This window comes from Pinus tabuliformis, chromosome 7 (assembly GCF_031772625.1).
Source record: "Pinus tabuliformis cultivar Carrire ecotype Pingquan chromosome 7, CPIR1, whole genome shotgun sequence".
NCBI lineage: Eukaryota > Viridiplantae > Streptophyta > Pinopsida > Pinales > Pinaceae > Pinus > Pinus tabuliformis.
In genome coordinates this window covers 1,454,215,073-1,454,359,251 of record NC_142293.1, presented here as the reverse complement: position 1 = coordinate 1,454,359,251, position 144,179 = coordinate 1,454,215,073, and the positions used below count along the sequence as shown (strand labels likewise).

At 37.1% G+C, this 144,179-nt stretch overlaps 2 protein-coding genes and 1 pseudogene across 2 annotated transcripts; all 3 read left to right on the top strand.

Annotated features, from left to right (window-relative positions):
- Positions 1-72,325: 72,325 nt before the first annotated feature.
- Positions 72,326-126,642, top strand: LOC149253202 (protein trichome birefringence-like 11; annotated as a pseudogene).
- Positions 126,643-129,457: 2,815 nt separating this feature from the next.
- LOC149253201 (pentatricopeptide repeat-containing protein At3g57430, chloroplastic-like) lies at positions 129,458-133,023 on the top strand. Its single transcript, XM_089454401.1, has 8 exons — positions 129,458-129,670; positions 129,829-129,835; positions 129,917-129,979; positions 130,089-130,313; positions 131,999-132,061; positions 132,233-132,435; positions 132,548-132,685; positions 132,853-133,023. Exons 1-8 carry the CDS (start codon positions 129,458-129,460, stop codon positions 133,021-133,023), a joined length of 1,083 nt encoding a protein of 360 aa, XP_089310527.1.
- A 15-nt stretch (positions 133,024-133,038) lies between these two features.
- LOC149253200 (pentatricopeptide repeat-containing protein At3g57430, chloroplastic-like) lies at positions 133,039-136,799 on the top strand. Its single transcript, XM_089454400.1, has 7 exons — positions 133,039-133,204; positions 133,267-133,395; positions 135,003-135,065; positions 135,195-135,368; positions 135,595-135,702; positions 135,891-136,208; positions 136,465-136,799. The coding sequence occupies exons 1-7, from the start codon at positions 133,039-133,041 to the stop codon at positions 136,797-136,799; spliced, it is 1,293 nt and encodes a 430-aa protein (XP_089310526.1).
- The last annotated feature ends 7,380 nt before the right edge of the window (positions 136,800-144,179 follow it).

The window sequence follows — 144,179 nt, the reverse complement described above, 5'->3', positions numbered from 1 at the left end:
CGGGTTTAGCTTAAAAAGGGGATCCGCGGGATGATTTTGGGGTTTTTTGTAATCCCGCTTCCACGTTGCGTCATTTGTGGTATCGGAGCAGAAGGAAGAGTTGTCTGCAGCGAAAATGCTGCCAAGGAGAGGCATTGGTCGAGGAAGAACTGAACCAAATGCAATTCTACTGGAAGAGGTACGAAGTCTGCATACGAGAATGCAGACAATTGAGACTGCCCAGGGAAGAGCACCTCATGAAGGAGATGAAAGTTCTTTAGAAGAATCTCCTGCATAGGAGAGAGTAGACGAAAACGATGAAACTGCCAAAGTCCTTAAGATGTTGGCGAAAGAAGGAGGAAAACCTAAGGTGGAAATCCCTATGTATGAAGGGAGTCTGAATGTAGGAGAACTAACGAATTGGATCAGATCCTTAGACCATTACTTTGACTATGAGGAGATTGATGAGGGGAAGAGAGTGAAGTTTGTAGTTACCAAATTGATGGGTCACACAGCCATCTGGTGGGACGTGTTACAGACATCAAGAATGAGGAAAGGGAAGTCCAAGATCAAGCTATGGGACAAAATGGTAAGTAAAATGAAATCGAAGTTTTTGCCTAAAGACTATCATTTGAATCTTTTTAAGCAATTGCAAAATTTTAGGCAAAAAGGAATGTTTGTTAAAGAATATACAGAAGAGTTTTATAGATTGAATATTAGAGCAAGGCATGTAGAGGATGATGTGGAAAAGGTAGCTAGATATATCAATGGCTTAAGGTATGACATACAAGATGAAATTAGCTTGTTGAGTCTGAAAACTGTTGAGGATACCTATCAAGCAAGTTTGAAGGCAGAAGAGAAGATATTGAGGAGATAGAGTCAAAAGAATAGAGGAAAAAGCCCAGCAAGAGGTAGAGGAACTACCAGACCAAGGGGACAACAGCATTAGCATGAAGCAGGAAGCTCAAGTAGCAGACCACCATAGAGGGTAGAATCTAACAGAGGAAGATTTGTGCCCAGAGGAAGAAGGCGAGGAAGAGATATTCGGTGTTATACATGTGGAGAATGGGGACATATGTCATGGGATTGTCCTCATAATAAGCCAACAAGTCAGAGGAATGTGAATGTGGCTGAGGCAAAGCCAGAACCACCTCGACTTGTGGAAAAGGAAGAACCCCCTGAGGTAGGTGAATCTCTGTTATTGAGAAGGAGTTTACTTAGGGCAGAACCAGAGATTGGAGAACTAGCATAGAGGAAGAATTTGTTTAAAACTACCTGTAAATCAAAAGGTAAGTGTTGCAAAGTAATAATTCATAGTGGAAGCACTGACAATCTTGTTTCTACAGAGATGGTGGACAAGCTCGGATTAGCAAATAACATGCACCCTACTCCTTACAAGGTATCATGGTTATAGAAGGGACATCAGATTATTGTGACTGAACAATGCAAGGTGGAGATACAAATTGGCATGTATAAAGATGTGATATTATGTGATGTAATGCCCATGGATGTATGCCATGAATTGCTAGGAAGACCATGGCAATTTGATTGAAAAGCTATTCATGATGGAAGGAGAAACACTTATACCCTGGAGAAAGATGGAACTAAACATACATTGTTTCCATTAAAGGACGATGCTGAGAAAGGAACACCAAGAAGTAGTATTATGCTGATAAGTGGAAAAGAGCTGCTGCAGGAAGTAGTGAAGAATGAGGACTTGCATTTTGCTATTGTGGGAAGACCAAAGGTAATTTTGACTTCCACAAACTTGGATGATTTGCCTGAATAAGTTAAAATGTTGTTAGATGATTTTGCTGATATTATTGTGGATGAGTTGCCAAATGCATTGCCACCGATCAGGAGTATTAGTCATCATATTGACCTAATACTAGGAGCATGTTTGCCAAATAAAGCAGCATACAGATTAACTCCTCAAGAGAACGCAGAAGTTGGAAGACAAGTGTAGGAGCTGATGGATAAGGGGCTAATCATAGAAAGTCTTAGTCCATGTGTTGTACCAACAGTACTCAGTCCAAAGAAAGGAGGAGAATGGCGTATGTGCACAGATTCCAGAACCATCAACAAGATCACTATCAGGTACAAATTTCCTTTGCCACACATGGATGATTTAATGGACTATTTGAGTGGATCAAAATACTTTACTAAAATAGATTTGAAGAGTGGGTATCATCAAATAAGAATTCGAGAAGGTGATGAGTGGAAGACTGCATTTAAAACAAATAGTGGATTGTATGAGTGGTTAGTGATGCCTTTGGACTCACTAATGCACCAAGCACATTCATGAGATTAATGAATGAAGTCTTGAAGGAGTATGCAGGCAAGTTTGTTATTGTTTATCTTGATGATATTCTAGTTTTTAGTAAAAGTAAAGAAGAACATTTAGAGCATCTTAAGTTGGTTCTAAGAACTCTATAGAAAGAGAAACTACTAATAAACCTGAAGAAATGTAGTTTCATGAAGGAAGAACTGGTTTACTTGGGATTTGTAGTTTCTAAAGAAGGCTTGAAGATAGATCCAAAGAATGTCCAAGCAATTTGGAACTGGCCTACTCCCAGAAATATATTTGAGGTAAGAAGCTTCCATGGTCTTGCAAGTTTTTACAGAAAGTTTATCAAAGGCTTTATTCAGATTTATGCACCTATTCTTGAATTAATCAAGGAGATCAATCAACCATTCAAGTGGACAAAATCAACAAACAGAAAATTTAATTGGCTGAAGAAGAATATCACAAAGGAACCAATTTTGACTTTACCTAATTTTGAGAAAGTATTTCAAGTAGAAACGGATGCTAGTGGAGTTGCAGTTGGAGCAATTCTGAGTCAGGAGCAAAGACCGATAGCTTACTTAAGTGAGAAATTGAATGATGCAAAGAAGAAATATTCTTCTTATGATAAAGAGTTTTATGTTATTGTGCATGCCTTAAAGAAATGGAGACATTATTTGCTGCCAAAATAATTCATATTATATTCATACAATCATGCCTTACAGTTCACCAATAACCAACCGAAGTTGAATCAGAAACATGCAAAGTGGGTAGAATTTCTACAAAGCTTTACTTTTGTAATAAAGCACAAGAGTGGTAAGTCAAATTAAGTAGCAGATGCATTGAGCAGGGTAAGTTTTATTGTACAAGAATTCAAAGTGGGTGTTGTAGGATTTGATGAAATGATTGAAATGTACAAGGATGATGCAGATTTCAAAGATATCTATACAACAGTTCAGAATCCAATGAGTCATAACATAAGTCAGTGGTTGGACTATCTCATTCAAGGAGGCCTATTGTTTAAAATCAACAAGTTGTGTATTCCCAAATGTTCCATGAGGGAAAACATAATAAAGGAGAAACATAGTGGAGGATTATCTGGTCACTTTGGACAAGATAAAACCTTTGCTCAGGTGAATGCTTTTTATTATTGGCCAAAAATGCAGACTGATGTTAAGAAGTTTGTTGAGAAATGCAGGATATGTCAGCATGCAAAAGGAAGGAGTCAAAATACAGGATTGTATCAGCCATTTCCAATACCAGACCGACCGTGGGATGCAGTTAGCATGGATTTTGTTCTGGGATTACCAAAAACCCATAGAGGGAATGATTCTATTTTTGTTGTAGTAGATAGATTTTCCAAAATGGCACATTTTATTGCTTGTAATAATACTAGTGATGCAACACATATAGCTAACTTATTCTTTTGAGAAATTGTAAAATTACATGGATTGCCTATAAGTATTGTGTCTGATAGAGATACAAAGTTTGTAGAAGAAACTGGGAAATAACCTCAGTTTTAGTTCAGCATACCATCCTCAAACAGATGGACAGACTGAAGTAGTAAATAGGAGCTTGGGGAATTGAGAAGTTTAGTGTATCAAAATCCTAAGCAGTGGGATTTAGCACTAGTTCAAGCTGAGTTTGCTTATAATGATACTCCAAACCGAAGCACTGGAATGAGTCCATTTCAGATTGTTTTTGGAATGAATCCAAGAGGTGTGTATGAGCTAAGGGATTTGAGTAAACAGGAGACCAGAAGTGCAAAAGTTGAAGAGTTTGCAGAACAGATGTAGAGACTACACGAAGAAGTCAAAGGCAAATTACAGGAAATCAGCAACAAATACAAATAGACGGTAGATCTGAAAAGAAGAGAGAAAGAATTCCAAGTGGGAGTTTTAGTAATGGTGTATTTGAGAAAAGAAAGATTTCCTGTTAAACTTACAATAAACTGAAAATGAAAAAGATAAGACCATGTAAAATTGTAAGAAAATTTTCAGCCAATGCATATGAAATTGAGTTGCTAGAAGGGATTGGAATATCACCCATCTTTAATGTTGCATATTTGTATCCATACAAAGAGGCATAGACAGAGCTACAAGAGGAAACTACAGGAGATGAAGTTCAAACAGTGAACTGGGAAGAATAGACGCCAAAGACAACTAAGAAGGAAGTAGAAGCTATTTTAGAGAAAAGAGTATCCAAAAGAACCAGAGGACAGACTTATTTCCAATATCTAGTCAAATGGAAGGGACAACCAATGGAGGATGCTAGCTGGTTGACAACAGCAGAATTACAGAAGTATGGAGTAAGTCCTGAAAGTTTGAAGGACGATTCTTTTCTTCCCGGGAGTCTGATGCAGGAGCATCCAGACTTAGCCAGCAATGTGAAAGATTGTTCACATGTTGTGGCTAAACAAGTGAATTTCATTGACCTGATGGGTCAAAAATCAGTTTTACTGAGAGGGTTTGATCTCTCAAGAAATGAGTTGTATTTCATTATTGTAATAAGTTAGAAATTGTCTTATTTTAGGCTTAAAGATGAGTTGTTAGCATAGGTGTGAGATAGAGCTAGGAATTAGAAGATTTGTTGTTAGAATTATCAAAAATAGGGATTGATTTGTTAGATACAATTAGAGTGGTATCCGAATTATAAAAAGGAGGAAAAATGTAATGAAAAAGGAGAGAGGGTTGAGGAGTGGATTTAGTAGAGTTAAAGCAAGATAGTGTGTGGATTGTAATTGAGATAGAGGTCTTTATTTGTATAATCAGGCCCAAGGCTCAGACTCTGTAACTCTGTTATTATGAATGAATTGATGTTGTGCACATAATTATATATATGCAGCCCGTGGAGATCCTTGAATGATAGTTTTCTTTGTATTTGGTTGATATTGATGTTTGCCCTGCTTTCTATGCTTTACAATAGATAAACACTTAGTTAAAAGAGTAATCAGTGAGTTAAATGTATCGTTTTGGTTCCGCAAGCGGAAAACCCAAAATACACTAGAAATCGTCGCAAAACACCTTTGGATTTAGAATCCAGACTTCAAATTTTATAGACGGAGGTTTTGAAGGTTATCGGGTCTGTAGAAACCAATTGCATCGCTTAAGTGGAGAGGAACGACTTGTTAAATTTCCGAACTCCAACTTGTGATACAACTGGATCTGAAAAGTTATAGAACAAAGTTGATAGTCTATCAGGTCCGTGAAGGGTGATCGCATCGGCGTATTGAAGCATAAGGAGTCTAGCCTATTGAACTTTGCGATTGCGATTGTGCGATTTAATCGCAATTGTTGGATCACGATCTATCGCAGTCGTCGAATCGCTAAGTGGTTTTTGCTACAGTGGATGGTTATCGTGTGCGTTGAAAACTGTAAGCGGTTTTAAGTGGTCCGGCCCCGATTCCATTAAGGAGGTGCCACGTAGCAAGGCAGAATAGAACGAAACCATATATTGGGCAGTTAAACCTCGATATATTGACCCATTTGAAATATTTGACAACCGTCAGATCTCGCGGTTCCAGATCGACGGCCATCAGTGCTCGGTGCATTTACTTTCGTGTACGGTAAGCGCGCTGATACAAAAAGGTAAAAATCAATGTTTTTGTGGGGTTTTTCAATGTATTTTAGCTTAAAAGACAAACAGTCGGGTTTAGCTTAAAAATGGGATTCGCGGGGTGATTTTGGGGTTTTTTGTAATCTCGCTTCCGCGTTGCGTCAAATTTCATGCAATTTCAATTACTATTTAAATTTAGTGAATGAAATTTTCATTTTTGTAGTTAGAATCATATTCATCTCCTTGCAATCATGATATGCTTTCATAAGAAATTCTATTTGTAGTTAGTTGAAGGAGTGGTCTCTCAATACCTTGATCTGATCTAATGGTTGAGTGTGACATGAGTAAAACCTAACCTGCTATGTATATAGCACTCTCACCTCTATGTTTGTATGAACCCTGAGTTGATAATTTAAATTGAGAAGTCTTGAGAGTTGCAACATCCTTGGTGCAATACCAGGGCTCATCATTTTTTGGCGTCGTTGTCAAGGAGGTGTTCAAGTAGGTGTTGTTTCTACTTAGGAGTTACTTATTTTTTGATTTGCATCAGTCTTATTAATTTGAAAGATTCAAAAAAAGAGAAAAAATAATTTAAACAGAAAAAACAAAGTTAGTTCTTCCATGCCTTGTAGGAGTACGGATAGTCAAGGGAAATTCTGACCAAAAAACCCCACCCCTTCATAGTCAACCTTCATTCTTCTTTGATGACTATAAACTTCCCTCTCTAACTATAGGGGAGTTAGAAGACCCTCTAGGAATGTAACCTGAAATTTTTGAGGAACCCATAAGGGAAGAAGAACCTATCTCACCTACCCAAACCATGGATAAAAACAGACAAAAAGAGCTTTTCCCTATCAGAGAAACCAATGGTGAGGCCAAAATGAATACTATAAGCCATGCTTCCCTTCCACATCTCCATGGCCTAACCTTTGAGGATCCTGACACCTTCATGTTTGAATTTACTGTTTTCTGTAGGACGTGTGACTATGCCTCGGATGAACAAAAGCTGAATTTATTTCCATCTACCCTCAAAGATGCAACTTTACGTTGGTTTATGAGTTTACCTATAGGCAACATCCTTACCTAGGCCCAAATGCAACAAGAATTAAATGACAAGTATAGGGATTACTGCATGTAAAAGGTTGGTCCAACCTAAACAACGCACCCCACAAGAGCTTGAACTTCTGGGAGAATTGAATAACTTGGGTGTCAAAATACCCCTTCTCTAGGCCACCAAATATGTCCCCACTTACAACAAGATTATCAAGGAAGATTGTTTCAAAAGACTTGGAAGAAGAAGAAGAGATGCCCCCACTATCAATGTTGTTGGACAACTATCTGACCTAATGCTTAGGAGGGTAATCTCCCCAAATTACTTGGATCATGGTAACCCAATAGTGGATGTGCACATCGATGGAATGATGGTCCCAAGTAACTTGATTGACCTTGGGTTTGCAATCCATGTGAAGACCAGGGAAACCATGCTCTAGCTCAACCTCCAAGGGTCCTTAAGGAACAACACTACAGTACTGCAACTTGCAGATAGATCCACAATAGCTCTTGAGGGAGTTATTGAGGATGTAATGGTCTCCATTGACTCTTGGGAGTACCACACTGATTTCCTTGTCCTCCGTCCCAAAACCAAGTTTAATGGCTATCCTCTCATCCTAGGAAGACCTTGGTTGGCCAGTGCTAATGCCTACATTAGTTGCAAGGTTGGGAACATGACCATCAAGAATGGGCATCTATCAAAAGAACTTGTGCTATATCCTCCTGATCAACCTTATGTAGAGCTTGACTTGCACTTGGGGTTAGAGGATGAGGAAGAGGATGCATTTTATCAGACATCCTTATACCGAGTCTATACTCTAGATATTGTTATAGGGAGGGGTCAACTTGATGAAGATGATATTATCAACCATATCCTACAAAATCAGACCCCCCACTACCATGTTAGTTGATGAACTGATGAAATAATTCGAGAGTAATCCTTCAATTGATTTATGCTCCACCGACTCCAGCCTAGAGCATTCTAAGGTTGTGGAAATTGGCCCATCAGTAACTCTAAAGGTCAACCCATCTCTCTCAGTCGAGCAAGAAGAACAATTATGCAGTGTGTTGAGGTAACACCTAGATGCTTTTTCTTGGGACTATAAGGAGATGAAGGGTGTGCATCCCTCAATCTGTACTCATCATATCTACATTAAATATGGATGCAATCTTGTGCTCCAACCCCAAAGAATGATAAACCCAACTCTTAAGGACATTGTGAAAGAGGAATTACAAAAGCTACTGGATGCAGGGTTCATATACCCCATTTCAGATAGTGAGTGGGTGTCCCCTCTCGTTTTAGTCCCCAATAAAAATTGGAAGTGGAGGATTTTTGTTGACTACCGAGAACTTAACAAGGCTACAAAGAAGGACTATTCCCTTTTCCCTTCATTAAACAAGTCCCGGATGACCTTGCAGGGAAATAATTATTCTCCTTCTTGGATGCATTTAGTGGGAACAACCAAATATAGATCAGCCCTGAAGAGCAAGATAAGACCACACTCACATGTCCTTGGGGTACCTTTACCTATATGATCCTTGCATTCGGTCTATTCAATGCCCCTGCTACCTTCTAGAGGGTAGTTTTGAGTATTTTTGTTGACCTTGTTCATGACATTGTTGAGATATACATGGATGACTTCGCTCCTTATGGATGTGACTTCCAGGAAGCTCTTCTAATCTATGCAAAATCTTAAATAAATGCATTGAAATGAATTTTAATTGAGTCCTGAGAAATGTGAATTTCTTATGAATCTAGGGACTGTCCTTGGACATTCCATACCCAAGGAAAGGATACAGGTTGACCAAAACAAAATTTTCATCATTAAAAGGGTCCTTATCCCTAAAAAATAAAGAGATATCCTAAGGTTCCTTTATTGGGTTGTGTTATTCTTTCCATAACTAGCCTACATAGTGAATCGGGAGGTTAGAGGGGGCTGGGTAGCCCCCCTCTATGGGGTTCAGGGTAGTGCCCCGGTAAAAAAAAAAAAAATGGACCCTATATTAGGTTGGGCGGACCTACCTATGGTTTTGTGCATGATTTTCACACATGGTTTTGGACGCGATGGTTTTTCGATCCATGGCTTTGGACGCGATGGTTTTCGGTCCATGGTATTGGATGATTTAACATGTATAAATATGTATTGTAACATTGAAAGGAAAATAATGAAACATCAAGCTAGTAGTACCAGTTTTTGGATCCAGGGGAAAATCTCTGTGTATATGTGCTTTATGTGTTATGCTCTCGCATTGTTTATTTTCTATGTTTTAGAATTCGTATGCAGGTAATTTCTGTACGGGGTTAAAAACTACATCTTTAGATTAGCTGGGTATTATAGAAGGTTCATTAAATACTTTAGTAAATTGGCTTCACCTTTTTTGGACAAACAACCATCAAGAAGCTTTTGAAGTGCTAAAAGAAAAGTTCACCATTGCACCCATCCTTAGAGGCCCCAACTAAGCATTCACTTTCCATATACACACATATGCATCAGATAAAGTTGTAGGGTTTGCCTTAGTAAAAGTGGAAGACAAATTGCCTTATGTTATCTATTTCATCAGTAAGAACCTTTCTAAAGCTAAGTTAAATTATAAAGTCACTCAAAAGGAATTCTTGGTTGCGGTACATTCTTTGAACAAGTTTAAGCATTACATCACTCGTTATCAAACTTTTGTTCACACTGATGATACAACCATTAAGTATTTAATGAATAAACTTGATGTCAATGCTAGGATAATTAGATGGTTGTTGTTATTGTAGCAATTTTATTTGACCCTTCTTGACAAACCAGGAAAAGAGAATGTGGTTGCAGATTTATCGTCAAGACTAACCTTATCTGCGAAAAATGAAGAAATGGTAGATGATCAGCTCCGAGATGAACATCTCTTTTCCATCTCAGTGCTCTCTCCTTGGTTTTCTAATATGTTCAACTACTTGGTTTTTGGTAGGTTCCCTCCTAATATGTCCTCTGAGGAGAAGAAACATTGTTAGGAAAAGTGACCCATTCACTTGGATTGGGCGAAATCTTTTCAAGTTGGGGTCAGATTAGTTCTTGAGGAGATGTGTGAGGGAAGAGAAGGTCATTGGCATCCTCTCAACATGACATGATGGACCTTGTGGAGGCCATTTTGCTGCTAAGAGAACAACCTTCTAGATTCTACAAGCAGGTTAATATTGGCCCACTATACATCAAGATGCATGAAGATGCACCACCAAGTGTGATCAGTGCCAAAGGAGGGGTAAGCCTACACCTAAGAAAGAAATTCCCTTACAACCTCAAATGGCTCTAGAGCCATTTGAGAAATGATGCATGGACTTCATTGGGTCCATTGATCCCCCATCGAGACAAAATAAGTATATCATTGTGTGTAATGATAACCTGACTAAATGGGCTGAAACAAAGGTAGTCGAGGCAACAAACGAGTAGAAGGTGGTTTAGTTTCTAAGGGAGAACATCTTCTACAAGTTTGGTTTTCCTAGAGAGTTGGTCAATGATCAAGGAACACAATTCACATCAAATTTGATCGAAATTTTCACAAAGCAACACCACATCAAGCACAGGACATCCACTGCCTATCACCCTCAGGAAAATGGGCAAGTGGAGGTCACAAACAGGACATTAGAGAACATTCTGACCAAGGTTGTTAGCAACAATAGAAAGGATTAGGCAGACAGACTTGTAGAAGCCACTTGGACCTACAACACCACCTGGAAGGCCACCACTATATTTACTCCATTCGAACTAGTCTATGGGAAGAAGGCTCTATTGTCCATTGGATTTGAATAAAATACCTTAAGGGTGGAAAATCAGATATACTTGGACTTTACCGCAGCACAAAAAGAGAGGTTGATCCAACTCAATGGCTTATAGATGAATTCAAGTTGCAAGCTCTCCTAACCACTGAGGTAATTCAACTAAAGGGGAAGATTTTGCATGACAAACACATTAGGGTAAGACTTTTCAAGAAGGCGATTAGGCACTGCTATATGATTCCAGATTCAAGGATTTCAAGGGAAAATTAATGACAAAATGGTTGGGTCCTTATATAGTGGAAATATGTCTTTAGAATGGGTATGTTCAAATTAGAACAATTGATGAGGAAGATATTCCCTTACTTGTCAATGGTTACAAGTTGAAATTGTATAAAATACCTATGTCTAAAAAAGAGTTTTTTTAGTTCAATTAGCAAGGAGTTTAATTTGATTGGGAGACTCATAGCCCTCAGTCCACCAAGCTTCTGAAAAAGAAAAATAAAAAAATAAAGGGTCTAGATAAAAACCTCCATGAAGCCTCTGAGACCAACTCTTGGGTTGAAAACCTCTGTGAGGCAACCCAGGAGCAAAATAAAAACAAAAGAGAAAAAAATAGCAAATAAAAGATTCCCAAGAAAAAACCTCCTCTAATGTGCTTGGGGTAGGCATGTAGGTTGAAAACCTAACCGAGGCAGTTTGCATGTCTCAAAAACAAAACAAAAAAAGAAGAAAAAGAAAAGAAAAAAGCAAATAAGACATAAGGATGAGTCCTTACATCAATTAAGCTAACAATTATTGTTGGAGAACTCTAAATAGTCAAAGGCATAGTGGTTATTGAACATAGTACACTGCTCATTTCTCCATTTTTCTCATCCATCCATTGCATTCTCGTCCTCATTCATCCACCTCCCTACTCTCTCCATAATCTAGTCAGTAATTGAACCATGTTTTGCCTCATTTTTGAAATGCTACAAGAGGGAGATCCACTTGGAAGAAGGGGCCCAAAGGTCGTTTTTTCCTTTGGAAATGTTGGGAGAGGTCCACCAAAATTCCTTCATCACTCATATATTCCATTTAGCCAAATTCATCCTCAAAATTCCACTTTTGTCATACATAGAAGAAGATTAAAAAAAAAAAAAAAAAACTCTGCCTTTACTATTTTCATCACCTTCAACACCCTCTGATGATTTTAATCATGTCCTTATAACCCTTATGATTTTTCCTAATCCATGAAAGCAATATGAGGTCTTGAGGAGGAACTAAGTGACTGCTACAGGAGGTAGATGAGTCTTGTAGCAGATTGCATTGTTCCAACAAGATCTTGAACCAATTTTTTTTACAGCTCCAAAGTAGAAGATCCAGCCACCCCAAGGCATCATGAGGCCATTCCTGCAACTTATAAAGGTCACACCATCCATGAATAGTAGATGTAAGGTCATCTATCCACTCCAAAACCAATAGATCAAACAGTAGAAGGAGGCCTGCATGGAAGAAATATTTCATCAGTGGACTACTTCATCATGTTGTGAAGACCTCTGCATAAGTAAACAAGGAAAGTTAGCACCTCTAGGCTTAGGTATGACATCACTCACCTCTTCCCTATGCACATAATGGTAAAAAATGTGTTTAATGACTCAGAATGGAGTGTTTATGGGTTGTAGGTTGCCAGTAAACTTGGCCACCTTCAATTAGTAAACTATAGTTCACTTAGCCACCCATGCAACATGGAAAATTCAAGTTAAGTTGGGTGATGATTACGAGGAGTGGGGACACTGGTTAGAAAAGGAAATGTGTGCAAGAGACAAGTCACCAAAGTTCTCTGAGTCATTACCACAAAAGGGAATAAAAGTACAAGGCTCGATTCCACTTGTACAATTGCTCATTTCTAGAAAACAACTGGAGAGACCCACCAAGGTACTGAAGGACGAGCTAGATGCTACCAGAGTCTTCCTAGGGTGGCACTAAACTGCTACAGGTTGAGTTTACAGGTGCCACAGAAGGATTTGAATTTCCACAAGAGCACATAAAAGAAACTACAAGGATGAACTAAGGGGAGAAAGGGAGCCAAAACCACCATAAGTTTTCCTCAAACCCTCACGCACATGAGATTCATATTGGAAAAGGTAAGTGGCCTCCTTCCTTTCTAATTTACATACACCTGCATGAAGAACTATGCCTAAATCAGGTACCCTGTAGCAACCATTGTGCAATAATTTTATTTTGAAAAATTATCATATAAGGCAAGATAGAGAAAGATATTTTTTTTCATAGTAAAAAATATCATCCTTCTCCTCCTCTTGTCAAAAAGAAAACTGGCCACTATTTTTTCACCTGGGACTGCTCCAAGGAAAATATTGATAATACACCCAAGATAACCTAGAGAAAGAGCGGTAGGAGCAATGGGAGGAGGTTTCAGCAAAAGAGAACCCATAGACAAAAAATGAATCTATTAGCATCCCCCTGTTATGGAATTTTTTTTTACACATCAATGGATGGGATTCTTTGAGAAATTAAAGGGGTATGATGATGAGGTAACCCATGAATTTGATATGGCCCTCATTTCTCAGGGAGAAAATAATGCCACTACTATTGTCAGAGGACTTACAATCCATTTGAGCTCAGAGTTTATAAGTAGAGGAACCACCATAGACTTAGGAGTTGAATGGAGTAAGGATGATAAGGCAATAGGTGTTACAACCAAGAAAAAATTCTTCTTCCACATAGAGAAGCCCGTGGAAGACAAAAATGGAATAGGACGAGAGAGCCTCCCTTACCCTTGGGATTAAGTGGCCTATCACATCCTCAAGTACATATTCTGTGAGGGGAGGTTGAGCATTGTGTATTCCTATCAATTTAGGCTACTCTATGAGCTAAGGTTCCAGACAGAACAAAGTCATAAGTAAGATATTGGGCAAGTAATTATGACAAAACTAAGTTGTTTTCTGAGAGCAAACTAAGTTTTCCATCTTCTATTATTTTTTTCAAATACTATAAGCCAAGTTAAATCTATGATCAATATCAACTCCAAAATATTTATATGAAAGAAAAATACAATACACAATAAATATAATATACACTAACTAAATAATAGTTTCAGAAATAACCTTATATTAAATTTTCCTAAAACAATATAACTTTAAAAAAAAATAAGGCAAACCAATTTATATAGGACAATTCTAATTAGGTGACAAGACAATTTTAATTAGGTTTGAAAAGAAAAAAAATCGAAATAAAATATTTGAAAAATTAGGTGAAAAAAAAATCAAATAATTTAATTCAAAATTTATAAAATGATAGCTAGTAAATCAAAGATATGAAAAAAAAAAACTAATAAATCAATATTAGATTATTTAAATCAAAGTAAATATTATCTAATTTATTTTATGATTGTAATTAATTTTTAATTATTAAAATTAGTTTTTAAGTAATGTAATGATTGTTGATTTTCTTTCATATTAATATTTTATTTTTTCAAAAAAAAAAACACTTTCTATTGATAATAAGAAAGTACATTGACAAAGAGGAAATCTCATTGATGGCTTTGTGAAAGCTAAAGCAACAACCAAGAACTGTACCTAATACATTTGATCTCTAATATGTAATAGGATACATTATAGAGAGATGAAAATTGTAGAGAGTTGTCTCGTTACAATGATCATAACATATAGGTATTTTGCACAAAAAGGGAACAGAGTGCAAGATGTACAATAAAATGCCAAAAGTTAGATCAAAATATACCCAGACCTATGATAAGTTTCAAAGGAAAAAGAAATGGAATTTTATCTTATGAGTGTTCAAGTTGCATCCTTCCTTGGAGAGGCGATCCACTTCACCATTTTCACTCTGATAAATGAGTGTGATGGAGACAGAGTGGAACTCCATGAGCAGGGTTTTGATTATGCATTTCCAGGTGTTGAGGTTAGGAGAGTCTAGGGAGCCTCAATCGTTTGCCTAGTTGATGATAGATTTGGAGTTTCCAAAAATTGTAAAAACTCTAATGTCAAGCCAAGAAGCTCAGTGTAAAACCCCCAAATAGCTAGTAATTCAACAAAGGTATTAGTTCCAATTCCATAGTGCCAGTGAAACCTATAGAAACTCCCAGGTCCTAAATGGATGGCCATGCCACAACCACAAAGGTCAAAAGAGGAGGCCCCGTCAAAGAAGCTGACTGGGTGAGAGGACCAGTTGTTTTGAAGAGGAGAGGGACGTCTAGAGACTGATGACTTCAATGGAGAGTACTCAAGATAGAAAGAGAAGATTCTACAACTGGTTTTCGAGATGTCGAGCTTCACATGCTTAAAGATGAGAGAATTTCTGGAGCGCAAAATCCCTCATATGATAAATAAGGCTAGTTTTTTGTGTCGACGGTGATCCAAATTCCATCTGCCAAAGACAAGAGACAATGTCAAAGGATTCCCAATCTACAGAGGATTTTGTCAACTGTAGTGCATGTGTCCAGATAAAAGAGCTAAATGGGCAATGGAGGAAGAGGTGGTTGATGTCCTCTCCAGCTGATAAGCAAAGGCATCATCTTCTCAAGCCTTGGTATCCTCTCTTGCAGAGTATTTCCCAGTTTAGAATCCGGTTATGTGCCACCAACCAGGAGAAACACTTGATTTTGAGAGGAAAATTCCATTTCCAACACAGAGCCAATGAAGAGAGGAGTGATATATTCCTTGAAGGTTGGAAGATTATCCGATATGGTTCATTTACGATTACCTTTCTCTGTTGTGAGCCAAGGAACTAGATAAATTTTTTTTCTTTTGTGGATAGGACAATCGCAGATAGTTTAAGATCTGAAATGTATGTTGTGTTATGAAACCAGCTCAAGAAAAGATAGATCAACGCCTTAGAATTCAGCCTCTTCGAGGGGGCAACCTCCTTTACATTACATAAATGAACAATTCTTGGATGATACAAATGACAAAACCTCCTTTCTATATATAGGAGTCTAAGGAGTCACAATATAATCCAACCGACCTAACAATTATAATATAAAGCCACAAAAATAACAATAGAGGGATTCTATGGGGCACAGAACTAACAATATGGGGGTAATAGGGGCACAACAATATAAATAAGGGGTATAACTACAATAGTAATGGGGTAATCACTAGTATTATAGGGACCCAACATGCCCCTCTCCTTCAAAAAAGTGTTGTCCTCAACGCTTGAGTAGTTATGGATACTTCTGCATAAAATTCTCATCCTCCCATGTGGAATCTTCAGCGGATAAGTTCTTCCACTTGATAAGATACTCTGAAATTGATCGATTTCGTAGCTGTCGAGTTCTTGTTTCTGTGACTGCTTCCGGTTCCAATATAATTTTTCCTTCCTCGTCAAGTTCTGGGAATATTGTTTGAATTGGGAGCTTGTCGCCTATAACCTTCTTTAAACATGAAACATGGAAAACTGGGTGCAATCGAGAAGCTGCAGGAAGCCCCAATTTGTATGCCATAGTACCAATCTTTTGCAACACCTTGTACGGACCATAATACTTTGGTGATAGTTTTTTATCCTTCTTAGCTTGCTTTAGGGACATTTTCTTATATGGTTGTAGCCGTAGGAATACCCAATCACCTACATCAAAACTTCTTTCACTGCGATGTTGATCTGCCTGTTGTTTCATTCTATTTTGTGCCAACACGAGGTTATCCTTTAAGAGTTGGAGGACTTGTTGTTGATGTTCGATGTGATGTTCCACTGCCTGAACCTTAGAATTTTCTCTTAAATATGATGTGATGGATGGTGGTTGATACCCATAAAGTGCCATAAATGGGGTCATTTTTTTTGTTGTATGGAAGGAAGTGTTATACCACCATTCAGCCAGAGGCAACCATTTGACCCATTGTGTCTATTTATCAGATACAAAGCAACGAAGATATGCTTCCAAACATTTGTTTACTATCTCAGTTTTCCCATCAGATTGAGGATGATAAGATGAGCTATGAGCTAACTGAGTACCAACACAAGAAAATAATTTTGTCCAAAAATTTCCAGTGAAAATGGGATCTTTGTCACTTACAATAATCTTTGGGTTTCCATGTAGCTTTTGAACTGTTTCCATAAATGCAGTAGAAATTGTACTGGCTTTAAATGGGTGTGATAATGCACAAAAGTGTGCATACTTGGTAAGTCTGTCAACTACCACCATGATGACACTCTTTCCCTCAGACTTGGGTAAACCTATGATAAAATCCATTGAAACCTCCTCCCAACGTTGGCTTGGAATGGATAAAGGTTGTAATAGACCCGGTGTCTTAATTGTTTCAACTTTATTTTGTTGGCAAACCAAACATTCTGCCACAAACTTTTGAATATCTGATTTAAGGCCATCCCAAAAAAATTCCTTCTTAACCCTGTGGTAAGTTTTTAAAAATCCTGAGTGCCCTCTTAAGGGAGAAGTGTGCAATTCCATAAGAATCTTTTGTTTTAGCTGGGAATTCTTACAGAGGTATAAGCGATATTTGTACCATAACGAATCATTTTGCCGGCTAAATGTATTAGAAGTACTGGAATCTTGTTGTAGCTTTCGAATAAGTGCCCACACTTCTTCGTCATTCTTCCATTCCTCGCTTGCTTCGTTTATCCAATCTGGTTGGATAATAGAAATGGCACACAACAATGCTTCCACATCCTCATCCTTTCTTGAGAGTGCATCTGCCACCACATTTTTCTTCCCTTTTTTGTAGATGATTTCAAAGTCATAACCCAACATCTTTGTGACCCACTTTTGTTTCTCTTCAGAGGATAATCTTTGTTCTAAAAAGTATTTAAGGCTATCATGATCCGTTTTTACCTTGAAGTGTATTCCCATTAGGTAGGGTCGCCATTTCTTAAGTGCATGGAGTATTGCCAACATTCCCTTCTCATAAATAGCTTTGCTTAAAAACTTTCCCTTGATTGGACGACTTTCAAAAGCAATGGGTCTTTCATCTTGCATTAGAACAGCACCAATTCCATTTCCTGAAGCATCACATTCCACAATAAAGGTTTTTGTGAAGTCCGGTGTAGCTAAGACCGGTGCTTGGCACATTGCCTCTTTAAGATGTTCAAAGGCCTTTGTTGCTTCCGGAGTCCATGAAAATGAATCTTTCTTCAATAATGTTGTTAGAGGTGCTGCTATTCTCCCATAATTTAACAAACTTGCGATAATACCATGTCAACCCAAGAAATCCTCGCAGATGCTTTTTTGGGAGTCTCAAATACCTTGGAATGATTGTCCAGGACTTTTTGGAGATCTGGAGCAATAGATGATTCCAATGTGGAAACATCTAGCGAACATAATTGTGCAATTACACCTCTTTGCTCCTTTTTTAGAAGCTTAGTCATGCCATTAGAGCTTATTATCTTTCCTGGTTTCCCTGCAATACCCCTTAATTCAACTTCCTTTCCTTCCACAAAAAATTTCATGAAAAGTTCTTGAAAATTAAAAACTATTGTACCCAAGGATTGTAGCCATTGGACTCCTAGTACAACATTGGCACCTCCCATTGGAATGGAAAGCATTGGGCTAGTCAATACATATTTTCCCATGGATAGCTTGATATTATGGCACTTTCCAAAGCAATTTATTGTTCCTCCATTTGCAATCATCACTTGACACTCTGGTGCTGGATATAGGAAGCAATTCAATTCTTTTGCTACCCTACAATGAATAAAATTGTGTGTGCTTCCTGAATCAATCAACACTATTACCTTTTTCTTCTTGATTTGTCCTTCTATCTTGATGGTTTGAGAAGTGGTAATTTCCACCAATGCATTACAAGATATGGTCGGATTTATTTGTTCTTCATCTAGGCTTTGTTCCTGGAATATATCCTCTTCTTTTGACCTTTCTTGCTCCTTTTCTTCTTCCTCTTCACAATCTATGTAGAATAATTTCTTCTCAGCACACTTATGACCTTTTGTGTATTTCCTATCACAATTGTAACAAAGCCCTTTTGCTCTTTTTTCTTCCAATTGTTGTGGTGTCAACCTTGTAGGTTGTGGACGACTAGGGGCAACAACACTTCCGTCTTTATAGTTGTGAGTGGTATGCTTCCTAGTTTCCATAATTTTGCTTTCAATTTTTCTTGCTAACCTGAATGCCTTCTCTAATGAATCAGGTTCCCAAAGGCGAACATCATGTTGGATATTATCCTTTAAAGACCCTATGAACACATCAATCCTATGCTCCTCTGGAATATCTTTTACCCTTATGTTCAATTTTTGGAACTCCTCAATGTGCTCCATTATTGAACCCTTTTGTTTGAGACTTATCAATTGGCTAAAAAAAGTGTTGCTTTTTGTGTCCTCATAATGTGCTATCAATTTTTCCGTAAAAATTGCCCAAGTGATAAATTGTTTACGAGAACAAAGCCATTGATACCATACAAACTGATTTGGTTCCAAATATACAGTTGCCATACGTACCTTTTGTGCATTTTGCACATTATTAAGATCGAAGAATTGCTCCATCTGTAATATCCATGTGGCGGGATCCTTGCCATCAAACTTCCTCATATCGATTTTTGGAATATGGTGATTCTTCGATCCAACATTAGCATCTATGGAATCATGATTAACATTTCTTTTGTTCTCATCATGAGTTTCCTTTACTACCTTTTCACCATTAGTAAGTATTTCTTGTAGAAAATTTGTCAAATCTATCTTCAAATCTGCCATGCCTGTCTTCAAATTTGTGTTCAAATCTATCTTCAAATTGTCCATCTTAGCTTCCACGCCATTTATCTTAGCATCTGCTAAATTTTGTGAGTGTGACATTTGTTGCACTTGTTCTTGTAATTTTGATATATCATGTAACATTTCTTCCTCTTCTTCATGAGTCATGCTAGAGCTTTCAGGTTCCTTACTAGGTGTTTGAATTTTCTTTCCTCGGGGCATCAGTTACCGATAATAATGCTCTACTATGCCCTTTGAATTCCTTCAAAATAAATTTTCAAACCAAGCTTAAGCAAAAATTTTAAAAAAAATCTACACACCTTTTTTCACTTTGTAGAAGCTCGATATTGCCTCTGATGTATCTCTGTACTTTCCAATCATCTAGTTCCGAATTTGTGACCTGTAGTAGCTCTCTGTGTCCTCTTTCCAATGCCACCAGCCTAATCCAAATTGGATTCTCCAAGAAAGAGTTATGCACAATCTCCCAAGATGACCTGATTATAAACCTTTCCAGAAGAGCGAAGTTGTATGAAGTTCCACGTGTACAATTTTCAATATTTGGTTCTGAAAATGATATACAAGAAACTACAGTCCATTCTCTTTCTGTACCTTCTTATGAAATTTCAATCTGATTCCCAGAGAGAAAGTTATGACAATTTTCCCCAGGTCACCTGTTTTGAATGTAATTCAGGAGTTTGCAAAAGGACCAACTTTCTCAGATCATATCTCCGAAAATATTACGCGAAACGTTTTGAAATTCGGACCCAAGGTTCAGCACGATTTCTTATCAAATGGGTTTTTTTTTGCGACTTCTGAAACGTCACAGAAAAAAAGTTATAGCGAAAATGCCACGATGACCTGTTTGGAGCAGCGAAACCCTAGAATCCAAAGCTCTGATACCAAATGTTATGAAACCAGCTCAAGAAAAGATAGAAAAGATAGATCAACGCCTTAGAATTCAGCTTCTTTGAGGGGGAAACCTCCTTTACATTACATAAATGAACAATTCTTGGATGATACAAATGACAAAACCTCCTTTCTATATATAGGAGTCTAAGGAGTCACAATATAATCCAGCCGACCTAACAATAATAATATAAAGCCACAAAAATAACAATAGAGGGATTCTATGGGGCACAGAACTAACAATATGGGGGTAATAGGGGCACAACAATATAAATAAGGGGTATAACTACAATAGTAATGGGGTAATCACTAGTATTATAGGGACCCAACATGCTGACCATTCCTGAATTAGAGGGACTGAAATTTCTAGCTCTGCGGTGTCTTTCCAATGTGTAGTTGTAGGAGAGGAGAGATATTCATTTTCTTTGTCATTCATCACAAAAAGGCCTTGATTTTGCAAAAAAATAATAAGGAGGTGATAATAGATGTGGACTTGTTACACTTGAGAGGGGGTCCAAGCCAATATTTGAAGTGGATCCCATACCAACACCCCATTTCAGGTTCCCAAAAAACCAGTGCTTAGTGAGGAGAAAGTTGCGCCAAGAAATCGAAAAGTTGGGAGGGTCTGAAGCACCAACACGAAGCCATTCGATAAGATCTCTGTTCTAGAGGTATTTTGACTTGATAATTTGGTTCCATAAACCATCATTGCGCACTATTCTCCAAAGTTTTTTAAGAAGCAAAGCCAAGTTGAAAGAGGTTATGTCTATGAGTCCCCGACTGCCTTTTTTGACCGTAAGGTTGAGGATCTCTATATTGGGAAGATGAAATTTTCATTTTGGTTGTGTGCCAACCCATATGAAACCTGAGATACTGGCATTGAGATTACAAACAACTGTTGTGGGAAGTCTGAATATGTGCATCCAGTAGATGGGAATGTTGTGTAGTATAGACTTGATAAGAATGAGACGCCCTCCCAAAGAGATCCAATGGTGAGACCACTGTTTTAGTCGCTTACCAATTTTGTTAAGAAGCCAATCCCAATCCTTGCTTTTGTAGCCATTTGGTTTTTGGAAGAAGCCCAAGTAAGTGAAACCATCATCCAAGTGAGTGACTTTTACAGGTTTCAAAGTAAAAACTTTTCACCATTCCATTTTTGAAATCCATGGTGCCATGGCCGTTTGTACTAGGGAATTTTGGGATTCAGGTAAGGAAACCTCGAGTGTTTTCTCATAGAACAATTAGCTATTCTATCAGCCTTTTATGTATTAGATATTTATTATCGTTGTATAGTTAGTGGAGGCCAAAATATTGGAAATTGCACAATACAGAGATGTGAATGGGAGGGGTAGAATTGAAAAGGAAAAAACACAACAGTATGTGTTTATCTACCCATGTTTACACTTCTTTCTACGGATTGAAAAAAAAAACGTGTTTATCTACCATTTTTACACTTTTTTCTAGATATTAAGAAAAAAAACCACTAAATGGCATTTAGAATGAATGGTTGTTTTACGTTTTCATGTAAATATTTTGTGAGAAGACAACGAATGGACATTTTAAATCTTTGTCATTGCTAACTTGGGAGTTTCAAAAACAGTGGTTGACTGAATCTTTTGTCGAACCACCATGGTCTTGTGAAAACTATGAGGGAACCATTATTTCTGCAAACTATGTAATATTAGTCTATATAAGTCACCCATTGTGTGAGTAGTTGCCTTGCCTCACAAGGAAAAATAGGCATATTGGGGTCCCAGTTATTATGTTCCATTCAAAAATCTAAGGACTCGCTTTCATATGAAAGTGTATTTCCGCTCTTTAAAAACTGTAGAAATAGTCATACGGCCATTGTAACTCAAACATGTGTTTAGCCACCATTTGAATATAAAATTTCTATATTTGGAAGTCCTAGTGAATGCTACCAGATCCTGCGGTTCTAGAGTATTCTATTCTCTGCAGAAATTGTACTTTGGCCATCGTAGAACCTTCTCAACAGTGTATATTTATAAGCAGCTCACAGGATTCATTGTTAATTACTCACAAAAGCATAAAGAATTGGCCAAATCTAGGGAAATTGGTATAGTGGATTTCCAAAAAAAAGGGTGAACAACAAAGCATTGGATAAAAAAAACAACTACCAAATTGAAGGTGCATTCTATATTTTGGTTATATATCAAACCCAAATTGGAAGTGCCTTTTTTTTTTCGTTTTTAGTAGTAAATCAATAAATCATCCAAATAAGATGGAATTTATCTTCTCAACATCCAAGGAGTTAAAATAGAGATCCAAATATGAAAGAATTGGTAGCTTCCTAGATCTGTAGAATTAAGCCTTGAAAATTTGTTGTTTGAGTGATAAAGATTGGAAAATTGATTAGGTCAATGGAACAAGCTTCTAGAGGATTGTTTTGCTCCAAGATTCAATATTTTCAATTCATTTAGTGAACCAAGCTACGAGGTAGAGAACCCATGAATTGATTTTAGCCTTCAGTCCATTAGAGCAACTTGAGGCAATAAACCGATCTGGGAAGGTAAGCAGCTAGAAAAAAGGTTTATAAGGTGTGAGATTCACACAATAATCCAATATATCCCTCATACAATGTATTCAACCTTTGTAGTTAATGGAGTACATTACATACAAATTATTCTAAGGAAATATTTTTTGTTTATTTTTTTGACAAAATATAGTTGCATTTCAAAAGAATCTCTTAGATAAAAATAATGTTAAAAAAGAAAAAGGAAAATAGGACAATAACAAGATAACAAGACATTTTTCAATCGTAACTTGAGACCATGAATTCTGAGCCAATCTTCACGGGAGACCATGATTTCTAAGCTAGCTTACTGGATTGGTTCTAGGACAATACCAAAACAGGTTTGTAGGGTGTTTCTGTGCGTCTTATTGGGTCGGCAACTTGGTTGGTCGTCATCGGACCTGAGATGAGTAGGGCTTCTAAAAATAGCGGTCGACTGAATCCTTACAAATGGCCTTTAATGTGTTTTTTCTTCTACCTTCCAATTTGTGTGGGAACACTCATTATTACTCAAGTTTTCTTTTTGCTTTCATTTATGTTTATTTAGAAAGGAGTAATTCAAAAAGAAAAAAAATACAAAAATATTTGTTGTATGTTAATAATGTAGTGTTTTTACTTAGCATCTATATAGGTATTTGTGAGTGAGAAGGTGGGTAGGGAATGCGTAAGGGATATAAAATATATAATATTATGTGATGTGGTTTTTTCTTCCACCTCCCAATTTGTGTTGAAATACCTATTATTATTCAAAATTTTACTCAGAGCTTTCTTTTTCTTTTCCATTTTCACTACTAAAAACCCACCTTATTCACTGGTCCATGCATGGATTTGCTTCAAAGTTATGACATAATAATGGCAACATTTGAGTGTAGATAAGGGGCATTGTGTGATTAGTTGTCTTGCATTAGAAGGAAAAGGGGAATTGTGGGCTTAGTTACCATGTTCTATATGAAAACCTAAGCAACCAGATATAGTTTAAGTTTTAGCTTGATCAAGTAAAGGCAAGGTTAGTTTCTCATTTTAACAATGCTTCGCTAAAGGTTCTTTATAAAATTAAAGTTAGAATTTTCATAAATATGAGTGAGTGGATAACGGTCAAACACCTAGAAATATCACTCAACTTTGGACATGGTAGGACTGTCGCAATAGCTTATAATTATAAGTAGTCCACAGGATCCATTATAATTGAAGATTGTATAGTTAAATTACTCGCGAAAGCATAAAGCATCGGCCAAATCTAAGGAATTTGGCACAATGGATCTGTAAAAACCGAGTGAACAACAAACATGGCTACTACCTTTTCAAACTCCAAAGATGATGGTGAACTCTATATGTTAATTATATATCATACGGAAATTGAAGTGCCTCCATTTTTAAATGAGCTAAATTAGATGGAATTTGTCTTGTCCACATCCAAGCAGTTGAAATAGAGATCCAAATATGTAAGAATTGGTAGCTTCCTCAAATTTTGTTATTTGAGTGGTAGAGATTTGTAAATTGTTTCCATAATATATGGCAATGAACAATATATTGGAGGATTGTTTTGCTACAATATTCAATTTTTTCAATTCATTTAGTGAACTGAGCTATCAGGCAGAGGGCCCATGAATTGATTTTAACCTTCCGTCCATTAGAGAAATTTGAGTAAACAACTCGATCTCCAAAGTAAAACTGTTAGAAAAATTGTTTATAAGGAGTTCAATCCATCCCTTACAATTTTCACCAATCCATAGTTTTGTAGGGAATATATCCCTCGCACAATGTATTATTCAACCTTTGTGGAAAATGAATCACATTGCATTTGAATTAACCGAAGGAAGTATCCCTTTTGCTAACAAAATAAGTTGCATTTAGAAAAAATATCTTAGATAAAAATAATGGAAAAAGGGACAATAACAATATTTTTTTTCAATCTTAACGTGAGCTAGCTTATTGGATTGGTCTTAGGCCAAGGCTAGGACCAGTAAGGTTTTTCTGTTTCGAGTCAACCATTTTCAAACATGGTATTGTGTTTTATTAGGTTGTCTGTAACTTTGGTTGGCCATTGTTGGTCCTCTAAGGAGGACTATAAATTATGTTTGTCCTTGTATACAAAGAAAAATGAGGTTATAGATTTTATGGTTATAATAAAGAATTTTGATGCTTTTGAAATTTACATTTTTAATGGTATTATAATGTTTATTTATAAGGAATAATATAGGAAAATATATGTTGTATGGTAAAAATGTTGAGTGTTTTTAGTGGTTAGTATTTAAATAGGTATTTGTGGGTGGTGGGTAGCCAATGAATAAGCCATATAAAACATGTAATATAATTTGACAATTTTTTGAACCGAAACTTTATTGATTGTCTTTCTTTTTTATTCTTTTCTCTCTTACTTCTTTATTATTGAAAACCCACCATTCTCATTGGTCCACTGCATTGATTTGTTCCAAAGCTATGGCACAATAATAACAACAATTGTGTGTGAACAAGGGGTCTATTGTTGTTAACAAACAACAAATAACCAACCACATCATTGAGATTCTCCCCTCTTCATTGACAACCCTAGCATTGAGGTAATCATTCTGTTCAAAATATTTTGAGTTCTTATTACTATCTTGATTGAAATTGTTTTTAAATGAAGGATGCTTCAACCTATTGTTGTTTAAATAAAATAGGCAAATACAGATGGTATTGTGTGGCTCTTTTTAAAAAAATTTACTCTTTTCTCCAATAGATGTTAACTAATATGGTTAGTTGGATAGGTTAAAAATAAGTTGTTGGCATTATGACACAGGTTTGGCGCTATGACACAGGTGTTGTCCTTGATTGCAACTCACTCAAATGACAGATCACAGTTCAGGATCACAAAATGAAATAAAAAGAGGTATACGCAGGTTCCCCTTGACCAAACCGCGTATACACGCGGGTTCGCATACCAAAAGGCACGTATGCGTATACACTCACTTTCATGCAAGGAAAAGCACGTACATGTTGGAAAACTTGGCTTTGGTCCTTGGTATTTTGACCCATGGTATTGGTCCAAGGTATCTTGTCTGAACTGTTGACCCCAAGTATTTGGTCCAAGGTATTGATTCTAATTGGTTTTGAAACATGGCATTGAGTAAGGCCTGAGACTATAAAAGGAGGAGGAGATCATTAGGCAAAGACACTCAAGTATTAAATATCTAATGAAGAGCAAGATCTAGAATATTGTTCATTAGGTTATGGTGCATAGCTGGATCTGAATCAAGGAGGAACCTGAGTGCTTGAAGAAGGATAAGTTCTATTGATGGGTCAAGATCTTAAGGCTTGAAGAAAAGTACCCTTGTGTGGTTTTGGTCTTTTATAATCGGTGCATGTCGCAATCTGTAAATCTGATGATCTGTGTATAACTGATGTCTGAATAGTTGTAAAGGTTAAATCATCTTTTACATATCTGTACACAGGTTTAGTATAACAAAGGTGCATATACACGCTGGTTCGGCATTTCAAAACTGCGTATACGCAGGTCTGTTTTCATGTAACATCGTATGAACGTAGGTTTGACACATTGAAGTAGTGTGCATCTCATAAAATATGTTTTAGCTACTTTTGTTTGATGTTGCAGTGTTCTGGGTTCTGGATTGGGTTCTGGTTACTGTTACTGTATTCTGGTTACAACATTCAGAAAAGTGATTGTTTGATTCAGTTTTTGTTGGTACAAAGGAGATTGGTTGATGCAGATATATTTGATGTTTGATTGATGTTATTGATGGATCTAGTCTAAAAAATTATGAAACGTGGTCCATGGAAGAAAAGAGAAGGTTGTAGCCTTCTGTAGGTCAACACCTACGTACTAGTAAACACATCATCTAGTACAAGAGCTAAGGGGGTTGTAGCTCCCTTACAGGAAAAATCTGGAGAACGAGAGAAGGTTGTAGCCTTTTGTAGGTAGAAGCCTGTGTACTAGTATAAGGCTGCACTAGTACAAAATTTGTAAAAAGAAGTCTCTTATTAAAGAAAGATAGAGACGTTTGCAGTAGGTGGTTTTCACCCACATTGGGTTTCCACCTTATATCTTGTGTTCATGTGTGTGATTGTATGTTGTGTTTACTGCATCTGATTACTGGATATATGGTTCTGATACACAAATTAAATATCAACTAACTAAATTATAAGTTTGCAAGGTATACACTGGTTGCTCTAAACACAGTTGCGTATACACGCAAGTTTCATTAACAGATATAGCGTATATAAATCTGTTTATGGAAATGAAACCTTGTTAAATTACTAATACTGATTCACCCCCCCTCTCAGTATTATTTCCAACAATTGGAATCAGAGCAGGTCCTTCAAAAGAAGCTTGATCGCTTGAAGGAAGATCTATCATCATGGGCAGCTACGAAAGAGAGTGATCCATTAGACCACCAATCTTTGATGGGAGAAACTTCATCTATTGGAAGGTAAGAACGACATCCTATCTTCAATATCTTGGAACAGATGTTTGGGAAATCGTGGAAGGAGCATATACATTTCCATCAGCAATTCCTAGAGATACGGCAGGTAAAAAGCAGTATGAAACAAATGCCTAGGTTGTCAATACACTATTGGGGAGTCTATGACAATCATAATTTGTCAACGTTATGCAGCTCAGAAACGCCAAAGAAATATGGGACAAGATCGTTATAAGCTATGAAGGAGACAATCAAGTAAAACGTGCAAAACTACAATCTCTCATAATTCAATATGAAACTCTCAAAATGCACAATGATGAAAGTATAGCTCATTACTTCCTACATATAGATGAGATTGTTAATTGCATGAAAGACTTGGGTGAAGAGATAAAAGAAGTTACTTTAGTTGAAAAGGTTTTAAGATCCTTGTCTTATAAGTTTGAATCAAAAGTTTCTGCCATATAAGAAAAGCAGGATCTTCAAAGTATGACTATGACACAGTTGCACGGAATCCTAACTATTGTTGAAATGAGAAAAGGAGGTCCATCAGATATGAGAGAAGCCGCATTCAAGGCTTCAGGAAGAGAAGAGCTCAATGAATTGGGACATATTTCAAAAGGAGAGGAAGAAGCAAACTTTGTCAAAAACCTTCAATGAGGTTCTGGAAGACTCAGAGGTAAACTACCTTTCAAATGCTTTGCTTGTGGAAGAGTCAGTCATTATGCAGCCAAATGTCCTCATAAAGATAAGCTTGATAAAGGTAAGGAATCGGAAAAATGGAATAGAAAACAGAATGTAAGTAAGAAGAGCTACTATACGCATGAAGATAGCGATGGTTTATCAAATAGTGATGAAGATGAATATGGTAACGATTATAGACTTTTGATGGCTTTTGAAGATGATGATTTCTTGGATGCTTTAGATGAAGATGGTCTCTATGAAGAAATTTCTAAACTTAAAATCCGTCTAGAAGAAAATAGTATGATTATAGATACTCTAACATTCCAACTTGTTGAAAGGGAAAAACATAATGAAAAGTTAGAATGTGAAATTGTGGGTCTAAGGAAAGATATTGAGAAAACAAAAGCTCTCAATCTTAGATTTGTGAAAGGATCAGAAACTTTAGAAGAAATTATCAAAGTGCAACGTTCTCCTCTGAAAAAGACAGGTCTTGGATATACTGAAGAAGCATCTCAAGCACAGAAGCCATCGACCTCCAAAATCTATCTTGATGCAGCAAGGAGAAGTGAACAAGTTGATAACCGTCAGCAAAGGCATAAAGCAGATCACCAGGTAAATCGGGTTCAATCTACTTCAAGGATGAACATAAGCTATAACGAACCACAGGTAAATCAGTCTCAATTTGCTTCAAGAATGAATGTCAATGGAAACTACAATCATGAGGTCAGTAGATTCGATAATCGCAGGAATTTCTTTAATGGCCAATGTTTTTCATGTCATAACTTTGGACACAAAGCTACTCAATGTGTTGCGTACAAGACCATCATGACTAGAGAAGCACGAAATCAAAGGAATGTGACTGGGATCATGAAAAGGACCTACAATAACTTTTCTGCTCTTGAAAATGAAATAGAATGCTCTATCTGTAACAACTTCGGTCATGAATATTCTAAATGCATGAGTAAATTTCGAAAAACTTCTTAGAAGGAGCAAGCTTCATTGGGTCCCAAAACATGGAGAAAGAAATAATTGCAAACAGAAAGATGTGGTATAGCCTTGTATGCAGAAGGAAAAGAAAATCAGTGGTACATCAATAGTGGATGCTCGAAACACATGACAGGTGATAAAGAAAAACTTCAGGCATATAATGCCTTAGAAAAGGAAAAGAAGGTCTCATTTGGTAATGACACTCCTGCAGTCATAAAAGGTAAAGGGTCCATTATCTTAAAAGAAAAAGTTAAAGCTAGGAATGTTATGTATGTAGATGGTGTAAAGCATAGTCTATTGAGTGTCAGTCAAATGTGTGATCAAGGAAATGAAGTAGTATTTTGATCAAATGGATGTGTTGTTTGTGAGCTTGATATAAGAGAAACAGTGATGAAAGGTGTAAGAATTCCAAACAACTTGTACATACTCAAGGGAGGACAACAACAGTGTTATCTAAGAAAAAATGATGAACACTGGCTATGGCACAGAAGACTGGGGCATCTAGGCTTCCCTCAAATAAGAAAAGCATGCAGATACCAGGCGGTTCGTGATCTTTTGGATATTTGCATTTCAGAAAATACAATATGCAAATCATGTCAATTTGGTAAGCAAACCAGAACACGTTTCCCTGGAAAGGAAGGATCAGCTAGTAAGACTCTTGAACTTGTTCATACTGACTTATGTGGACCATCAACGAAAAAGTCACCTCGTGGAGAAGAATATTTTATATTGTTCATTGACAATTTTTCAAGAATGTGTTGGATAGGACTTCTAAAGCATAAAGATGAAGCATTTGAAAAGTTCAAAGCCTTCAAAGCTTTAGTTGAAAATGAATCAGATCGCAAAATCAAATGTCTCAGATCTAATCGAGGAGGGGAATTTACCTCGGATGAATTCTTCGAATTCTATGAAGAACATGGAATAAGAAGGGAATTCTCTATCGCAAGAACTCCTCAGCAAAATGGAGTGGTAGAAAGGATGAACATAACTGTTCAACAAATGGCTCGTGCTATGCTATATGAGTCTAGAACTCCTGCAACCTTCTGGGATGAAGTTTCATTTGTTGTCGTCACTATTCTCAACAAAACAAACGTCCGAGTAAACAGCACTCAAACTCCACATGAACTTTGGTATGGTAAGACTCCTACTGTAAAATACTTCAAAGTTTTTGGAAGCAAATGTTACATCAAAATGACTAATGAAAAACTTAGCAAGTTTGAACCTAGAGCAAATGAAGGCATTCTCCTTGGTTACTCTTCCCAAAGTAAAGGATACAAGTGTTATAATAAAATACTTGGGAAAATTGTTGAAAGTATTGATGTTGTGGTTGATGAAGCAAGCAAAAATCCAAAGCAGGTAAAAACCAAATATTATGAAGAAGATGAGGACTATCCTTCCACATCAAATCAGACTAATTCTGAAGAAGAAACCAATGAGGCACCAGAAGAACATATAAGGGTAGAAGAAAAGACTCCATCCAGGTATGTCCAGAAGAATCATCCAGAGACTCAAATTTTGGGGCAAAAAGAGGCAGGTGTGCAAACAAGAAGAACTATTGCAGAAGCTTCAAGCTATCTAGCATTGCTTTCCTCCGTCAAACCGCAAAATGTAAATGAAGCATGCAAAGATGAATGTTGGGTCAAGGCCATGCTGAAGAACTTGAGCAGATTGAAAAGAATAATACTTAGGAATTGGTTCCTAGACCTAATGATAAGAATATCATAGGAACCAAATGGATATTCAAAAACACGCTAAATGAAAATGGAGAAGTTATTAGAAACAAGGCCAGACTTGTTTGTAAAGGGTATACTCAACAAGAAGATATAGACTTTGAAGAAACTTTTGCACCTGTTGCTAGACTTGAAGCCATAAGAATGTTCCTTGATCTTTCTAGCTTTCAGAAGTTCAAAGTATATCAAATGGATGTGAAATCTGCCTTTCTTAATGGAGACCTAGAAGAAGAAGTATATATTTAGCAACCAGACGGATTCATCCTTGGAAATGATCCAAAACTCGTATGTAGACTCAGAAAGGCTCTCTATGGTCTATAACAAGCTCCAAGGGCCTGGTATTATCGTCTTGACAAATACCTTCATCAATAAGGTTTTTCAAAAGTATCAGCTGATAGCAATCTATATATAAAAATTGACAATGATAAATTGCTAATACTTGTTGTGTATGTTGATGATATCATTTTTGGTAGCAATGAAGAAGCCATGAGTCAAAACTTTGCTTTGGTAATGCAGAAAGAATTAGAAATGTCCTTGCAAGGTGAGCTCACATATTTTCTTGGTTTACAAGTTTAACAAAATAAAGATGGTATTTTTCTATCACAAACCAAGTACCTTAAGCAGATATTGAAGAAATATGGCATGGAAGATTCTAAACCAGTATGTACCCCTATGGTAACAGGATGCAGCCTCAGCGCAAATGATGAATCAACAGCAGTACATCAACCAACCTACAGATCCATGATTGGTAATCTGCTCTATCTAATAGGTACCCGACCAGACATCATGCATGCAGTGGGAATAGTTGGAAGATTCGAAGAAAATCCAAAGGAAGCACACCTTGAGGTAGTCAGAAGGATTTTCAAATATCTTCAAGGAACACAAAACTTTGGTTTATGGTATCCTAGAGATATATATCTTACACTTCATGCATATACACATGCAGATTGGGCAGGAAGCGTGCATGACAGAAAAAGCACTAGTGGTGGTGCATTCTATATGGGTTCCATATTAGTGTTTTGGTTCAGCAAGAAACAAAGTTCAATTGCATTATCTATAGCCGAAGTAGAATATGTGGTTGTTGCATCTTGTTGCACACAACTCCTTTGGATGATGCAAACATTGCAAGACAGTCAGATCACATGTACTCCACCCATCTCCATTCTATGTGATAATACAAGTGCGATCAGTATTTCAAAGAATCCAGTCATGCATTCCAAGACTAAGCACATACCTATCAAATATCATTTTCTCCGGGAACAAGTGCCTGAACAAAAGGTCAAATTGGAGTATGTTCCCTCCAAGGAACAGGTTGTTGATATATTCACCAAACCACTACCCAGAGAGACATTTGAATACCTCAGACAGAAGCTGGGAGTAGTTGATGCATCATCTTGCTATTGACACTTATCTGTTTCAGAGAAAAATGGTTGTACGCGAGTTTCATGAAGCGTATCCGTGTACATATGCTGGTTGCTGTGGATACAGTCGCGTATATGTTGGTTTGAAGAATATCAGTGGGCCAGACTCAGGATGAAAAGAGTCTGATATGGGTCTGACAGTGATCATCTGGCACAAGTTCAGGGTGAGCATATACTTCTAATAATTCATTATTTGCATTATCTTAGAAGATCTTGGTACAATTTCACAGTTGTTTTTTATTCAGGTGTAGAGGGAGATCATGGTTGCTGGTCTAGATGGTGATTGACAGATGTTGTTGATGATAGTTGTTGATGACTATCATAGTCTTGTTTTAGATATTTTGTCTCTATGTCATGTATATCTTTTATTATTAAGGTCATGTAACGACCTATTTTGTTTCCCCACTATGCCTGGGATGGATGATGTAATGTTCTTGTTTTATCATGTATAAACTTTTGGTGTATCCCCACTTGGTTGGGTAGATGAGTCAATCTTGGTATATTCCCACTTGGTTGGGAGATGGATGTATGTATGAGTCTTTGGTGATAGGAAGGTCATTTATGATGTATAGAGTCATGTTCTTCTTGTAGAACATCTTTTTGCAGACCTTGCTTACAGTCAGGGGGAGCATGATCAACACACTTCAGCATATCAGAGAATTCAGCATGTACTCAGGGGGAGCATAACCCTTTGCCCTTGATGACAAAGGGGGAGAGTGACTTGGGGTTGCCATCAAGTCCAAAGGGGGAGATTGTTGGCATTATGACACAGGTTTGGCGCTATGACACAGGTGTTGTCCTTGATGGCAACTCACTCAGATGACAGATCACAGTTCAGGATCACAGAATGAAAGAAAAAGAGGTATACACAGGTTCCCCTTGACCAAACCACGTATACACGCGGGTTCACAGAACAAAAGGCATGTATGCGTATACACGCACTTTCATGCAAGGAAAAGCGCGTACATGTTGGAAAACTTGGTTTTGGTCCTTGGTATTTTGACCCATGGTATTGGTCCAAGGTATCTTGTCTGAAGTGTTGACCCCAGGTATTTGGTCCAAGGTATTGATTCTAAGTGGTTTTGAACCATGGTATTGAGTAAGGCCTAAGACTATAAAAGGAGGACGAGATCATTAGGCAAAGGCACTCAAGTATTGAATATCTAATGAAGATCAAGATCTAGAATACTGGTCATTAGGCTATGCTGCATAGCTGGATCTGAATCAAGGAGGAACCTGAGCGCTTGAAGAAAGATAAGTTCTATTGATGGGTCAAGATCTTAAGGCTTGAAGAGAAGTATCTTTGTGTGGTTTTGATCTTTTATAATTGGCGCATGTCATAATATGTAAATCTAATGATCTGTGTATTACTGATGTCTGAATAGTTGTAAAGGTTAAATCATCTTTTACAGATCTGTACGCAGGTTCAGTATAGCAAAGGTGGGTATACACACTGGTTCAGCATTTCAAAACTACGTATACGCAGGTCTATTTTCATGTAACAGCATATGAACGCAGGTTCGACACATTGAAGTAGCGTACATCTCATAAAATATGTTTTAGCTACTTCTGTTTGTTGTTGCAGTGTTCTGGGTTCTGGATTAGGTTCTAGTTACTGTTACTGTATTCTGGTTACAACATTCAAAAAGTGATTGTTTGATTCAGTTTTGGTTGGTACAAAGGAGATTGGTTGATGTAGATATATTTGATGTTTGATTGATGTTATTGATGGATCCAGTTTGAAAATTTATGAAACGTGGTCCATGGAAGAAAAGAGAAGGTTGTAGCCTTCTGTAGGTCAACACCTACGTACTAGTAAACGCATCATCTAGTACAAGAGCTAAGGGGGTTGTAGCTCCCTTACAGGAAAAATCTGGAGAACGAGAGAAGGTTGTAGCCTTTTGTAGGTAGAAGCCTGCATACTGGTATAAGGTTGCACCAGTACAAAATTTGTAAAAAGAAGTTTCTTATTAAAGAAAGATAGAGACGTTTGCAGCAGTTGGTTTTCACCCACATTGGGTTTCCACCTTATATCTTGTGTTCATGTGTGTGATTGCCTATTATGTTTACTGCATTTGATTACTGGATATATGGTTCTGATACACAGATTAAAGATCAACTAACTAAATTATAAGTTTGCAAGGTATACGTTGGTTGCTCTAAACACAGTTGCGTATACACGCAAGTTTCATTAAAAGAAGTAAAGTATATAAATCTGTTTATGGAAATGAAATATTGTTAAATTTCTAATACTGATTCAGCCCCCCTCTCAGTATTATTTCCAACATAAGGTCCCCCCATTGGGAATTTCTCACTCAATCAAAAGTCATGAGAGATCAATCCATCTTAAGACTACTTGACTAGATTTAATTGTTGTTCCCTCAAATTTTTGCACTTGACGAAAAATCTTATTGGTTGTGCCTTCTATGACCTTTGTCATTTCACTAGAAGGCTTCTTTAACCTCAAAAAATTAGTTGATGGGCTTGATCTCGTTCCTCCCATTCATTGTATAAAGCAGTTGAATGTTAATTGGATGGTTGATAAGCAAATATACTATGTTGGTTGAGTTGGGGGTCAATGTCATTCATCCACTCAATTATGTGGATGGTTTCATTTATAAGTTGTTGAAGTGATGGCACGAAAATCACCCAAGCATAGAAAGAACGATCAATTCCATTGTTTTATCCCCCTGTCAAATCTTAGCTTGAGTGACATTATTGATAGAAAATTGCCTCTAACTTATCATATAGAGAAGAAATTTAACCTTTCTACTCACGAAGAAGATATTATTTTTTATTTTTCCTTTTGAGCTTTATTCAGTAGCTTGGGTGATATCATCCCACATTAGCTATCATTTCTAAATGGATGTTAACCAAACTTGCCATTGGAAATAAAGAGCGACCATCTTGGCATGCTCAAACCTTCATCATAGATGGTGCTACTGCTGAAATTGAAGAATTAAGATGATGTGTTTATCCTTTTTATAAGAGAGAAAAAATTTTGTTAATGTATCTCCTCTCTAAAAATTATGTTATTCCAGGTCTTCAATCAAGTGTATAATATTATTATCTATGTGGCATGTCTCGCGTGCATGGTTGGAGAATGTTAGAAATAAAGTCCAAGTAAGGGAAAACCCAATCCGCATTTTTTGTGCTTTAAGAGAAATTATGTGCATGTGTCAAGATGATGAATTTGTAAGAAAGACAGTTGAAAAGTTCTTTTAAGAATTCAGTGAACATAAAGAGTTTTTGGAATATTTTAAAACCACTTGGTTATTCAACAACAAAATATGCAAGTTTCTTGTAAGTGGTTTTAATGACTCTATTTTTCATGTCATATGTATGGTTGTTAATCCATAACTAATAAATTTCTTTCTACATATATGTGAGCAAAAGCGTACATAAATTTTCCACACTCCAATCAAGATACAAACAATGCAATTGAATCTTACCATTGGTATATCAAGGAAAGGTACCTAAGTAAAAAGAACAATGCATGCCATAGACGGGTTGATTGGTTAATTTATGTGTTGTTAACAAAGGTTGTATTATATTACAATCATATGCAACATTTAAAAGAAGTTGGTTTTGTATGACCCAGAAAAATTGAGGAACAATTGAATTCATTCAAGTGTAGAGCTAACCAAATCTCAAATGAAGATTGTGTGCCTGATGAAAAGAGTAATGATGATTATTACGTTCATAGACAAAATAAGGATAGCCATGATATTTGGTATAGTGTAATTTTTGTCGCAATTTCAATTTGGAAATGCACTTGGGAGTGCTAAGAGTGACTTGTAGACCCATTTTCAGGACCAACGATGATGCCATTTTTCTATTATGTCATCTATATGGGCATGAAATTTCATTATCTATGTTGGGAATGAAGATCCATTTTGTAGAAAAGAAAAATTTATAGTTGAACCAATTTTAAATACAAATACATGAATTTGGACTTGTGTGTATGACAATGTTTTAATTGACTTTTAAATTCATGATGTGGATTTGATGTTATATTCTATTAATGTCACGTTATTTTTTATAAATGTAGTGAGAATGGATTTATTTATTTTTATTTACTAATTATCAAATCTGCAAATTAAGTTACTTATATATTTATATCTTATTGGATGTTGCATGCATGGACTTACATATCATTACCATGGAACTTTGTGTAGTTATAATGATATATATATATATATATATATATATATATATATATATATATATGAATTTTGAATTTATCAAAAACATGACTAAAGTTTTAAAGTACAATATACATGTCTTATAATAAAATTTGCAAAAATAGATAAATATTTGAGCCTTTACCATTTCAATACTAACATTTAAGGATGGAACTTTATTTGGCAAGTTGCTCCAATATTATTTAAGATATATATATATATATATATATATTTCTTTTTCTTTTATATATATTTTAAAATTCCTTTATTTATCTATGGTGGGAAGAAGAGAATAAGAGCACAAAAAGTATGTATGGTAAGAATACAAAAATTAAATATGTATGCATAGTGAGAGTGCAACAAAGAAAATGTACACAAGTAAAAACACAAAACATGCACGGTAAGTGTGGTAGCTTTAGAATTTATTTGATTTTTTTCTTTCGAACTTTAGCATAAATATAATGTTAAGTGTTGTAATTGTGATAAGAAACAAAAGGGGTTGCTCTAGAAAGTTTTGTCACTCATAACACAAACTATCTTAACATAAAATCAAATTGAATTGGTCGAAATTTTATTATAAGTAATTTTTTTGTTTATTATTGTTAATTTTTTTGTATATTTCAAATTTATGGACATACTTCTTTTGCCTTAATTGTTAATGCAATAATTAACAATTAACACAACCATATCATGCAATATCAAACAAGTTATCCTTAGGTATGAAGAACATCCTCTTTATCAAACATGTCATCTTTAAATATCTAACAAATCATCCTTATTAAATTGCCATGTCATTTTTAAATATCTAACCAATCATCCTTATTAAATTACCGTAATAAAAAGATAATCGTAAGATTATATATCTTGATCTTTTATCGACCTTCATAAGCCATAAGTTATTGGGCAAGTAATTATGACAAAACCAAGTCATAAGAAAGATATTGGGCAAGTAATTATGACAAAGCTAAGTTGTTTTCTGACAGCAAACTAAGTTTTCCATCTTCTATTATTTTTTTCCCAATACTATAAGTCAAGTTAAATCTATGATCAATATCAACTCCAAAATATTTATGTGAAAGAAAAATACAATCATGTACACAATAAAGATCATATACACTAACTAAATAATAGTTTCAGAAATAACCTTATATTAAATCTTCCTAAAACAATATAACTTTAAAAAAATTAAGGCAAACCAATTTATATAGGACAATTCTAATTAGGTGACAAGACAATTTTAATTAGTTTTGAAAAAAAAAACATTAAATAATTCAAAATAAAATATATGAAAATTAGGTGAAAAAAAAAAACAAATAATTTAATTCAAAATTTATAAAAGGATAGCTAGTAAATCAAAGATAAAAAAAAAAAAAAAAAAAAAAAAAAAAAAAAAAAAAAAACTAATAAATCAATATTAGATTATTTAAATCAAAGTAAATATTATCTAATTTAGTTTATTATTGTAATTAATTTTCAATTATTAAAATTAGATTTCTTTCATATTAATATTTTATTTATTCAAAAAAAAAACGCTCTCCATTGATAATAAGAGAAAGTACATTGACAGAGAGGAAATCTCACTGATGCCTTTGTGAAAGCTAAAGAAACAACTAAGAACTGTATCTAATACATTTGATCTCTAAGATGTAATAAGATACATTATTGAGAGATGAAAACTATAGAGAGTTGTCTGGTTACAATGATCATAACATAAAGGTATTTTTCACAAAAAGGGAACAGAGTGCAAGATGTACAATAAAATGCCAAAAGTTAGATCAAAATATACCCAGACCTATGATAAGTTTCAGAGGAAAAAAATGGACTTTTATCTTATGAGTGTTCGAGTTGCATCCTTCCTTGGAGAGGCGATCCACTTCACCATTTTCACTTCGATAAATGAGTGTGATGGAGACAGAGTGGAACTCCATGAGCAGGGTTTTGATTATGAATTTCCAGGTGTTGAGGTTAGGAGAGTCTAGGGAGCCTCAATTGTTTGCCTAGTTGATGATAGATTTGGATATCATTTTTGGGATTCAACTGCGTTAAGTAAGTCATTCAAAATGATATCTAATATAATGCACTGCGAAAATCCCCCATACTTAGATAGATTTGGAGTTTCCAAAAATTGTAAAAACTCTAATGTCAAGCCAAGAAGTTCAATGTAAGAGCCCCAAAGAGCTAGTAATTCAACACAGGTATTAGTTCCAATTCCATAATGCCAGTGAGACCTATAGAAACTCCCAGGTCCTAAATGGATGGCCATGCCACAACCACAAAGGTCAAAAGAGGAGGTCCCATCAAAGAAGCCAATTGGGTAAGAGGACCAGATGTTTTGAGGAGGAGAGGGACGTTTAGAGACCAGTGACTTCAATGGGGAGTACTCAAGATAGAAAGAAAAGATTCTACAACTGGTTTTCGATATGTCGGGCTTCACACGCTTAAATATGAGAGAGTTTATGGAGCGCAAAATCCCTCATATGATAAAGAAGGCTAGTGTTTTGTGTCGAGGGTGATCCAGATTCCATCTGCCAAAGACAAGAGACAATGTCAAAGGAGTCCCAATCTACAGAGGATTTTGTCAGTTGTAGTGAATGTGTCCAGATAGAAGAGCCAAATAGTCAGTGGAGGAAGAGGTGGTTGATGTCCTCTCCAGCTGATAAGGAAAGGCATCATCTTCTCAGGCATTGGTATCCTCTCTTGCAGAGTATTTCCTAGGTTAGAATCCAGTTGTGTGCCACCAACCAAGAGAAACACTTGATCTTGAGAGGAAAATTCCATTTCCAACACAGAGCCAATGAAGAGAGGAGTGATGTATTCCTTGAAGGTTGGGAGATTATCTGATATGCTTCATTTACAATTACCTTTCTCTGTTGTGAACCAAGGAACTAGATAAACTTGTCTGCTTTTGTGGATAGGACAATCCCAGATAGTTTAAGATCTGAAATGTATGATGACCATTCCCGAATCAGAGGGACTGAAATTTCTAGCTCTGTGGTGTCCTTCCAATGTGTAGTTGTAGGAGAGGAGAGATATTCATTTTCTTTGTCATTCATCACAAAAAGGCCTTGATTTTGCAAAAAAATAATGAGGAGGTGATAATAGATGTGGACTTGTTACGTTTGAGAGGAGGTCCATGCCAATATTTGAAGTGGATCCCATACCAACATCCCATTTTAGGTTCCCGAAAAACTAGTGTTTAGTGAGGAGGAGGTTGCGCCACGAAATCGAAAAGTTGGGAGGGTCTGAAGCACCAATACGAAGCCATTCGATAAGATCTATGTTATAGAGGTATTTTGACTTGATAATTTTGTTCCACAGACCATCATTGCATACTATTCTCCAAATGTTTTTAAGAAGCAAAGCCAAGTTGAAAAAGGTTATGTCTATGAGTCCCTGACTGCCTTTTTTTACTGTAAGGTTGAGGATATCTATATTGGCAAGATGAAATTTTCGTTTTGGTTGTGTGGCAACCCATATGAAACTTGAGATACTAGAATTGAGATTACAAGCAACTCCTTTGGGAAGTCTGAATATGTGCATCCAGTAGATGGGAATGTTGTGTAGTATAGACTTGATAAGAATGAGACACCCTCCCAAAGAGATCCAATGGTGAGACCACTGTTTTAGGTCGCTTACCAATTTTGTTAAGAATCCAATCTCAATCCTTGCTTTTATAGCCATTCGGATTTAGGAAGAATCCCAAGTAAGTGAAACCATCATCCAAGCGAGTGACTTTTACAGGTTTCAAAGTAAGAACTTTTCATTATTCCATTTCTGAAATCCATGGCGCCATGGTGGTTTTTACCAGGGACTTTTGGGATTTAGGTAAGGAAACCCTGAGTGTTTTCTCATAGAACAATTAGCTATTCTATCGGCCTTTTTTGTATTAGATATTTATTATCGTTGTATAGTTAGTGGAGGCCAAAATATTGGAAATTGCACAGTACAGAGTTGTGAATAGAATGGGTAGAATTGAAAAGAAAAAAAACACAACGGTATGTGTTTATCTACCCATGTTTACAATTATTTCTATGGATTAAAAAAAAAACGTGTTTATCTACCATGTTTACACTTTTTTCTAGAGATTAAGAAAAAAGCCACTAAATGGCAGGTAGAATGAATGGTCGTTTTACATTTTCATGTAAATATTTTGTGAGAAGACAATGAATGGTCATTTTAAATCTTTATCGTTGCCAACTTGGGAGTTTCAAAAATAGTGGTTGACCGAATCTTTTGCCGAACCACCATGGTCTTGTGAAAACCTATGAAGGAACCATTATTTCTGCAAACTATGTAATATTAGTGCATATAAGTCACCCATTGTGTGAGTAGTTTCCTTGCCTCACAAGGAAAAATGGGCATATTGGGGTCCTAGTTATTATGTTCCATTCAAAATTCTAAGCACTCACTTTCATATGAAATTATATTTCCACTCTTTAAAAACTGTAGAAATAGTCATAAGGCCATTCACTACAAGAAAAAAAGGTCATTGGTGAGGGTCATGCCTGTGACGGACCTTTAAGGTCCGTCAACAATGTCGCATATGGTGACGGTCTTTAAAAAAGCATTGTTGTAAGTGTATATAGTGATGGTCCTTTAAGGTTTGTCACCAAAGCCGTTTTCAATGACACTTTTGGTGAGGGTCATTAAAGGCTCGTCACTAATTCTCTCTTTGGTGACACTTTTGGTGAGGGTCGTTAAAGGACCATCACTAATTCTCTCTTTGGTGATACTTCTAGTGACGATATTTTATTGACCGTCACCAATGATCTTTTTGGTTACATTTGGTGACAGTTAATAAATGTTCATTATCATTGATCATTCCAATGAGTTTTTTGATGACGCTTCATGCTTGTGACGGACCTTTAAGGTCCATCACCAATGTCGGATATGGTGACGTTCTTTAAAAAAACATTGTTGTAAGTGTATATAGTGATGGTCCTTTAAGGTTTGCCACCAAAGCCATTTTCAATGATACTTTTGGTGAGGGTCGTTAATGGTCTGTCACTAATTCTCTCTTTGGTGACACTTTTGGTGAGGGTCGTTAAAGGCCCATCACTAATTCTCTCTTTGGTGACACTTTTAGTGACGATCTTTTATTGACCCTCACCAATTCTCTTTTTGGTTACTTTTGGTCATGGTCAAAAAATGTTCGTCATCATTGATCTTTCCAATGAGTTTTTGATGATGCTATGTACCTGTTACTATATTTTTTGTCAAAATATAACGATTTAAGACCATTGTTGTGAAGTCTTTATATTTATGTGTCCAAGGTCATAGTGGTTATAATAGTCAGTCAATTTGTTGAGAAGTAATTAGTGTGTATCATTTCCCTCAAGTCATAAGAATATAGTCTTCCTATGAGTCAACACATGATTCATCTCTATTAGGTTTATTATCTAGCAAATTTCCTTTAAATAAAGTTCCACTAGTGTGTGTAGGAACTATATTATTTAATAGATAATCAAGTTTTGTCAATTCTATTAATGAGAGAGACCTAGAACTCCTCAACACTCATGACACACCTTAACATGCTTTGGAACAATACACTAACATTCCTTGGCACCTCACATGTCTTGGAACATCTTTGTACCTGGAACATCTTTGTACCTAGAATATCTTGCCATGAGTAGTACGCCCAAGCACATGTTGGCATGCCATAGCATAGCATAGCACTCCCTTATCATGTGTTGGCATTCCCTGTAGTCCCTAACATGCCCTGGAATTCCTTGGAATAACATTTCATTGACAAAGATTAGCACTTGGCACACATTCGCACTTGGCATGTATTGGAACATATTATTAGTGTGCCTAGCATGCCCCTTTTGAAAAAGATAAAGTCTCAACTTATTAACCCTCTTATGTGTCCATTTCCCTGCATTTTATCTTGGTTATTCCTTTTTTGCCTTGAAACACCTTCACGCATATTGGCATACTCTGGCACCCTGCACATCCTAGCATGTCTTAGCACCTGACATGCCTTGGCACTATTTGCCACATGTTAGCACACCCTGAAACTACCTAGCACACTCTAGCACTTCTGTAAATTCCCTAATACTCCCTAGCATTCCTTACCCATGCTTAGCGTACCTTGTCACTCCCTTCTTGGTATGACAACTAGCACTGATTGACACTCCCCGACACACCCTCATATTCATTCACTTCCATGCATTTTGACCTACTGCTCCCTTGTGTTGTCCTAGTACTCCCTAACACTCGTCAACATGCATTGGCACTCTCTATCACACCTTAGCACTCATAAGTGAAGAATGAAACTTGTAACCAATTTTACCAGACTCGGAATAGACAATAAATCGATGAGGCAAAAGATCTAAGAGTTTTAACCGGATTGGGGAAAATCGGGAAAAAATCAGTGAATTCAATAAATAAAAATATACACATATATTGAAAAAAAAAAAAACAAACAAACAAAAACAAAAACCAAAAAACAAAAACAAAAACAAAAACAAACAAACAAACAAACAAGAAAACAAACAAACAAACAAAAAAACAAACAAACAAGCAAGCAAAAAAAACAAACAAACAAAAAACAAAACAAAAAAAACAAACAAAAAAAACAAACAAACAAAACAAACAAACAAAAATAACAAAAAACATTTTTCATTGATATTCAGTAAAGCCATGTCCAAACAATTCATAATATCAATAGATGTCCAAAATATCAAGAATGAATAAGCATCTCATATATTTTATTAGTCCAAACATGATCCAAAGTACTGAGTCATGACTCCTAACTAGTGACTACATAGAACTAGAAGCAACTACTTCTAAAAGTTTACAAACAACTGCATACTAATTAGAAAAAAAATCAGTAACTAAGAGTCTAAGACTCTTAAGAGTGAGAACGAGAAGTGATTCCTCCCACTCCTTCGCTTGCTTGACTCTCAAGGTTCTTCAAGCCATGTAGGCTTAAAAGAGGAGCCTCCTCTAATTGGACCCAATCTGCTACATTTGTAGTTTGCAAATCTATGTCTTTAAGGTCTATTGGTGAATGATCCAAACCTATCATTATTGTGAGACATTGAAATGTGAATTTAAGTTTGACTTTGAGCTTTAAAGTTTAAACTTTAAATTTCAAATCAGATTATGAAACCTTCAAATTCAAGCTCTCACCTAGTATTGTCTTGTTGCGAAATCGTAGATTGTAATGGAAAAATACAAGGTCATTTAAGCGCTTTTGTGTCAATCAGTTGCGCTTCTTAGAATTTATTTTCTCAAACATGCTCCAGCTGCACTCACAATCTGAAGCACTACATGCTTGGTTAAAGATTCGAATGGTGAATCTCTTCAAATCTGGCGTATCACTACAAAATCTTTTCCACCAAAGACCTAGCAAGTGGCAAGGGTTCGTGAGTAGACGTACTAAATACTAAATAGTAAAAATTTAAAAAGACAACAAAATTTAATAAAACATTTAACATACAAAATAAAATTGAAACAAATTTAATTAATTGATGAAGCCTTCAAGCCTCAAAGGGTACCTAGAAACATCTTAGACCTTTCTCGTATAACACTGGTATAGGCAAATAATTTAGCTGGTGCTCTATAATCCTATAGTTGGGAAAAGACACGAATTTGAAATTCTGGATCAGGGAAGAACCTTTCCATGTATGTCATAAGTCCTCTGTGAACCTCTGCATCCTCATTGAATTTGATCTTATCATAAAAATATTGTGGGTTTAACAAGTTCCTAGCATAATGTAAGGGGGAATGCAATTTCCTATCCCAATGTGCATCAATAATGTCCCAAAGAGGCATATACTTTGCCTCCTCATTCCCATATCTTCTTTTGATGGCCTCCTTTGCAAGATCCATTGCCTCATAAATGTAACCCATAGCGGGTTTTTCACCATCAACCATCCTGAAAGTCCAAGCTTTCAAATTTAAATAAATATGAAACATTGAAAATAAAAAGAAGCTTGAAATGAAATTTAAAACATGAAAAAGTTAAAAGACTGGAAGTACCTGAGAACTTAACAAGGGACTCCATCACAGCAATAATCTCTTCGGCATCTTTCCAGAAATAGTCATTAAACACAAGTGCAACAACTTCAATGCCTTCAAATGGTCTTGGAATGTTTAGATGTCGTCCACCCAGGTCCAATGAAGCTTACCAATGTCCTCAAGCATTAAATCTATGCAATGGGCAACACAATAGGTCCAAAAAATAGTGGAGTGCCTAACCTCAAAAAGTCTACCAGCAGTCATATAATTAGTTGCATTGTCGGTGACAATTTGTACAACATGTTCTTCTCCCACTTCTTGAACGACTTCCTCCATCATTTCACAAATAAGTTGTGCAGTCATAACCTTGTCTGAGGCATCCATCGATTTGAGAAACATTGTACCTAATAGACAAGATACAAGGAGATTTATTAAAGTTCTATTCATCCGATTTGTCCATCCATCACTCATGATGGTGCACCCTGTTTCTACCCATGATTAACGAAACTCAAATAGCACAAGCATGACATATTCAACACTTTCTAATAGCAAATTTGTCCTAATGCTCTCTGATGAAGTGGATTTGAACCTTGGACCTGCAACAGCAACTGCATCAATCATAGCTTGCCAATAGTGACTTATGGCACAATGGAAAGGTATGTCAGAATAGTACCAAAAGTTAGCAATGGCCTTCCTTGCCTGATTATGCATATTTTTTTTTCCAACCAATGGTATCCAAGGTAGGTTGGGAACTGGGTTTTGTGCGGGGAGAAAAAAAGGTGTTTATGTTTCCACCTCCAATGTTGAATGCAGGAGGATTCATTTGGCCTTGAGTTTGACTTGGACTTGGAGGCATGTGTGGGAAACTTGGGAACTACATTGAGGATTCAACAAAGGGAGATGATAATGGGGTAGTGGAAGAAAATTTGTCAACTCCAGGAGTTCCTATTCCTTTTTTTGCTTTTCTTTCTTTGCATTATGCTGACTCAACATATCAATGGCCAAGGTTGCTTGGTGTTTGACATTTTCGTCAATGTTTTTGCAGAGACCTATATCATGGCCGGGTATTTGTGCAAGGTGGTACTTGAATATATAAATAGCTCCACTACATTTCACTTTGCAAAATTTATAAAGAAGCTTGGGGTCTCCAAGAATCTTGTCACAATAACCCCAAGTAAAGTCCTTCTCCCTCAGCATTGTTGTTGTTTTGGACTTGTGTTTAAATTGCGGCTTATGTTTAGATTTGGAGTTATGCCTTCTATTTAATTTGGATCCTGTAAAAGACAATAAAATATTAAAATTAAAAATGCCATATATAACTTCGCAAAAAAGAGGGTTGGTTTTAAAAGATATGAGGTTTTGTTCAAGATCAAAGAGGAGTTTGTCTAGCAACACAAGCACATTTCGACCTAATATATCATTATGACCTTGAAACACAATTAGGTATGTATGAGGAAATTCTACCTAAAGGAAATATTATCAACATATATTACATTGTAATCTTGAATTTTCAACTTCGTTTAGCATAAGACAACTGAACCAATACATTAATAATATATTCTGGAAGAAAAAAATACCAAAGTTGTGAATGCATGGTTAAAGCCATTGGAGTCGGCAAGACATCGACCAAGGAAGGAATGCCTGATGACTTGGCCGGTGGTTTGTATGAAACCATTTCTTGGTGCATTTTTTAAATCTATTTAAGCCCCATTTATAGGGTTGAAAATTCATAACCAAAGGAATACGTCGAACATTCGATTGCAGAACAGTGAAACTTGAAACTTTCCATTGAAAACGACATTGAAAATTCAATATAGTAATATACCTATTATTTAAGCCAAGTGCCAACATACCTCAATTGTTGAATAGTGAAGTGGCTAAGCCTAAAGGTAACATATGTTGAAGGTGATGTGCAACTGCTCGAGGGTCAATATGGAGTATGGATAGAGCACACATTGGCGACTGCCTGATATGGAGTCTGGACTTAGGCTCACGTTGGCGGTTCCCCGATATGGAGTCTAGACTATGTAATAGTGAGTAGTGATTGATTATTGAAGGTCTCGACTTATGAGATGCGGTCCTGAGAAATGAGAAATAAATTTTGGAACAACCGACGTTTAGTTTTTAGCAATGTGGCATACCTAAACTTGAAAAACTTGTGCTTGTCGAGTCAAGGCCGAAAATCGAATAAATTGGAATCAATGATAGGAATCTAATTTAATCGGCAAGTCGCAAGTCAAACTTGCATTGACCATGAGTTAAACTTGGTCAACATGAGTTTGACTCGCAAATATTTGGATCAGATCGTTTGGAGAGAAAGCAGATTCCGACTCGTGATTAATCGCAATTGATCGGCGAGTCTTGTTTCACTACTTGTAACAGAAATATGAACTGAAAATAGGAGATATTACATTTGAAACTAATTGTGAATTTTCTAAACTAAAATTGGCCCATCGACATCGTTTCTATTTGTAGTTGGGAGCATCAATGGAAGAGATTCATTTTAAATTAGGTTCATCGAGAAAAAAAATTATGGAAGGTGTTTGTTTTATGTCGAGGAAGACATAGTAATATTTTTTATTAAATTTGAATAACAATAGTATCTACTATGTATCTCCCATATCTCATTATTTTTATCTCATTTAACTCATATAGAAAGTGGGGTAATAGTGGACATGTAGCATCAAGCTCCACTCCTTTTAATCCAAAGTTTTGCATGCAAACCTTTGTGTCACTTGCACCACAAAGCCTTTGTTCTAAAGTGTGGAGTTAACACCTACCTCTGCATGACAAAAGCTACACATACATTTTGACTTGGTTTTTTCACCTTTTTTCCATTCCTTGTGTGGAATCTGGGACAACAAGCTCCACATACTTTTTTTCCATACCTCTATGTGAGTTTAACTTTGCACATTTTCTTTGCTTCAACCAATGTCAAAAGCATTTGTGAGCTTCTTTCAAGGCATGAATACATGCTTCAATCATGGAAATTAGCAAAGTTTCTAAAGCAAAAAATAACCATGGAGTTAACCTTTTCCATTTCAAATATGTTAGGATACTATTGAGAGTTTTTTAGATATAATTATTAACTGGCCTTCTAGTTTACCCTTTTTCTTAATATAAACTACATCTCTTATTACATTTCTAATCAATAGATTTACATCAAATACTGGATCAAAGGGCCAAGGACTTTTCTTAAATGATTCCTTGTCTAGTAGAAGAATAAATGGTCAACATGTCAGCTTGGCTCCAATTTCTTGGGAATTAATAATTGTTCTGAAAAATGACTACTCTTGTTTGAATCTAGAACTATGTTTAAGCTTTGAAAATGGATTTTCCTCCAAATTGATCTTGGAAAGGTCCTTATTAAAGGCTTCTCTATATCTCCTCCACTAGAATGAATAGCTTGTATGTTGAAAAGTATAGCAGAGCTCCCTTCTAAAAAGCCTAGTCATACCATTGTCCCCAAGGGCTCCTCCTTTTCCCCAAATTGGACCCAAAACAACATTGAGTACTTAATTATGATCCAACCTGAGAAATTTCGATTGACACTACAACTCAAGAGCTATTCAATTTAAAGTGCACCAATATCATTCATCATTCTTTCATTGAATAAGTATATTGTTTTTGAATTTGTCATTTGTGCATGTAGTATATGGTATTGACCATTGTTTCACGCGAAATGGTTTTTATTCTTGGACTATGACAATGCTAGTAATATTTAGGCCTTTTGTAGTATTTGTACCCCATGATCATTTTTGCAAGATGTATGTCCTGTCTGGAAAGAAATAAGCATTTAGTTGTTACCTCCTAAACTAAAGCACTGTTTCTTTTATTAGGTGCCATGTAACATCCTCTACAAATTAAGGGCGAATGGGACGTAATATCTTGTCCATCCTTGTAGGCTATAGTCCTCCATAAAGGGGAAAAGTCCCCAAATTACCCATTATTGTGCAATTTTTGGGGAAACCAGGCTTAAAAAACCCAAATATGGGGTTTGGAGTAAGGTTTACTCAATCACTTAAGAATATGAAACCCCTCTGGGAAATCTATAAATAAAGAAGGATTGAATTAATTTTGGATCACCAAGTGTGGATTAATTTATTTGTTCTTGAGCATTAGGTCTAATAGTTTTTTACCCCTTCTATCTCTTGTCAATTTCGGTGGTGAAATATTCCACCCTAGTTGACATTCCCTTATTATCTCTCTGTTTGGGCACAAGGGTCTCTGGTTGGTCAGCGAATTCTATTAGATATAGATCTCTTGTCTTTTTCTAGGCATAAGATTTTCGTTAAAGGTGATTGAATTTGGAGGATAGTGCAAGATAGATTAGTTCTGTTTGGCAAACACCTCTCTTGAAGGAAGCAACAAAGTTCCTGAGTCCTTAATATCTTGTTCTGGGAAAAGCACTTACCTTAGGCAGTGGATTCATTTCTGGCACCTGGAGTAGCAAAACTCATTGCTTTATTTAGTTTTTGCATGAAAAGTTAAAAGGAGCACTTCCCTAGTTATTTATTCTCAACCTTAGCTAAGGAGGCATGTTTGCATATCTTATATCATATTTAGTAGAGGTAGACTTTAATTTTCTTGTCTATCCATGCAAGGAAGGTGCATTAGGATTAGGAGCTAAGAAAGTTGAGACATTGTTGTACATGTTTCCAGATTCATTATACCTTCTAGACTAAAGGAAAAGTGAATAGTAGTGTTTGAAATTTTTAGTTTTTTCATGTTTCAAAGAGTAATAAATACAAATGTGGTTTGAGTTTCAAAACTGTGTACTTGTTGTTACTTTCTTCAGTGGCATGTTCTTTTGTGTTCAGAACAAGGGGTTTTTCTACAGTATCTAGCTTCCAAAGCTTCTTCAATGCAAAATAAATATCAAATCATGCCCTCGTACTCCAAAGCATCTAAGGCATCACCCTAGAGAAGCTCCAAAGTAGACCAATGAGCTTTGACAAGCCAACTCCAACCCCATGTCACCATACAAGTGTTGACATCACTGCTACAAAAATTATTCCGAAGTGTTGTATCCTACACCAATTACTAAGATGGATGCCCAAAGGGGTTCTAGAATGAGGCTCAACCTTCATTGCCACATTTAAGACTTTTCAAAGGCATCGGTCCCTTTAAACCATACCAATTTTTACACTTTCACAATTTGTCCCTGTTCCTATCAATTTATATTTTGTATTGAAAAGTCGGTCCTATTTTACTTGTTTATTAACTTTGGGAACAATTATAGGTCAACTCCAGCAAAATGTCAACAAATTTGTAGGTTAGGTTGGCATTTCTCCAAATACTATCACACATGTATATATAATCACATATTTTCCTTTTTAGATCTTGATTGGTTGAACAAAAAGGTTTGTTTCCTGTGTAATTTTGTCCCATACCTCCACATCAGCACTCATAGATAACAATCTTCTTAATTCTTCATTTGTGTGCACAGTAAGGTCCCTTTTGGTTGCTATTTTTGATGGAGCAACCTCTAGCAGTACACCTTTTACCACAGAGATGTTGTTGTTGGATAGAAATCTCCAGAGGAGTCTTACACCAGACATATAAATGGCTATTGTATATCACAATAATAAGCATTAACATATGAATATGTGGAAGACCCTAAACTCTGTGCATTCAATCCATTACTTTTCTTTCATGGCAGATTTTGTTCTGCATAGTAGATGTGTTGTGGCACTTGAGTGTGTTCGCATAAAAAATTCTATGTCCAAACCTGGATGCTCATGTGTCATGGAAATTCAACATATGCCTTGCTCACCTAAGAACTACTTGTAACTCATCTTAGGGTACTCATGTACAATCAAACCTCATCCCACTTAACAAGTTACCAATACAAGGCTCATCACATCCAACCTTGGTCTAAAACAATTAAGCAACACAATTTACATCTTGACATGCCATAGCACCAGACATGTCTTAGAATGCCTTGGAACTATGTGGCATGCGTTAACATCCCCTACATTCCTTGGCATGCTTTGACACTCCCTAGCACAATGTGGCACTTCCTCACATGCCTTGGTATTTTAGCATACCTTTGCATTGCCTAGCATATAACCTTGTCACTCCCTCCCAACCACACCTAGAACTCATTGAAACTCCCTCTCACACACTCTTATTCCTTCATTTCCATGCATTTTGACCTAGTGCTTCCTTATGTTTCCCTGACACCCCCTAACACTCCCTAGCTCACCCTAGCACCTGACACATCTTGGCCTACCACCTTAACACTCTAGCATTCCTTGGCACTACATAGTATACCTTGTCACTCTCTCCTTCGCACACCTAGATATCACTGACACTCTTGGTCACAAAATCTTATTCATTCATTTCCATGCATTTTTACCTAGTTCTCCCTTATGTTTCCCTAGCACTCCTTATCACTCCTTGACACGTGTTGTTACACCCTAGCACTTATGACATCTTCGTATGTCGCCCTAGCCTCTAGCATGCCTTAGTTAAGATAGATCTATTTCTTACTAATATTTGTATTATATAGATTTCACATCATTAAATACAAAAGTATTCTCATTTTTAATTTTATTAAAACCTTAATTTAATTTATATGGGAATAATTTTAGTAGTCGTGAGGATAGAGGGTTTATATATATCTCAAAACTAATTACAACCCTTTTCCTATTAGCTTCAAGTAAAAAATGTTATAAAATTAAATTAAATTAAAATATTTTTATTGTGAAATAAGTTATGGCTTTTGGGCATGTGGTATTGATAAGCCATGGTATTGGTCCATGGTGTTGTAACAAAGCCTATTTACAAGTTAATAATATCCATGGTAAAGTGGGTGTGAATATCGATGGTCAAGAATCTTGTCATATTGTTATAAAATATTTAGATTGTGAAATAAGATATGATTTTTTGGCATGTGGTATTGATAAGCCATGGTATTAGCCCATGCTATTGTAACAAAGCCTATTCACAAGTTGATAATATCAATGACAAAGCGGGGGTGAACATCCATGGTTAAGAATCCCATGGTATTGTAACAAAGTATATTTCCAATTTAATAATATCCATGGTAAAGTGAGAAAGAATATCCATGGTTAAGAATATTTTCATATTGTTATAAAATATTTTTATTGTGAAATAAGTTATGTTTTTAGAGCATGTGGTATTGATAAGCCATAGTATTGGCCCATGGTATTATAAGAAAACCAATTTTTTACAAGTTAATAATATCCACTGTAAAGTGGGGGTTGAATATCCATGGTTAAGAATCTTGTCATATTGTTATAAAATACTTTGGTTGTGAAATAAGTTATGGTTTTTGGGCTTGAGGTATTGATAAGCCATGGTATTGGCTCATGCTATTGTAACAAAACCTATTCACAAGTTAATAACAAAATCAAAATATAACAAATTGAATTTTATTATTTTTATTATTAATTGAGCCAACATTTAGATTTTTGCACTCATCCCCATACTTTTGACTTTTATCATTATTATTACTATTATTATTTAACTAAGCCCATATTTAGAATTGTTTACATACTTACATTACACCTAAACATCTACTCTATACTCTATAAATATTGTATTTATTGTTTTTTTGGGTGGGAAATTTTAACATTTTTGAAAAAATTCAGCCTTAATTTTGATGTAACAAAGCCCTCCCAATTCCATTCTTCATTTACATTCTAAAACAAGTAGTATATTCTCACTTTTCATAGGGCGGAGGGGAAACGAGTAGATATTTTCACTTTTCACAAAGCGGGATGGAAAATGAGATTCAAGAGAGTTGTGTATTAAATTTTCACTTTTCATAAGGTGAAGGGAAAACGAGTAGCATATTTTCACTTTTCACAAGGCAGGAGGGAAAATGAGATTGAAGAGAGTTGTGAATTAAGGTTTTACTAGTAGCAGACTAATATGGAACCCCACCATTGGATCTTCAATCCATTAGTGGCACCCAGGTATGTTTCATTTCTAACCTCACTACATTTCCACCCTACTTTTAGTCTTTTTCCACACAGGGAGGAGTACACACACCTCAGATCTCTGGTTCAAAGTTCACTATTTTTTTCATCCTTGCTTTTAAGTTTACGAGTAGCATATTTTCACTTTTCACAGGGCGAGATGGAAAACGAGATTGAAGAGAGTTGTAAATTAAGGTTTTACCAATAACAAACTGATATTGAACCCCACCATTGGATCTAATGAGATTTAAGAGAGTTGTGAATTAAGGTTTCACCCGTAACAGAGTGATATGGAACCCCACCATTAGATCTCCAATCCATAAACGGTGCCCAAGTATGTTTCATTTCTAACCTCGCTACATTTCCACCCCACTTTTAGTCTTCTTCCACACAAAGAGGAGTACAGTAATAAACTAATATCGAAACCCACCATTTGGATCTTCAATCCATTAATGGCGCCCAGGTATGTTTCATTTCTAACCTCGCTGCATTTCTACTCCACTTTTAGTCTTCTTCCACACAGGGAGGATTACACACACCACAGATATCGAGTTCAAAATTCAATATTTTTTTCATCCTTGCTTTTAAGTTTATGCTTTAATCTCTGTGCCGCCCTTTATTACTGTTTGCAGGGATGGCATTGGAATTTGATGACTTTGGGAAGCCATTTATTATAATAAAGAAGCAGGGGCTGAATACCCAAATGAAAGGCTTAGATTGTTCAAAATTTCTAACATTGTGGCCACCAAAGCTGTTATGAGAATACTGCGCACCTCACTAGACTCCAATGGAATAAAAATGACGCTCTAGAACCCCAACGGTGATGTCATCATCAGTAAGCTCCTATTCTTTTTATTCATTCTCTATTCTTGGATCAGTGAAACCACGCTTAAATTATGAAAATTAGTAGAATTTATTTTAAAACTTGTATGATTTATAACTAAAAATTACTTAAATTTTTTGTAAAGACTAAAATAAACCATTAAATTATGAAAATTAGTAGAATTTACTTTAAAACTTATATGATTCATACCTAAAAGTTACTTAAACTTTTTGTAAAGACTGAAATAAACCAATACTCTCTGATATACTCACTCATTCTCACAAACTCTGAGGCCCACCGAGCAAGATGCTCTACATATGTCGATGCATTCCTACTAAAGCTCTTAAAATTGGTGAATGCGTTCAGATGTTGTTTGGATCATTGGATGTCTAATGTGAATTAAGGGCATTTCAGCCCCTAGATTTGTATGTGCCATATTCCATCATGTTGGTTCCATTTATAGGTGCATGTCGGTTTTCGTTGTGGGTAGTTCTCGTATTTTATAAGAGCTATATTTTTAGGGCCTTCATGTCAAACATAGCTATATTGGTCCATGCATGTAATATACCCAATAACTTATGTGCACTTTGAGGATGTGGTACTTCAGTTTACCACCCAAATTTATACAAAATTGAACCCAAATTCACACAAATTTACGAAGTAACTGAACTGAATTGTTTCTGTTATTAACTATTTACTATAAACATGCATGAAACTATAGATTTATGCAACCTAGATACACACAACCATACCATTAATCATGCATCACGGATCCATAAATCACAAATGTGGTTAACGCAAGCAGTTAGAGAGGCAACCCAAAAATTAATTCAGCAATGAAATAAACCATTAAAAAATAGTAACAATTCAATACAATTCATATAGACATTTAGGAATACTTATCTATATGGAATTGTTCAACAATTAGTTGCAGAAGAGGGAAATAAGATCACAACCATATAACCTAAGATCAATCACAGTTCATATTTTACTCGATCACTCGCTTCATCATTGACATTAGCACTATTTCACGTGATCACAAGATCCATTGTTAGTAATATATTTGTTTGACAATAGACGACACATAAGGGTATGCAGGCGTATTGTCTTACTTTCCATAAGCATAACTGAAATATAATCTCTTCATGAGTATCATTGATGGCAGTTATTATATTTGGAGTTGAGCAGTTGCTAAATTGAAGATTAAATTTTGTAAAGGATGGTGAGTAGTTTCACTGCCTTTTTATTTTTATAAATCTTCCTCCCGGACCTGTAGTTGTTCCTGGATGATAGGTACAAACAAAAAAACATGATGCACTTCTTGTCTTCACATTATTGTTTGTCAAGTCTATGCTTCGAACCAAAAATGATAGCTCTTTTGACGATACAAAAAAAACACTTCATACTTGGTGTATAATCTGAAGAAGTGCCTTGGTGGTGTTGTGCACAAAGTTATGGACAAGAATAAGAAAGTGAAAGAGAGCTATAAAATTGGTTAGAACATATATTTTCTACTGATCACTAGATCCATAACTAATGATCCCATAGTGTTAGTAGATAATCATTCCTTCAAATAATGATCCTCATATGTCTCGAGTTATTTTTTTTTATTCTACCTTCAATGGCGTTGACCTGCAATGTGGAAGAAATTTTTCGATGAAGGGTGCTAAATTAACCCACCAACTTCATAGGGCTCCAATTGACGTTCTTATGTCTAGCTTCTAATTTCTATTCTCTAAGCTCTCTCGTATTGACGGGCTTTTCCGGACTATCTATATAAACAGATGATCTTTCATTAGATAGACAACGAAGTTAGCAGCCTGAATTTTTCTATCACATTTTTATTTTAAAAGAGATTCCTCTACTTCTTCTCTCAGGGTTCCTTGTTGCCCTTCATGTTTACTTCCATCATTCACTTTGGCTATAATTTTTCTCAATTGGGCTATTCCTATGGTTTCAACATTGTAGTAATTGTTCTCAACATCTTCGTAGTGTTTTCATTTCTTCGATATATGCTTATCCAATTCACGTCCACTCCTCCACATACCATGATTTTTCTCTTTTCACAACTGGCTTCTGGACATCATCTTACCAGTTCTCATCGTGGAGTTGCTTCTCTCCCCTGAATCTCCTTTGTTGCATTTGAAACAAAGGAGGGAGAAAAAAATCTACTCTGTTGGATTTTCCTCACTACAGGTTCTTCTTGCTTTAATACCAATTGATGGGTACTGGAAAATGCAAAACCTGAATAAATGCACACCAATCTGTTGTAGGTAGATAAGAGATAAAATTTACTACCCATCTCAGTGGATGGTGTCAATCACAATCAATTTACTTCGTTAAACAGAGGCCAAACAATTCCACATGACGATTTTATCATTAAACTCGTATTATAACATTCAAGTAAATTAGTGAAATAATAGTGATGCTACTCAATTACATTCACTCTACAGCAAAAATTGATCCTCGTGCACAGGATTAAGAAAGGATAAATAAAACGAAATACTCTATTTCTCACATAACAATGGGTTGCATGGTTTCTTGTTTAGGCAGAGATTCAATGCTAGTTCTCTTTCCAGGAGTTTACCCTTCTTGCTACTCAGTGATTATTCCTTAACAATCTCCTTCATTTTCAGTGGAGTAATCTTCCTCAATCTCCTAGTGATATGCATGAACTGATCCAAGGATCTTCTTGCCCAATGATTGTGCTCAATTGTAGTTGTGGAGAATACAGAAGCCCTCTATAGTAACATCATCAGACATGAGTACCAAATACACGACATTCCCATTCTCCAGCAGAGCTTTGGAAGCAATTGCCCCTTCCACCAGAGCTATAATTTGTCTTTGCTTCAGAGATATGCTAAGGGAATAACCAGCATCCAACTTCTTCTTTCCTAACCTTGTATTTTCCATGGTAATGGCCTTGTTAGACTGACCACGGTATCTCTGAGTGATTTTCCACCAGCTATACAAAGAGGGCTCCAGGGTCTTGCTGGCTTCCAAGGACTAAACAAAATTTGCCACAATGGAAAGCTGAGCAGGGATGAATCTACCATACCAAATCAGATGAACATCCACAGTAGGACTACTAGTGAGCAAGGGACCATTGTGATAAGTTAAAACAAGGGGTTGTTATTCAACCAATATGGAGGAACACAAATCAATCAGAAGAAGCAGTCATACAATAAACTTAAACCCTCCCATTCCCAAAATCAGTGAAACCCTACAAACTCTAGTGCTACTGGGTTTTGCGTGACAGACAAGAAATGCCTAAATTTTTTTCACCCTCCTTTGTTGGATTTTCCTCACTGGAGATTCTTGCTACTTTAATACTAATAGATGGGAGGTGGAAAATGCAAAATGTGCATAAATGCATACTAATCTGTTGTAGGTAGATAAGAAATAAACTTTACTACCCATCTCAGTGGATGGTGTCAATCACAATCAATGTACATCACTAAACAGAAACCAAACAATTCCACATGAGGATTTTATCACTGAACTTGTATTATAACATTCAAGTAAATCAGTGAAATAATAGTGATTCTACTCAATTACATTCACTTTGCAGCAGAAATCGATCCTCATGCACGAGATTAAGAAAGGATGAATAAAAAGAAATACTCTATTTCTCACACAACAATGGGTTGCATGGTTTCTTTTTTAAGCACATATTCTATGCTAGTTCTCTTTCTTAGGAATTTACCCTTCTTGCTACTCAGTGATTATTCCTTAACAATCTCCTTCATTTTCAGTGGAGTGATCTTCCTCAATTGCCCAATGATATGCCTCAACTTCTCCAGTGATCTTCTTTCCCAGTTATTGTGCTCAATTTCATTTGTGGAAGTTGTTGCCTTCTTCTCAAGAGAGTTTGTTTCTTCTCTTAATTTGTTTTCCTCAACGAATTCTTCCACTTTAGCCTAGTGATTTCTGGTCTATGTTAAAATTTATTTCTCGGTGCTCTCCTCCTTTGCCATGAATGTCTTAATTATTGTTGGAGTTGATTTATCTTTCATCGTACATAAATCAACAATATCTGTGATGCCATGCCATCGCACCCTGCTGTATTTATGTTAATTCGGTATCTCTTTGTTTTTGTCTTATTTCTCCAGTAGTAGCAATCCATCATCTCAACTCTTGTTTTTATTGTGGTTCTAGTGTAATGGGTGAATAAACTAAGTACATTGTATCTTTCCTTTCTTGCCAGCTATTTTTAGAAATGTCATGTTTAAAGTGGGAGTCGGTGAAGCTAAGAGTGATCTCATGTGGGCTCATGTAAGTCTCACAGGCACAAATTGATGATTCAACATGAACGAGATGCTTGAATTTAAACACGTTTTTGGTGATGCAAGAACACTAATGGATTGGAGATGCTCCTGCATCACTCATTCCAATGTCCAGCAAATAGCCTTTGTTTGAAAATATATATTGGAGTTACAATTTATTTATCATGTGGCACCATTTGGTGCAGTTATAACAGATTGAGTAGACAAGTAGATGAATAGATTCAATAGAGAAGTGGATCCAAGCCTGAGATTCCAATGGTATTTTTCTTCATTTCAATGATAGGAATTGGATTTGCAACATGCCCCTGATGTTTTTAACTGCTTTCAACTTTTCCATCTGACAACATGTATATGCCCTTGTTTGAATGCTAGAATTTAGTTATTTTCCCAATAACTATTTGGAGTAGTTTATGTTTTATTTGTAGGAATAATCTTTATTTATCAGGGTTATTTGAATTTATAGATTCATGTTTAAAGACATATGCATTTGAGTTCCCCTAGGTCTAGTTCATTCTATTTCATCCTTTCATTCTATCAATCGTTGTGTTTGTTGGTGATTTACAATTTGGTGATATCATTTTCTAGCTGCAACACCTTGTTGGATTTCGTAAAGATATTTCCTTGCCTTTATCTTACTATCTTTCTTGCGAAGCATGATTATTTATTTGCATACGAAGGGTTGAAGTTTAAGTAGTTGGTTCTGCATTTGAAGGACGGTTTGCTTATATTATTTGGTTCTGTTTGGTAGGTATATCAACCCTCAGAAGAAGAAGTAATGGGATTTCTTGATCCCTATGTAAATATAGTTTTCTTAGATTGTAATGAGGCTGGTGATGGTCATATTTTATTATTGTGTGATCATTATGATTCAACATATCATACATATTGTGTTGGCCTTGGAAGGGTTATCCCTAAAGGGGATTGGTATTATCAAGGCTATCAAACATCTATGCATGGACAGTCCAACACACATGATGAAGATGTTGAGGATTTTGTGCTTGATTTTGACAATGGGGATGAAGCTTAGGAATCAGAGGATTTGTGGAAGATGCTCCAGTTGGGATGGTTGTAGAAAGAATAAACTTAGAGCTCAATTTATCACCACCTTCTTCTTCTTCTGCTCCTCTCGTAGAGACAAGGCCAACTCATGTAAGAACAATTCACAGAAGGATTTTGCAACGAAGCACTCCAAATCCATCTCCTAGATTGCCAGATGCAGCAAGGGCTTCACTTAGGCAAACTAAAGTATCTGGGACTACATCCCAAGTATCCATTGTACGGACAAAAACTCTCTCAGGTCAGCACATACTTCAAGAGCGTGTACAGGCTTTACATGACAATTGGTCTGTACCAGGAAAAGGCTTTTAGCAGTTTTCACCTAGCTCTTCCCTTGATAGATTTGGGGCCAGAGATGGGACTGATGCAATTGTACAACCCACACCCAACAACAGGTTGCTTCTCTTTCGTGAATCAGCTCGGAGAAGTAATTTAGCCCCTGTTTTAGAGATGGAAAATTATACAGTTAAATCTAATGTTGATCAGGCGTGGGAAACAATGGAACGTACTCTAACATGAAGAGAAGATAATATAGGTCCGACTAATTCTTATAAAGATGGAAGACATTGGCAGTGATCATCTTCTGGTCATAAAAAAATGATTTATAAGAATCGATGGGCAATGCAAGGTCAAGTGTTGTGAGAGGAAGCATCTTAATTTCTCATGTCCGATCAAGAACTAGCTATAGTCAAGATAGACAAATTCCTGCAACTGCTAACTATTTGGAAAACCCAAAAAGGATAACAGAGGAGATCTCATGTAGGGATGTTGGAAATAATAGGCCACCAACACCTAGTGTTTCTAATGAGACATTGGGTATAATATTATCTGAAAGAAGTAACAATTTACATCATCAGCTAAACAATGGCACTTCATTTAGTAAACCTCATGAAAATGGAGTCCGCAAAGCTGAAGGTGAAAAGGAGAACGTGATCTTCATGGTAAAATCTCACATGAAGTGCACACCCACAAGGGAACATAGGTAAAAGCATTTGTATTTTTTCTTCTTTTATGGTTTGTCTCTATAGAGTTGATTTTACTGGGTATACATTGTATGCATCTCAAAATTTCTCTTTAGGAAATCCTATTTTTATTCTTTCCAAGAAAAACTATCTAGGGAATCCCAGTGGATGCTTCCCCACATTCATGGATGGAATCCCTGGTAAACCCATTGGCATTGACTAGTGCACCTCACCGAAGGGATTTCGAATAGGGCACCTGCCAACACAGAACTAGCCAAATACCCAATAACATTAATGACACTTGGTTGGGCTAACCCCTTGGGCTCAATAAATCATAATCAACTACACTATTTACCATATTAACATATTGATCCTATTTAATATTTTGTTAGAGTAACCATAACAATCCAAGCTTGTTCTTATTTTTATTTTGGTTTTTAATTCCTTTTTTGGTATGGTGACAACTTTATATGACTATATCGATGTTTATTTTTGTCAGAGTATATTTTAAAAAGTAGATGCTCTCTTACATTCTACCTTGTCTGTTATGTATTGATGGATTTCAGTTTCATTAGTTGTGACCAAAGAACTATGTCAGGCACGTATACAAGGATTCTTGTATCACTATTTATAAACTGAACATTTTCCTTAAATAAGCAAAGTAGATCCTTAATGCTACATGTTTTCATCGCAGGGAACTTCCAATCCTAATAAATGAGGCGAAATTTAAGTATTTCCAGATTCCAAATCTCAGGTTTTGTGAATTAACTCATATATGGTCCTGGAAAAGCGAAGTGAAATTTAATTATTTCCAAATCTTAAGTTATGTGAATTCACTCATATTTGGTTCTAGAATCTTTTCAGAAAATGGGAATAATTTCTTTTAGTTGCATTCAAATTTTCCAAAAATAATACTAAATTTCTCCCTCACTAAAATTCTCCCTGAAATGGCTTTGGGATTGAAAATTTTGTAAATATTTTTAGGGAAACAACCTAAAATACTTTTTCCAGATTAGAGTTTTATAACACTAGGTACTAAAACAGTCTTCTATTTTCTGTTGCAAATGTCTAATAGAGTCTGCCCAGAAACTTGCCAGAAAATTAGGTAGATGCGTAGGACAGACTAAATAATTTTGAATGGATAATCAATTAACATAAATGATATATTAGGTTACATAAATATATAACTTAGAAGCATGAACTGAAGAATAAATCTCAACGAGATTGACATATTCTTAATTGAGTTGAATGAGGCCAAGAATAACTTTGACTAGAAGGTGTTGAAAATTGCATAATCTTGTTCTAGTTGGATAGATTTAGAACTAAAAATCAGCAGTTTTCTTGATTACATAACTTGGGAAGATTTTTGTATCTCAAGTCTCAACCTTATTGAATAGTATGATTTATGCCTTGCCGTGTTGAGATATGTTGTGATACCACTCGCTAGTAACCTAAACACTTTGGATGAAAATTTAGTTGTGAATTTTACTTGCAAAAGATATAAGTGAAATTATAGATTAATTGTCCCTTGTGTAGAATTTCCTTGAAATTCTGCTACTACTTGAATAAATAAAGCTGAAACTAATTGTTGTACCAAGACAAAAAATATCTCTACCAATTTGTAGTGGAATAGAACAGAAATAATACACAGTCATACTATAGCAAAAAAAACAAAATTTTCTAGGGAACCCAACTGGGAAAACCCTCTGTTAGTTGTAGAAATTTAAAATACTATCCATATTAGACTTTGAGACACCTTCTTTAAGACCAGGTTCATCGATGCTTATTGCTTTTCATATTCATTTTCATGAGCATTAGGGTTTTTGTCCATCAAATTAGAGTAGCTAGAAAGTGTCTCTTTGATTTCAGAAAGGAGATCAGGATCAACTTCATCCAAGAATCCCCTAAAGGCTCATCAATAGCAAGAATAGAGGTCTTTTTTTATTTTATTTCATCACATGCATCCATCATAATCACTTATTTGTCTTCATTTCTTTCACAATCATTTTCAACGTTAGATGCAAAAGGTAATTTAGTATGATATAATCCTTAGGTAACCAACCTCAGACATATTGTTGGTTAATTTATGTTGTTTGAAGTTTATTGAGTTTAAGTTTTATCATAAAACTACTAGAAGCTTACTAGCATGGGTGAGTTCATTATCGTGATAACAATGTTATGGTTTGATCTAGTCCTTGAAAGGAACTTATAGTTGATGGTCAAAATTTCACATTCAATTTTTTTATCTTCACATATAACAAATATCTTTATGTTATAGCCTCTAGCTAGATATATACAGTAACTTCCACTCAAAAGTTGGATTCCATCATTTTGTAGCTTTAACTTACTCAACTTAACTTTGTTTGAGTTGAAAATGTCATTAGATCTCAATGCTATATCGTCTATTGCAAAGCATGAATCCAATTTACCTTTGTTTAAGTTAAAAATGTAATTAGATCTTGCTATATCATCTTTTGTAGAGAATGAATCCAATTTCTCATAGTCCCTTTGCTTGAGGTATAACAAAGTTACTTTAATTCATTAAACTTACTTTTCATATTCTATTTGCTGATTGTGATTCTGCAGGCCACATCTGCATTGGAAAAGTGGCATATTTAATGAAGTGTGGAAGGAGAGGGAAGCTTCAGTTATGTCCTTTCAAACTTTCTAAGGTATGTAATAAAATTTTAAAAAAATTCTCCATAGAATGTTGTGATTTAACTTTTTCTTTTAACAATGGATTATTTAGGTGATCTACCCTCTCTTACACACAACCAGAGTCTAGACATACATGGTTTTTTGGGATATGTGGACAACGGACATATTTACGCTAGCCATTTATCTATAAGTTTACACTGTAGAAGATCAAGCATTGACAGTTGAATATTTCCTTGCCACTAAATTAGAGTTGAAGAGTCAGACTCCTATTTGTCAGGCATATACCTCACCTTTAAATCAATTTATTGCTGACTCTGTATAGACCTTCCATGGGAAGGCAAAGAGTGATCACTACCATTGCTTAATATTTCTGCAGACCAAGTAAAGATTCCAAATGTGTATAAATTAGCGGCTCCTTGGAGAATACCAAGAGTGGCGTTGTTGTAGCAACAAGAAAATCGTTTATTTTGAGTTCTTCATTAGTGCATTGATAGTATATTGTTTATTCCATACAATACCTCAATAGTGTATGATCAAATTACAGTTAAGCCTGTCATAATATTTTGACTTACCCTCTTTTAGAGGGAAACTAGAGTGTGTGTCAAGCTTTCACGTCACAATTGTATCATGCAAAGTTTACCTGGGACAAGTTTTGTGGATCTAAGCAGCAAGATACCTGTTGGAATTCAAGAGGCAACAATACTACAAAGTGGGAAAGAGGTTTCACAGTTAACCTGGCTTTCACATTATGGTTGGAGTCGGTTTGTTGGAAAGATGTTGGATACCCCAACTTCCTTTTTATGACTGAGTGCAAGATTGAATCCTTCGATATATTCCTCGCTCAATTGTCATTAAGTGATAGGTTTTCTCAAAAGTGCTTCAAACCTATAAACTGTACTAGGGTTGTTCTTGAGTCTTTGGCGGTGGTTAGATTTTCAGAGCACACTTGTACAAGAAGAGGAGAAATAATATGCTAGGCTAATTTGAAGTTATCTACTTGTGAATAGGGTGATCCCATTCATAAACCTGACGACTCACTCTACTTCTTTACAGTGAAAAACTTTGGGACTTGCCATGAATCGTGAGACAATTCCAACCCCATAACTATAAATTTCTTATTTAAATCTATACCCAATAGATTAGAATCTGTACAAGGATAAATCCATTCTTATTTCGAAAGCACTTGCAATCGACTTGTACCGTGCTATTTAATCTTTTCTGTATTTATTCTCATCCTTGGTCTGTGATATAAAGATGCAACATGCTACCTTGCATTTTCTATACTAACACTCCTAAAAAATAATAAAGTATGCCCAAATCTATCATTTCAAATGATCTATGTTGCTCACCTTTTGTTTTTTCAATTATCGAAGTTGTTACCGATATTGATGAGATATTTTACAACCGATACCACTGTGATAATATAGGTTATATTTTTATCTGTGCTTCTTTGAAGGTGTTTCTCCTTCAGTAGAGCAGCAATACACTGCAGTTTCCATTTAGGGGAGAAGTGTACCTAGTAGTAACCTTGGCGTGTGTGCAGATGGGTTGAATGCACATTAGACTCTATCTATTGTTTTGAAGGTGTTTCTCCTTCAGCAATACTTCATCTGAGTATATCCTTTTAGTCTTCACCTTTAGTAGATGCATGCATCCTTGGGATACGTGTTGTAGATTATAGTTTTCCTATGAGGTTGTAGCGGCGATGAAAGAAGTGCATCGATTTTAGGCATATTTTGGTTGTTGTATGAAAGTATGTTTGTTTAGTGTTTCCCAAACTTAGATACAACCATATTTAGTATGCTCTTATAGTTTGAATTAGATGCTCACTTTTCTTAATTTAGATGTTTTTCTTAGTTCTGTTTTATGCACAGATTTATCTTTAAGAAAAGTGCACAGTAGAGAAGGGTTCTATATTTTGAGCAGAGGACACACTTCTAGGTAGGAGGTACTCTATTCTAGGAAGCTTTTTCCATGCAGGTTAGGTGTTTTATCCGAGAATCCTAAGAGGCACTATTGTAGCAATAAGAAATTCATTTATTTTGAGTTCTTCATTAGTGCATTGATAGTATATTGTTTATTCCATGCAATACCTCAATAGTGTATGATCAAATTACAGTTAAGATTGTCATAATATTTTGAATTAACCTCTTTTAGAGGGAAAATATAGCGTGTGTCAAGCTTGCACGTCACAATTGTATCATGCAGAGTTTACCTGGCACGAGCTTTGTGGATCTAAGCAGCCAGATACATGTTGGAATTCAAGAGGGAACAATACTACAAAGTGGGAAAGAGGTTTCGCAGTTAACTTTCCTTTCAAATTATGGTTGGAGTTGGTTTATTGGCAAGATGTTGAATACCCCAACTTCCTTTTTATGACTAAGTGCAAGATTGAATCCTTCGACATATTCCTCACTCAATTGTCATTAAGCAATGGTTTTTCTCATAAGTGCTTTACATCTATAAACTTTACTAGAGTCGTTATTGAGTATTTGGATGTGGTTATCTTTTCAAAGAACACACGTACAAGAAGATGCAAAATAATATGCTCGACTAATTTCAAGTTATCTTCCTACAAATAGGGTTTTCCCTTCCATAAACCTGACAACTTGCTCTGCTTATTTCTAGTGAATGAATTTGGGACTTTTCATGAATTGTGAGACAATTTCAACCCCATAACTATCAGTTTCTTATTTAAAGTTATACCCACTAGATTAGAACCTGCGCAAGGAGAATTTCATTCCTGTTTCAAAAAAACCTGCAATCGACTTATACCATGCTATTTAATATTTTATGCATTTCTTCGCATCCTTGGCCTGTGACATAAAGATGCAACAGGGTACCTTGCATTTTCTATACTAACACTCCTAAACAATAATAAAGTATGCCCAAATCTGTCATTTCAAATGATCTATGTATCTCACGTTTTGGTTTTTCAATTATCGAAGTTGTTACCTATATTGATGAGATCATCGACAACCGAGGCCACCGTGACAATATCTGTTAGAGTTTTATTTGTGTTGCACTAAAGGTGTTTTCTCTTCAGAATCACTACAATGCATTGAAGTTTCCATTCAGCAGAGAAGTGTACCCAGTAGCAACCTTGGTCTGTGTGCAAATGGGTTGAATTCACAGTAGAGTTTATCTATTATTTTGAAGGTGTTTCTCCTTCAATAGTACTTCATCTCAGCAGATCCTTTCAATCTACACCTTTAGCAGATGCATACTGCCTTGGGGTACATGCTATATATTCCAGTTTTACTGTGAGGGTATAGCAATGATGAAAGAATCACATCGATTTTAGGCATCTTATTGTTGTTGTATGAAATCATGCTTGTCTAGTGTTTCCCAAACTTATATAGAGCCATGTTTATTATACTTTTATAGTTTGACTTAGATGCTCACTTTTCTTAATTTAGGTGTTTTTCTTAGTACTATTTTATGCACATATTTATCTTTAAGAAAAGTGCACAATAGAGAAGGGTTCTATATTTTGGGTAGGGGTCACTCTTCTAGGTAGGAGGTATTCTATTCTAGGGAACTTTTGTCATGCATGTTAGGTTCTTTATCCTCGACAAAGTGCCAAGTCCTTGCCTCCTTGACAAAGTCCATGCTAGAGAAGACACCGGTGGATAAAGTTCCAAGTCCCTAAATTTTCCAAAAACGCACCTGAGCCTAGCTATCTAGCCTAAAATCCTTTACATTCCAGTCATCTCTTGATTGTGATTTCATAGGGAGAGCCTTCTCTAGTTTGGTAGGGCTAGATACCAAACTAAAAGCTTGGTTTGTGGTAACCTTTGTTGATATCTTCATCATCTTGGGACATTATGGAGGATAACAGAGGGCATGGCAACTAGGGAGTGCCAAGGTGTTCTAGTGAATGTAAGGTTCCCAAGTCATGGAAAAATGCAATGCTAGTTGTGAGGTCATGACTACCAAGGTGTGTTAAGGAATGCTAGGGCATGCTAAGATGTGAAAGATAGTATGAAGACATGTAAAACAAGCTAAGATGTGCCAAGTGCTAAGGCATGCCAAGATGTACAAGGGTTCCAAGTCCCTGCCTCCTCTTCTTCCATATGCTATACACTTATGACATTTACTTTGCACTATTTGGTGCATTTGATAGTTATAGGTCATTTATAAGTTATAAATGTCTTCATAGTTTCACTTCTAATTGATTATCCAACTAAACATATTGATTCTATTATACATAACTATTTTTCCCTCCACTCAATTTTCATAACTTCAATAACCATTAGGTAGGGACATACAACTTCGATGTTGATTTGCTTGTATAGTAAAATATTGTTGAGACTTTAATTTATTGAAAGTTGTAGAATTTACAATTTATGACGTTTCAAGGTCTAATTTTTAAAAATATAATTATTTAAAACGTGCTAGCTCAATGGAAGAGCACCTACTTTACAAGCAGGAAGTTGGTGGCTCGATTCCATCGTGCCCTGACATCCATATGGAATGGCGACGATCAATTTTTGGTGACGGAGGCTCTTTTTACCATCACCAATGAGCTTTGGTGACATTTTTCAACCCTCACCAAAAAATTGAAATGGTGACGGTCAATGAACGGCACCATATATACGCATCAATAGTGACGACCCTCAAAGTTCCGTAACCATAAATCGTTGTTGTTGATATGAAATGGTGACAGTCGTTGTCTGTCATTATAGTCATTATTCGTGACGGACCTTGAATGTCCCCACAACACCTATACTTTTAGCAATACGTCTTTTGGTGATGGTTAATGAACGTCACCATATATATGCACCAATAGTGACGGCCATTAAAGATCCATCACAATAAATCATTATTGTTCATATGAAATGGTGATAGTCACTATCCCTCATTATAATCAATATTCGTGACGGACCTTGAATGTCACCATAACACCTATACTTTTGGCGATGCTACTTTTGGTGACGTTCAATTTTTTATGACCGAGGCTATGGTCTGTCACCATTGCTCATATACAATGGTGACGGTCACTATCCGTCATTATAAACCATTATTGGTGATGAAATTTGAATGTCACTACAACACCTATACTTTTGGCGACGACACCTTTGGTGACGTTCAGTTTTTTGTGATGGAGGCTATGGTCCGTCACCATTGATCATATGAAATGGTGACGGTTGCTATCCGTCATTATAAATCATTATTGGTGACGAACTTTGTATGTCACTACAACACCTATACTTTTCGTGAAGCCACCTTTGGTGACATTCAGTTTTTAGTGACGGATGCTCTTTTGACTGTCACCAATGAGCTTATGGTGACATTTTTCGCCCCTCGGCAATATCTTCTTTTCTTGTAGTGATTGTAACTCAAACATATGATGAATCGCCATTTGAATATAAAATTGCTATATTTGGAAGTCCCCAGTGAATGCTACCAGATCCTGCGCTTCTAGAGTATTCTATTCTCTAGAGAAACTGTACTTTGCCCATTGTAGGACCTTATCAATAGTGTATATTTATAAGTAGCTCACAGGATTCATTGTTAATTACTCGCAAAAGCATAAAGCGTCGGCCAAATCTAGGGAAATTGGTAGAGTGGATTTCCAAAAAAATGGGTGAACAACAAAGCATTGGATAAAAAAACAACTACCAAAATTAGGGTGCATTCTATAGTTTGGTTATATATAAAACACAAATTAGAAGTGCCTTTTTTCCGTTTTTAGTAATAAATCAATAGATCATCGAAATCAGATGGAATTTATCTTCTCAACCTCCAAGGAGTTGAAATAGAGATCCAAATATGAAAGAATTGGTAGCTTCCTAGATATGTATAATTAAGCCTTGAAAATTTGTTGTTTAAGTGATAAAGATTGGAAAATTGATTAGGTCAATGCAACAAGCTACCAGAGGATTGTTTTGCTCCAATATTCAATATTTTCAATTCATTTAGTGAACCAAGCTACGAGGCAGAGAACCCATGAATTGATTTTAGCCTTCAGTCCATTAGAGCAACTTGAGGCAATAAACCGATCTGGGAAGGTAAGAATCTAGAAAATGGTTTATGAGTGAGATTCACACAATAATCCAATATATCCTCGTACAATGTATTCAAATTTTTTAGCTAATGGAGTACATTACATACAAATTAGCCTAAGGAAATATTTTTTGTTTATAATTTGACAAAATATAGTTGCATTTCAAAAGAATCTCTTACATAAAAATAATGTTAAAAAAAAATGGGCAATAGGAAAATAACAAGATAACAAGACATTTTTCAATCGTAACTTGAGACCATGAATTTTGAGCCAATCTTCACGGGAGACCATGATTTCTGAGCTAGCTTACTAGATTGGTTCTAGACCAATACCAAAACAGTTTGGTAGGGTGTTTCGTTTCGAGTCAACTATTTTCAAATATGGTATTATGTGTGTCTTATTGGGTCGGCAACTTGATTGGTTGTCTTCAGACCTGAGATGAGTTGGGCCTCTAAAAATAGTGGTTGACCGAATTCTTACAATTGTCCTTTAATGTGTTTTTTTCTTCTACCTTCCAATTTGTGTGGGAACACTCATTATTACTCAATTTTTCCTTTTGCTTTATTTCTTTGTTTATTTAGAAAGGAGTAATTCAAAAGGAAAAATATAGGAAAATGTTTGTTGTATGTTAAAAATGTAGTGTTTTTAGTTAGCATCTATATAGGTATTTGTGAGTGAGAAGGTGGGTAGGGAATGCATAAGGGATATAAAATATATAATATTATGTGATGTGGTTTTTTCTTCCACCTCCCAATTTGTGTTGAAATACCTATTATTATTCAAAGTTTTACTTGGAGCTTTCTTTTTCTTTCCCATTTTCACCACTAAAAACCCACCTTACTCACTGGTCCATGCATTGATTTGCTTCAAAGTTATGACATAAGAATGGAAACATTTGAGTGTATATAAGGGGCATTTTGTGAGTAGTTGTTTTGCGTTAGAAGGAAAAGGGGCATTGTGGGCTTAGCTAGCATGTTCCATACGAAAACCTAAGAAACTAGATCTAGTTTACGTTTTAGCTTGATCAAGTAATGGCAAAGTTAGTTTCTCATTTTAACAACGCTTCGTCAAAGGTTCTTTATAAAATGAAAGTTAGAATTTGCATAAATGTGAGTGAGTGGATAGCGTTCAAACACCTAGATAGATCACTCAACTTTGGACATGGTAGGACCTTTGTAATAGCTTATAGTTATAAGTAGTCCACCGGATCCATTATAATCAAAGATTGTATAGTTAAATTACTCGTGAAAGCATAAAGCATCGGCCAAATCTAAGGAATTTAGCACAGTGGATCCGTAAAAAATCGAGTGAACAACAAACATGGCTACTACCTTTTCGAACTCCAAAGATTAGGGTGAACTCTATATGTTAATTATATATCATACGGAAATTGAAGTGCCTCCATTTTTAAATCACCTAAATTAGATGGAATTTGTCTTGTCCACATCCAAGAAGTTGAAATAGAGATCCAAATATGTAAGAATTGGTAGCTTCCTCAAATTTTTTTATTTGAGTGGTAGGGATTTGTAAATTGTTTCCATAATATATGCCAATGAACAATATGTTGGAGGATTGTTTTGCTCCAATATTCATTTTTTCAATTCATTTAGTGAACTGAGCTACGAGGCAGAGGGCCCATGAATTGATTTTAACCTTCCGTCCATTAGAGCAATTTGAGTAAACAACTCGATCTCCAAAGGAAAATTGTTAGAAAAATGGTTTATAAGGAGTTCAATCCATCCCTTACAATTTTCACCAATCCATAGTTTTGTAGGGAATATATCCCTCGCACAATGTATTATTCAAGCTTTGTGGCAAATGAATCACATCGCATTTGAATTAACCAAAGGAAGTATCCCTTTTGCTAACAAAATAAGTTGCATTTAAAAAAAAATCTTAGATAAAAATAATGGAAAAAGGGACAATAACAATATTCTTTTTTCAATCTTAATGCGAGCTAGCTTATTGGATTGGTCTTAGGCCAAGACTAGGACCGGTAAGGTTTTTTTGTTTCGAGTCAACCATTTTCAAAGATGGTATTATGTTTTATTGGGTTGTCCGTAACTTTGGTTGGTCGTTGTTGGTCCTCTAAGGAGGATTATAAATGATGTTTGTCCTTGTATAGAAAGAAAAATGAGGTTATAGATTTTATGGTTATAATAAAGAATTTTGATGCTTTTGAAATTTACAGTTTTTATGGTATTATAATGTTCATTTATAAGGAGTAATTAAAAAGGAATAATATAGGAAAATATATGTTGTATGGCAAAAAAGTTGAGTGTTTTTAGTGGTTAGTATTTAAATAGGTATTTGTGGGTGGTGGGTAGCCAATGAATAAGCCATATAAAACATGTAATATTATTTGACATTTTTTTAACCGAAACTTTATTGACCGTCTTTCTTTTTGCTTATTTTCTCTTTTCCTTATTTATTATTGAAAACCCACCATTCTCATTGGTCCATTGCATTGATTTGTTCCAAAGCTATTACACAAGAATAACAACAACTGAGTGGGAATAAGGGGTCTATTGTTGTTAGAAACCACAAATGACCAACCACATCATTAAGATTCTCCCCTCTTCATTGACAACCCCAGCATTGAGGTAATCATTCTCTTTAAAATATTTTGAGTTCTTATTACTATCTTGATTGAATTTTTTTTTAAATGAAGCATGCTTCAATGTATTGTTGTTTTAATAAAATAGGCAAATACAGATGGTATTGTGTTGGTATTTTTAATTTTTTGCTAACAAAATAAGTTGCAATTAAAAAAAATATCTTAGATAAAAATAATGGAAAAAGGGACAATAACAATATTTTTTTTTCAATCTTAACGCGAGCTAGCTTATTGGATTGGTCTTAGGCCAAGACTAGGACCGATAAGGTTTTCTTGTTTCGAGTCAACCATTTTCAAAGATGGTATTAAGTTTTATTGGGTTGTCCGTAACTTTGGTTGGTCGTTGTTGGTCCTCTAAGGAGGATTATAAATGATGTTTGTCCTTGTATAGAAAGAAAAATAAGGTTTTAGATTTTATGGTTATAATAAAGATTTTTTATGCTTTTGAAATTTACATTTTTAATGGTATTATAATGTTTATTTATGAGTAATTAAAAAGGAATAATATAGGAAAATATATGTTGTATGGTAAAAATGTTGAGTGGTTTTAGTGGTTAGTATTTAAATAGGTATTTGTGGGTGGCAGGTAGCCAATGAATAAGCCATATAAAACATGTAATATTATTTGACATTTTTTTAACCGAAACTTTATTGAGCGTCTTTCTTTTTCCTTCTTTTCTTTTTGCCTTCTTTATTATTGAAAACTCACCATTCTCATTAGTCCATTGCATTGATTTGTTCCAAAGCTATGACACAAGAATAAAAACAATTGAGTGTGAACAAGGGGTCTATTGTCGTTACCAAACCATAAATGACCAACCACATCATTGAGATTCTCCCCTCCTCATTGACAACCCTAGCATTGGGGTAATCATTCTCTTTAAAATATTTTGAGTTCTTATTTTTTTTTTTGCTGAAGCAAGTGTCGATCCTTCTATTTCATTAATCGGAAAAATAGTTTACAATAAATACAAGTATCTCCCCGACGCCTAGGAGACAGAAAAAAGTAGTGGAAAATCCCATAGGGCAAAACTTCAAAGCTTTACAAATAAAACATTTAACCTCAGAAAAATAAACCACAAAAGCCTATTGGCCAACGGAAAACCCACGAAGACTCCCGCCCAACCCTCAAAAGTGCCCCAAAGATCAGGACCATCCAAATCCGCCATCAAACCAATGGCCGAGGTTGACAACGCTCAAACAAGACGACCAAAGTTTAACGAACCAAACCTCCAAGCTGCTCGAATAAACTTGGTCGTTGATCTATTCAGCGAGATCCTACAATGGAGAATTATATCGCACCGTACAAGATGACCCCACAGTAGTGAGCGATGAATGGCGGTTTCCCAAACCGACTCCCTGCCACGTGTCAGATGTTGATTCTGATCGCTACAAAATCGCAAAAACCGCCTCCCGACTAAGAGCAGTGTGATCTGCCGAAAACCGCCTAGGAAGCAGTTTTGCTCTCCGAATCCCAAAAATCGGAATACTCCGGCTACCGGAAGAACCAGGGTTCCACCCGCGCCTGCTTTTCCTCCTCGCCTGAACCAGGAACCCAGAAAGGAAGAGAGACACTCCGTTAATGAGGGCACTGTGATGACCGTGAACAGTGATATCGGTCTCACTGATTCCAGGAAATTTAGCGGCTAGTCGTATTCTGCCCCCCACCGAAGGCCATTTTGCCCGATACCGATAATGCATACCGAGGATAAAACTTAAGAGTTTGCCTCATTAGCTTTGTGTCTGAACACTTTCCTATCCTCTTCCGCATGTTCAAAGTAGAGAGTCCTCAATCTGCTTTGACCCAACTCTTTCCACTCCATCGAAACTATGTCCTCTGTACAGCTGACCACATGGTTTGCAAGGATATCCGCCAGCTTATTGGCCTTTCTGCTAACATGATGGGCACTGACAGTATGGAGGTTTTGTAGATAACCCTGAATTCTTTAGAAAACTCGGATTAATTTCCAGTGATTGGAGACTTTTTCCGACGTTGTTCCACCATTTATTCTTTTCACAGAGTTAAAGATTAACTCAGAGTCCGCTTCTATTATCACATTGCAACAATTATTTTGACTCAGAAGATCCAAACATTGTTCCATGGCCACTAGTTCCGCCATGTTATTAGTGGCAGTCCCTAGGTGACAATGGAAGATGAAGATAATATTTCCTCCAACATCCCTAAGGACTCCTCCATACCCAGCAGTTCCCGGGTTGCCTTTTGAAGCCCCATCAATGTTGTATTTCAAAAATCCTTCCGGGGGAGGATGCTAGAAATCCTTCTCCATGTCCATTGAAATGACCTTCCTATCTAGGCCTTGGGAAGTGAGCCCCTCCATCTCCAGCTGCCTGAGAATGTTGGAATCCCTATCTGAGGGAGGGTTGTTAGGGTAGTAGCGAACAATGATTCTTACAGTCTCCTTTAGCTGTTTCGGGATTATCTCAAGCAGGCGGTGTGGGGGATTCATTTCATCCTTAAATATTCGTTTATTCCTCTCCTTCCACACGTTCCAGATAATGAAACTTGGAGCAAGGGCCCAAGCTGAGTTGAGTAATTCATAATCCGAAAAATTTCTTCGCCAATTATTGAGGGTATTAATGATGCTACCTCTGTCCCTGTTAGATTGTTGAAAGATGGTGGCAAAAGTGTCCCATAACCAAGAGGTGAAAATGCAGTTGTTGAGTAAATGTTCCCTTGTTTCCTCTTGAGCCTCATAGAGCTAGCATCTTTAAGGCCCCAGAACACCCCTCTTCCTAATTTTGTCCCAAGTCAAATTTTCTTATGGTGTACCAACCACATAAAGAGTTTGATTTTCATCGACCCTTGGTGCCTCCAAAGGTTCTCCCAGATTTTGTTAGGAACCTGGGAATCCAGCTCAAGGAGAATGCTTTTTTCCTCCTTAAGATTAAAGGTGCCCTCTTTGTTATTGCCCCATCTTAGTTGATCTTGCCCCCCTGAAACTAAGATCTTCCTCTGTTCCACCATTTTCCTGAGTGTCTCTGCTTTTGCTTTCAAGTGATTGTTATTCCTGCAATCAATATTTCTCCAGATTCTCCACTTATCTGTTTGCTGAGTATGGTCCCAAAAGTCTTTTACCTTAATTAATCCTTAGGAATCTGTTTCCTGTTTAAGGTCGAAGAAGTCAACTTTTAACAGAATTGGCTCTTGTTGCCACCTGTCTTCCCAAAAAAGAGCTAGATCTCCTTCTCTGATTTCCCAGAAACTATTCTCTTGCACTAGGCTTCTATTCTCCCAGGCTTTGTTCCAGATGTGTGAGCCCTTTATATTTCCTGACATTCTTATGAGATCCCTGGTTTGCCAGGAGCTTGCATATTTTTCTTTCCAGATATTTGCCCATTGAGTCTTAGGATTCTGAACCCAATGCCACCAAAGTTTGGCTCCTAAAACTTTGCTGAGTATTTCATGATCATCCAAGCCTAGCCCTCCATGGTTTTTGGGTCTACAAATTTTTTCCCAAGACATTAAGGCCCATTTTCTCCTTACCCCAAAGGAAGTTTCTTTGGATATTTCTGAATTGTTGTAGGATTCCTTTTGGAGCTGGGAGTATTGATAACATGAAAATAGGGATAGCTTGAAGAACAACTTTTGTAAGAACTAGCCTACCAGCAAGATTTAAAGATCTGATGGTCCATTTACTGACTTTATCCTACAACTTATTGATCAAGGGTTCCCAAACATTTTTGAGCAATGGTTTAGCAGTTAGAGGAACTCCCAAATATTTGGAGGGAAGGGAATCCCTTTCAAAGCCAAGAATTCTGGAGATATTTTTCTGAATAGCAATATTGGTATTGAAGAAAAATATTTTTGATTTGGAGAGATTATCTTCCATACCTAAAGCTAAGGCAAAGAGATTCATGATTCTTTTGTAGGTTGAAGCTTCTTTGACTGTGGGGACTCCCTGAAGCATGGTGTCATCTACAAATTGTTGGTGAGTCAGGGCCTGACCATTCTCAGTTAATAGGGGACCCTTAATCTTCCCTGTTACTTTAGCATGCTTTATTGACCGACCCAGTCCTTCCATCATAAGGATGAAAAGAAAGGGGGAGAGCGGATCTCCCTGTCTGAGGCCTCTTGAAGGGCTGAAAATATCTGAGGGAGAGCCATTAACCAAAATAGAAAAACTGGAGGAAGTCACCAGGTCCATGACTCATCTGACCCAGTTGTGATCAAATCCAAAAGCAATAAGAACTCTTTTGATATAGGACCAGTTCACCTTGTCATAAGCTTTGGCAATATCCAATTGCATGATCATACCTGCCTACCTCTTGCTGGTTAATGAGTGAACCACCTCTTGAGCTTGAATGATGTTGTCCAGAATTTGTCTGCCTTCCACATATCCTGATTGTTCCCCTGAAACCAGAACAGGAAGTAAAGGTTTAAGTCTGTTAGCCACTACCTTGGATATTATCTTGTAGACCACATTGGATAGGGCTATGGGTCTGTATTTATCTGGTGTTTGTGCAATATCTTGTTTTTGGATTAGGGAGATGAATGAGGTTTTAAGCGCCTTCAGAATAGTTCTATTCAACATGGAGTCCTCCACAACCTGCAAAATGTGTTGTTTAACAATATTCCAGCAAGCTTTGAAAAAATCCACAATGAAACCATCCAAGCCTGGTGCTTTGCCATTCTACATATCTTTGAGGACTTCACTTACCTCCTCCTCCATTACTGGCCTGTTAAGGTTGAAATTATCCTCTCTGGAAACCAGTTTCGGTATATTACTAGTTACCTCCCTAATGAAGTGCTCTCTATTTGAAATGTTCTCCCGAGTTATACCTTGGAAGTGCTGGACCAGTACAGCTTCTATCACTTCATGGGAAATATGAAGCTCCCCCTCCTCATTCTTGATCGAAGATGTGAGCTCTATTGGCCATGGTGGATCTATGAAAAAATTTGGTATTACGCTCTCCCTCTTTGAGCCATTGAACTCTGGACTTTTGTCTCCAAAATATTTCCTCTTGTTTACATAGATTCTGCCACTCTTGTTGATGTTCATCTACTTGATCATTGATGGCTTTATAAAAGCCTTTCGTGATCAGAGCTTGGTTGAGAACTTGAATTTTGTTCTCTACAGATTTTTTCTCCACAAAAATATTGCCAAAATCCTTCTTGTTCCAATCTTTAAGTCAAAGTTTGATGTGCTTCAGTCTTTTGTGAAGTAGGAACATTCTTGTCCCCTGTATCTGCAAATCTTCTGACCACCATTTCTCAATATTGCTGAAGAAGTCTGGGTGGGACAACCATATATTCTCAAATCTGAAAGGTTTGTTCCTGGGAGTTCCAATGCCCTTAATTTCCAATTGAACCGGCCAGTGATCTGAGCCTCCAAAGGGGAGAACTCTCGCTGTTACTTCCTTATCTGCTATCTTAAGATCTTCTGAGATTAGAAATCTGTCTAACTTTGAGGTCACATGGGATTCTCCACCTCTTTTATTATTCCAAGTGTAGAGGCCAGTATTCCTGTTTGTATCAACCAGATTCATATTGTCTGAAAAGGTTTGAAATGCTAAAGAGTCTTTACTTAGAGCTCTGGTTCCCCCCTTTTTCTCTGAAAAAGATTTGATCATGTTGAAGTCACCTCCCATGATCCAGGGTATCTCTGAATGTCTATCCCTGAGATCTACAAGAGAGTCTAGAAACCTGAGTTTGTCATCTATTCTCTAAGGACCATAAACATTTGTGACCAGAAAGGTATCCCTGTCTCCTACTAGTTGAATCACTACTGATAAATAATTCCTGGAGGCCTCAGCATCCAAAATGTCAATTTTTTGGGGATTCCAAAGAGTGAGTATGCCCCCCGCTGTGTTCTCTGCTTTGACCTCTAGAAACTCAAATCTACTAAGCCACTTGTTATGAATTTGTCTTACTTTTTGAATGGAACATTTGGTTTCTTGGATGAAGATAATATCCAGCATATCTTGTTTCATTCTATTACTGAGCATTCTTTGCTTTCTCTTACTCCCTATGCCTCTAATATTCCATGATGTAAACTTCATAGTTAAAGTTTTGTGAAGGAGTAGTTGGCTAGATCTTTCATCTTACCTGAATCTATCATTAGCTTTCCACACTCCATCAAGAGTTCATTCTGCTTTTTCCGGCCTCTTTTCTTGCCTGGGTTTCTAGTCGCTAATCCCAGAGTCGTTTTTATTGTTTTCACACCTCTTTTATCCTGCCTGTCTATGAATTTTCCTTTTTCCAACACATTAACCTGCGTTTTCCATAAACACAACAGTTGTATTCTATTGAGCTCTTCTTAAGGTAACGAATCTACTCCTCCCTTGGTTTCATGAATCAAGAACCCTTCCAGATCTAGGTTTTCTTTCTCAAGAATTTCCTGTAGTTCATGGTCCTCCAGGTCCATCTCATTCTGGGTCATTTCCTGATCCATCTCCAGTTCAGCATCGCTCATTATAGCTTCTTTCTAGTGATCAATGTTCTGTGTTTGTTTTCGTTGTTCCTCTTTCTCATTATTCACTGGTCTTCCTTCCCTTGCTTGATCTTCTCTTGAGATCTCTTCATCCTCCTCAAGTACTTGGAATTTGTTTTGACTGATCTTTGGTCCTTCATCTTGATGTTGTTTTTGTCCTGTTTTGCCGCTTTTTCCTCGATTCACCACTTTCTGAAAGCTGTATGATTCCTTCATTGTGTTAGTTTTGCTCTTGTTTACTACTTTACTTAGCAGACAATCTCTGAAAAGATGTCCATGTTCATGACATTTGCGACATCTGAACAGAATGTGCTCATAGTCTATTGTTTTCACCCATTCTTCATCAAATACTTCCAAGATCACCTCATCCAGTAGAGCTCCTGATAGATCCATTTCCACACATATTCTGGCAAAGGAAGTATATTTTCCCCTTCTTGTGGCTTCAGAAGCTTTAACAAAACGACCTAATTTGTTGCCTATGGCAGCCAACGATTCATTTTGCCAATAATCAAGAGGTAGAGAATAGGGCCTTACCGAGACCGGTACTGAAGTAAACATTTCGTGCTCCATAACAAAATTCATCATCCATGGCCGCATGTAGAGTCCAGCTACAGCATAGAAGTAAGGCCCTCCTTCAAATATTCTATCCTTGTCTTCAATATTAGTGAACACCACAGTAAATAAACCCTTTGACCCAAGATGTAGGTCAATGCTACCTTTAGATTTCCAGTGGTATTTGATCCATGACTGTAAAGCTTTTTCAGTGAGCCATAATCCCATGAATTTACAGATGATAGCATACGTCTGCATGTGATCCCTGTGCGCCTACAGAGCTAGATCATTTAAAATAACTCTAGGTGTGATTTCTGCTTTGGGTTCGCAAGGTCCCTTTTGTTTTTTGTCTTTAGTTCCCAGATTTTTGTCTTCTACCTCCTTGTCTTTTGTGCCATTATTTTCCTTGTTTATGGCCTCTCTTGTCTCCTCTTCCATGTTTCTTCTCCCTTCCTCCACCATACCTCTAGCCTTTTCTAGAGGTTTCTTGCCTCTACTGGCTAGGGCCTCCTTGTAGGAGGGAGTGGAGCTCCCTCCTCTGCGGCCCTCCATAAGTATCTCCGACTTCAACTAGCTACAACCCTCGTTGTTCGCTCCCCCAGATGCCAGCCCCTAAAATGTCCACCACCTGGGGTGTTACACTTAGAACACAAGCAAGGAGTAAAAAATATTGAGTTCACCACTCCTACCAGGGGTGACTTCTAGTGAAATTTCTCTGTTGTCAATAGAGAGTGGCCTATTAACACAATAAGTAAAGAGCTTGAGTTCTTATTACTATCTTGATTGGAATTGTTTTTAGATGAAGGATGCTTCAACGTATTGTTGTTTTAGTAAAATAGGCAAATATTGATGGTATTGTGTGGGTCTTTTTAATTTTTTTTAATCTTTTCTACAATAGATGTTAACTAATATGGTTAGTTCGATAGGTTGAAAATAAGGTCCCCCCATTGGGAATTTCTCACTCAATCAAAAGTCATGAGAGATCAATCCCTCTTAAGACTACTTGACTAGATTTAACTATTGTTCCCTCACATTTATGCACTTGACGAAAGATCTTATTGGTTGTGCCTTCTTTGACCTTTGTCATTTCACTACAAGGTTTCTTTGACCTCAAAAAATTAGTTGATGGTCTTGATCTCGTTCCTCCCATTCTTTGTATAAAGCATTTGAATGTTAATTGGATGGTTGAGAAGCAAATATACTATGTTGGTTGAGTTTGGGGTCAATGTCATTCATCCACTCAATTAGGTGGATGGGTTCATTTATAAGTTGTTGAAGTGATGGCACGAAAATGACCCAAGCATAGAAAGAATGATCAATTCCAATGTTTTATCCCTTGTCATCTCTTAGCTTGAGTGACATTGTCAATAGAAAATTGCCTCTAAGTTATCATATAGAGAAGAAATTTAACCTTTATACCCACAAAGAAGATATTATTTTTTATTTCCCCTTTTTGAGCTTTATTCAATAGCTTGGGTGATACTCATCCCACAATACTATAGCTATCATTTCAAAATGGATGTCGACCAAACTTGCCATTGGAAAGAAAGAGCGACCATATTGGCATGCTCAAGCCTTCATCATAGATGATGCTACTGTTGAAATTGAAGCATTAAGATGATGTGTTTATTCTTTTTATAAGAGGCAAAAAATATTGTTAATGTATGTCCTCTCTAAAAATTATGTAATTCCAGGTCTTCAATCAAGTGTATAATATTATTATCTGTGTGGCATGTCTCGCGTGCATGGTTAGAGAATGCTAGAAATAAAGTCCAAGTAAGGGAAAACCCAATCCGCATTTTTGTGCTTTAAGAGAAATTATGTGCATGTGTCAAGATGATGAATTTGTAAGAAAGATAGTTGAAAAGTTCTTTTAAGAATTTAGTGAACATAAAGAGTTTTTGGAAAATTTTAAAACCACTTGGTTAGTCAACAACAAAATATGCAAGTTTCTTGTAAGTGGTTTTAATGACTATATTTTTCATGTCATATCTATGGTTGTTAATGCATAACTAATAAATTTCTTTTTACAGATATGTGAACAAAAGCGTACATAAATTCTCCACACTCCAATCAAGATACAAACATTGCAATTGAATCTTGCCATTGGTATATCAAGGAAAGGTACCTAAGTGAAAAGAACATTGCATGCCACAAACGGGTTGATTGGTTAATTTATGTGTTGTTATCAAAGGTTGTATTATATTACAATCATATGCAACATTTAAAAGAAGTTGGTTTTGTACGACCCAGAAAAATTGAGGAACAATTGAATTCATTCAAATGTAGAGCTAACCAAATCTCAAATTAAGATTGTGTGCCTGATGAAAAGAGTAACGATGATTATTGGGTTCATAGCCAAAATAAGTATACCCATTATATTTGGTATAATGTAATTTTTGTAGCAATTTCAATTTGGAAATGCACTTGGGAGTGCTAAGAGTGACTTGTAGACCCATTTTCTATATCAACAATGATGCCATTTTTCCATTATGTCATCTATATGGGCATGAACTTTCATTATCTATGTTGGGAATGAAGATCCATTTTGTAGAAAAGAAAAATTTATAGTTGAACAAATTTTGAATACAAATACATGAATTTGGACTTGTGTGTATGACAATGTTTTAATTGACTTTTAAATTCATGATGTGTATTTGATGTTATATTCTATTAATGTTACATTATTTTTGATAAATGTAGTGAGAATGGATTTGTTTATTTTTATTTACAAATGATCAAATCTGCAAGTTAAGTTACTTATATACTTATATCTTATTGGATGTTGCATGCATGGACTAACATATCATTACCATGGAACTTTGTGTAGTTATAATAATAGACGATGTACATGAAGTGTGTGTGTGTATATATATATATTTATTTATTTATTTTAATTTTGAATTTATAAAAAACATGACTAAAGTTTTAAAGTACAATATACATGTCTTATAATAAAATTTGCAAAAATAGATAAAGGTTTGAGCCTTTACCATTTCAATACTAACATTTAAGGATGGAACTTTATTTGGCAAGTTTCTCCAATATTGTTTAAGATATATATATATATATATATATATATATATATATATATATATATCTTTTTCTTTTATATATATTTTAAAATTCCTTTATTTATCTATGGTGGGAAGAAGAGAATAAGAGCACAAAAAGTATGTATGGTGAGAATACAAAAATTAAATATGTATGCGTAGTGAGTGCAACAAAGAAAATGTACACGAGAAAAAACACAACATGCATGGTAAGTGTGGTAGCTTTAGAATTTATTTGATTTTTTTCTTTCGAACTTGAGCATAAATATAATGTTAAGTGTTGTAATTGTGATAAGAAACAAAAGGGGTTGCCCTAGAAAGTTGTCACTCATAACACAAACTATCTTAACCTAAAATCAAATTGAATTGGTCCAAATTTTATTATAAATATTTTTTTGTTTATTATTGTTATTTTTTTTGTATATTTCAAATTTATGGATGTACTTCTTTTGCCTTAATTGTTAATGCAACAATTAACAATTAACACAAACATATCACGCAATATTAAACAAGTTATCCTTAAGTATCAAGCACATCATCTTTATCGAACATGACATCTTTAAATATCTAACAAATCATCCTTATTAAATTACCGTAATAAAAAGATAATCGTAAGATTCTATATCTTGATCTTTTATCGACCTTCATAAGACATAAGTTATTGGGCAAGTAATTATGGCCGAACTAAGTCATAAGTAAGATATTGGGCAAGTAATTATGACAAAACTAAGTTGTTTTCTGAGAGCAAACTAAGTTTTCCATCTTCTATTATTTTTTTTTCCAATACTATAAGTCAAGTTAAATCTATGATCAATATCAACTCCAAAATATTTATATGAAAGAAAAATACAATCATGTACACAATAAAGATCATATACACTAACTAAATAATAGTTTCAAAAATAACCTTATATTAAATTTTGCTAAAACAATATAACTTTAAACAAATTAAGGCAAACCAATTTATATAGGACAATTCTAATTAGGTGACAAGACAATAATAATAATAAATAATTCAAAAATAAAATATATGAAAAATTAAGCGAAAAAAACATCAAATAATTTAATTCAAAATTTATAAAAGGATAGCTAGTAAATCAAAGATATAAAAAAAAAAAAAACTAATAAATCAATATTAGATTATTTAAATCAAAGTAAATATTATCTAATTTATTTTATTATTTTAATTAATTTTCAATTATTAAAATTAGTTTTTAAGTAATGTAATTATTGTTGATTTTCTTTCATATTAATATTTTATTTTTTCAAAAAAAAAACGCTTTCTATTGATAATAAGAAAAAGTACATTGACAAGGAGGAAATCTCATTGATGACTTTGTGAAAGCTAAAGCAACAACCAAGAATTGTATCTAATACATTTGATCTCTAATATGTAATAGGATACATTATAGAGAGATGAAAACTATAGAGAGTTGTCTGGTTACAATGATCATAACATAGAGGTATTTTGCACAAAAAGGGAACAGAGTGCAAGATGTACAATAAAATGCCAAAAGTTAGATCAAAATATACCCAGACCTATGATAAGTTTCAGAGGCAAAAAAAAAATGGAATTTTATCTTATGAGTGTTCGAGTTGCATCCTTCCTTGGAGAGGCGATCCACTTCACCATTTTCACTCCAATAAATGAGTGTGATGGAGACAGAGTGAAACTCCACGAGAAGGGTTTTGATTATGCATTTCCAGGTGTTGAGGTTAGGAGAGTCTAGGGAGCCTCAATTGTTTTCCTAGTTGATGATAGATTTGGAGTTTCCAAAAATTTTAAAAACTCTAATGTCAAGCCAAGAAGCTCAATGTAAGATCCCCAAAGAGCTAGTAATTCAACACAAGTATTAGTTCTAATTCCACAGTGGCATTGAAACCTATAGAAACTCCTAGGTCCTAAATGGATGGCCATGCCACAACCAAAAATTTCAAAAGAGGAGGCCCCGTCAAAGAATTTGACTAGGGAAGAGGGCCATATGTTTTGAGGAGGAGAGGGACATTTAGAGACTGATGACTTAAATGGAGAGTACTGAAGATAGAAAGATAAGATTCTACAATTGTTTTTCAAGACGTTAGGCTTCATATGCTTAAAGATGAGAGAATTTGTAGAACGCCAAATCCCTCAGATGATAAAGAAGGCTAGCGTTTTGTGTTGAGGGTGATCCACAATCCAACTGGCAAGACAAGAGGTAATGTCAAAGGAGTCCCAGTCTGTAGGGGAGTTTGTTAGTTGTAATGCATGTGTCCAGATAGAAGATGCAAATGGGCAATGGAGGAAGAGGTGGTTGATGTCCTCTCCAGCTGATAAGCAAAGGAATCATATTCTCGGGCCTTGGTAGCCTCTCTTACAGAGTATTTCCTAGGTTATAATCTGGTTGTGTGCCACCAACCAGGGGAAACACTTGATTTTGAGAGAAAAATTCCATTTCCAACACCGAGCCAATGAAGAGAGGAGTGATAGATTCCTTGAAGGTTGGAAGATTATCCGATGTGCTTCATTTATGATTACCTTTCTCTGTTGTGAGCCACTGAACTAGATAAACTTGTCTACTTTTGTGGATAGGACAATCCTAGAGAGTTTAAGATCTGAAATGTATGCTGACCATTCCCGAATCAGAGGGACTGAAATTTCTAGCTCTGCAGTGTCTTTCCAATGTGTAGTTGTAGGAGAGGAGAGATATTCATTTTTTGTGTCATTCATCACAAAAGGCCTTGATTTTGCAAAATAATAATGAGAGGAGGGGATAATAGATGTGGACATGTTAATCCTGAGAGGGGGTCCAAGCCAATCTTTGGAGTGGATCCCATACCAACATCCCATTTTAGGTTCCAAAAAAACCAGTGCTTAGTGAGGAGCAGGTTGCGCCATGAAATCGAGTAGTTGGGAGGGTCTGGAGCACCAACATGAAGTCATTCGATGAGATCTTTGTTCTAGAGGTATTTTGACTTGATAATTCGGTTCCATAGACCATCATTGCAAAAATACTCTGCAAAGGTTTTTAAGAAGCAAAGCCAAGTTGAAAGAGGTTATGTCTAGGAGTCCCCAACAACCTTTTTTGACCGTAAGGTTGAGGATCTCTGAAATGGAAAGATGAAATTCGTTTTTCAGTTGTGTGCCAACCCATATGAAACTTGAGATACTGGCGTTGAGATTACAAACAACTCCTTTTGGAGGTCTAAATATGTGCATCCAATAGATGGGAATGTTGTGTAGTACAAAATTGATAAGAATGAGATGCCCTCCCAAAGAGATCCAACGATGAGACTACTGTTTTAGTCGCTTACCAATTTTGTTAAGAAGCCAATCCCAATCCTTGCTTTTATAACCATTCGACTTTAGGAAGAAGCCCAAGTAAATGAAACCATCATCCAAGTGAGTGAATTTTACAACGAAAATATTACCAATCTCCTCGGTCCGATTTGCATCAGGTTCACTAGAGATTAGATTGGACTTTAAATGGTTCATGAGAAGGCCCGGGGCGAGTCAAAAATCAGAGAGGGTATTGAAGAGCACCTGCCATTCAAAAGGGTCTGATTTTCCAATTGTAAGAAGTTTGTCCACAAATATTAGATGGGAGAGGGAGACCCTATCAATGATTCTGCATCCAGGTATGAGACCATGATCATGAGCATGAGTGATTTTTCTAGACAAACCATCAATAATGATGAGGAACAATAAAGGAGACAAAGTGCAGCCTTGTCTGGGTCCTATGGAGATTGTGAAAAAATCTGTGGGTGAGTCATTTATTATTATTGCAAAGGAGGTAGTCTTGATGCATGCTTTTATCCAATTTATCATAGCAAACCCTAGACCAATTTTTTGTAGGATCATTTAGAGTAGTTCTCAATCGACACAGTCAAAATCCTTGGCAAGATCAATATTCATGAGGCGGGAGTCTAGATGGTAGGTCTTGATAGAATGAATTCATTCATGTGTGATTGCTACAACGTCATGGATATGTCGATGCTCTAGGAAGCTAAACTATTAAGCATAAATGTGTTTTGACAAAGAAAAATTGAGCCGGTTCACGGTGGTTTTCAAGATCATTTTGTGGATAGTGTTGCACAAAGAGATGGGACGATAATCAGAGAAGGTGCCAGAGTGAGGGACCTTCGGGATCAAGGTGATGAACATAGCATTTGTAGCACCGGAGACCAAACCAAGGCTACGTGATTCCTCCACCATCTCAGTGAGATCAACAATCATGATCTCTTGAAAATGAATGAAATGTTGCATTGTCTAGCCATATGGACATGGATTTTTTCCCTAGGAAATTTATTTTAAGATTGAAAGGAATTCATCTTGTGTAATGGGGTGGTCCATTTTCCTAATGTCCCCCATGCTAGGTGAAAAAGGAAATAGGTCGCATGTTTCCCGCTGCTTGTTTAGTGGGACTTGTTCCCAGGAGCGGAATATGTTGCAAAAGTGTCTCGTTGCCTCCCTTTCGATTTCCTGCTGTGTTGAAATTTGTTCACTTGATTATGATTTTATGCTCCATCTAGAGTTTCTTTGTTGCCTCATTTTGATCTGTTTATGGAAAAACTTGTTGTTCTTATCTCCTTCCTCGACCCACATAATATGACCTTTTTGTTGCATTTCTTCACTCTGTCTTATCAAGATTTATGATCTGTGAATCTCCAGTTGTAGGATCTCTTGCTTTATGGGTTCAGAGAAGTAAGCTAGGTCAGAAGTGTCCTCCAGTTTTTTAACCTGATGTTAAATCTAGATTAGCTCTCTAGTCAGATCCCTTTTCTTCTTCTGGATGGGATAGCTCCCCTCTTGATGGGATAAGTTCCTCTTTGGTAGGGATACATGAACCATCTGGAGGCGCTCCATACACGTCAAACAAGCTTCTAGAATGCTCTAGAAATGACCACAAGTAACGTTTTTGGAGTGAAACTTGCGCCTTTTGACCTTTACAGGAGTACGCACCCATTGCTTTATATACAGAGCGTACAAGTACGCAGCTATTGTGAACTTGAGGTGTGTACACGCAGGTAAGGCTAAGAGAAACTGCGTACCCAGAGATATATAGATTTTTAATGACTTTCTCTCTTTCTTGGAGTTTGACATGGAGAGTAGAGGTATGAGGCTTGCCAAGGAGGATAGTATAACGGTTGATGGAGCCATACTAACTGCAAATAGTCATGGTGACAAATTTTAGTGTAAAAGATTGCCCCCTAAAGTGCGAAGGTTGTAGTAGATAAGGGTTTCATATCATCTAGGAAGGGTGAAGTACTTTATCATTTCAAGGATTATCTTGTGGAGAACCCAGTCGGAACCTGCAAGTATTCAACACAAAATACATATATAAGATCATATCATCGCTGAGGTAGGCATTCCCATACTCAGATTGAAAACTTTAACTAATTGACTATCTACTGCTCTGATACAGGAATGATTTTGCAGTACATCATAATTATAGACTTTTTGTAGACACAGTATGGACGCAGCCATCTGTTTATAGTTGGTCTACTATATAATGAATACAAAACTCCTCGCAGCCTGGATGGTGGAAACTAGATCCAGGGTCTTCACTTCTACTTCCTGAACAGGTACGATTCTATCCATGCGAATAAATGAGTTGATGTCGAACATGGTAGAAACCACTTGATTACCAGTCAATGATGTAAACTGTTAACAAGCCTAAGAGAGACCACCAGTGATGTCAATGGTTCTCAAAGTACCCAGTACAATCCATGAGATGTGAATGAATGAGTTGATGTCGAACATTTCACGGAATCCTTCGATCGAAAGTCAATGATGTAAACCGTCGTCAAAGGCGAGAAACCTGCCTTTGATGCATGCAGACTTCAAGGTACTGACGATTCCTAGGTCATCTTTCTAGATAATGTGCTGATGTCGATAGAAAGCGACCCGTTGCAGGCAAGCCCACAACATGAAATCATAGATCAAGTTGAAGAAATGTAGCTGTAAGGACTGACTCAGGGATGGTCGAGATGGATGACGGGTATTTTGCAGATGAATGGTTTATATGCAGAGACCTCTTGAACACATAACGACACGACAGATGGCTTGGTGACATTTGACCCAAAGTTAATACCCGGCTGAAGACTTTCACTGTGGTTTGATCAACTGTGAGGCAAAGGATTTCCCAACCCAGATGAATGCAAAGTGTCGTGTTCAAGAGTGGTAATAAGGCTTCTTCTGAGACAAAGGATGACAAATAGGCTCATTTTTCTCTCTTTTCCCCCACCATTTCTGGCAAGTACCTCTTTATTTTTTACAAGCTTGAGGAGGATAACATATGCTTGATTATAAGCTCATCCTTCGGATGAGTCCAACTTAGTTTTGATTCGAACCCTAAGAAGGAGTGGTCCATTCCTGTTTGTAATCGAACAGGTCCTTTACTGTGAAATTTTAACGAGTCCAGTATAGGAGAAACTCGGCGTTTTTCATTTTTAGAGAGTCTGAAAAAACTTAAGAAGACTCCAGGTTGAACTTTTTCGTAAAGTTGTGTCTCCCAAGCCCGAAAAAGTATAAAATAATACTTGAGAGAACCGCTTGATCTTGCGACCAAGGATTACTTTCATGATTAGTGCCTCTGACCTGAAAAGTAAAAAGCGATCAAGGACACGTCGTTTTATTTCCAGTATCGAGTTTGAAACGACAAAAACCCGGCAATCTTTTCCTGTTTTTACGGTCAGAAAAGAGCTATAAGAGGACCTTCTTTTAATTCCGTTTTAACCAGTGTAAAAGAAACGCTCGGCAATCTTTTCATGTTTTAGGAGTCAGAAAAGAGCTTAAAAGATGACTCTGATGTTTTGGTTCGTGAAAAATGATAATTTTCCCTGAAAGTCCTTTTGTCCTGCACAAAAACGACACATTACTCATACCTGTTTAAGATAGACAAAAATACATTGAAAAATATCCTTCCATGGTGAAAAATAAACAAACTTAGCATTCATTTATCCAAAAAACCTATAAAAAGACTTTTTACCATGTCATTTTTACCATTTTACTGTTGAGGGAGAGAAAAGGGCTTTTGGCAAGAAACTTCCCGTGGACTTTGCGGAGAATCCGACCGTCGGAATCGAGCGCCGTCTCTTTTAGGTATTTCACAACATCCTCCTCTTTGTTTTTGTCCATTTAGAATTTCATTTTAGGCCCTAGTTTGATTTTTTGGGGGCTTTAGGGTTTAAAGATCCGCTTTTCGGGGTACGCGAGTCCCCCATGGGTGACCTGCGTACCCCGACATTTTCTCCATTGGGAAAATGGCAGGTGTACACAGCCTACCTTCAGAAAAGTTGCGTACCCACGCTCTGTTTCTGAACGCGGGGTGCGTACTCCGCGCAAAGCAATTTTAAACCCCCAAATCTCAAAATTGAACCATTAATTTTTTATTTAGTGAATTCTAATCGATGTTTTCTGGTGTGTAGATTGCCCACCATGCTTGATTGGCGCGAAAGAGAACACGAAGATGTCGATTTGGCCGCAATAGATCATCAACCTTCCATTGATGCTTTGAAGGCATGCGGTCTCTACAAATACTGGGCCATACCTGGCATGAGGGCCCAGGTGCGATTCTTAGAGTGGCTGGTTGAAAGGTGGAACGTTCAGGATCAATGTTTTTACATCGGATGGCACCAGCTCGAGATAAAGCCCTCAGACATATACTTTCTCACTGGTTTGCCTAATAGGGGTGAGCAACTGTCTATGTCCGGGACTAGGCCGGGTGGCCAATCCCTTGCTAGTCTCCGACTAGAGTGGTGCAATAATCAACACCAGGAGAAGGGGATAGAAATCAAGCACATATCCCATCCTGAACTTATGGTAATTGCCTTTACAGTTACCAGACTCTGCGGTGCAGCCGCTTTGCATATTGCCACCGGGTCCCAAATGCGGATGGCGATTGATTGCTTTCGAGGCACCATTTTCAACTGGTGTGACGCTGTGTTGGCCAATATGAAGGGCCAACTGACTAGGGCAAAGAACGGGCAATTAAAGACCTTTTGGTATGGGCCTTTAGTTGTGAGCTTTGCCCTAGAGAGGGTTCCGATGCTGATCCCGCAGCATCTCACTGTTGTAGTTGGGCCTCCTCGGGAGCCAAAGTTGATGCGATGGGTTGTGGTGATGGCCCGGCATCCTGATGAGGGAGCGGGAGTTGTCCGATTTCCTGCGGGTTACTTTCACTAGTTGGAGGACCAGGTCTTTGCGATCCAGGATTTTCCTTATGCCGGAGTGGATTTTCGCGGTGATCCGGACATGGTTCTTCCAAAGGGAGAACAATGGGACGACAGAGGTACTTCATTTTTCACAAGTTTTTTAAATTATTTACTTTTTTTGTTTTTTATATCGTCTCAAAACTGACAGTGACAATTTTCAAAATGCAGATGTAGGTCCACAGCGTCTGGCCAATCTCCGGCCATTCGAGAGAAGAGTACCATTTGCACGAGCACCGGCCCCACAGGATGCGGCCGCAGAGACCTTAGCCGAGTTGGAACATGACCTAGAGTGTCTCACGGCGGACATACCAGAGACGACTATAGACGTTATTCCTATCCGACTTCAGCGCTATGTGGTCGCAGTCCCAGGACCTTTCAAGAGGTTCCTGTGTAGGGTAGCGCGGGCAGTGGTGTCTTATAGAGAGCACCACCAGTGATTGGCTAGTCACTTTTTGTAGACACATGTGACATTTTTGGTTTTTTTTACTTATCATTTTTTCCGATCATAAGGTGTTTTTCAACCTATGATCGAAGACGATGTATATTTTGACACACTCCTATCTATATATATCATTATTACCGGCTTATCTTGTTAAACATGTATGATGAAATGTTTTTAAATTTACATGTATGATTATCGCAAATGTCTGTCTAACATTCGAGAAGCAATTGCATCTGCTAATGTATTTAATGACCTTGGAATATGCTGATATTCAATGTAATCAAATTCACGTTCCAAGAGGCGCACTCTCAATCTCCGGCCATTCGAGGGAAGAGTATCAGTTGCACCAGCACCGGCCCCACAGGATGCGGCCGCAGAGACCTTAGCCGAGTTGGAAAAGGACCTAGAGCGTCTCACGGCAGACATAACAGAGACGACTATAGACGATATTCCTATCCGACTTCAGCGCTATGTGGTCGCAGTCCCAAGACCTTTCAGGAGGTTCCTGTGTAGGGTAGCACGGGCAGTGGTGTCGTATAGAGAGCACCACCAGTGATTGGCTAGTCACTTTTTGTAGACACATGTGACATTTTTGGTTTTTTGTACTTATCATTTTTGCCGATCATAAGGTGTTTTTCAACCTATGATCGAAGACGATGTATATTTTGACACACTCCTATCTATATATATCATTATTACCGGCTTATCTTGTTAAACATGTATGATGAAATGTTTTTAAATTTACATGTATGATTATCGCAAATGTCTGTCTAACATTCGAGAAGCAATTGCATCTGCTAATGTATTTAATGACCTTGGAATATGCTGATATTCAATGTAATCAAATTCACGTTCCAAGAGGCGCACTCTCAAAAATAACCTTAATAACACTGGATTTCTAATGGCATATACTCTATTAAGCTGTAATACAACGAGTTCAGAATCTAACCTCACTATCAAACTCCGAATCCCAAACGAAATAGATTCAGATAATAACTCAATCATTGCACTGTATTCTGCAATGTTATTTGTTGTTTGACCGAGGCTCACCCCATGCATAGAAACTAACTCGTCAGAGGGAGAATAGATAACCCAAGCTGCGGAAGAGATATTCTGTGTACTACGACAAGCACCATCAACGAATCCAATGTACGTTTGGAGAGGCGTCGACATCTGCAATATCAAGAGTAAAACCAAGATAAGCCAGAATAACGACGAAAAACACACTCTCTAAGCTAAGCACACTGTCTATACTAACAAACACACCAGCTAGAAAGAAAAACTAACCTAACTAAATCTCCATACCCATCATTTAAGCATAATACCTCTTTAGGTAAGTCCATTTCTGGGCTTACCCAAAGAGTCCCCATCAAAATCTACCAGCTCATAGGCCCCTTTTGCTAGCTTTCGCTTGACAATGTAGGGCCCATGCCACATAGGAACGAATTTTCCAGCACCTAATTTATCGTTAGGTTGATCATATAATAGCACTAGGTCTCCTTCCGCAAAATTTCGAGGGGTCACGTTACGATCATACTGAGCTTTCATCCGTTTTGCGTGAGTCTCGATTGCTAAGGCAGCATCACGTCGAGTCTCATCTAATTGAGCTAAGTATAATAGACGCTTCTCCTCTTCAGAAGTAGCTGGAAGTAATTCGACAGCCATTTGAAGTGACGGGATTTCGCATTCAATGGGCAGCATTGCTTCCAAATCATAAACTAGTTGGAAAGGAGTGAACCCTGTTGATGTTTTCACTGAGGTTCAGTATGCCCAAAGCGCGGAAAATAACATGTTGTGCCAATTCGACCGATGAATACCAATGATTCGTCGGATCATGATAACTAAAACTTTGTTGATAGACTCAACCAGGCCATTGGCTTGTGGATAATAAGGAGTTGAGCTATCGTGACGCAAACCAAGCTGGCCTGTAAGTTCTGTCATCATAATGTTTCGAAAATGGCGCCCATGGTCAGTGATTATCGCTTGTGGGACACCAAACCTAGCAATAATGTGATTGAATACGAAAATCGCAGTTGTCTTGCCGTCTGCCTTGAATGTAGGCATCGCCTCGGCCCACTTAGTAAAATAGTCAACCGCAAGGATGATATATGCATGCCCCCCGGCCGAGTGAGGGTTACATGTAATAAAATCGATACCCCATTTGGCAAAAGGACCAACAACAATTATAGGGTGGAGAGGAGCAGGTGGTGCGCGCATCTTGCGATCAAACACTTGACAGTTGTGGCATTTTCGGACCGCAATGATACAATCTTTAAACATGGACGGCCAGAAGTAGCCAGCACGCAACACCTTCTGGGATGTGGCATACCCAGACATATGACCGCCACACGCTCCAGAATGACAGTCATTCATAACCCTTTCTGCCTCTTTGTGAGTTAAGCAACGACGAAAAACCAAGTCCGCCCCACGACGATAAAGAGTATCTCCAATAATTTTGTACTGTTGGGACTGGAATCAAATTTTTCGACGTTCCGACTTTGAAAGTTCGGGCCGAAATGATTGGGTTTGGAGATAGACAATTATATCCCCATACCCCGGATCTAAAGTGCTGATGATAAACAGAGATTCGTCCGCAATGGGTTCCTCTGCCACAGTTTCTGTGTCAACACGCGGGAAATCACACATCAATTCCGCAAAAACTAAAGATTTCTTAGACTTAGACTTTTCAAATTCCAAGTCGAACTCTTGCAGGATAACGATCCATTTAGAGTACTTGCCCCCTAGCAATTGTTTAGTCAAAATGTAAATCATAGGGTTGCAATCCGAAATAACTGTAGTTTTACGGAGAAGAATGTAGTGACGAAAACGCTGGACAGCTTGAACAGCTGCCAAGGCCAATTTCTCCACATGTGAATATTTGAGCTCAGTGGGATTTAACGTCCGACTAAGGTAATAGATCACATGTTCCGTTCTGAATTCATCTTCCTGGACTAAGACCATTCCAATGGTGGAATGAGCGGCGGCGAGGTACAAAAAGTAATCCTGGTTGTAGTTGGGAGGATGCAGCAACGGTGCATGAGTCAACGCGTGCTTTAGCGCATCAAAAGATTTCTGAGCTATCTCATCCCAAGAGAATTGAGCATTTTGTTTCAAAAACCGGGTAAAACCCTTAGTAATCTCGGCGTAGTTAGGAATGAATCGGCGTAAAAAGTTTGCTTTCCCTTGCAAACTTTGGAGTTGGCGCAAACTCGAAGGAGGAGGCAATATGATGATAGCCTCTACCTTCGAGGGATCGACGCAAATGCCGGCTTTTGAAACTGCAAACCCCAACAATCGTCCCACTTCTATGCAGAAGACACATTTGTGTGGGTTCAACCGTATACGATAATGCCTACACCTCATAAAAATTGCTCGTAAATGGACAAGGTGATCAGCTCGATGTAAGGAGTGAGCGGGCAAATCATCGAGATACGGTTGCACAATGTGCTTGATGTCATGAAATGCATAAGACATCGCCCTTTGAAAAGTGGCTCCGGCATTCTTAATCCCAAAAGGTAATTTGCAATAAGCAAATGTCCCCCATGGACAAATGAAAGCCGTTTTTGGTTAATCGGCAGGTAGAATATTGATTTGGTTGTAACCGGAAAAACCGTCCATAAAGGAAAATATTTCATTGACGGCAAAATCATCAATTATTTGATCGATATAGGGTGTTGGAGAGTTGTCCTTGGGACAAGCACGATTGATATCCCTATAGTCGATACATATTCTTATTGTTCCCTGCTTTTTGTTAACTGGAACAATATTCGATACCCAATCCGTTAACGGGATCGGATAAATGAAACCTGCTTTCAACAGCTTCTCAACTTCTGCTTTAATCGCAGCCGCTTTTCGTGGGTGAATCTGACGCAAACGTTGCCGGACGGGTTTAGCGTCCGGGTAAGTCTTGATTTCATGGACAACAATGGCGGGATCAATTCCTGGCATTTCCTCGTAAGACCAGGCGAACACGTCGCAGAATTCTTGAAATAGGGCCTTATATGTTTGAAGTTCGCCATCTGAACACGAGGCACCTATATGAATGTGTTCAACAATTCCAGGCTTTACTAAAATGTCAATGGGAATAGTGCGAGAAATGTTTCCCAAATTCAGCTCTGAATCAGGATGTTTCATTGGACTCTGAGCATCTTTGACATATTCAGCTGTAAAGATTGATGAGAAATCGTTTTCAAAATGATCATCCTCAGGTAAAAATGAAGATCTATGATGGAGATCTTCCCATGGTAAATCGTCTACGCACAGGACTTCACAAAGTTGTTCGTCAGATGACACATCTTCGGGAAATGTTATTAACTTCAAGGTTGACGCGAAAAGAGATTCCTCACGGACCACATTCATTTGGTCGATTTTGGTTGAACTTGGGTCGGAAAAAAACTGCACGGCTTCATAAGCAATTTCATATGGACTCAAAGGCATTGCATCACCGAATGAGTCTATCTCAGATTCAGAAGGAACGATCCAAGGATCGTCATAAATAATAGTGTCTGAAGTAATCATATGAATAGATGCAAATGAAGACACGGCGTTGATTGGAGGAAAAGGAAAAGTTTCCAGTAAACCGACATCTTTAACTAATCCTACGCCAACATCCTTGTAAGGGATAGTCGTTTTACCGACATGCTGGATACTTTCTGAAGAGGCTGGGTCGGATGAAAAATAAGCCAGCTGGTCTATGGTTACGATCTTGCCATTATGTGGAAACTTTATTACTCTGAAGACCGATGAAACAACCGCTGTCATAGCGTAAGACCAACTTCGACCCAAAAGAAGGTTGTAGTCTAGAGGGGCATCAACCACCTCCACATCTAGACTAACGGTTTTTCCTTCAACCACTATAGGCAAATCCTGTAGAATTCCAAATGGATGGAACCCACGGCCATCAAAGGCCTTAAGAATTGTCAGGGATTGATTTAGTGAAGGAGAACCAAGCGATCTCCAACACTGTATCGACATAATACACGTGGAAGCTCCCTCATCAATTACAGTTTGATGAATAGGCCTGTTTTTCACTATCACTGGGATCTGGAAAGCCATCTGATGAGGTAAACGCGGTGTACTATTTTCTAGATCAAAGATTATGAGGTTCGGGTCCTGAACATCAACAGCTCCTATAGCCGACAAAAGTAATTTTCGTTGTGCTGGGCACGATTGCAGCACTTCTAAAGCCGACATTGCTGAAGGTGAAACAACTAAATCCTCAACAATGTTGTAATTCTGAGCCGCTCTCGCATGTGGATTGAAAGCAGACCTTCGAAGTACACCCTTGGCGGGTGGTTTGATTACTAAGTCAGGGTTAGGTTTCTCGATCTGTAGTGGATCGGAACCGGGAGCTGAGGTTGATGGATTTGAATGAGAAGATTCTGCTTCTTTCGATCCATCAACAGGACTTTTACTACCATAATCTTGCGATCGAGTCACAATCCGTACATGAGACATCATCAATATGGGTTCTTCAGTGGCACCCGAGGAAGAACCTATCATCTTACTCTCCTGCTTTGGAAATGGATCTTTCAAAACGGCAGGAGTTGAGGAACCTTTGACGATTTTCACAACCTCGGTCCGATGGGGACAATCTCTTGTAAAATGATCCTCTTCACAAATAAGACAAGGATATCGAGGTTTGCGCTTTTCGTCATTGGTTTCCGACTTTTCTGTCTTCTACTTTGGAGTCTTGTCTGCTTTACCCTTCTTCTTACCTTTCTTCTTTCCACCGTTTTTTGATTTAGCCGTAGATGACTCTACAGCGTGAATATCAGCGGAAATTTCATGAGAAGATTCTCCTGTCGGGGAATTTGGTAAGGTTATAATGGGCGAAGAATTCTTTGAAGACTTCTTCTTGCTTTTAGTATTTACCGTACCAATCATGCCATCAGCAGCATGAAATCCCGAAGGAGCAGCAGCGATTTGATTTGACTTTGGAAGATCTGGGATCTTTTCGTGTAACGTACCTGACTGAGTGTAAACTAAGTCAAGGTACTGTGGTTGAGCAATCACTTGCTCCTCAGTAACTACTCCGGCCTTAGCTACGTCTTCAGTAATCTTCAGTAGTAATGATTTAACAAACCATTCAGCTAAGATTTGGTCCGGGATAAAAACTTTCACTAATCGTCGTCGACGTCTCCATTCATGAATATGATCGAAAATATAAGTGGACGTCGACTGTTTTAGTGAAGTTAGTAGCTCCGTGCCATTATCATATCTGACCGGCAACTGAAAATGAGTTAGGAACGAGGTGGCTAACTGACTAAAATTGTAAAAAGAGGCCCGTGGTAACTCAATGTACCACTTGGCCACGAGACCAATGAGCGTACGCTGGAAAAGACGTAAGCGGATCGAATCATCCGAGATGGAATTTGAAGCACACCAGAGGTGGTAAGTCATCACATGATTGGACGGATCCTCTCCAGACTTACCCTCGAACTTGGGTATATTGCTGGGCAACTTATTTGGCATTGGCGGCCAGAACGGAAGATAATTTATTGGATCGTTCGTTAGGCGCGACAAGTCTGGTAAATCCAAAGTTGCGATAAACGGTAATTGCCAATTAGGATCCCTAAAACTCTGGGTCACAAGACCAGTCCTAGGAGGAGGATATCTAAGATAACTTGGAATAGGTATCGCATTCGGGATATTGTATCCTCCTGGAAAACCAGGATTAACCGGACCGTACTGGCGTTGTTGAGGTTGTTGATAAGTGTACCCAGGATACGGTTGATACTGGTAAACCGACTGTTGGACAGCAGGCCCGTATTGGTACTGTCCCTGGTACGGTTGATAAGTGAATTGTGGTTGACTAGTGACAACCGTACTTAAACCAGGTTGTCCTATAGGCATCTGAACCGTAGTTTGAATCGTAGATCCAGACAATGGTAAAGATGTCTGAGGAGTGGTTGCAGAGATAGTAGAAACCGGAGCTGTCGATACTCCAAAAGCAAGTGTGGTGGAAGGAGCAGATGTTGCGGTAGTTGCAGCAGTCATTTGAGATGGAGTACTAGGTGCAATTGGCGACTGAGTAACTACCGAAGGTACAGAAGTTTGAACATTAGACTGGACTGGTTGCTGGGATGGACCAGCAACTAAGGGTTGTCCAGCTTGAGATGACAACTGTACGCTTGGCTGCAATACCTGTTGAACTTGCGATGGATCCCACACTATGTTCATTCTGGGGTATTGACCCATGACAGGTTGAGGATATTGAGATCCATAACCGAATTGAGGGTAGGATTGATAACTGAAAGGCACAGTGCCCGTACCTTGAACATATGATTGACCTTGAGGTAAATACTGATACTGGGGTTGACCTTGACCTTGAGGTTGATACCCTTGAGGTAAATATTGACACTGAGGTTGACCCTGGGGTACATATTGAGGCTGGGGTTGACCTTGAGGAATGTATTGTACTATGGGTACATACTGTCCTTGAGGTTGCCCCCCAGATGCAACTTGTGTACCTTGATGTTGCCCCCCAGGCGTTAATTGAGGCTTCCCCCCAGGCGGTAATTGGCCACCTTGAGGTTGAGAACCGGGAACTGAACCTGACATCATGTAAATGTCTCCTACACCCAACGGTTTGTTACCATTGTTTCCAGCTAATAACCCATGTTCAATGGGTTGAGGAGATGCTCCCGCAAAAGTACCAGAAAGTGACTGATACCCGGAGGGAACAGAAGGACCTCCGTACAAGAAAGATTCAGGAGTTTGAGTAAACACGGACGACTGACCAGACATATTTACAGGAGTATAAATACCTCCAGGTGGAAAAGGAGTACGAGGTGGAGAAAAACTTATCCCTGAGTTGTCTAAATAATTGGTTAACGAAAGGTACCAAGTAGTACTTCTAGGAGGACTGTAAAATATGGATTCACGCTCCCTAAGATCAATGGTAGGTTGATCTTCAAGGACAGAAACGCCAAATTCTTCCTCTGGAGCAAGTTCTTCAATAGCTATCAAACCAGCAGGAAGATTTTCGGTGATGACTCTTTCTACCCTAGGTGAATCAGGTACACTAGAAGTTGGAGTAACAGGTTCAGATATTTTAGGTTCTTCGCCTATATCACTAGTAGATGAAAAACTACCAGCAAGCTCAGAAACTGCAACAGCTTCGGGATTATAACCTGTTTCTAGACCTTGGTAATCTGGATGGACTACCAACGACGATTCTCCTTCTTCGGATGAACCTACTTTACTGCCACTAGGAGTTACAAGGACTTTCAAACCTTCGTAATGACTCGGAACCTCTTCAGGAGGTTCGCCCCGAAGTCTACGGGACTTCCTCAACAAATCGGCCACGGTAACAATCTCAGGAGACTTGCCCCGAAGTCTACGGGACTGTCTCGGTAATTCAGCCACAGCTAAAATCTTTTAACTACTACACACACAAACAAAGTAAAATCTCAAAGCAAACCACCTAAAGTCTCTAAAGAACCAAACAAATTTGAATCACACGCCTAAAGAATCTAGGGCGTCAAACCATACACAAACAGTAGCCTTCCGGACCGAAAACACTAGTTGGAGATGAAACCCAACATCGCCGAATTCAGTACAGAAGTGGTGGGCGGAACAGTTACCCCGGCAACCTGCTTAATGAATAGACCGGCACAAGTTCCTCCACTTTAACCGTCTCGAGTGAAGTGAACCCCCTGGAAAATCCAAGTGAGTCTAGCCAGCGTTTGCTCCAGGTACAGTGGGATCTTCCCTCCACCGTCACCTCGGTAGAATCCTAAAGATAATGGTCACTAAGGTTACCAACAGCAACAAATGCACCTGGGGGAACAGTCTATGACCCGATAGCACGCAAGGGCAGAGTAACAAGCTCAATCCCCTTGCCGGCTTCTTGACAATAATCCAAGGTTTACCGACAAGTGACCCCAGGCTCCTCGACAATAATCCGAGGTTTACCGTTTGTAGTACGTGCGTATCTGGCATCTTTCCCAATGAAGGAGGATTGATCCCCTCACTGGTTCGGACACGGTCTCGTGCTTCTCCTTTAAGAGGAGCTTTCCCAGAGTACAAATGAAACAGTTGGATTTATCCTACCACAAGATGAGCTACTTGTTTGGTTTTACTGTCTTGGAGAGTTAATTACTCTCCTACTCTAAGACACTAGCCTGATCTATATTGGTGTTTCAGAGCCCTCGTAAATAAAAGGTTACTAAGTTGATTTTACTTTAAGCGTTAATTTTATGGCTTTTCTTTAAGACAAAAGGTAGTGGAGATGAAACTGATGGTGTGTAGACTCGATCGAAATCCACTAAAAAGATGCACTTAGGATGATTTATACTAATTTTCGTTTTCGATGAATTTCCTAGCTAAGAGAGTTGGAGAATGCAAAATTGATATAAAAACAACTTTCTTGGCAATGAAAATCAAAGAAACAAACTCTTTATCTTTTCAAAAACATACAATGCATGACCACTAATCACTTCACGAAAATTCCTTTTTCTTTCAAAGACTCAAATGCTACCATAGCAAACTTTCCTTTAAAAGATATTTTTTGTATTTTTTCCTAATTAATAAAGCATGTAACTTACTTTAACAAAAATCAAAGTTAAAAAAAGCTATGGCAATCAAATCAACTCAATTTCACTCAAAAGCAAATCTAAGAGAAATAAATCTAAATGTAAATCTAACGAGGCAAAAGCCTACTAAATATGATTCCTGGATGTTTTACTCAGTCAAAATGTAACTAAGGACTAGTTGATGCAGAACCAAAAACCAGTCAAAAACAAAAATCAAAATCTTTTGTTCTTTTTCTCAAGAATAAAATTCAAAGTTCAATCAACAAACTTTTTCGAGATTCGCAAAGAGAAGACACAAAGGTAGGTTTCTCACAAGGGTGGATTCTACGACAGGTCCGACTCCTAAGAGGACTGAACAAAACCAGGGAGATCCAAAGTTTGACAACCTCTAACGCCAAAGTCACTACAGGACCAGTCAAAAAAATCAAACCCTAAGGCAAAATCTCTATGAATTTCACTAAAACTCTTGACACTGACGAAACAAGCTTAGGTGAAGATTTATGGCAGAAAACTAGTGGATCTGGGCAGAAAAAACAAATTAAAACCAAAATCTAAAAGGAAAAAAGAAGAAAATTGAAATTTTCTTAATTTTGACAGGGTACGCAGGCGACCTGTTTGCACAGGTGCGGGTACGCTTTGTGCACAAAGCGATAGTGCGTACAGGTACGCACTGTGCTCAACGCAGAGGCTGCGTACTTCTAGCAAAACAAAGAAAAACTAAAATCTAATTTAACCCTAAGCTAGCCCACCCAAAAACACAGTCAGACAGCCAAAAACCAGAAAACAAACGACTTTTCTCAGATCAAAATTTCATACAAAGGAAAAAACATTCACATCGATGGATTCCCCAGTGGAGTCGCCATTTTGTCATGCGGAAAGAGTCGATAGTGTGGACACAACTGACCTCCCTAGAAGCAAAGGCTTTCTAGTGACAAACAAGACAAATAAACACTACCTTTCTCTAAACATGCATTGACAATACAAGTAATCAGGTGAATGTAACATACCTTTAGTCCAACGCTTTGTAGTAGTCCAGCCTCGCTGATCCGGATGAGCTCCTCCTTCTCTTCGAAACCTGCATTCACTAACAAGCCAAAAGATTAAATAGCACCTGATAAACTTATAAAACAATACATATCCATCATACATACCAAGGAGTATATGAAACAAATCATGAATAACAATCTGTTGAGAAAAATGAGTTCATTTGTATTAAGTGGAAACAAAAGAAACCATTACAACCTGAGCGTTGGTGTTGTGCAGGTCCCTCCTAGGGTCCAACAAGAGTTTTCCTTTACTTTGATCAGCTCACCCACTCTCAAATAAGGCTAGGAAAGGATGGGAATCTCTCCTCTCAAGCTTTACAAGGGAGTCCTAATTCCAGCAGCATCTACCCTTAGGAATGTTCAGCTTTCAACCTCCCCTCCTTCTGGCCCAATGCCTGTATTTATAGTGCTCTAGAGGAATTTATTCAGGTCCACCATCAATGGGATAAGCCCCTCTTTGGATGGGATAGCTCCCCTCTTGATGGGATAAGTTCCTCTTTGGTAGGGATACATGAACCATCTGGAGGCGCTCCATACACATCAAACAAGCTTCTAGAATGCTCTAGAAATGACCACAAGTAACTTTTTTGGAGTGAAACTTGCGCCTTTTGACCTTTACAGGAGTACGCACCCATTGCTTTATATACAGAGCGTACAAGTACGCAGCTATTGTGAACTTGAGGTGCGTACACGCAGGTAAGGCTAAGCGAAACTGCGTACCCAGAGATATATAGATTTTTAATGACTTTCTCTCTTTCTTGGAGTTTGACATGGAGAGCAGAGGTATGAGGCTTGCCAAGGAGGATAGTATGACGGTTGATGGAGCCATACTAACTTCAAATAGTCATGGTGACAAATTTTAGTGTAACATCCCCAGTGAGTCAGGCCTATAGTGGTAACCCCATATTTCTGAAGAATCAGTGGAGAAGTTGAATTCCCCAACTAGCATCAATGAGTTGAGCTCAAGGAAACCATTGTGATCTGTGTTGTTCCATAACACCTTTCTATTTGAGTAAGGTGAATATATATATTGATGATTTGAAGGTGGATTTTGGAGCCTCTTCAACCCCCCGTGATGAGAAAGCCCACGTTTGTGTTGAAAGCCTTAAATTTATAGGTTTCTGGATTTCACATTGCGTCCATTCCCATAGATAATCTGGTTGCAGTGATTGCACATATATTCCAATTTGGACAATCCTGCAGTAAGCATCCCCACATCTTATCTTTCCTATTCATTGTTTCTTGTAGTAGAATAATATCAAGATTGTGAATGCTAATTAGGCTTTTAAGGGATCGTCCTTTCAGGGATCTTCATTTGTGATATGATCCCAAACCCCTAACATTCAGTGACATTACGTCATTATGGAAGGTCATGCTTGGGGGGATCTGCTCTAAGGACCCGAGCTTTTGGGGTAATCAGATCCCAGTGACTAGTCTGGGAGGATGAAGGGGCACTGATTTATGCAAGGTTGACAGGAGACTGTTGAAATTGTTCCAACAGATTGAATGGGGCAATGGTGCAGTTTGATATTTTCTTGAGTTTGGGACCTTTCTTTCGTTGAATGGTTGCGTTTTTATGGGCAACACGATAGGGATAGGAGCCATTCAAATCAAAGAAATATTTTTTAACTGTTAGTGGTTCTAGAGAAAATTACGTCTCCCGAACTAGGACTTCTAGCTCCACATCTTCTGAGAAAGGGGAGAATGTTCGACCTAAAGGAGCCCCAAAATTGATAGGGGAAGAGAAAAATTGATCAACAGGTGATTAATTCATTGTTGGGGACACATATTTCTTTTCAAGATTCACTATATGGTGGGGGGGTGAATGGTATTGTGTTTGAGTGTTGATAGGGGCTTATGTATGATTGATGAGGAATATTTGATGATTGGGTGACGACATGTAATTGGGGGTATAGTTTGGGGGTTTGAGATAAAGCTATGGATGTTGTTTGAGATGAGGCATGTAATAGAGGGTGTGGGGCAAGGGATCGTTAGGATGTTATTATTGGGGGCAGGTTGTGAGGAGCGATTGTTTAGTGGCGAGGTGGAGAGTGTAACGGGATTGCTTCTCAGAGGAGGGGATTTTGGATGGAGAGAGACATTTGAATTTATATTTGCAAAAGGGAGAGTATTCGTCCTGTCATTTAGAATAGTGGAATGAGCCAGAATGTATGCTCATCTCCCAACAACATAGGTGGAGTCCAGACGATGTATATTTTGACACACTCCTATCTATATATATCATTATTACCGGCTTATCTTGTTAAACATGTATGATGAAATGTTTTTAAATTTACATGTATGATTATCGCAAATGTCTGTCTAACATTCGAGAAGCAATTGCATCTGCTAATGTATTTAATGACCTTGGAATATGCTGATATTCAATGTAATCAAATTCACGTTCCAAGAGGCGCACTCTCAAAAATAACCTTAATAACACTGGATTTCTAATGGCATATACTCTATTAAGCTGTAATACAACGAGTTCAGAATCTAACCTCACTATCAAACTCGGAATCCCAAACGAAATAGATTCAGATAATAACTCAATCACTGCACTGTATTCTGCAATGTTATTTGTTGTTTGACCGAGGCTCACCCCATGCATAGAAACTAACTCGTCAGAGGGAGAATAGATAACCCAAGCTGCGGAAGAGATATTCTGTGTACTACGACAAGCACCATCAACGAATCCAATGTACGTTTGGAGAGGCGTCGACATCTGCAATATCAAGAGTAAAACCAAGATAAGCCAGAATAACGACGAAAAACACACTCTCTAAGCTAAGCACACTGTCTATACTAACAAACACACCATCTAGAAAGAAAAACTAACCTAACTAAATCTCCATACCCATCATTTAAGCATAATACCTCTTTAGGTAAGTCCATTTCTGGGCTTACCCAAAGAGTCCCCATCAAAATCTACCAGCTCATAGGCCCCTTTTGCTAGCTTTCGCTTGACAATGTAGGGCCCATGCCACATAGGAACGAATTTTCCAGCACCTAATTTATCGTTAGCTTGATCATATAATAGCACTAGGTCTCCTTCCGCAAAATTTCGAGGGGTCACGTTACGATCATACTGAGCTTTCATCCGTTTTGCGTGAGTCTCGATTGCTAAGGCAGCATCACGTCGAGTCTCATCTAATTGAGCTAAGTATAATAGACGCTTCTCCTCTTCAGAAGTAGCTGGAAGTAATTCGACAGCCATTTGAAGTGACGGGATTTCGCATTCAATGGGCAGCACTGCTTCCAAACCATAAACTAGTTGGAAAGGAGTGAACCCTGTTGATGTTTTCACTGAGGTTCGGTATGCCCAAAGCGTGGAAAATAACATGTTGTGCCAATTCGACCGATGAATACCAATGATTCGTCGGATCATGATAACTAAAACTTTGTTGATAGACTCAACCAGGCCATTGGCTTGTGGATAATAAGGAGTTGAGCTATCGTGACGCAAACCAAGCTGGCCTGTAAGTTCTGTCATCATAATGTTTCGAAAATGGCGCCCATGGTCAGTGATTATCACTTGTGGGACACCAAACCTAGCAATAATGTGATTGAATACGAAAATCGCAGTTGTCTTGCCGTTTGCCTTGAATGTAGGCATCGCCTCAGCCCACTTAGTAAAATAGTCAACCGCAAGGATGATATATGCATGCCCCCCGGCCGAGTGAGGTTTACATGTAATAAAATCGATACCCCATTTGGCAAAAGGACCAACAACAATTATAGGGTGGAGAGGAGCAGGTGGTGCGCGCATCTTGCGATCAAACACTTGACAGTTGTGGCATTTTCGGACCGCAATGATACAATCTTTAAACATGGACGGCCAGAAGTAGCCAGCACGCAACACCTTCTGGGTTGTGGCATACCCAGACATATGACCGCCACACGCTCCAGAATGACAGTCATTCATAACCCTTTCTGCCTCTTTGTGAGTTAAGCAACGACGAAAAACTAAGTCCGCCCCACGACGATAAAAAGTATCTCCAATAATTTTGTACTGTTGGGACTGGAATCAAATTTTTCGACGTTCCGACTTTGAAAGTTCGGGCCAAAAGGATTGGGTTTGGAGATAGACAATTATATCCCCATACCCCGGATCTAAAGTGCTGATGATAAACAGAGATTCGTCCGCAATGGGTTCCTCTGCCACAGTTTCTGTGTCAACACGCGGGAAATCACACATCAATTCCGCAAAAACTAAAGATTTCTTAGACTTAGACTTTTCAAATTCCAAGTCGAACTCTTGCAGGATAACGATCCATTTAGAGTACTTGCCCCCTAGCAATTGTTTAGTCAAAATGTAAATCATAGGGTTGCAATCCGAAATAACTGTAGTTTTACGGAGAAGAATGTAGTGACGAAAACGCTGGACAGCTTGAACAGTTGCCAAGGCCAATTTCTCCACATGTGAATATTTGAGCTCAGTGGGATTTAACGTCCGACTAAGGTAATAGATCACATGTTCCGTTCTGAATTCATCATCCTGGACTAAGACCATTCCAATGGTGGAATGAGCGGCGGCGATGTACAAAAAGTAATCCTGGTTGTAGTTGGGAGGATGCAGCAACGGTGCATGAGTCAACGCGTGCTTTAGCGCATCAAAAGATTTCTGAGCTATCTCATCCCAAGAGAATTGAGCATTTTGTTTCAACAACCGTAAAACCCTTAGTAATCTCGGCGTAGTTAGGAATGAATCGGCGTAAAAAGTTTGCTTTCCCCTGCAAACTTTGGAGTTGGCGCAAACTCGAAGGAGGAGGCAATATGATGATAGCCTCTACCTTCGAGGGATCGACGCAAATGCCGGCTTTTGAAACTGCAAACCCCAACAATCGTCCCACTTCTATGCAGAAGACACATTTGTGTGGGTTCAACTATATACGATAATGCCTACACCTCATAAAAATTGCTCGTAAATGGACAAGGTGATCAGCTCGATGTAAGGAGTGAGTGGGCAAATCATCAAGATACGGTTGCACAATGTGCTTGATGTCATGAAATGCATAAGACATCGCCCTTTGAAAAGTGGCTCCGGCATTCTTAATCCCAAAAGGTAATTTGCAATAAGCAAATGTCCCCCATGGACAAATGAAAGCCGTTTTTGGTTAATCGGCGGGTAGAATATTGATTTGGTTGTAACCGGAAAAACCGTCCATAAAGGAAAATATTTCATTGCCGGCACAATCATCAATTATTTGATCGATATAGGGTGTTGGAGAGTTGTCCTTGGGACAAGCACGATTGATATCCCTATAGTCGATACATATTCTTATTGTTCCCTGTTTTTTGTTAACTGGAACAATATTCGATACCCAATCCGTTAATGGGATCAGATAAATGAAACCTGCTTTCAACAGCTTCTCAACTTCTACTTTAATGGCAGCCGCTTTTCGTGAGTGAATCTGACGCAAACGTTGCCGGACGGGTTTAGCGTCCGGGTAAGTCTTGATTTCATGGACAACAATGGCGGGATCAATTCCTGGCATTTCCTCGTAAGACCAGGCGAACACGTCGCAGAATTCTTGAAATAGGGCCTTATATGTTTGAAGTTCGCCATCTGAACACGAGGCACCTATATGAATGTGTTCAACAATTCCAGGCTTTACTGAAATGTCAATGGGAATAGTGCGAGAAATGTTTCCCAAATTCAGCTCTGAATCAGGATGTTTCATTGGACTCTGAGCGTCTTTGACATATTCAGCTGTAAAGATTGATGAGAAATCGTTTTCAAAATGATCATCCTCAGGTAAAAATGAAGATCTATGATGGAGATCTTCCCATGGTAAAACGTCTACGTACAGGACTTCACAAAGTTGTTCGTCAGATGACACAACTTCGAGAAATGTTATTAACTCCGAGGTTGACGCGAAAAGAGATTCCTCACGGACCACATTCATTTGGTCGATTTTGGTTGAACTTGGGTCAGAAAAAGACTGCACGGCTTCATAAGCAATTTCATATGGACTCAAAGGCATTGCATCACCGAATGAGTCTATCTCAGATTCAGAAGGAACGATCCAAGGATCGTCATAAATAATAGTGTCTAAAGTAATCATATGAATAGATGCAAATGAAGACACGGCGTTGATTGGAGGAAAAGGAAAAGTTCCCAGTAAACCGACATCTTTAACTAATCCTACGCCAACATCCTTGTAAGGGATAGTCGTTTTACCGACATGCTGGATACTTTCTGAAGAGGCTGGGTCGGATGAAAAATAAGCCAGCTGGTCTATGGTTACGATCTTGCCATTATGTGGAAACTTTATTACTCTGAAGACCGATGAAACAACCGCTGTCATAGCGTAAGACCAACTTCGACCCAAAAGAAGGTTGTAGTCTAGAGGGGCATCAACCACCTCCACATCTAGACTAACGGTTTTTCTTTCAACCCCTATAGGCAAATCCTGTAGAATGCCAAACGGATGGAACCCACGACCATCAAAGGCCTTAAGAATTGTCAGGGATTGATTTAGTGAAGGAGAACCAAGCGATCTCCAACACTGTATCGACATAATACACGTGGAAGCTCCCTCATCAATTACAGTCTGATGAATAGGCCTGTTTTTCACTATCACTGGGATCTGGAAAGCCATCTGATGAGGTAAACGCGGTGTACTATTTTCTAGATCAAAGATTATGAGGTTCGGGTCCTGAACATCAACAGCTCCTATAGCCGACAAAAGTAATTTTCGTTGTGCTGGCCACGATTGCAGCACTTCTAAAGCCGACATTGCTGAAGGTGAAACAACTAAATCCTCAACAATGTTGTAATTCTGGGCCGCTCTCGCATGTGGATTGAAAGCAGACCTTCGAAGTGCACCTTTGGCGGGCGGTTTGATTACTAAGTCAGGGTTAGGTTTCTCGATCTGTAGTGGATCGGAACCGGGAGCTGAGGTTGATGGATTTGAATGAGAAGATTATGATTCTTTCGATCCATCAACAGGACTTTTACTACCATAATCTTGCGATCGAGTCGCAATCTGTACATGAGACATCATCAATATGGGTTCTTCAGTGGCACCCGAGAAAGAACCTATCATCTTACTCTCCTGCTTTGGAAATGGATCTTTCAAAACGGCAGGAGTTGAGGAACGAGGTTTGCGCTTTTCGTCATTGGTTTCCGACTTTTCTGTCTTCTCCTTTGGAGTCTTGTCTGCTTTACCCTTCTTCTTACCTTTCTTCTTTCCACCGTTTTTTGATTTAGCCGTAGATGACTCTACAGCGTGAATATCAGCGGAAATTTCAGGAGAAGATTCTCCTGTCGGGGAATCTGGTAAGGTTATAATGGGCGAAGAATTCTTTGAAGACTTCTTCTTGCTTTTAGTATTTACCGTACCAATCATGCCATCAGCAGCATGAAATCCCGAAGGAGCAGCAGCGATTTGATTTGACTTTGGAAGATCTGGGATCTTTTCGTGTAACGTACCTGACTGAGTGTAAACTAAGTCAAGGTACTGCGGTTGATCAATCACTTGCTCCTCAGTAACTACTCCGGCCTTATCTACGTCTTCAGTAATCTTCGGTAGTAATGATTTAACAAACCATTCAGCTAAGATTTGGTCCGGGATAAAAACTTTCACTAATCGCCGTCGACGTCTCCATTCATGAATATGATCGAAAATATAAGTGGGCGTCGACTGTTTTAGTGAAGTTAGTAGCTCCGTGCCATTATCATATCTGACCGGCAACTGAAAATGAGTTAGGAACGAGGTGGCTAACTGACTAAAATTGTAAAAAGAGGCCCGTGGTAACTCAATGTACCACTTGGCCGCGAGACCAATGAGCGTACGCTGGAAAAGACGTAAGCGGATCGAATCATCCGAGATGGAATTTGAAGCACACCAGAGGTGGTAAGTCATCACATGATTGGACGGATCCTCTCCAGACTTACCCTCGAACTTGGGTATATCGCTGGGCAACTTATTTGGCATTGGCGGCCAGAACGGAAGATAATTTATTGGATCGTTGGTTAGGCGCGACAAGTCTGGTAAATCCAAAGTTGCGATAAACGGTAATTGCCAATTAGGATCCCTAAAACTCTGGGTCACAAGACCAGTCCTAGGAGGAGGATATCCAAGATAACTTGGAATAGGTATCGCATTCGGGATATTGTATCCTCCTGGATAACCAGGATTAACCGGACCGTACTAGCGTTGTTGAGGTTGTTGATAAGTGTACCCACGATACGGTTGACACTGGTAAACCGGCTGTTGGACAGCAGACCCGTATTGGTATTGTCCCTGGTACGGTTGATAAGTGAATTGTGGTTGACTAGTGACAACCGTACTTAAACCAGGTTGTCCTACAGGCATCTGAACCGTAGTTTGAATCGTAGATCCAGACAATGGTAAAGATGTCTGAGGAGTGGTTGCAGAGACAGTAGAAACCGGAGCTGTCGATACTCCAAAAGCAAGTGTGGTGGAAGGAGCAGATGTTGCGGTAGTTGCAGCAGTCATTTGAGATGGAGTACTAGGTGCAATTGGCGACTGAGTAACTACCGAAGGTACAGAAGTTTGAACATTAGACTGGACTGGTTGCTGGGATGGACCAGCAACTAAGGGTTGTCCAGCTTGAGATGACAACTGTACGCTTGGCTGCAATACCTGTTGAACTTGCGATGGATCCCACACTATGTTCATTCTGGGGTATTGACCCATGACAGGTTGAGGATATTGAGATCCATAACCGAATTGAGGGTAGGATTGATAACTGAAAGGCACAGTGCCTGTACCTTGAACATATGATTGACCTTGAGGTAAATATTGATACTGGGGTTGACCTTGACCTTGAGGTTGATACCCTTGAGGTAAATATTGATACTGAGGTTGACCCTGGGGTACATATTGAGGCTGGGGTTGACCTTGAGGAATGTATTGTACTATGGGTACATACTGTCCTTGAGGTTGCCCCCCAGATGCAACTTGTGTACCTTGATGTTGCCCCCCAGGCGTTAATTGAGGCTTCCCCCCAGGCGGTAATTGGCCACCTTGAGGTTGAGAACCGGGAACTGAACCTGACATCATGTAAATGTCTCCTACACCCAACGGTTTGTTACCATTGTTTCCAGCTAATAACCCATGTTCAATGGGTTGAGGAGATGCTCCCGCAAAAGTACCAGAAAGTGACTGATACCCGGAGGGAACAGAAGGACCGCCGTACAAGAAAGATTCAGGAGTTTGAGTAAACACGGACGACTGACCAGACATATTTACAGGAGTATAAATACCTCCAGGTGGAAAAGGAGTACGAGGTGGAGAAAAACTTATCCCTGAGTTGTCTAAATAATTGGTTAACGAAAGGTACCAAGTAGTACTTCTAGGAGGACTGTAAAATATGGATTCACGCTCCCTAAGATCAATGGTAGGTTGATCTTCAAGGACAGAAACGCCAAATTCTTCCTCTGGAGCAAGTTCTTCAATAGCTATCAAACCAGCAGGAAGATTTTCGGTGATGACTCTTTTTACCCTAGGTGAATCAGGTGCACTAGAAGTTGGAGTAAGAGGTTCAGATATTTCAGGTTCTTCGCCTATATCACTAGTAGATGAAAAACTACCAGCAAGCTCAGAAACTGCAACAACTTCGGGATTATAACCTGTTTCTAGACCTTGGTAATCTGGATGGACTACCAACGACGATTCTCCTTCTTCAGGTGAACCTACTTTACTGCCACTAGGAGTTACAAGGACTTTCAAACCTTCGTAATGACTCGGAGCCTCTTCAGGAGGTTCGCCCCGAAGTCTACGGGACTTCCTCAACAAATCGGCCACGGTAACAATCTCAGGAGACTTGCCCCGAAGTCTACGGGACTGTCTCGGTAATTCAGCCACAGCTAGAATCTTTTAACTACTACACACACAAACAAAGTAAAATCTCAAAGCAAACCACCTAAAGTCTCTAAAGAACCAAACAAATTTGAATCACACGCCTAAAGAATCTAGGGCGTCAAACCATACACAAACAGTAGCCTTCCGGACCGAAAACACTAGTTGGAGATGAAACCCAACATCGTCGAATTCAGTACAGAAGTGGTGGGCGGAACAGTTACCCCGGCAACCTGCTTAATGAATAGTCCGGCACAAGTTCCTCCACTTTAACCGTCTCGAGTGAAGTGAACCCCCCGGAAAATCCAAGTGAGTCTAGCCAGCGTTTGCTCCAGGTACAGTGGGATCTTCCCTCCACCGTCACCTCGGTAGAATCCTAAAGATAATGGTCACTAAGGTTACCAACAGCAACAAATGCACCTGGGGGAACAGTCTACGACCCGATAGCACGCAAGGGCAGAGTAACAAGCTCAATCCCCTTGCCGGCTTCTTGACAATAATCCAAGGTTTACCGACAAGTGACCCCAGGCTCCTCGACAATAATCTGAGGTTTACCGTTTGTAGTACGTGCGTATCTGCCGTCTTTCCCAATGAAGGAGGATTGATCCCCTCACTGGTTCGGACACGGTCTCGTGCTTCTCCTTTAAGAGGAGCTTTCCCAGAGTACAAATGAAACAGTTGGATTTATCCTACCACAAGATGAGCTACTTGTTTGGTTTTACTGTCTTGGAGAGTTAATTACTCTCCTACTCCAAGACACTAGCCTGATCTATATTGGTGTTTCAGAGCCCTCGTAAATAAAAGGTTACTAAGTTGATTTTACTTTAAGCGTTAATTTTATGGCTTTTCTTTAAGACAAAAGGTAGTGGAGATGAAACTGATGGTGTGTAGACTCGATCGAAATCCACTAAAAAGATGCACTTAGGATGATTTATACTAATTTTCTTTTTCGATGAATTTCCTAGCTAAGAGAGTTGGAGAATGCAAAATTGATATAAAAACAACTTTCTTGGCAATGAAAATCAAAGAAACAAACTCTTTATATTTTCAAAAACATACAATGCATGACCACTAATCACTTCACGAAAATTCCTTTTTCTTTCAAAGACTCAAATGCTACCAAAGCAAAATTTCCTTCAAAAGATATTTTTTGTATTTTTTCCTAATTAATAAAGCATGTAACTTACTTTAACAAAATTCAAAGTTAAAAAAAGCTATGGCAATCAAATCAACTCAATTTCACTCAAAAGCAAATCTAAGAGAAATAAATCTAAATGTAAATCTAACGAGGCAAAAGCCTACTAAAGATGATTCCTGGATGTTTTACTCAGTCAAAATGTAACTAAGGACTAGTTGATGCAGAACCAAAAACCAGTCAAAAACAAAAATCAAAATCTTTTGTTCTTTTTCTCAAGAATAAAATTCAAAGTTCAATCAACAAACTTTTTCGAGATTCGCAAAGAGAAGACACAAAGGTAGGTTTCTCACAAGGGTGGATTCTACGACAGGTCCGACTCCTAAGAGGACTGAACAAAACCAGGGAGATCCAAAGTTTGACAACCTCTAACGCCAAAGTCACTACAAGACCAGTCAAAATAATCAAACCCTAAGGCAAAATCTCTATGAATTTCACTAAAACTCTCGACACTGACGAAACAAGCTTAGGTGAAGATTTATGGCAGAAAACTAGTGGATCTGGGCAGAAAAAACAAATTAAAACCAAAATCTAAAAGGAAAAAAGAAGAAAATTGAAATTTTCTTAATTTTGACAGGGTACGCACGCGACCTGTTTGCATAGGTGCGGGTACGCTCTGTGCACAAAGTGATAGTGCGTACAGGTACGCACTGTGCTCAACGCAGAGGCTGCGTACTTCTAGCAAAACAAAGAAAAACTAAAATCTAATTTAACCCTAAGCTAGCCCACCCAAAAACACAGTCAGACAGCCAAAAACCAAAAAACAAACGACTTTTCTCAGATCAAAATTTCATACAAAGGAAAAAACATTCACATCGATGGATTCCCCAGTGGAGTCGCCATTTTGTCATGCGGAAAGAGTCGATAGTGTGGACACAACCGACCTCCCTAGAAGCAAAGGCTTTCTAATGACAAACAAGACAAATAAACACTACCTTTCTCTAAACATGCATTGACAATACAAGTAATCAGGTGAATGTAACATACCTTTAGTCCAACGCTTTGTAGTAGTCCAGCCTCGCTGATCCAGATGAGCTCCTCCTTCTCTTCGAAACCTGCATTCACTAACAAGCCAAAAGATTAAATAGCACCTGATAAACTTATAAAACAATACATATCCATCATACAGACCAAGGAGTATATGAAACAAATCATGAATAACAATCTGTTGAGAAAAATGAGTTCATTTGTATTAAGTGGAAACAAAAGAAACCATTACAACCTGAGCGTTGGTGTTGTGCAGGTCCCTCCTAGGTTCCAACAAGAGTTTTCCTTTACTTTGATCAGCTCACCCACTCTCAAATAAGGCTAGGAAAGGATGGGAATCTCTCCTCTCAAGCTTTACAAGGGAGTCCTAATTCCAGCAGCATCTACCCTTAGGAATGTTCAGCTTTCAACCTCCCCTCCTTCTGGCCCAATGCCTGTATTTATAGTGCTCTAGAGGAATTTATTTAGGTCCACCATCAATGGGATAAGCCCCTCTTTGGATGGGATAGCTCCCCTCTTGATGGGATAAGTTCCTCTTTGGTAGGGATACATGAACCATCTGGAGGCGCTCCATACACATCAAACAAGCTTCTAGAATGCTCTAGAAATGACCACAAGTAACTTTTTTGGAGTGAAACTTGCGCCTTTTGACCTTTACAGGAGTACGCACCCATTGCTTTATATACAGAGCGTACAAGTACGCAGGTATTGTGAACTTGAGGTGCGTACACGCAGGTAAGGCTAAGCGAAACTGCGTACCCAGAGATATATAGATTTTTAATGACTTTCTCTCTTTCTTGGAGTTTGACATGGAGAGCAGAGGTATGAGGCTTGCCAAGGAGGATAGTATGACGGTTGATGGAGCCATACTAACTGCAAATAGTCATGGTGACAAATTTTAGTGTAACATTCCCAGTGAGTCAGGCCTATAGTGGTAACCCCATATTTCTGAAGAATCAGTGGAGAAGTTGAATTCCCCAACTAGCATCAATGAGTTGAGCTCAAGGAAACCATTGTGATCTGTGTTGTTCCATAACACCTTTCTATTTGAGTAAGGTGAATATATATATTGATGATTTGAAGGTGGATTTTGGAGCCTCTTCAACCCCCCGTGATGAGAAAGCCCACGTTTGTGTTGAAAGCCTTAAATTTATAGGTTTCTGGATTTCACATTGCGTCCATTCCCATAGATAATCTGGTTGCAGTGATTGCACATATATTCCAATTTGGACAATCCTGCAGTAAGCATCCCCACATCTTATCTTTCCTATTCATTGTTTCTTGTAGTAGAATAATATCAAGATTGTGAATGCTAATTAGGCTTTTAAGGGATCGTCTTTTCAGGGATCTTCATTTGTGATATGACCCCAAACCCCTAACATTCAGTGACATTACGTCATTATGGAAGGTCATGCTTGGGGGGATCTGCTCTAAGGACCTGAGCTTTTGGGGTAATCAGATCCCAGTGACTAGTCTGGGAGGATGAAGGGGCACTGATTTATGCAAGGTTGACAGGAGACTGTTGAAATTGTTCCAACAGATTGAATGGGGCAATGGTGCAGTTTGATATTTTCTTGAGTTTGGGACCTTTCTTTCGTTGAATGGTGGCATTTTTATGGGCAACACGATAGGGATAGGAGCCATTCAAATCAAAGAAAGATTTTTTAACTGTTAGTGGTTCTAGAGAAAATTACGTCTCCCGAACTAGGACTTCTAGCTCCACATCTTCTGAGAAAGGGGAGAATGTTCGACCTAAAGGAGCCCCAAATTGATAGGGGAAGAGAAAAATTGATCAACAGGTGATTAATTCATTGTTGGGGACACATATTTCTTTTCAAGATTCACTATATGGTGGGGGGGTGAATGGTATTGTGTTTGAGGAGTGTTGATAGGGGTTTATGTATGATTGATGAGGAATATTTGATGATTGGGTGACGACATGTAATTGGGGGTATAGTTTGGGGGTTTGAGATAAAGCTATGGATGTTGTTTGAGATGAGGCATGTAATAGAGGGTGTGGGGCAAGGGATCGTTAGGATGTTATTATTGGGGGCAGGTTGTGAGGAGCGATTGTTTAGTGGCGAGGTGGAGAGTGTAACGGGATTGCTTCTCAGAGGAGGGGATTTTGGATGGAGAGAGACATTTGAATTTATATTTGCAAAAGGGAGAGTATTCGTCCTGTCATTTAGAATAGTGGAATGAGCCAGAATGTATGCTCATCTCCCAACAACATAGGTGGAGTCCAGATATCGGGCCGCTCTTGAGTGCTTGTCTGCTCAGTCTGTTATCAGAGGTCCAATGCCATGACAACAGAGCCATCAGAATGGAATTGACCAATAATCTACAATTTTTTTTTAATATATATATTTTATATATATTTTTATTTTTCTTTGCAAGCATCGACCCCAATATAATTCAATTTATGCAAGAAGTCCCCAGAAATTTCTGCAAATTTTTAGATTTTTAATTTTTAACTAATATGTTGAGAAACTTGACGCTATGCTAAACATCTTCAAAATCTACAGTTTTTCATATTGGTTCAATTCAAAAAATTCTAGTAATTATGATGTGCATTAGTTGGTTTCGTAAATATAACAATATCAGAGTAGAGTCTGTATAGATTGTTGCAACACTTTTTATTTTCAAAAACGCCAAGTTAACAAAGAATACACTAGTGCCAAAAACATGGATTTTTATGAATCCCTTGATTTTTAAAGAACACACAATAAAGAATTGCTAAGTTGACATATCAGATATGAATAAAAAAATTCCAATAAGTAATAGAAAGCTAAAATTTCTGACAAGTTTCTTTTTATTGTAAAATGAAATTCTAAATAGAAAAATTGTAACCCAACTTCACATTTTCACCCAAGGAATTTAGAAAATGGAGGAAAATAGACATGAATGGGATGTAGCTATCAAAGGCACCAAGCAAGTGTTCACTTGTCTTGTTAGCGATTGTGTTGGGATACTGATTCAATCTAAATTATCTGGCCTTAATCACCGTCGTGCTATCATACACAATATCCCTCCAATTCCTCCATGTCAAAGATGTCGGGTAAGAGATGAAAATGCTAAATTCGTTGCCAAATCAACAAGTGCAGTTAAAATGAAAAATGCAAAAATACAATATGATTTCGATGCAAGGTTATGTTGTGGACGCCAACAAGAATATAAAACATTTGTAATTGTCAATGTAGAAATTGTTTCTGTTGTAAGTATTTATTGGTATTTATGTGCATATGTTTTTTAATAATATAAATTTATTGTTATGGTATAAATTCATTGAAACTTGTTTTCATAGTCAGTTGCTACATTTGATCAACTTAGTGATACTTCAAAACAAAAACTTTGTGAAAAAATTCATCGTTGGGATCAGAGTCTGCCTCGTAGACATATGGCACAATGAAATGCATATATAATGTTTTAAAACGGAAAGTAAGAATGAAGGTTCCTAATGATGTAGGGGAAGAAGGATTAGAGGGTCATACCCATATATTAAACTTTGATGAAACTAATAATAACAATGACTACACAATTTAGTCCATTTTTTTTGCATGTATTACTTTTCAAGACATTTTAACATTAAATCATATTTACTCTTATTATAAATTGTATACTAATTTCCCATTGTTATTGATATGCATAGCCTAATCAACAAAATTCCCTAGAGAGATCTCCACATAGTTTGGTTGCTAGATATAGATCCTTAGACTTGGATATACAAAAAACTTCAAGCTACCAACCATTATGACGCTCACCAAGATTTCAAGGGGTTATTGGGCCAGTAAGTTTTTAATCCATATAACTTATTCCACAAAAGCATTAATATATAAACTGGTATGTTTTACTATAACGATGGGATGAGAAATGGATGTTCTATATTTTATATTGTTATCTTTGATTTGTTTTGATTATATATATTTAATTTTTTTTAATCTATATGTTGTTTCTTATTTATGGTACAGGTGTTGCTTTGGAACCAGTGCAATCAATGAAAACCCCACGTGATGATCAAAGTCTTAAGAAAGATGGAAATGAAATGGTTCAAATGCTACAACCATCTTCACATCTAATGTCATATTGCAAAATAAGTTTATATTTATTTATTGATTCGTAAATTGTCATGGATATTTCGCTAGACAGTTCGTCACAACATATATGATAATAATATATTAAAATTCTGAATTTCTACATTATTACGGTTTTATTAAAACTCTAGATCTGTAAATTTAACTGTAATTAGTGTATGCATGCAAATGAAAATTATGAAGAAAAATATATAACAACAAAATAACCTCACACACGCATTGACTATCATGTCCACCAACATATATGTTCAAAGGTGGTTTGGGAGATGTATATTCATTACTTTGAACATTAGATTATACATAGATATAAGTATTTGACTCAAATAGAATTAAATGTAAAAATATGATAAAATTATAACAGTATAAATGATGTGGATTGGATCATTATTTGTTTTTCATCCATCTCGATGCATTCGAAATGGAAAAAGTGGAGGAATCAGCTCATGGGACTGTTTTTATCGGCGGGATCCATTTTGGCGAAATAGTGTCTGAAACCTTCCAGGAGCGTTTTGAAGCATCAAACAACATTTTTTGGGGGTTAAAACTTTGTCGATTTAGCCGCAAACCTTTTTATTCTATTATACATAAAAATATTTCCAATGACGCAAGAAGCACATCAATGAGAGTCTGTATGCAAAGGTTATGCCACTTAGAATTTGATCTTCCAGTTTTCACACCTATAATTTTGGAGGATGTTGCATCAACCCCCATTATTCATGGAAAAGGGACTAGCCACATGTTTGTGATGTAAAAGAATCTAGAAGAGTCTATATTGTAACTCTCGTTAAGAGTTGATGTAGTCAAACTTAACCATTAGTAGGCTATCAGGTTATCTTATAATCGGGCCACTAGGAGGATGAGGCATTCCATCCTTTCGAGAACATTTTGTTTCATAACTGAGCAAACGTAGCCAAGAGGGATAGGAGGTAGAGAACACAGGGAGGGTTTATGCACCGTAGCAACCTACGAGCCACAAAACTAACTTCTTTGTACTTGCAACAAATTTATAGACAGAGAAAGAGAGTGAAGCAACCTCACCTTCTAGGTGGGTTTTCCCCCGAAAGGGTTTCCCAAAGCATATCTTGTGTCCCTTATAAATGAACATGTAAACAATAGTGATGTTAAAACCATCATAAAAACACTTTCAAATAAGAATCAATATTCATATCTATTTCTTTCTTGTTAATCATAAATGAGCCATGTTGTTCCTATTATATACAATGGCAATTTAAAGAATAAACCATGTTGTTTCATGAGCTACGTATAATGTTTCTTTATCTCCAAGTGATCCAAAGATGATTAGCATGCAAACATAACATGAGTTATTAAAGTACGACAATAATAATTATAATATTGTTTAATTGTAGGTCCAAGATGCTCATCAATAGCCTATGGAGAATCGAAAGAGATAGGCCCATTTTGATTAAATAAGAGAAGCGTTGGTTTGCACTTGAATCCTTTCACATGAAATAAATGTAAGTTATTGAAATCATGTTAGGAAATTGACCCACTTTTTGGAATGATGAGTATTAGAAATATTAATTTTTTGATCATAGATTTTAGGAATATTTCAAAATTAAATATATAAAAGTGAAATATTTCAAAATTAAATATATAACAACAAAGGCAAAGTCAAATAATTAACTTTTCTAAGTTTTAAGAATATTTCAAAATTAGATAAATATAAGCAAAATTAATGTTTCAAAATTCAATAGATAAAATAAAAAACAAAGTCAAATAATTAACTTCACTTATTTTTATCAAATTCTAATTGTTCCCAAAACTCCCAATAAAATTTAGAATTTATTGCTTGGATAATCTTCACCTTGTTACCTTGTTATATTGTTTGTTCACATAACCATTCGTTTGGGTAAATTAAAAATTAGCAGTGGCCAATTTACATTTTCTGGAGTCTCTTGCTGGAGTGGGATATTCTTGTACAAACACAAGCTCAAATTTAAAATACACTGGAGACAAACGAACTGGTATTTTTATCCATCTACTTAGTTATATAAAGTTATCGCAAAAATACATTGATCATAATTATATATTTTCCTCCTTTTCCAATCAACTAGTTTGAAAGGTTTCCTCAGTATAAACATGAAATTGTATTTTACTGGCGAGAGCTATGCAGAGTGAGGATTCGGTTTAAATTAGGAGCGGGGCATGGCTTTGATATGGGTGATAATAGACAAAAATCTTGAAATTCTGAATTAAAATGTAAAATCTTGAAATAATACAAATTTAATTATTGTAAAATGTTGTCTGCCTTAGTCTTTAATCATCAAATTATAGTGGCTGACAGAATTTTAAAGTGCCAGTGGAAAACACAAAATTCTGATTGGATTTATTTGAGATAATTGGGAACAATAATTCACACTTCCCATTATGTTTTCAATTGTAAAATTCATGTTAAAAAATCTTAATTTGTTTGTTTATACAGATGATTATGTCCCACGACTTGCTAAAAAAATATATGAGTACAACAAAACAAAGTTTAAACCATTTATAAATATGAAAATATTCATGGTAAGCCCTTCTTTCTATATTTTTAGTTTCTGTTAGTGCAAATGATTTAGATACACATTTACATATGTAAAAGAATAATATTATTGGAGGTGGGAAATGTAGTTATGGGCAATTATTATGACAACTTGGGCACTGTAACAATTATACTTATCGTAATATTACGAGGAATTGCAATTTCAGAATGCAAGACAATTCAATTGACTGTGATCATTACATCAACCATGCAATGAATCACCTATGTGAATCAGTATTTGTAAACCTCGACTTCAATATTATTTTTTTTAACTTATATGTACTCCAATATGGAAATACACCTTGTTAATACTTTCACTATTGTGTATAATTTGTTGCTTCTTTTCTTTTTGTAGTTACTGGGACATTATAAAAATAAGACCCTGTATGACCCTAAAATTGTTTTCATGAAGAGTTTGCATGTTCCCAAATTTGAAGGATGGCAAGTAAAACTAGTAAAACTTGTGGGTCATGGCTTTGATATGGGTGACAATAAACAAAAATATTGTGGAGCAATAAGGGTAGAATTGAGTTTGTAATACATACACAACAATTAGAACATACAAGAGTTGAAATACATATAGGGACAAAGAAATAGATAATTGGTAAGGTTTAACATTTTCGAGAGGCAATAAAGTTTTCAATTAAGATTTTTGAGTGTGGTTATTTTATCCAATAATTCAACTTCTCCCAAATTCTAATGCATAATGAGTTCGAAACACCTATATTGGATTATTGAAAGTTCGTTCTATAAATAAATACTAATTTTCATTAATTTGGCCCTGTGTATTAATTTATTGCACAGAAAAAATTTAAAAATAATATTAATTTAACATAGTTTCAAAAAATTTATTGTTTGATTTCTAGTAAAATTGAACCAATAAAAATACCAAGAAAAGATGTCAATGGTTACACTACATTACTAATTTATCATCACTAATATGGCAAACCATTCGAGTATTCTGCATGGGATATGGAAAACCATGCGAACAACAATATAAAAATCTGAATTAAGCGACAACCTTAAATGTGTGCACATAAAACAATTTGGTCTTAATACTTTCTTATTTAGTGTTTATTGTTTACTAACTCTCAAGGTCTCGCACAAATAAGCAGGCATGACCACATAAAAAAGGGAAGCTTTTCTTAATGGTTAGTTTGGGAGAAAATTACTTGTGACCTGGGCGTGCGACGTATTGGATAGACTAACACAAGAAATTTCCACTCACACCCTTTATGAATCTTTTATGTTGGTACTAAATTGTCGTTCACAACGAATTACACTCCTGCTCTCTGCTCAACAGGGTACGCTCTAGCTACTGCTTGACATGGATGAGAGTTTAGGTGTCAGAGTAAGACACGGGATCCAAAAGGGTAGATGGGTGAGTTAATTCAACAGTAACTTGGCTTAATTGAGCATTGTTCCCCCATCCCTCAAACAATTATTCGTCGTCCCATCTACAACTAGCAAGTCACATCCGTCAGAAATCTAGACAATGGAAAATTCACTGAAGTCATTGGGGAATGTAAAAGCTTCATACATCACCATGGCCATGCACTAAGCCAATGATTGGATTAGTGCACGACCCTTAAGAATTGCTTTCATGTATGGCCTCTTGTTTGAGTTTTCTCATTTTCTGGTGGGTCGTATATCGCTAATGCTATGAAAACTTACGTGCATTTGTTCTTTTGAGTTTCTACAACAAGATGTGCTTACTTACATTGCAATCTGACATGATATCGAGGTCTGAGCTCGCTGTGTTTTAATTCTTACATGATCTTGGGGTCTCAGATAGCTATGTTTTAATGAGATCTAGATTTGTGTATTTGCCCAACTTAGCTATTTGATTTTTTTTTAATTTGAAAATTATATTGCAATCTAACATGATCTTGGGGTTTGAGTTGGTTGTGTTTTAATTCTTACCTGATCTCGGGGTCCCAGCTTACTGTGTTTTAATGAGATCTAGATTTGTCTATATGCCCAATTTAGTTATTTTATTTTTACTTTTTTCATTTGAAAATATAATTTTCAATAAAAAATTGTTTTTTGTATTGTTTATAATATAATTTTATAAATAAATAAAAAATACTTTTAAATTATTTATAATATAGTTTTAATATATAATTTTTTTCACTCTTTAAAAACACTCAAATTATACTCAAGTACAATTCAAAATTATAGTTTCAACAATTTTCTCATAAATTTAAACAAAGTCCACAAAAAAAACCATCAAATAGTTAAACTAAGCTCTTCAATATCATTTTCAAATTTGGAGAGCGCCCTCGCAGCCTCACAACAAGGCCATATAGCTAGTGTTCCCTACCACTTAGTTTAATTAATAAACTTTGAAAGATATGAACTAGCTCTCAAATTTTAACAAGGGATACAATGTACCTACTCTTGCTTAGTTTAAATATAATTAAAATTAGAGTCAAAATCAATAAAAAAAAAAAAAATACAACTTTATATTAATAAAAATTACAATTAAAAGTAGTCTTTAAGTGCAACTTTTTGGAGTTTTCGGCGGATTGTTGGTTGGAATCCAATAAAAAAAAGTTGTGTCCAAATCTTTTTTTGTGTTGTTTAAACTAGTTTTTTTATTGGATATATCGTTTCAGGCCCTCAAAAACCCCTGGGGCACTTCTATTGTGAAGAATTCACCAGTAAAACTTTTGATTTCAATGAATCCCTCCCACATTCTAAACAAATTAGATCGGAAAATAAATCGGAAAACTTTTCAAAAAGTCTCACTTAAAAACTACTCACAATTTAAATAGCAAGAAAATTGACCATTGCATTATATAATGCGACATGCTTGCACTTTTATGCATTCTTAGTTTATATATATGCGTAGTCTAACTTATGGATGGAATAGATTTTTTCACTGAAATTTCACAAAATAATTTCAATAAAGAATGTGATTTTTGTTATTTAAAATGTTTTTTTGAATACATAAATAGATTCAACACCCTGAAACCCCCTTGTGACACTCAAATTCTACATATTAAACAACTTAAACCTAAGTTATTAAAAATCTCTGTTGGATTTTAGTTAAAATTAAATATAAAAAATGTCCCAAAAAGACTACTTCTTCTATAAGTTAGATTGCATATACATATATGCAAGTAGAGGATAGTTATTACTGTACACATTAATAACACTCTACTTTGAAATGAGATGATTATTAAAGATATTATCAACAACATGTAGTTACGTTCATATGTGGTATGGTAATCGTGTTTGTTTGATTAACTTATTAATGTGGCACAAGCTATGTGAAAAGTCGTTGTCAATGAGATCTATTGTTTGATTTATTTTATACACAACTTGATTATTGATAAAATTATATCAAACATTCATTATACATTTATATGCAAAATTATATTTACGTCGATAGGCACCTCTTCTTGAAAATGGTGAGCCCAACCTTCGTCTACCCTTTTTGTCCTGTGATGACATATGTCCCGTGGTGTGTGAAAGACATTTATTCTCAATTGTGAACCTTCCCCATGTTGCATGATCGTGCTCTCCACATATTTCTATGCCAATAGATTTCTAGTGTCTTCAACAATCTGTTGTCCCCTTTGGGGTCACCACATTTCTCATCCTTTGCTTGTATCACAGCAGGGTAAAGAGAAAATAAAAAATTATTATAACCAACAGACGAGCCCCCAAACTGATGCGGATGATGTTCCCTCCCTGCTTCCAGAAACATTACCTCCAAGTTTTTCTGTTGGCTGGGCTGAATCATCCATGACCTTGATGAACGCTACCTAGGTTTGATCTTAGATGATTCTGATAGAAAAAAATCTCTTCGTAACGCAAACAAGATCCAGAGGATTGCCAATAAAACTCAGCTATGCAATAGTAGTTGGACAAGCAGAGGCTTTTGCATTCATCCAAGCTTGCTTGAGGCAGACACAAATACCTGCTTGAAAAAAATCGATTCCTCGTAGCTGCACCAACACTGTAAGGGACACATTAGTTGGGAAAGAAACATATACCATTGAAGAAATCGACTAAGAAAATCTTTTCTACTTTCAATCTCAACGACGTACGCAAATAAAGCTTTATGTTCGCATTGAGCTCCATTATGATATATCGGAATCCGTCTGGAAATTGGAGAAAACCATGATAGAGAACCCGTACAACACCCCCATACTGGGCCAGGGTTCATTGGATCAGAGGGTCCAGTTTCAAATTCAATGGTTGATCTTGGGTGCTTATCTTTCCATTGACTCGAATATAACCTATAATCAGGTTATGTTGATGACAAGGATTGCTTCAGGTTTTTCTCAAGAATTTTTATGTTCTATTTTTCTCTAATTGGGATTTGAACAACAATCACATAACAATCCATAGTTTGAGTGGTTGGACCCTTGTAAAATTAGAGTAACCTTAATTGTATGGTTATAACTAAAATTGTGAGGTTGAATAAACATTTGTCGTGTTGATCATCGTTAAAATTGTAAAATCCAAATTAAATGTTCCATATATATATATATTTTTTATTTTCTAAGTAAGTTGATAAAAAAAAAAAATCTTTAATTATCAATTTTATATAATTTAAATATTGTATGAATTCTTCCAAAACGATGAATTTAAATAATTAAATTTAATTATATATTAAAATATTTAATTTAAATTTAAAATCCATAAAATTCCCCCCAAAAAAATCATAACACCCAATTCTAGTGATTTAATAAACGCTTATCGTTATATTTCCTGAACATATTAAGCTCCAAAACACTATATGGTAAAAGCTGTGGCACGAGTGTATTTATGCGATTCTCAAAACTCTGTCAGAGTAGCCCGCTATTTCGATTATATATCACGAGATTCCCCTTGGAACTTAGCATCACGCGGTAAATGACTGTAACGTTTAGAGACCAAATAAAGAATTCGTCCTCACCTTTTAACACCAAATTTTTATCTTATTGACAACCAGTTTTGTAGTCCATGACACTGGCCTGTTCTTTTTACCTGGCCAAACGACCGCTTTTTTTGTACAAAAGTTTACAATGGAAGAGAGAAAAAACTTTCCATCGAGGGAATGGAATTTAATGCTGAATTGACCTCCCTTGCTCTCGAGGATCATTGGAGAGGCAATGTTGGTTGCACCAACTATAAAATTATCACCTTGCATTTTTTATTTTTTATTTAAATTGTAATTTTAATATTAATATTTCAAAACATTTAAACATTATATTTATTTATATAAAAATATAATTTCAATAATTAAACTAATAGGCTTCTCTTCTTGAAAATGGTCAGGCCAATTTTCATCACAACTTTTGTGCTCATGCTCATCGGGCATCGTGTGCATGACTTCCATGATATTCCTACATCCTATTCGTTGTTCCATCAATGAAAGAGAAGAAATAGAAGAAGCTCAAAGCTTCTCTAATTTCAATGTTATAACAATCATCATGGTGGTTTATCTTCTCGCCTTCAACATCACTAGAAATCACATAATTGTTCTCTCACGCATTTTTGTGGGTTCTTGCTCGTTATTCTCGCAACACCTCTAGTTGTTTCTATGAAGCTTTTCATTAGATAAATGTATTCCAAAGGTGAGCAATTGATCCCAACAGTGGTTGAAACTGACTCGAAGAATTTGAGCATGTTAATTTCATTGTCTGTAAAATTCACGACCATAGATGACTGCCTTGCTCAGTGTAGAGCTTCTCGTAGTTAGCCTTAGTGTAAAATCCAATCCACAATCTAGTAACTAAGGCTTAACATTCTGCTTTTCTGAACTTTTCAAAATTGCAATTTAAAAAAATTGTAATTTTGGAAAAAATGAAATTATTGTTTTCTATGCGACAATGTATCAACCACCCTCTAATACCCTTTTCTAAACATTAAATTGTCAATGGATCCACTCTCCATAGGGACTCTATTACATTTGTGAGTCATATGTCCATTTGTTCTATTTATTCATGTTACATAGATTTACAGAGTGACCCAATGGCCATTTTCCTTGACTCAATTGTGACTGAAGTTTTTTGAAGGATTTGAATACTGAACCCACAATAGTGGACGACTTTCATCCACCTAAGAGACCTCTAGTGGTTATAAAACCCTATTAGGCCAACACCAATTATAACAATCTTTCCTTCTCGTGCCTGATTTCTATGAAAATTACCAATTCAATGAAATTCTACACTGAAATGATCTTATTGTAGCCTTTTTATTAGTAAGTCATTGGTGTGACCTGCTAAGCCATTGAACTGTTGTGAGTGTTTTATTTGAACCCTGAGCTTTGTCTGCCATTGTGATAACGTGGTTATTTTCCTTCCCACTGAACAAAAAATGTGAATATTTTGATAATCCAAGGATTTTAGGATTGACTAAGATTCTCTTGGGATTTCAAGATGTTTAGCAAGCCAGTGTTTTTTTGTTGGAGCTCTAAGTTTTGCTAGCTCAAAGTAAAAATATCATTTTTTTCTTTCTTTCTGGGATATAGGTGATTTAAGAAGTTATGGACAAATGATTCTTTTTGTTTTCAAAGTGCAAAAAACCACTGAACACAAGGATTTTCTATTTAGCTTTTGTTTAGCTAAGCTTTTAGAATAGAGTGGACTATTCCATTGAAATAACCCAGAACTTGCACTCGATCTCAACGGTTATTCCTTTCTCTAAGGGAATTGAACCTTGGGTGGCATCACATCCCACCACCTTGATCGTCAAACTCCAACCCCATTGACAACAATAGAATTTTGCAAATAATATGATGTTTTTTTAGTTTCCATTGTCATTGAGAGTTCACGTGCGTTCATCAAATTTGCACCCAGTCTACCAACTGCCATTGATATGATAATTGTTCATAAAATGCTCAATGGGAAAAAAGGGTTAGCACTAGTATACAATGTTGATAAATGTTGAGTGGTTATAAGTTTGAAAACATTGATTTGTTTGTCTCTGTATTTTTTTGAACTTATATTCTTCTCAACATTCATCAAATAGATTTAATGTCCAGTTTGAATTGAACTTCAGGTTCAATATAAGCAGCTTCTTGAAGAGGATCTACAACATACATGTGGTGTTTGTGCGTGATACCACTGGGAGGAACCAATGGGAGTCTCTGATTTGCATGCTTGTAGAAGCAATTCTGAACAAGAAACAGATTTATGAAGTTAATGGAAATCCCATAAAAAAACACAAGGGATTTCTATCCTTTAGATTTGTAGATTACAATTGTACAATAGAGTATTACAGGACACCATTTCTAGTTTTCCATGGCTGCCCACCTAGAGGATTTCCTCATGAGGTCTAAACCACGTTGATAGTCGACACCCTAGATTATACTTCACATCTTTGGTCTAATGGGGATGTGCTCATCTTCAACATAGGACATTAGTGGAACTATGGAAATACAATTAAAGGGCATGTATGGTTTTTGATATTTCATTTTTGAGTTTAAGAAAGCCATGCCAGTTTAAGGAATGTAATTTTTTGACAGAAGTTTTTTGTAGGGGTTGTTATTTCCAAGAGGGAAATACAGTGGACATGAAGATGGATGTCGAAACCACACTCCAGAGAGTAATGAAGACATGGGTTGAATGGTTTCTCCAACATGTCAAATCTAAAAAAACCCATCTATTTTGCGTAGCTACGCTCCTGTTCACTATAAATAATTTTGGCCTCATTGGTCCATGGCAAATGCTTTCAATTCATAAGATGAAACATCTATGTACTAGATGCGAAAAAAGAAAATAGAACCATTGTTCTATGTGATTTTGATTTTGAATTGGTCAAAAGCTCATGACTCAAATATTACAACATGCTTTCCTCTTAAATGGTAGGATTTGAAGATTTTTAAGGGTATACTTGTATTTAAAAGCTTAATCTCATATATGTGGCTTTCAACATCTTAAAATGCATAGGACGATCCTGGAAAACTGGAGGGAAGTGTCATAAGGAAACTTGGATAGAGTTTATTTCTACTTGGTTTCAATGGGAGCCAGTTAGTAACCAAATCATGTCTGAAGCAATCAGAGAACTGAATGGCAATAAGAATGTGCAATCATTAAACATAACATATTTGATCGAATTCAGAAAGGATGGTCATTCCTAATTGTACTATTTGGGGAATGGGCATGGACTAGATCCACTCCACAAGATAGATTGCAGCCACTAGTGTCTAGCTGGTGTCTCGGATACATGAAATCATCTTCTTTATGGCTACCTGCTTGCCAGTGGATATGAGATAGATATGAGCACATTAATGAACAAGGGATAACATTATTGAGTAACCTACATTTCTGGATGGCGTACAATTTTTTTCCCCAGTACTACACCCCACAAAATGGGATGTGGAATGTTAAATTAATTTCATAAACAACAAAAATATTTGCTCATAAGAGTTCCTTTTACTTAACACATGCCCCGTGATCCAAGTGGCATTCTTTTGGAGAACGAAATAATAATTTGCAGTAGTGGTAGAATGGAAAAACATGACCTATCTGTAAGTGGAAAATCATGACCCTTCATGCAATATATGCTTTAAAGTTGGGCCATATCCTCAGAGATCATGGCTCCTATATAATTAACATAAAGTAGCGTGGCCAGACCATCTACATGTGAAGCAAAAGTCACATTTTTTTTTTGGTTTTGCGTCCACCATTTGGGTTTTCTTGTTACAACTTGTATTTCATTACTCAGGGTCGTGTAAACACGTGAATTGTACAAATTACACGAGAATTAAATTTAAATATGATTGATCTGCCCCCTTACGCTTTTGGGTAAAGGAATATCCACTTTGTTGATGGTTGTAAAAAATAAAAATAAAAATGAAAAATGAACTTAAGGTTGGAAAATTTGAAAAAGGATGAATTGAAGATTGTGATATTTTGGGTTATTACATAGTTATTCCTGTGTTTTCACATTGGAAAAAAAGAAGGTATGCCCTTGGTTTAGGTTCAATCTAACTCAAGAAAAAATAAATTAAGGCAGTGAGCTGACTACTTAGTGTGTGGCCTTTCATAACGTGAGTTGGGTCATTATGGCTTCCCCATCCTCGAACAAGCTCCTGATCTAATCGAAGGTGAGACTAGTCTTGGGGATTAGGTATGTTGTTGAAGGCTTTCTGGGTAAGGTAATGATCCTTCTATTGAAGGTCCCGAAGCCAAGGAAGCACATGGTAAGAAGCCATCGGTATTTAGTAGGTCTTCTTTTAAAGAGCAATCTTGACTTGTGCAGGTTGAGGGCATATTTTGCATGTACGTTATCAGAAGCTATTACACGAATGATTGTTGTGTAGGCTACAATGGATCATCAAGGACTAGATGTGGCTCAAGGCTTGGAACATTGTGACACAACTGATCCAGACCCAAATTCTTACCCTGTTTTTGAGGAGAATGTGGGACTAAAGAGCCAAGTCCTAATTTAGAGTCCATGGATGGAGACATGAGGGAGTTATTCGAGTATCAAGAAATTGACCATCTGGAGAATCAGAGCTTAGAAGATATTTCTTTATCATTTATGTTACAGGGTGGGATTGTGCACTTATGGTTCTGTTGGTTCGTTCTTGAACTTATGTTTGCTTTCAACCTTGTAGAGCAGTCAAGGTCTAGGTATTATGCTTTTAGTACATAAAGGTAGGGTTCATGTTTTTCCATTTGGCCATCTCTCCCTCTATATTTTTTTCACTATTTTGTTGAGGGTGCAAAACAAAAAATTCTTCCATAGTGGCATGTGCCTATCACAACATGAAAATGGTAACGCTCTTGGAAGCCTCCCATTAAGCTCTATAGTTTAAGTGTAATTCAACCCAAACCCTGTCAAAATTGAAATTCAATTATAATAATATCCAATTGTAATTCAAGTGTAGTAATCTCCAACTGTAGAATAATACCCAGTGTGTGTTTTCAGGAAGTATGAATATAAACTGAAAATATAGTTATCAGCAGTAAACACAAAAATTCAAGTGTAATTCAACCCAAGTCCTTTCAAAGATGGAATTCAAGTACTCAATGTGTATTTCCGGGGAGTATGAATTTAAATTGAACTTACATTTTTTAACAATAAACACAAATCAATTAGTGGATTAACAAAGAATTCCTCTAGTTTTTCGTACTCTCAGTGAGGATAAGAACATTACACTCTGGATTAAATCAATAACAAATTGGATCATTATTATTAGTATTCTAAACTTATGTTTAGCTATTTGAATTAAGATGGTTAATCTATTTTATTTTAGTTTTATATTTTAAATGTTTGTAGAAAGTTATTTATAGTTAAATTAGAAGTAGAAAAAATAGATTAGGAAAGATTCAAAATTGCAAAACATTGATTGGTACGTGAACAATTGATTGTTTAATGTATTTATTAAATGTATAAAAATGTCAAATGTACGGTATAAAATTATAATTATAATAATTTATTATAATTCTAAACCATTTTATGTTCATAAAAATATATTTTATTATATAAATAAGTAATTGATAAAAATATATTTTATTATATAAATAAGTAATTGATGGAATTATATCGAACATTAATTATACATTTGGAGGTTTGGAATCTTCCTACTCCAAAGAAAATACGTCGAAAGGAATCCACATTCAAAAATATCATGGTTGTGGCTATCTTCTAAAGTAGAGTTGGAAGATGTAAACTATCATCCATAATAGAATTGAACAAATAAGTAATATACCGTGAATATTAAATTAGAACGTGAAATTATGGGTGTCATCCTTATCCACGTGGCATCCGTGTTTGGAAGGTTTCTTATAATTACGCCGTAAGGCGTTCCCCTCTGAAATCAACTCCCCTAATTGCCACCGTGTACTTCTCTAAACCATTAGATAAGATTTTAGACGATTGAAAAGTTCTAGACCATTGGATGAATAATTAGTTTAGGTTAGTTTCTTGGGTTCTTCCCCCACTGTTTTTCCTGTTGCTTCAAGTCTTGCTGAGCAGGTGGAGTCTTTGGGCATCCCAGTCTAGGAGTTTGATGATCACCCCCACATTGATCTTGCCATCGATGGCCCTGACGAAGTCAACCCAGAGCTCAATATCGCCCAGGGCCGTGGTGGCGCGTTGCTCCACGACAAATGGTGGAGGATGCCTCTGCCAAGGTCGTGGTCATCGTTGATTCATTGAAGCTCGTCAGTGGCCTCGGTGGTAGCGGCCTGGCAATGCCTGTGGAGGTGGTGCCATTCTGCTCCCTTCTGCTGGTAGTACAACGCTGCGAGGCTAGAATCCCTCTTTCAGGCCGAGGGCTGCGAGGCGAAGCTCAAGATGGAGTTTCTGAAGTTGGGGAATTTGTAATGAGACAATTTAAGAGATTGTTGAGTTGTATTTGCTTAATGCATGTTTAATCCATGACAACTTGGAGCTAGGAGAGTATGTGGCAGCGCGACTCCGTGAAGTAGAGCCAAGAGATGCTGGAAATTATGTTCTATTGTCAATGTCTATGCTGCAGCTGGGAGGTCGGATGATAGAATATGCCCATCATGTGTTTGACAGAATGCATGAATGAAACTATATATTATATACATCCATCATTTCAGGTTATGAGCAAAATGGACAAGCCAATGAGGCCTTGGAGTTGTTTCGGAAATCGCAACAACGAGGTTTGAAAATTGTCTTATACATGGTGGTAACCATTCTTCTCGTATGCTCCCACTTAGCAGCTCTGCAAATGGGTAAGGAAACCCATGGTTATTTAATAAGTGCATTTAGAACCTGATGCTGGTATATGGGCAACCTTGCTTCATGCACGTTTTATCCATGACAACTTGGAGCTAGGAGAGTATGTGGCAGTGCGACTCCTTGAAGTAGAGCCCAGAGATGCTGGAAATTATGTTCTATTGTCAAATTTCTATGCTGCAGCTGGCAAGTGGGATGATGCAGTAAAGATGAGAATGATGATGAAAGACATTGGCTTGAAAAGGATGCCAGGATGCAGTTGGATCGAACTCAACAACAAGGTTCATGCATTTCTTGTTGGAGACAAATAAGATACAAAATCTCAAAAACTTTATGCCACATTGATGAGTTTGTGTGTGCATATGGAAGAGGCAGGGTATATACTAGGCACAAGCTTTGTAATGCATGATGTAGAGGAGGAAAAGGATTACATCCTGTATGGCCACAGTGAAAAGTTGGCTGTTGCTTTTGGAATTATTAGTACCTGCCCTGGGACACCTATCCGGATCACCAAAAACCTTTGTGTTTGTCGTGACTACCATAATGCCACAAAGTTTATTTCCAAGATTATTGGGTGAAAAATAGGGATGCAAACCGTTTCCACCATTTTAATGTTGGGATCTGTTCTTGTGGGGATTATTGGTAATCGGATTGAAATGATCTTAACACACTAGTTTGGAAAAACTCCTTTCACATTCTAGAGCTTTTCCTTAGTAGCACATGACTCGGTGTCACATTTCATTATGGGGTAGTGTTCACTTGGAGTTTCTAAAGTTTGGGAATTTGTAATGAGACAGTTTAAGAGATGTTGAGCTGTATTTGCTAAAGGATGTGCAAACCATTGCAGTGGATGTTCTCGTTATATCTTGTCAAGAATCATAAATGCTTTGGTTGTTCATATGTGGGGTGCTCTTGACAAAGTCTTGAATATAAAACAAGAATAGATTCTCATTCTCTCTTGAACCTCAGTTGCAATAGTTCTTTTGGCCAGCAAAGTCTGTGAAGAAAGCAGGTGGGTAAATGCGCAGAAGTAGTACTTCCAAAACCTATTGATCTTGTTTTCTTTTTGCAGTATGCTTCACATATCATGTCTGATAAGAAGCTTACGTTTGACTGGTTTTGGATGCAGCACAAACTTTTTCACTGATAGCTGCAACCTTAATGTCACTTGCTGAACACATTGGAGCATTTTATGCTCTCTCAAGGTATGTAGGTGCCTCACCTCCCATACATTTGGATTTGAAACTTTATTGGATGGGTTGTTTGTAACTGTATATGAGTCCACATTACCATTTGGGAATGCTAAAGTTATGGGAGTCACATGAGTTGGATGCTCATGTAAATAATGTCAACTTAGGTTGGAGAATCATGTTAATGGAGTTCAGGACAACCACCTTTGATGATCACAAGAATACTCTGAACTTTTATCATTTAAAATCATTAAAAAAGGTGTGAGATTTTTTTTTTGACATAACTGAGAAAAGAAAACGGCATTTACAGATTTTGCTAAGTGTTTGATGACATGGGATGATCTATTTACTTTGTGGGTTTATCATTTTTACAAAAAGAAGAGCTCTGTGCTGAGTGCGATATTTTTTTTAGTTCAAACATTTATTTTTGTACCATAGAAATTTAAAAAATGATTTTGAACCTTTAATAGAATTTCTTTGGAATAAAAGCTAGAGAAATCCAATAGACAGGTATTACATCTAAGACATTGTTTTATCAAAACAAGGAAACCCTATTTTGAAAAATGAAATTTATTGATGGCACCAGCAAGGAGATCCATAATTACATTATTAGAAAGGGTTATGAGGTGGATGTTTTTTTGGGTAGTGCTCTCATAGACATGTATTCAAAATGTGGGAACATAGAATATGCCCAGCATGTGTTTGACAGAATGTATGAATGAAACTATGTATTATATACATCCATGGTTTCAGGTTATGAGCAGAATGGACAAGCCAATGAGGCCTTGGAGCTGTTTCGGAAATCGCAACAACGAGGTTTGAAAATTGTCTTATACATGGTGGTAACCATTCTTCTTGTATGCTCCCACTTAGGAGCTCTGCAAATGGGTAAGGAAGCCCATGGTTATTTAATAAGGAATGCCTTCCAGTGGGATGTTTATGCAGGGAGTGCTCTAGTAAATCTGTATTCCAACTGTTGAAAAACAGAGATTGCATACAGGATATTTGAGCAAATGCCCGAGAGAAATGTGGATTTGTGGAATGCAATGATCAGAGCATGTTTTCATAATGGGTACACTAATGATGCCCTGAAACATCTCCATAAGATGCAATTGGCAGGTGTAAAACCCAACTCAACTACCAGGTTGAGCATTCTCCCCGCATTTGCTACTTGGCAGCTCTACAAAAGGGTAAAGAGATCCAAAATTACATACTTAGAAATGGATTTGATTCCAACATTTCTGTTCAGACTACTGTCATAGACATGTATGCAAAGTGTTAGCATGTCAAATCTTTGATAAGATGTCTCAAGCTAATGTGGTCTCATGGACTGCAATGATTGCAAGCTACGGTATGCATGGGTATGGTGAGGATGCTCTCCAACTTTTTAACCGAATGCAAGAGGAAGGCATGAAGCCAGACCATGCCACTTATGTTGCAGTACTATTTTCTTGTAGTCATGCATGCTTAGTGGATGAAGGCTTGTAATACTTTGAATACATGAAACAAGTTTACCATATCACACCTCAGATGGAACACTACGGATGCATGGTTTTCGTTCTTTGAGGCACTGGGAAATTATATGAAGTGCAAAATTTCATTAAAAGGTGCATTTAGAACCTGATGTTGGTATATGGGCAGCCTTGCTTAATGCACGTTTAATCCATGACAACTTGGAGCTAGGAGAGTATGTGGCAATGCAACTCCTTGAAGTAGAGCCCAAAGATGTTGGAAATTATGTTCTATTGTCAAATGTCTATGCTGCAACTGGCAGGTAGGATGATGCAGTAAAGATGAGAATGATGATGAAAGACATTGGCTTGAAAAGGATGCCAGGATGCAGTTGGATCGAACTCAACAACAAGGTTCATGCATTTCTTGCTGGAGACAGATCAGATACACAATCTCAAAAAATTTATGCCACATTGATGAGTTTGCATCTGCATATGGAAGAGGCAGGTATGAAGCGCAAAATTTCATTAAAAAAATTCATTTAAAACCTGGTGCTGGTATATGGGCAGCCTTGCTTAATGCATGTTTAATCCATGACAACTTGGAGCTAGGAGAGTATGTGGCAGCACGACTCTTTGAAGTAGAGCCCAGAGATGTTAGAAATTATGTTCTATTGTCAAATGTCTATGCTACAGCTGGTAGGTGGATGACGCAGTAAATATGAGAATAACAATGAAAGACATTAGCTTGAAAACGATGCCAGGATGCAGTTGGATCAAACTCAACAACAAGGTTCATGCATTTCTTGCCGGAGACAGATCAGATACACAATCTCAAAAAATTTATGCCACATTGATGAGTTTGCGTTTGCATATGGAAGAGGCAGGGTATATATGAGGCACAAGCTTTGTAATGCATGTTGTAGAGGAGGAGGAAAAGGAATACATCCTGTGTGGCCACAGTGAAAAGTTGGCCGTTGCTTTTGGAATTATTAGTACCTGCCCTCGGACACCTATCTGGATCACCAAAAACCTTCGTGTTTGTGGTGACTGCCATAATGCCACAAAGTTTATCTCCAAGATTGTTGGGCGAAAATAATTGTCAGGGATGCAAACCGTTTCCACCATTTTAATGCTGGGATCTGTTCTTGTGGGGATAGTTTAAGAGATGTTGAGTTGTATTTGCTAAAGGATGTGCAAAGCATTGCAGTGGATGTTATCGTTATATCTAGTCAAGAATCATAAATGCTTTGGCTGTTCATATGTGGGGTGCTCTTGACAAAGTCTTGAATATAAAACAAGAATAGACTCTCATTCTCTCTTGAACCTCAGTTGCAATAGTTCTTTTGGCCAGCAAAGTCTGTGAAGAAAGCAGGTGGGTAAATGCGCAGAAGTAGTACTTCCAAAACCTATTGATTTTGTTTTCTTTTTGCAGTATGCTTCACATATCATGTCTGATAAGAAGCTTACGTTTGACTGGTTTTGGATGCTGCACAAACTTTTTCACTGATAGCTGCAACCTTAATGTCACTTGTTGAACACATTGGAGCATTTTATGCTTTCTCAAGGTATGTAGGTGCCTCACCTCCCATACATTTGGATTTGAAACTTTATTAGATGGGTTGTTTGTAACTGTATATGAGTCCACATTACCAGTTGGGAATGCTAAACTTATGGGAGTGACATGAGTTGGATGCTCATGTAAATAATGTCAACTCAGGTCGGAGAATCATGTTAATGGAGTTCAGGACAACAACCTTTGATGATCACAAGAATGCTCTGAACTTTTATCATTTAAAATCATTAAAAAAGGTGTGAGATTATTTTTTTGACATAACTGAGAAAAGAAAACGACATTTACAGATTTTGCTAATTGTTTGATGACATGGGATGATCTATTTACTTTGTGGGTTTATCATTTTTACAAAAAGAAGAGCTCTGTGCTGAGTGCGATATTTTTTTTAGCTCAAACATTTATTCTTGTGCCATAGAAATTTAAAAAATGATTTTGAACCTTTAATAGAATTTCTTGGGAATAAAAGCTAGAGAAATCCAATAGACAGGTATTACATCTAAGACATTGTTTTATCAAAACAAGGAAACCCTATTTTGAAAATTGAAATTTATTGGTGGCACCAGCAAGGAGATCCATAATTACATTATTAGAAAGGGTTATGAGTTGGATGTTTTTTTGGGTAGTGCTCTCATAGACATGTATTCAAAATGTGGGAACATAGAATATGCCCAGCATGTGTTTTACAGAATGCATGAATGAAACTCTGTATTATATACATCCATGGTTTCAGGTTATGAGCAGAATGGACAAGCCAATGAGGCCTTGGAGCTGTTTGGGAAATCGCAACAACAAGGTTTGAAAATTGTCTTATACATGGTGGTAACCATTCTTCTCGTATGTTCCCACTTAGGAGCTCTGCAAATGGGTAAGGAAGCCCATGGTTATTTAATAAGGCACGCCTTCCAATGGGATGTTTATGCAGGGAGTGCTCTAGTAAATCTGTATTCCAACTGTGGAAAAACAGAGATTGCATACTGGATATTTGAGCAAATGCCCGAGAGAAATGTGGATTTGTGTAATGCAATGATCAGAACATGTTTTCACAATGGGTACACTAATGATGCCCTGAAACATTTCCATAAGATGCAATTGGCAGGTGTAAAACCCAACTCAACTACCATCTTGAGCATTCTCCCCACATTTGCTACTTGGCAGCTCTACAAAAGGATAAAGAGATCCAAAATTACTTACTTAGAAATGGATTTGATTCCGACATTTCTATTCAGACTGTTGTCATAGACATGTATGCAAAGTGTTAGCATGTCAAGTCTTTGATAAGATGTCTCAAGCTAATGTGGTCTCATGGACTGCAATGATTGCAGGCTACAGTATGCATGGGTATGGTGAGGATGCTCTCCAACTTTTTAACCAAATGCAAGAGGAAGGCATGAAGCCAGACCATGCCACTTATGTTGCAGTACTATTTTCTTGTAGTCATGCATGCTTAGTGGATGAAGGCTTGCAATACTTTGAATACATGAAACAATTTTACCATATCATACCTCAGATGGAACACTACAGATGCATGGTTTACATTCTTTGATGCACCAGGAAATTATATGAAGTGCAAAATTTCATTAAAAAGTGCATTTAGAACCTGATGCTGGTATATGGGCAGCCTTGCTTAATGCACGTTTAATCCATGACAACTTGGAGCTAGGAGAGTATGTGGCAATGCGACTCCTTGAAGTAGAGCCCAGAGATGCTAGAAATTATGTTCTATTGTCAAATGTCTATGCTGCAGCTGGCACGTGGGATGATGCAGTAAAGATGAGAATGATGATGAAAGACATTTGCTTGAAAAGGATGCCAGGATGCAGTTGGATCGAACTCAACAACAAGGTTCATGCATTTCTTGCTCGAGACAGATCAGATACACAATCTCAAAAAATTTATGCCACATTGATGAGTTTTCATCTTCATATGGAAGAGGCAGGTATGAAGCGCAAAATTTCATTAAAAAAATGCATTTAAAACCTGGTGCTGGTATATGGGCAGCCTTGCTTAATGCATGTTTAATCCATGACAACTTTGAGCTAGGAGAGTATGTGGCAGCACGACTCCTTGAAGTAGAGCCCAGAGATGCTAGAAAATATGTTCTATTGTCAAATGTCTATGCTACAGCTGGCAGGTGGATGACACAGTAAAGATGAGAATAACAATGAAAGACATTAGCTTGAAAATGATGCCAGGATGCAGTTTGATCAAACTGAACAACAAGGTTCATGCATTTCTTGCCGGAGACAGATCAGATACACAATCTCAAAAAATTTATGTCACATTGATGAGTTTGCGTTTGCATATGGAAGAGGCAGGGTATATACGAGGCACAAGCTTTGTAATGCATGTTGTAGAGGAGGAGGAAAAGGAATACATCATGTGTGGCCACAGTGAAAAGTTGGCCGTTGCTTTTGGAATTATTAGTACCTGCCCTCGGACACCTATTTGGATCACCAAAAACCTTCGTGTTTGTGGTGACAGCCATAATGCCACAAAGTTTATCTCCAAGATTGTTGGGCGAAAATAATTGTTAGGGATGCAAACAGTTTCCACCATTTTAATGCTGGGATCTGTTCTTGTGGGGATTATTGGTAATCAGATTGAAATGATCTTAACATAATAGTCTGGAAAAACTCCTTTCACATTCTAGAGCTTTGCCTTAGTAGCACATGATTGGGTGTCACATTTCATTATGGGATATTGTTCACTTGGAGTTTCTGAAGTTTGGGAATTTGTAATGAGACAGTTTAAGAGATGTTGAGCTGTATTTGCTAAAGGATGTGCAAAGCATTGCAGTGGATGTTATCATTATATCTAGTCAAGAATGATAAATGCTTTGGTCGTTCATATGTGGGGTGCTCTTGACAAAGTCTTGAATATAAAACGAGAATAGATTCTAATTCTCCCTTGAACCTCAGTTGCAATAGTTCTTTTGGCCAGGGAAGTCTGTGAAGAAAGCAGGTGGGTAAATGCACAGAAGTAGTACTCCCAATACCTATTGATCTGGTTTCCTTTTGCAGTATGCTTCACATATCATGTCTAATAAGAAGCTTACTTTTGACTGGTTTTTGATGCAGCACAAACTATTTCACTAATAGTCGCAACCTCAATGTCACTTGCTGAACACATTGGTGCATTTTATGCTCTCTCAAGGTCTGTAGGTGGCTCACCTCCCATTCATTTGGATTTGAAACTTCATTAGATGGGATGTTTGTAACTATATATGAGTCCACATTACCAGTTGGGAATGCTAAACTTGTGGGAATGACATGAGTTGGGTGCTCATGTAAATAATGTCAACTTAGGTTGGAGAATCATTCTAATGGAGCTCAGGACAACAACCTTTGATGATCACAAGAATACTCTGAACTTTTATCATTTAAAATCATTAAAAAAGGTGTGGGATTATTTTTCTGACATAACTGAGAAAAGAAAACGGCATTTACAGATTGTGTTAATTGTCTGATTGCTTTGACTAATAGTAAACTCAACAAAGACGTTGGTTTCAGGGAAAATTCATCCTTTCACTTCTGTGCTCTAAAGGCTGCAGATGGAAAACTTGGTGCTTCTCCAAAGAATAAGGAAAGGGAAAATTGCAAAAGCCAGCGTTGCCATCCACTGCTGCTGTAAAGGATGGAAATCTAGTCAGTCCAACCTTTTTTCCCGTAAAATTGATCATTTCTATTTCTGGTTCCTTTAGAATCAAGAATGGAGGGGGAAGGAAGAATCTAGTGCTAAGAAAACAATTTGAAATAGATAGTTGATTTCCTCTAATTACGCCGTAAGGCATTTCCCTCTAAAATGAACTCCCCCAAATGCCTTTCTGTCCTAATCGTAGCCGTTAGATCTTTTGTTAGAAGATTCAACAAAAATCAGCCGTCTGATTTAATAAAAAAATGTTTTAAAACATTAAAAAACCTTTAAAAACGTTTCACTTTGGCCTTGACATCTGTGCGCTGAGCTCTCTGTTTGTATAGTCTAATCGGCATTGGCAATGGCATCCCCTGTATCCTCCTACCCCCAAAACCCTTCTGAAACTGAAATCTGGAAATCTGGATAGAAATCGCGCAAATGGGTGAAGGGAAACCACGATACGACTCCACCAGCATTCAAACATGGAGAGATGCCCTTTCTCGTGTTGCAGAAATCACAGCCCAGGAGCGGTTTTCCGAGCTTCTGTGTCTTGCACCTAAGAAATTAACGGCACACTTTCTTTGCAGGCTCTTGGTTATCTTTCTATTTTGTTTTCGTTACCAAGCATTTCCCTTGTTTTCGTCATTTGGTTTGTGAACTGCTTTAGCAATGAGTCGCCCATAATTCGTAGGCAAGCATTTAATTTATTTATGATACTAATTCATTGCATGACATTGTTAACGGATGTTGGGTGGCTCTCGAGGCACACCTCCAGATGTGGTAACCTGGCTCCCAGTTGCTTCTCCCCGACGGAAGGAAATAGTGCCTTCGTTTCCCAGTTGCTTCTCCCCGACGGACGGAAATAGTGCAGAATCCCTGCAACTTCAACGTTTCTCGGTATCTAGACCCTGCTCTGCACCGGATTACCAAGAAAATCCTAAATTCCTTGCTGGCTTGGTTGCTACGCTGTAGTACTGTGTACAATTTTGACTGCATGGAGGTTCTCCACTCATCGCCGGCTCAGGTAATGTTTCCTTTTCTAAAATTGTTGGTCAGTTTCTTTCCCTTTTATTTTCTGATCTATATGTCTTCTATCGAGCTCAATTCTAATAGGCAGGTTGTTTTCGCAGGTAAAGAGGGCAACCACCAGGGTCGTCGGCTCCAATAAATTTACCCAGTAGGCAATTGTGCACTTCCTGTAACCCTTCTAGCGTGTACAGGTAGACCTTTGATACTCATCACTCTGACCTCTGTGGTAGCTTTCAATGTATTCCTTTGGTTACTTGAAAATTATTATGGAATGAATCATGATGCATAGTGTTTGTATGCGACTGTACTTTTAATCATCTGCAGAGCCTTATGTCTTTACAATAGTAAGTTTAAAGTACCAAAGAAAAATTTGAATTTTCCCTCGTAAATTAGGGCTAAAACATAACTCTACTCTAATGGGAACCCATGTTGTCACTGTGGCTTGGGATGTCTGCAAGGCATGCTTAAGGAGCAAGAAATTTAAAAATTCATGATGCTTGCCGCCTCTTACCGGATGCACTTTTGTACACACTAATTCAGTTAAAAAAAATTCTCATGATTATTTTCATGCACAGCATATGTCCTTCTAGGCTTTACTGAGGTCCTAGGACATGTTTTGCTTGTGGTGTATATGGAATTCATTTGAGAGATCATTTTATTTTCTTTATAAATATTAATCAGTTACCACTCATGCTTGACATTGCTTAATCTTCTGAGTTTTTCACTTTGGCTCAGGTGTGACATATTTGCCAAAACTAGACCATCCCAAATTCACAGAGCATGATAGTATATAGTAGTGCTTTATGTGACATAGGCTTCTTGGCCTTATTACAAGCACAAGGAATAAGTAGGCATCTTCTTAGATAAAACAATCGACATTAACAAAATTTTTTCTCTTCAATAACTCAGAGAACAAAGAGGCATGAATAGGTTGGATTCACTGTCTGAATTGAAGAGCAAGAGAGAATATAAGACAGAGTTCACCGAGCCATAACATTTCTGCCTCCATACCACAAGATCGAGAACATAGTAATCCTTTCTCCAAGGTTGGCTTCATGAAATGACCTTTGGCATATTCTTGTGTTCTTGCACTTTTCTTGGCCTCTTAGGAGAATAAAGTTATTTTCAAAATACTTATCCAAAAGCATACTTATGCCCAAAATGTAAAAGAGAGATAGCTCCATTGCATAGCAGACCTTTATTGTTTCTTGTGCTCAAATAATAGGAACACTTGGCTCCTTCTTAATGGTTCAAAGAACTAGGCCAACAACTCGGTTCTTCATTGCTCCATAGGACTCTCTTTAATTCATTGATCAAATCCAAATAAATATATGTATCCCTAGAGTCACTTATTTGATCCTCAACAAATTTGCTTGTTGGACATCTTTGTTTACAAGACTTGAATTTATGTGAGCATAGGTGATTGGATGGAAACTCTGCTAGCTTCAGAATTCTGATGCAGAGGTGCCAAAGGGATCAAATCTTCAAACATACTGTTGACTGCTTTATCCAATGAGAAGATTGGACTCAGATCAACAAATTCTTAAAACAAAACTCTTCATTGACTTCTTATCATGACACGTGGTTTAGCTGCTGAAGGAGGACTTTAGCATCTTCAGATTTGATTAATGGCCTTCATGAGCTATTTAGCCCAGCTCTTGCATATACCTAGACTTGTATTATTTTTCGAGACCTCTCATGTTTTCTAAGGCTTGCAACAAGATACTTCAAATACATTAACAGTCCACTGCTTCATCTCTTGAGATTGCATTCCTCCTCTTGCTTGGGCTTGACCTCAGCTAGCTCTAATACCATGTTAATTTTTGAGTTAACATGTTCTTTGCTTAGGTCAGAGGTCAGTTACTTCATTAATCCATTAGCCCATTATTAATTCCATTAATCCATTAGCAATCACGTTGACCATTATCACATGACACTAACTGATGAAAGAACATCAAACATAAATGCAAAAGACAAGAAGCACCATGATTTAGACTTAAAGCCAGGGCAAAACCCGACAAGGGGGAAAACCCACAGATCTTTTCTTCTTGATAATATCAAATGTTCACAGAGAGAGAAATCCATAAGTACAATGATACATTAGTCAAACTCAATATATTGACTTGCCATAGATGATCCCAATCAAATGTCCAAAAGTCAAAGTCACATATGCAGAAGTCAACAACAGTCAAAGCTATCCTAACCAGTCAGTAGTCAACAGTTAACAGCTCAGTCAAATCAGCGGAATCTATTCGGTAAAAGGAGAGAGAAATTCACCCTCTCTAGGCAGTCAAAATGCAGTCAAGGCAGCCTTCAAAAGTCTGGTCAAAACTTGGTCAACAGTCTGCGGTTAAACCTGCCTCAGACCTGTGGTCAAACACCTCAGTTTGTGCTCGGTTCCTCTACTCACAAGTGCGGCCTAGCTGGCAGAGTAATAATCCATCAAAGTCGCAGTCAAACAGTTGGTCAAAGTGCTTGGTCAATGCTGCTCTGTGTACTGGAAAAGTCAACCGCAGAAAATCACAGGAAATCCGTCCTCCAAAAATTTTCACATATGGGAGAGAGATAGTTTCTCAAAGAAAGTCGAATCCATCATGAGAGGAAAGAGAAAATCATGTGTGATGATGCCAAAATGGAGTGAACTCATCTTATATTTATACAATTCAATGTGGGTCAAAGGTCATGTCTTTTGGGCTTCATGAGCCTACATCACTGTGGGGCTGACCTTGACCAAAACCAACATTGTGGGCTTGACTTCAAATATACATTTCTGCTTGTCAGAATCCATTGTGCTTTAGGTCAAAATTGGTCCTCTCGAGAAGAGGAATCCAATGCCATCATCATCTCATACAAAGGAGCCGTCCATAGTGGAATTTGACCTTAGTTGACCATTTTTAACAATTGCATATACTGAACATCTAGTTAAAAGACTAATTTTACTCTCAATAAACATTGGACAAAAACTTCTCTCAATCCAGTTTGAATCAACTTACTAGAACTACTGCTGCACTTTCTTCATCCACAGAAGCCACTTGAAAATGCTTGAAAATAAACTCTCTTTAAGGGCCATTGTCAATAAAAATATTTGCAGTGGAGGCCCTTAGCCCAACAACCATTTTAGCTAGCCTTGGAAGGCAAATAGTTGAGTTCAAACATGATGAAAATTTAATTCCCTGTATACAAAAGCATGTATTAGGTGTTGATAATGGCTAGAAATATGAACTGAAGATGTATATACCTCCTTTTGTACAAAAAATGAATAGAAGAGGCAGAGGTATAAGGTTCACCTCGAATTTTCTTGGAAGTTCAATCCACTGTTGGATGTGAAAAGAAGTGTCATAATGCTAAGAACGAGAAAGAGGGGAAAGAAGAAACTAATAATTTCAGAAATTTTAGCTTTCTATCCATACCTTGATTTGTTCTAATAAAATAAATATTAATTGTTTGACGGCATCCAAGGAGCTATCTGGTAATAATAATAACATTATTATTAGTATTATAATAATAATAACATTATTATTAGTATTATAATAATAATAACAACAATGGAAAGGTGGGGAAGGAAGAAACTAATAATTTCATAAATTTGGACCTTTTATCCTAGCTTTATATGTTCTTTAGATCCAACTAATATTTTGTAGATCCAACTCATGGTGAACTAGCAGCTTGAAAGCCAATTGCAAGTCATTCAGCCAACAACGATCTATAAGCATGACATAGTATTATGTCTCTGCATATTCACAATAGTGATTCCACTGTCATATTATTATTCTCCACTTGGACAGAGCGATGACACAAGGGGTTTCTACATGTTGACCAACCATGTAAATTGGATCTTATAAACTAAAATTCTTGTTTTCTAGCCTTCTATTTCTGTAGATATCAATTGTGTAGTTGATGGCATACTTTTTATAAATTCTTCCACAAACTATTATTATTTACAAAATATTCATTCTCAAAATATACATAACTAACTATTGCAATTGTAACTCATTATCATCCACCCTTGCTTTCAATAATGTCCATTCACATGTCCCTATTCTTCTCCACTCTATACATGTCTCTATTCTTCCCCACTCTATACCTTACGGCGTTTCCTTTGCAACATAAGGTGCAAATGCTAGTTAAAATTATAAGGAATGAATGAAGTTGATCACATAGGTAAAGAATGAATGAAGTTGATCACATACGTAAGCACTTAGGTCACGGGTGACATTTCAAACAGTTTCCGTGATCATTGACGAGTTAAATGCTTGGGTACAAAGCTTCCTAATGGTTGTTTACGTAATTATAATGGTCAAACCTTATAAAATAGAAAGTCTGAACGATTTTGTAAAATCACATACTAAAATTGTTAGGGCATAAATGATGCTTTTGTAAACTTAGAAGAATATATAATGGGTTAGTTTTAATTTATAATTGATTTGTTTAAATTATTGAGAAATAGTAAAATTTATATAATTTATGGTAAAAATAATTATTATATTATTTATTATAAATATGGATTAATTAATTATTGTTATAGAAAATATATATTATTTAAAAAATATTATTAATGTGTAAATAAATAAATTCTTATTTGTAATATTAATTTGGGTTATTTTAAGTGATTAGAGAGAAAGGAATGAGATTCTTCTCATTCAAATTCAATTTTGTCCAGTGATATAATAAATGTTGACAATATTAACAATATACTTATATTACTTATGTAAAATAAGTATCATTATATCTGTGAAAAAAATAAAAATAAAAACAAATAAATTTTCAATGTGATAAATGCAACAAAAAATTGAGATAGTAAAAACTTAAATAATATTTAAGTAATGCTAATATCTTAACGTTAAATAAGATCATCTATTTTTTTAATAGGTGTTTAACAAGACCCTGATTCCAAATATCAAATCACAATTTAAACTCACACCCAACCCAAAAAAATTAATTTAAATATTATTAATTATAAATTGTAAAACAATCTAAACAAGAACAAAAAGTCTTCCATGGTAGGCCTCTACACAGTCACACTCCATTTTCAAAATCTAGACAAAAGGCATGCAACACCCCTCATATATATATATATATATATCCAATATAGTACATGCCAATAATATTAACTAAATATTAAGCAAATAAAACATAACTAATTATTTAGTAAAAAATACAACCATTAATTAAAAAATGACAATGACTATTAATATGTGTGAAGTTATAATTCTATTAATATAGAAAAACAATATATTTATTTATT

Coding starts and splice junctions, on each gene's coding strand:
- LOC149253201 (XM_089454401.1), top strand. CDS start 129,458: ATGGTGGAGGATGCCTCTGCCAAGGTCGTGGTCATCGTTGATTCATTG. Junction 129,980..130,088: donor TCGGAAATCGCAACAACGAG/GTTTGAAAATTG, acceptor AAGTGCATTTAG/AACCTGATGCTGGTATATGG. Junction 132,686..132,852: donor ACCATGCCACTTATGTTGCA/GTACTATTTTCT, acceptor TTTCATTAAAAG/GTGCATTTAGAACCTGATGT.
- LOC149253200 (XM_089454400.1), top strand. CDS start 133,039: ATGAGAATGATGATGAAAGACATTGGCTTGAAAAGGATGCCAGGATGC. Junction 133,205..133,266: donor TCTGCATATGGAAGAGGCAG/GTATGAAGCGCA, acceptor GTATATGGGCAG/CCTTGCTTAATGCATGTTTA. Junction 135,703..135,890: donor TGTTGCAGTACTATTTTCTT/GTAGTCATGCAT, acceptor GTATATGGGCAG/CCTTGCTTAATGCACGTTTA.